General features: G+C 47.2%; 3 protein-coding genes across 13 annotated transcripts; 2 read left to right on the top strand and 1 right to left on the bottom strand.

The window, feature by feature from the left end:
- The first annotated feature begins 72,493 nt into the window (after positions 1 to 72,493).
- FKBP4 (FKBP prolyl isomerase 4) lies at positions 72,494 to 86,836 on the top strand. Its single transcript, XM_080363617.1, has 10 exons — positions 72,494 to 72,715; positions 76,136 to 76,280; positions 77,537 to 77,679; positions 78,708 to 78,828; positions 79,352 to 79,508; positions 80,842 to 80,932; positions 81,272 to 81,355; positions 82,089 to 82,274; positions 82,748 to 82,987; positions 86,096 to 86,836. Exons 1-10 carry the CDS (start codon positions 72,632 to 72,634, stop codon positions 86,192 to 86,194), a joined length of 1,350 nt encoding a protein of 449 aa, XP_080219743.1. The 5' UTR covers positions 72,494 to 72,631; the 3' UTR covers positions 86,195 to 86,836.
- Positions 86,837 to 89,424: 2,588 nt separating this feature from the next.
- ITFG2 (integrin alpha FG-GAP repeat containing 2) lies at positions 89,425 to 104,288 on the top strand. Of its 11 annotated transcripts, none has more exons than XR_013923592.1 (14): positions 89,425 to 89,596; positions 91,111 to 91,206; positions 91,661 to 91,702; positions 92,510 to 92,687; positions 93,001 to 93,140; positions 93,578 to 93,726; positions 94,828 to 94,922; positions 97,427 to 97,480; positions 98,447 to 98,538; positions 99,048 to 99,165; positions 99,838 to 100,011; positions 100,161 to 100,783; positions 101,560 to 101,636; positions 101,842 to 104,288. XR_013923592.1 is itself a non-coding variant. In XM_080363541.1 (12 exons), the coding sequence occupies exons 1-12, from the start codon at positions 89,501 to 89,503 to the stop codon at positions 100,304 to 100,306; spliced, it is 1,380 nt and encodes a 459-aa protein (XP_080219667.1). In that variant the 5' UTR covers positions 89,425 to 89,500; the 3' UTR covers positions 100,307 to 104,288. The 11 variants fall into 11 exon arrangements, 5 of the variants coding, with proteins under 5 accessions (XP_080219667.1, XP_080219670.1, XP_080219669.1 ...); XR_013923594.1 differs by having other exon boundaries at positions 100,161 to 101,445; XR_013923591.1 differs by lacking the exon at positions 101,560 to 101,636.
- Positions 104,289 to 118,542: 14,254 nt separating this feature from the next.
- Positions 118,543 to 134,028, bottom strand: NRIP2 (nuclear receptor interacting protein 2; the record flags this gene model as incomplete). Its single annotated transcript, XM_080350859.1, has 6 exons — positions 118,543 to 118,635; positions 119,476 to 119,528; positions 122,275 to 122,402; positions 122,852 to 122,934; positions 128,703 to 128,879; positions 133,798 to 134,028. The coding sequence occupies 6 exons, from the start codon at positions 134,026 to 134,028 to the stop codon at positions 118,543 to 118,545; spliced, it is 765 nt and encodes a 254-aa protein (XP_080206985.1).
- Positions 134,029 to 144,179: the final 10,151 nt, after the last annotated feature.

The following is a 144,179-nucleotide window of genomic DNA, read 5'->3' as shown; positions in this document are numbered from 1 at the left end:
GGTTGTTTACCAAAATATAGGCAGACGCCTTTTACCACGTCGTTTAGCATGCAGAGGGGTACGTCTGTTCCGAAGAGACAACGGAAACGCGTGTGCACGCACAGAAGAAAAACCCGACCAGGTGCCTTTTTGTGCGAATATGAAACAGCCGTCTATACACTCGCAGACACGCGAACGTGCATCAATGCAGTCACACAGTCACCAGCTTTTGAGCACAGGCTCTGCTGGTTTTGACACTCTCCAGGCACACTCCTGAAAGCCGCGCACGCTGCTGTTCATACGCTAAATGGCGTCTTCGGAAACATTTCTCCGGTCGATCTACAGCTCTGATTCCTTCTCGTGTTACTGAGAAATGTCAGCGCAGGGAACCCGTCTCTGTCGCGCACACGTCAATCCCTCTTCGGTTTTCCCCTCTAGACTCTGCCTTGATGATTTCCCTGGTCTCTCTTCACTGGAGCAGTCATGGCTGTGCTGTGTTACACACAGGCACAGCCAAAGCACACCAAGTGTCGAGAGGCACACTCCGCTGAGCTCAACACTAGCACAGATGCACATGTGCGACGAAATCAGCTCACATGCCTGTGGAGAGAAAGACATGGACTCACACGCGTGCAGAGCGACGGATAGCTACAGCAGACGCTAACGAGCACAGACTGACTTACACGCAGACTGTCCCCACACCAACAGGGACCGCTCTGCAAGTATCCTAGACGTTGATTATCGAATCAACCACACCGACCTGTGCCAAACTCCCAGACACTTACACGTAAGACACAATCTCTCTGACAAGCACACAAGAGTTTGCTCTCAGCTATAGATCAGGGACAATCCTGCGCAGTGCGCCCTGTTGCTCTTTCGCTTTAAGGCATGGTGTGTTTCGTTGCTCTTGTAGATCGACTGCTGAGCGCTTCTCCTCGGGCCACTGTAAAGCATTTGCCATAGGTGAGAAGAAGTAGCTCGGAGCAGCATTCAGTTCTGCCTGCCACTGTCTTTGCTCTCTTACTAGCAGAGCTCCCTTGCATTTGTCCGCGTGAGACATGCAGGACTGGGCAAGGTCGTGTAACACGCGGAACGTTGAAAACAAACGGCGCAGCTGTGCACTCACTCCAGCTTAAGAACGAATGGAGCCCGCACCATGCACACGCATGTGGACAGACAGTGGTTTGTAGACACAAACGCTTTCACGCACACGGTCGTCCAAGTACAGGGACATATCTGCAGGTACCCTCCAAAAGAATATTCTCGTGCAGCCACGTATGCGTGTTGCAGTACGCCAACCATCAACGGACGTGTTTACCCTCAAGCACGTCGGTACGCTTCACTTACGTCTTTCTGCCCATAGATGGGAGTGGGCGCGCTTGCGGATGTGTGCATGTGTGTGGCCAGGCGTTTGCTTACGCATCAGTTTGTGAAAAGGTAGGTGCTTTTCTCTAGCTGCGTTCGCGTGCACGAGGTGGTGGGTGCACATACCTGGGAGCTTGTGGAAAGATTTCTGCTTGCTTTTCAGTGGGGGGTCGTGTGTGTTCCCGTGGACAAACAGAAGGCGTAGCAACTAGGTTCGGGCGCAGAAAACGCAAGCTTTCCCATGCGCTCTCTTTCTCTCCCTATAGCGAGTCGTGTATAGAAACCGCTAAGCCTGCGATCCGCAAGTAAGCTGCCACGAAGCATGCCGTACGGAGAGAATACCAACAGATCCTCGGTCCACACATTGTTTCTGATACAGGCTTGAACGCAAATACGTTCGTGCTGCTGTGGCATGAAAGACGTCCGTCAGAATATGTGATTGCGCGCACCGGTGAAATTGCTTGGTTAATCCGTTCAATCCTGGTGTGCGGGGTTTTGAGAACTGGCTCTGTGGAGTCGTCTGCGGAAATGCCGCTGTCGGAACACGCACACTCGGTTGTTTACCAAAATATAGGCAGACGCCTTTTACCACGTCATTTAGCATGCAGAGGGGTACGTCTGTTCCGAAGAGACAACGGAAACGCGTGTGCACGCACAGAAGAAAAACCCGACCAGGTGCCTTTTTGTGCGAATATGAAACAGCCGTCTATACACTCGCAGACACGCGAACGTGCATCAATGCAGTCACACAGTCACCAGCTTTTGAGCACAGGCTCTGCTGGTTTTGACACTCTCCAGGCACACTCCTGAAAGCCGCGCACGCTGCTGTTCATACGCTAAATGGCGTCTTCGGAAACATTTCTCCGGTCGATCTACAGCTCTGATTCCTTCTCGTGTTACTGAGAAATGTCAGCGCAGGGAACCCGTCTCTGTCGCGCACACGTCAATCCCTCTTCGGTTTTCCCCTCTAGACTCTGCCGTGATGATTTCCCTGGTCTCTCTTCACTGGAGCAGTCATGGCTGTGCTGTGTTACACACAGGCACAGCCAAAGCACACCAAGTGTCGAGAGGCACACTCCGCTGAGCTCAACACTAGCACAGATGCACATATGCGACGAAATCAGCTCACATGCTTGTGGAGAGAAAGACATGGACTCACACGCGTGCAGAGCGACGGATAGCTACAGCAGGCGCTAACGAGCACAGACTGACTTACACGCAGACTGTCCCCACACCAACAGGGACCGCTCTGCAAGTATCCTAGACGTTGATTATCGAATCAACCACACTGACCTGTGCCAAACTCCCAGACACTTACACGTAAGACACAATCTCTCTGACAAGCACATAAGCGTTTGCTCTCAGCTATAGATCAGGGACAATCCTGCGCAGTGCGCCCTGTTGCTCTTTCGCTTTAAGGCATGGTGTGTTTCGTTGCTCTTGTAGATCGACTGCTGAGCGCTTCTCCTCGGGCCACTGTAAAGCATTTGCCATAGGTGAGAAGAAGTAGCTCGGAGCAGCATTCAGTTCTGCCTGCCACTGTCTTTGCTCTCTTACTAGCAGAGCTCCCTTGCATCTGTCCGCGTGAGACATGCAGGACTGGGCAAGGTCGTGCAACACGCGGAACGTTGAAAACAAACGGCGCAGCTGTGCACTCACTCCAGCTTAAGAACGAATGGAGCCCGCACCATGCACACGCATGTGGACAGACAGTGATTTGTAGACACAAACGCGTTCACGCACACGGTCGTCCAAGTACAGGGACATATCTGCAGGTACCCTCCAAAAGAATATTCTCGTGCAGCCACGTATGCGTGTTGCAGTACGCCAACCATCAACGGACGTGTTTACCCTCAAGCACGTCGGTACGCTTCGCTTACGTCTTTCTGCCCATAGATGGGAGTGGGCGCGCTTGCGGATGTGTGCATGTGTGTGGCCAGGCGTTTGCTTACGCATCAGTTTGTGAAAAGGTAGGTGCTTTTCTCTAGCTGCGTTCGCGTGCACGAGGTGGTGGGTGCACATACCTGGGAGCTTGTGGAAAGATTTCTGCTTACTTTTCAGTGGGGAGTCGTGTGTGTTCCCGTGGACAAACAGAAGGCGTAGCAACTAGGTTCGGGCGCAGAAAACGCAAGCTTTCCCATGCGCTCTCTTTCTCTCCCTATAGCGAGTCGTGTATAGAAACCGCTAAGCCTGCGATCCGCAAGTAAGCTGCCACGAAGCATGCAGTACGGAGAGAATACCAACAGATCCTCGGTCCACACATTGTTTCTGATACAGGCTTGAACGCAAATACGTTCGTGCTGCTGTGGCATGAAAGACGTCCGTCAGAATATGTGATTGCGCGCACCGGTGAAATTGCTTGGTTAATCCGTTGAATCCTGGTGTGCGGGGTTTTGAGAACTGGCTCTGTGGAGTCGTCTGCGGAAATGCCGCTGTCGGAACACGCACACTCGGTTGTTTACCAAAATATAGGCAGACGCCTTTTACCACGTCGTTTAGCATGCAGAGGGGTACGTCTGTTCCGAAGAGACAACGGAAACGCGTGTGCACGCACAGAAGAAAAACCCGACCAGGTGCCTTTTTGTGCGAATATGAAACAGCCGTCTATACACTCGCAGACACGCGAACGTGCATCAATGCAGTCACACAGTCACCAGCTTTTGAGCACAGGCTCTGCTGGTTTTGGCACTCTCCAGGCACACTCCTGAAAGCCGCGCACGCTGCTGTTCATACGCTAAATGGCGTCTTCGGAAACATTTCTCCGGTCGATCTACAGCTCTGATTCCTTCTCGTGTTACTGAGAAATGTCAGCGCAGGGAACCCGTCTCTGTCGCGCACACGTCAATCCCTCTTCGGTTTTCCCCTCTAGACTCTGCCTTGATGATTTCCCTGGTCTCTCTTCACTGGAGCAGTCATGGCTGTGCTGTGTTACACACAGGCACAGCCAAAGCACACCAAGTGTCGAGAGGCACACTCCGCTGAGCTCAACACTAGCACAGATGCACATGTGCGACGAAATCAGCTCACATGCCTGTGGAGAGAAAGACATGGACTCACACGCGTGCAGAGCGACGGATAGCTACAGCAGGCGCTAACGAGCACAGACTGACTTACACGCAGACTGTCCCCACACCAACAGGGACCGCTCTGCAAGTATCCTAGACGTTGATTATCGAATCAACCACACTGACCTGTGCCAAACTCCCAGACACTTACACGTAAGACACAATCTCTCTGACAAGCACACAAGCGTTTGCTCTCAGCTATAGATCAGGGACAATCCTGCGCAGTGCGCCCTGTTGCTCTTTCGCTTTAAGGCATGGTGTGTTTCGTTGCTCTTGTAGATCGACTGCTGAGCGCTTCTCCTCGGGCCACTGTAAAGCATTTGCCATAGGTGAGAAGAAGTAGCTCGGAGCAGCATTCAGTTCTGCCTGCCACTGTCTTTGCTCTCTTACTAGCAGAGCTCCCTTGCATCTGTCCGCGTGAGACATGCAGGACTGGGCAAGGTCGTGCAACACGCGGAACGTTGAAAACAAACGGCGCAGCTGTGCACTCACTCCAGCTTAAGAACGAATGGAGCCCGCACCATGCACACGCATGTGGACAGACAGTGGTTTGTAGACACAAACGCTTTCACGCACACGGTCGTCCAAGTACAGGGACATATCTGCAGGTACCCTCCAAAAGAATATTCTCGTGCAGCCACGTATGCGTGTTGCAGTACGCCAACCATCAACGGACGTGTTTACCCTCAAGCACGTCGGTACGCTTCGCTTACGTCTTTCTGCCCATAGATGGGAGTGGGCGCGCTTGCGGATGTGTGCATGTGTGTGGCCAGGCGTTTGCTTACGCATCAGTTTGTGAAAAGGTAGGTGCTTTTCTCTAGCTGCGTTCGCGTGCACGAGGTGGTGGGTGCACATACCTGGGAGCTTGTGGAAAGATTTCTGCTTGCTTTTCAGTGGGGAGTCGTGTGTGTTCCCGTGGACAAACAGAAGGCGTAGCAACTAGGTTCGGGCGCAGAAAACGCAAGCTTTCCCATGCGCTCTCTTTCTCTCCCTATAGCGAGTCGTGTATAGAAACCGCTAAGCCTGCGATCCGCAAGTAAGCTGCCACGAAGCATGCCGTACGGAGAGAATACCAACAGATCCTCGGTCCACACATTGTTTCTGATACAGGCTTGAACGCAAATACGTTCGTGCTGCTGTGGCATGAAAGACGTCCGTCAGAATATGTGATTGCGCGCACCGGTGAAATTGCTTGGTTAATCCGTTGAATCCTGGTGTGCGGGGTTTTGAGAACTGGCTCTGTGGAGTCGTCTGCGGAAATGCCGCTGTCGGAACACGCACACTCGGTTGTTTACCAAAATATAGGCAGACGCCTTTTACCACGTCGTTTAGCATGCAGAGGGGTACGTCTGTTCCGAAGAGACAACGGAAACGCGTGTGCACGCACAGAAGAAAAACCCGACCAGGTGCCTTTTTGTGCGAATATGAAACAGCCGTCTATACACTCGCAGACACGCGAACGTGCATCAATGCAGTCACACAGTCACCAGCTTTTGAGCACAGGCTCTGCTGGTTTTGACACTCTCCAGGCACACTCCTGAAAGCCGCGCACGCTGCTGTTCATACGCTAAATGGCGTCTTCGGAAACATTTCTCCGGTCGATCTACAGCTCTGATTCCTTCTCGTGTTACTGAGAAATGTCAGCGCAGGGAACCCGTCTCTGTCGCGCACACGTCAATCCCTCTTCGGTTTTCCCCTCTAGACTCTGCCGTGATGATTTCCCTGGTCTCTCTTCACTGGAGCAGTCATGGCTGTGCTGTGTTACACACAGGCACAGCCAAAGCACACCAAGTGTCGAGAGGCACACTCCGCTGAGCTCAACACTAGCACAGATGCACATATGCGACGAAATCAGCTCACATGCTTGTGGAGAGAAAGACATGGACTCACACGCGTGCAGAGCGACGGATAGCTACAGCAGGCGCTAACGAGCACAGACTGACTTACACGCAGACTGTCCCCACACCAACAGGGACCGCTCTGCAAGTATCCTAGACGTTGATTATCGAATCAACCACACTGACCTGTGCCAAACTCCCAGACACTTACACGTAAGACACAATCTCTCTGACAAGCACATAAGCGTTTGCTCTCAGCTATAGATCAGGGACAATCCTGCGCAGTGCGCCCTGTTGCTCTTTCGCTTTAAGGCATGGTGTGTTTCGTTGCTCTTGTAGATCGACTGCTGAGCGCTTCTCCTCGGGCCACTGTAAAGTATTTGCCATAGGTGAGAAGAAGTAGCTCGGAGCAGCATTCAGTTCTGCCTGCCACTGTCTTTGCTCTCTTACTAGCAGAGCTCCCTTGCATCTGTCCGCGTGAGACATGCAGGACTGGGCAAGGTCGTGCAACACGCGGAACGTTGAAAACAAACGGCGCAGCTGTGCACTCACTCCAGCTTAAGAACGAATGGAGCCCGCACCATGCACACGCATGTGGACAGACAGTGATTTGTAGACACAAACGCGTTCACGCACACGGTCGTCCAAGTACAGGGACATATCTGCAGGTACCCTCCAAAAGAATATTCTCGTGCAGCCACGTATGCGTGTTGCAGTACGCCAACCATCAACGGACGTGTTTACCCTCAAGCACGTCGGTACGCTTCGCTTACGTCTTTCTGCCCATAGATGGGAGTGGGCGCGCTTGCGGATGTGTGCATGTGTGTGGCCAGGCGTTTGCTTACGCATCAGTTTGTGAAAAGGTAGGTGCTTTTCTCTAGCTGCGTTCGCGTGCACGAGGTGGTGGGTGCACATACCTGGGAGCTTGTGGAAAGATTTCTGCTTGCTTTTCAGTGGGGAGTCGTGTGTGTTCCCGTGGACAAACAGAAGGCGTAGCAACTAGGTTCGGGCGCAGAAAACGCAAGCTTTCCCATGCGCTCTCTTTCTCTCCCTATAGCGAGTCGTGTATAGAAACCGCTAAGCCTGCGATCCGCAAGTAAGCTGCCACGAAGCATGCCGTACGGAGAGAATACCAACAGATCCTCGGTCCACACATTGTTTCTGATACAGGCTTGAACGCAAATACGTTCGTGCTGCTGTGGCATGAAAGACGTCCGTCAGAATATGTGATTGCGCGCACCGGTGAAATTGCTTGGTTAATCCGTTGAATCCTGGTGTGCGGGGTTTTGAGAACTGGCTCTGTGGAGTCGTCTGCGGAAATGCCGCTGTCGGAACACGCACACTCGGTTGTTTACCAAAATATAGGCAGACGCCTTTTACCACGTCGTTTAGCATGCAGAGGGGTACGTCTGTTCCGAAGAGACAACGGAAACGCGTGTGCACGCACAGAAGAAAAACCCGACCAGGTGCCTTTTTGTGCGAATATGAAACAGCCGTCTATACACTCGCAGACACGCGAACGTGCATCAATGCAGTCACACAGTCACCAGCTTTTGAGCACAGGCTCTGCTGGTTTTGGCACTCTCCAGGCACACTCCTGAAAGCCGCGCACGCTGCTGTTCATACGCTAAATGGCGTCTTCGGAAACATTTCTCCGGTCGATCTACAGCTCTGATTCCTTCTCGTGTTACTGAGAAATGTCAGCGCAGGGAACCCGTCTCTGTCGCGCACACGTCAATCCCTCTTCGGTTTTCCCCTCTAGACTCTGCCTTGATGATTTCCCTGGTCTCTCTTCACTGGAGCAGTCATGGCTGTGCTGTGTTACACACAGGCACAGCCAAAGCACACCAAGTGTCGAGAGGCACACTCCGCTGAGCTCAACACTAGCACAGATGCACATGTGCGACGAAATCAGCCTACATGCCTGTGGAGAGAAAGACATGGACTCACACGCGTGCAGAGCGACGGATAGCTACAGCAGGCGCTAACGAGCACAGACTGACTTACACGCAGACTGTCCCCACACCAACAGGGACCGCTCTGCAAGTATCCTAGACGTTGATTATCGAATCAACCACACTGACCTGTGCCAAACTCCCAGACACTTACACGTAAGACACAATCTCTCTGACAAGCACACAAGCGTTTGCTCTCAGCTATAGATCAGGGACAATCCTGCGCAGTGCGCCCTGTTGCTCTTTCGCTTTAAGGCATGGTGTGTTTCGTTGCTCTTGTAGATCGACTGCTGAGCGCTTCTCCTCGGGCCACTGTAAAGCATTTGCCATAGGTGAGAAGAAGTAGCTCGGAGCAGCATTCAGTTCTGCCTGCCACTGTCTTTGCTCTCTTACTAGCAGAGCTCCCTTGCATCTGTCCGCGTGAGACATGCAGGACTGGGCAAGGTCGTGCAACACGCGGAACGTTGAAAACAAACGGCGCAGCTGTGCACTCACTCCAGCTTAAGAACGAATGGAGCCCGCACCATGCACACGCATGTGGACAGACAGTGGTTTGTAGACACAAACGCTTTCACGCACACGGTCGTCCAAGTACAGGGACATATCTGCAGGTACCCTCCAAAAGAATATTCTCGTGCAGCCACGTATGCGTGTTGCAGTACGCCAACCATCAACGGACGTGTTTACCCTCAAGCACGTCGGTACGCTTCGCTTACGTCTTTCTGCCCATAGATGGGAGTGGGCGCGCTTGCGGATGTGTGCATGTGTGTGGCCAGGCGTTTGCTTACGCATCAGTTTGTGAAAAGGTAGGTGCTTTTCTCTAGCTGCGTTCGCGTGCACGAGGTGGTGGGTGCACATACCTGGGAGCTTGTGGAAAGATTTCTGCTTGCTTTTCAGTGGGGAGTCGTGTGTGTTCCCGTGGACAAACAGAAGGCGTAGCAACTAGGTTCGGGCGCAGAAAACGCAAGCTTTCCCATGCGCTCTCTTTCTCTCCCTATAGCGAGTCGTGTATAGAAACCGCTAAGCCTGCGATCCGCAAGTAAGCTGCCACGAAGCATGCCGTACGGAGAGAATACCAACAGATCCTCGGTCCACACATTGTTTCTGATACAGGCTTGAACGCAAATACGTTCGTGCTGCTGTGGCATGAAAGACGTCCGTCAGAATATGTGATTGCGCGCACCGGTGAAATTGCTTGGTTAATCCGTTGAATCCTGGTGTGCGGGGTTTTGAGAACTGGCTCTGTGGAGTCGTCTGCGGAAATGCCGCTGTCGGAACACGCACACTCGGTTGTTTACCAAAATATAGGCAGACGCCTTTTACCACGTCGTTTAGCATGCAGAGGGGTACGTCTGTTCCGAAGAGACAACGGAAACGCGTGTGCACGCACAGAAGAAAAACCCGACCAGGTGCCTTTTTGTGCGAATATGAAACAGCCGTCTATACACTCGCAGACACGCGAACGTGCATCAATGCAGTCACACAGTCACCAGCTTTTGAGCACAGGCTCTGCTGGTTTTGACACTCTCCAGGCACACTCCTGAAAGCCGCGCACGCTGCTGTTCATACGCTAAATGGCGTCTTCGGAAACATTTCTCCGGTCGATCTACAGCTCTGATTCCTTCTCGTGTTACTGAGAAATGTCAGCGCAGGGAACCCGTCTCTGTCGCGCACACGTCAATCCCTCTTCGGTTTTCCCCTCTAGACTCTGCCTTGATGATTTTCCTGGTCTCTCTTCACTGGAGCAGTCATGGCTGTGCTGTGTTACACACAGGCACAGCCAAAGCACACCAAGTGTCGAGAGGCACACTCCGCTGAGCTCAACACTAGCACAGATGCACATGTGCGACGAAATCAGCCTACATGCCTGTGGAGAGAAAGACATGGACTCACACGCGTGCAGAGCGACGGATAGCTACAGCAGGCGCTAACGAGCACAGACTGACTTACACGCAGACTGTCCCCACACCAACAGGGACCGCTCTGCAAGTATCCTAGACGTTGATTATCGAATCAACCACACTGACCTGTGCCAAACTCCCAGACACTTACACGTAAGACACAATCTCTCTGACAAGCACACAAGCGTTTGCTCTCAGCTATAGATCAGGGACAATCCTGCGCAGTGCGCCCTGTTGCTCTTTCGCTTTAAGGCATGGTGTGTTTCGTTGCTCTTGTAGATCGACTGCTGAGCGCTTCTCCTCGGGCCACTGTAAAGCATTTGCCATAGGTGAGAAGAAGTAGCTCGGAGCAGCATTCAGTTCTGCCTGCCACTGTCTTTGCTCTCTTACTAGCAGAGCTCCCTTGCATCTGTCCGCGTGAGACATGCAGGACTGGGCAAGGTCGTGCAACACGCGGAACGTTGAAAACAAACGGCGCAGCTGTGCACTCACTCCAGCTTAAGAACGAATGGAGCCCGCACCATGCACACGCATGTGGACAGACAGTGGTTTGTAGACACAAACGATTTCACGCACACGGTCGTCCAAGTACAGGGACATATCGGCAGGTACCCTCCAAAAGAATATTCTCGTGCAGCCACGTAGGCGTGTTGCAGTACGCCAACCATCAACGGACGTGTTTACCCTCAAGCACGTCGGTACGCTTCGCTTACGTCTTTCTGCCCATAGATGGGAGTGGGCGCGCTTGCGGATGTGTGCATGTGTGTGGCCAGGCGTTTGCTTACGCATCAGTTTGTGAAAAGGTAGGTGCTTTTCTCTAGCTGCGTTCGCGTGCACGAGGTGGTGGGTGCACATACCTGGGAGCTTGTGGAAAGATTTCTGCTTGCTTTTCAGTGGGGAGTCGTGTGTGTTCCCGTGGACAAACAGAAGGCGTAGCAACTAGGTTCGGGCGCAGAAAACGCAAGCTTTCCCATGCGCTCTCTTTCTCTCCCTATAGCGAGTCGTGTATAGAAACCGCTAAGCCTGCGATCCGCAAGTAAGCTGCCACGAAGCATGCCGTACGGAGAGAATACCAACAGATCCTCGGTCCACACATTGTTTCTGATACAGGCTTGAACGCAAATGCGTTCGTGCTGCTGTGGCATGAAAGACGTCCGTCAGAATATGTGATTGCGCGCACCGGTGAAATTGCTTGGTTAATCCGTTGAATCCTGGTGTGCGGGGTTTTGAGAACTGGCTCTGTGGAGTCGTCTGCGGAAATGCCGCTGTCGGAACACGCACACTCGGTTGTTTACCAAAATATAGGCAGACGCCTTTTACCACGTCGTTTAGCATGCAGAGGGGTACGTCTGTTCCGAAGAGACAACGGAAACGCGTGTGCACGCACAGAAGAAAAACCCGACCAGGTGCCTTTTTGTGCGAATATGAAACAGCCGTCTATACACTCGCAGACACGCGAACGTGCATCAATGCAGTCACACAGTCACCAGCTTTTGAGCACAGGCTCTGCTGGTTTTGGCACTCTCCAGGCACGCTCCTGAAAGCCGCGCACGCTGCTGTTCATACGCTAAATGGCGTCTTCGGAAACATTTCTCCGGTCGATCTACAGCTCTGATTCCTTCTCGTGTTACTGAGAAATGTCAGCGCAGGGAACCCGTCTCTGTCGCGCACACGTCAATCCCTCTTCGGTTTTCCCCTCTAGACTCTGCCGTGATGATTTCCCTGGTCTCTCTTCACTGGAGCAGTCATGGCTGTGCTGTGTTACACACAGGCACAGCCAAAGCACACCAAGTGTCGAGAGGCACACTCCGCTGAGCTCAACACTAGCACAGATGCACATGTGCGACGAAATCAGCTCACATGCCTGTGGAGAGAAAGACATGGACTCACACGCGTGCAGAGCGACGGATAGCTACAGCAGGCGCTAACGAGCACAGACTGACTTACACGCAGACTGTCCCCACACCAACAGGGACCGCTCTGCAAGTATCCTAGACGTTGATTATCGAATCAACCACACTGACCTGTGCCAAACTCCCAGACACTTACACGTAAGACACAATCTCTCTGACAAGCACACAAGCGTTTGCTCTCAGCTATAGATCAGGGACAATCCTGCGCAGTGCGCCCTGTTGCTCTTTCGCTTTAAGGCATGGTGTGTTTCGTTGCTCTTGTAGATCGACTGCTGAGCGCTTCTCCTCGGGCCACTGTAAAGCATTTGCCATAGGTGAGAAGAAGTAGCTCGGAGCAGCATTCAGTTCTGCCTGCCACTGTCTTTGCTCTCTTACTAGCAGAGCTCCCTTGCATCTGTCCGCGTGAGACATGCAGGACTGGGCAAGGTCGTGCAACACGCGGAACGTTGAAAACAAACGGCGCAGCTGTGCACTCACTCCAGCTTAAGAACGAATGGAGCCCGCACCATGCACACGCATGTGGACAGACAGTGGTTTGTAGACACAAACGCTTTCACGCACACGGTCGTCCAAGTACAGGGACATATCTGCAGGTACCCTCCAAAAGAATATTCTCGTGCAGCCACGTATGCGTGTTGCAGTACGCCAACCATCAACGGACGTGTTTACCCTCAAGCACGTCGGTACGCTTCGCTTACGTCTTTCTGCCCATAGATGGGAGTGGGCGCGCTTGCGGATGTGTGCATTTGTGTGGCCAGGCGTTTGCTTACGCATCAGTTTGTGAAAAGGTAGGTGCTTTTCTCTAGCTGCGTTCGCGTGCACGAGGTGGTGGGTGCACATACCTGGGAGCTTGTGGAAAGATTTCTGCTTGCTTTTCAGTAGGGGGTCGTGTGTGTTCCCGTGGACAAACAGAAGGCGTAGCAACTAGGTTCGGGCGCAGAAAACGCAAGCTTTCCCATGCGCTCTCTTTCTCTCCCTATAGCAAGTCGTGTATAGAAACCGCTAAGCCTGCGATCCGCAAGTAAGCTGCCACGAAGCATGCCGTACGGAGAGAATACCAACAGATCCTCGGTCCACACATTGTTTCTGATACAGGCTTGAACGCAAATACGTTCGTGCTGCTGTGGCATGAAAGACGTCCGTCCGAATATGTGATTGCGCGCACCGGTGAAATTGCTTGGTTAATCCGTTCAATCCTGGTGTGCGGGGTTTTGAGAACTGGCTCTGTGGAGTCGTCTGCGGAAATGCCGCTGTCGGAACACGCACACTCGGTTGTTTACCAAAATATAGGCAGACGCCTTTTACCACGTCGTTTAGCATGCAGAGGGGTACGTCTGTTCCGAAGAGACAACGGAAACGCGTGTGCACGCACAGAAGAAAAACCCGACCAGGTGCCTTTTTGTGCGAATATGAAACAGCCGTCTATACACTCGCAGACACGCGAACGTGCATCAATGCAGTCACACAGTCACCAGCTTTTGAGCACAGGCTCTGCTGGTTTTGGCGCTCTCCAGGCACGCTCCTGAAAGCCGCGCACGCTGCTGTTCATACGCTAAATGGCGTCTTCGGAAACATTTCTCCGGTCGATCTACAGCTCTGATTCCTTCTCGTGTTACTGAGAAATGTCAGCGCAGGGAACCCGTCTCTGTCGCGCACACGTCAATCCCTCTTCGGTTTTCCCCTCTAGACTCTGCCTTGATGATTTCCCTGGTCTCTCTTCACTGGAGCAGTCATGGCTGTGCTGTGTTACACACAGGCACAGCCAAAGCACACCAAGTGTCGAGAGGCACACTCCGCTGAGCTCAACACTAGCACAGATGCACATGTGCGACGAAATCAGCTCACATGCCTGTGGAGAGAAAGACATGGACTCACACGCGTGCAGAGCGACGGATAGCTACAGCAGGCGCTAACGAGCACAGACTGACTTACACGCAGACTGTCCCCACACCAACAGGGACCGCTCTGCAAGTATCCTAGACGTTGATTATCGAATCAACCACACTGACCTGTGCCAAACTCCCAGACACTTACACGTAAGACACAATCTCTCTGACAAGCACACAAGCGTTTGCTCTCAGCTATAGATCAGGGACAATCCTGCGCAGTGCGCCCTGTTGCTCTTTCGCTTTAAGGCATGGTGTGTTTCGTTGCTCTTGTAGATCGACTGCTGAGCGCTTCTCCTCGGGCCACTGTAAAGCATTTGCCATAGGTGAGAAGAAGTAGCTCGGAGCAGCATTCAGTTCTGCCTGCCACTGTCTTTGCTCTCTTACTAGCAGAGCTCCCTTGCATCTGTCCGCGTGAGACATGCAGGACTGGGCAAGGTCGTGTAACACGCGGAACGTTGAAAACAAACGGCGCAGCTGTGCACTCACTCCAGCTTAAGAACGAATGGAGCCCGCACCATGCACACGCATGTGGACAGACAGTGGTTTGTAGACACAAACGCTTTCACGCACACGGTCGTCCAAGTACAGGGACATATCTGCAGGTACCCTCCAAAAGAATATTCTCGTGCAGCCACGTATGCGTGTTGCAGTACGCCAACCATCAACGGACGTGTTTACCCTCAAGCACGTCGGTACGCTTCGCTTACGTCTTTCTGCCCATAGATGGGAGTGGGCGCGCTTGCGGATGTGTGCATGTGTGTGGCCAGGCGTTTGCTTACGCATCAGTTTGTGAAAAGGTAGGTGCTTTTCTCTAGCTGCGTTCGCGTGCACGAGGTGGTGGGTGCACATACCTGGGAGCTTGTGGAAAGATTTCTGCTTGCTTTTCAGTGGGGAGTTGTGTGTGTTCCCGTGGACAAACAGAAGGCGTAGCAACTAGGTTCGGGCGCAGAAAACGCAAGCTTTCCCATGCGCTCTCTTTCTCTCCCTATAGCGAGTCGTGTATAGAAACCGCTAAGCCTGCGATCCGCAAGTAAGCTGCCACGAAGCATGCCGTACGGAGAGAATACCAACAGATCCTCGGTCCACACATTGGTTCTGATACAGGCTTGAACGCAAATACGTTCGTGCTGCTGTGGCATGAAAGACGTCCGTCAGAATATGTGATTGCGCGCACCGGTGAAATTGCTTGGTTAATCCGTTCAATCCTGGTGTGCGGGGTTTTGAGAACTGGCTCTGTGGAGTCGTCTGCGGAAATGCCGCTGTCGGAACACGCACACTCGGTTGTTTACCAAAATATAGGCAGACGCCTTTTACCACGTCGTTTAGCATGCAGAGGGGTACGTCTGTTCCGAAGAGACAACGGAAACGCGTGTGCACGCACAGAAGAAAAACCCGACCAGGTGCCTTTTTGTGCGAATATGAAACAGCCGTCTATACACTCGCAGACACGCGAACGTGCATCAATGCAGTCACACAGTCACCAGCTTTTGAGCACAGGCTCTGCTGGTTTTGACACTCTCCAGGCACACTCCTGAAAGCCGCGCACGCTGCTGTTCATACGCTAAATGGCGTCTTCGGAAATATTTCTCCGGTCGATCTACAGCTCTGATTCCTTCTCGTGTTACTGAGAAATGTCAGCGCAGGGAACCCGTCTCTGTCGCGCACACGTCAATCCCTCTTCGGTTTTCCCCTCTAGACTCTGCCTTGATGATTTCCCTGGTCTCTCTTCACTGGAGCAGTCATGGCTGTGCTGTGTTACACACAGGCACAGCCAAAGCACACCAAGTGTCGAGAGGCACACTCCGCTGAGCTCAACACTAGCACAGATGCACATGTGCGACGAAATCAGCTCACATGCCTGTGGAGAGAAAGACATGGACTCACACGCGTGCAGAGCGACGGATAGCTACAGCAGGCGCTAACGAGCACAGACTGACTTACACGCAGACTGTCCCCACACCAACAGGGACCGCTCTGCAAGTATCCTAGACGTTGATTATCGAATCAACCACACTGACCTGTGCCAAACTCCCAGACACTTACACGTAAGACACAATCTCTCTGACAAGCACACAAGCGTTTGCTCTCAGCTATAGATCAGGGACAATCCTGCGCAGTGCGCCCTGTTGCTCTTTCGCTTTAAGGCATGGTGTGTTTCGTTGCTCTTGTTGATCGACTGCTGAGCGCTTCTCCTCGGGCCACTGTAAAGCATTTGCCATAGGTGAGAAGAAGTAGCTCGGAGCAGCATTCAGTTCTGCCTGCCACTGTCTTTGCTCTCTTACTAGCAGAGCTCCCTTGCATCTGTCCGCGTGAGACATGCAGGACTGGGCAAGGTCGTGCAACACGCGGAACGTTGAAAACAAACGGCGCAGCTGTGCACTCACTCCAGCTTAAGAACGAATGGAGCCCGCACCATGCACACGCATGTGGACAGACAGTGGTTTGTAGACACAAACGCTTTCACGCACACGGTCGTCCAAGTACAGGGACATATCTGCAGGTACCCTCCAAAAGAATATTCTCGTGCAGCCACGTATGTGTGTTGCAGTACGCCAACCATCAACGGACGTGTTTACCCTCAAGCACGTCGGTACGCTTCGCTTACGTCTTTCTGCCCATAGATGGGAGTGGGCGCGCTTGCGGATGTGTGCATGTGTGTGGCCAGGCGTTTGCTTACGCATCAGTTTGTGAAAAGGTAGGTGCTTTTCTCTAGCTGCGTTCGCGTGCACGAGGTGGTGGGTGCACATACCTGGGAGCTTGTGGAAAGATTTCTGCTTGCTTTTCAGTGGGGAGTTGTGTGTGTTCCCGTGGACAAACAGAAGGCGTAGCAACTAGGTTCGGGCGCAGAAAACGCAAGCTTTCCCATGCGCTCTCTTTCTCTCCCTATAGCAAGTCGTGTATAGAAACCGCTAAGCCTGCGATCCGCAAGTAAGCTGCCACGAAGCATGCCGTACGGAGAGAATACCAACAGATCCTCGGTCCACACATTGTTTCTGATACAAGCTTGAACGCAAATACGTTCGTGCTGCTGTGGCATGAAAGACGTCCGTCAGAATATGTGATTGCGCGCACCGGTGAAATTGCTTGGTTAATCCGTTCAATCCTGGTGTGCGGGGTTTTGAGAACTGGCTCTGTGGAGTCGTCTGCGGAAATGCCGCTGTCGGAACACGCACACTCGGTTGTTTACCAAAATATAGGCAGACGCCTTTTACCACGTCGTTTAGCATGCAGAGGGGTACGTCTGTTCCGAAGAGACAACGGAAACGCGTGTGCACGCACAGAAGAAAAACCCGACCAGGTGCCTTTTTGTGCGAATATGAAACAGCCGTCTATACACTCGCAGACACGCGAACGTGCATCAATGCAGTCACACAGTCACCAGCTTTTGAGCACAGGCTCTGCTGGTTTTGACACTCTCCAGGCACACTCCTGAAAGCCGCGCACGCTGCTGTTCATACGCTAAATGGCGTCTTCGGAAATATTTCTCCGGTCGATCTACAGCTCTGATTCCTTCTCGTGTTACTGAGAAATGTCAGCGCAGGGAACCCGTCTCTGTCGCGCACACGTCAATCCCTCTTCGGTTTTCCCCTCTAGACTCTGCCTTGATGATTTCCCTGGTCTCTCTTCACTGGAGCAGTCATGGCTGTGCTGTGTTACACACAGGCACAGCCAAAGCACACCAAGTGTCGAGAGGCACACTCCGCTGAGCTCAACACTAGCACAGATGCACATGTGCGACGAAATCAGCTCACATGCCTGTGGAGAGAAAGACATGGACTCACACGCGTGCAGAGCGACGGATAGCTACAGCAGGCGCTAACGAGCACAGACTGACTTACACGCAGACTGTCCCCACACCAACAGGGACCGCTCTGCAAGTATCCTAGACGTTGATTATCGAATCAACCACACTGACCTGTGCCAAACTCCCAGACACTTACACGTAAGACACAATCTCTCTGACAAGCACACAAGCGTTTGCTCTCAGCTATAGATCAGGGACAATCCTGCGCAGTGCGCCCTGTTGCTCTTTCGCTTTAAGGCATGGTGTGTTTCGTTGCTCTTGTAGATCGACTGCTGAGCGCTTCTCCTCGGGCCACTGTAAAGCATTTGCCATAGGTGAGAAGAAGTAGCTCGGAGCAGCATTCAGTTCTGCCTGCCACTGTCTTTGCTCTCTTACTAGCAGAGCTCCCTTGCATCTGTCCGCGTGAGACATGCAGGACTGGGCAAGGTCGTGCAACACGCGGAACGTTGAAAACAAACGGCGCAGCTGTGCACTCACTCCAGCTTAAGAACGAATGGAGCCCGCACCATGCACACGCATGTGGACAGACAGTGGTTTGTAGACACAAACGCTTTCACGCACACGGTCGTCCAAGTACAGGGACATATCTGCAGGTACCCTCCAAAAGAATATTCTCGTGCAGCCACGTATGTGTGTTGCAGTACGCCAACCATCAACGGACGTGTTTACCCTCAAGCACGTCGGTACGCTTCGCTTACGTCTTTCTGCCCATAGATGGGAGTGGGCGCGCTTGCGGATGTGTGCATGTCTGTGGCCAGGCGTTTGCTTACGCATCAGTTTGTGAAAAGGTAGGTGCTTTTCTCTAGCTGCGTTCGCGTGCACGAGGTGGTGGGTGCACATACCTGGGAGCTTGTGGAAAGATTTCTGCTTGCTTTTCAGTAGGGGGTCGTGTGTGTTCCCGTGGACAAACAGAAGGCGTAGCAACTAGGTTCGGGCGCAGAAAACGCAAGCTTTCCCATGCGCTCTCTTTCTCTCCCTATAGCGAGTCGTGTATAGAAACCGCTAAGCCTGCGATCCGCAAGTAAGCTGCCACGAAGCATGCCGTACGGAGAGAATACCAACAGATCCTCGGTCCACACATTGTTTCTGATACAGGCTTGAACGCAAATGCGTTCGTGCTGCTGTGGCATGAAAGACGTCCGTCAGAATATGTGATTGCGCGCACCGGTGAAATTGCTTGGTTAATCCGTTGAATCCTGGTGTGCGGGGTTTTGAGAACTGGCTCTGTGGAGTCGTCTGCGGAAATGCCGCTGTCGGAACACGCACACTCGGTTGTTTACCAAAATATAGGCAGACGCCTTTTACCACGTCGTTTAGCATGCAGAGGGGTACGTCTGTTCCGAAGAGACAACGGAAACGCGTGTGCACGCACAGAAGAAAAACCCGACCAGGTGCCTTTTTGTGCGAATATGAAACAGCCGTCTATACACTCGCAGACACGCGAACGTGCATCAATGTAGTCACACAGTCACCAGCTTTTGAGCACAGGCTCTGCTGGTTTTGACACTCTCCAGGCACACTCCTGAAAGCCGCGCACGCTGCTGTTCATACGCTAAATGGCGTCTTCGGAAACATTTCTCCGGTCGATCTACAGCTCTGATTCCTTCTCGTGTTACTGAGAAATGTCAGCGCAGGGAACCCGTCTCTGTCGCGCACACGTCAATCCCTCTTCGGTTTTCCCCTCTAGACTCTGCCTTGATGATTTCCCTGGTCTCTCTTCACTGGAGCAGTCATGGCTGTGCTGTGTTACACACAGGCACAGCCAAAGCACACCAAGTGTCGAGAGGCACACTCCGCTGAGCTCAACACTAGCACAGATGCACATGTGCGACGAAATCAGCTCACATGCCTGTGGAGAGAAAGACATGGACTCACACGCGTGCAGAGCGACGGATAGCTACAGCAGGCGCTAACGAGCACAGACTGACTTACACGCAGACTGTCCCCACACCAACAGGGACCGCTCTGCAAGTATCCTAGACGTTGATTATCGAATCAACCACACTGACCTGTGCCAAACTCCCAGACACTTACACGTAAGACACAATCTCTCTGACAAGCACACAAGCGTTTGCTCTCAGCTATAGATCAGGGACAATCCTGCGCAGTGCGCCCTGTTGCTCTTTCGCTTTAAGGCATGGTGTGTTTCGTTGCTCTTGTAGATCGACTGCTGAGCGCTTCTCCTCGGGCCACTGTAAAGCATTTGCCATAGGTGAGAAGAAGTAGCTCGGAGCAGCATTCAGTTCTGCCTGCCACTGTCTTTGCTCTCTTACTAGCAGAGCTCCCTTGCATCTGTCCGCGTGAGACATGCAGGACTGGGCAAGGTCGTGCAACACGCGGAACGTTGAAAACAAACGGCGCAGCTGTGCACTCACTCCAGCTTAAGAACGAATGGAGCCCGCACCATGCACACGCATGTGGACAGACAGTGGTTTGTAGACACAAACGCTTTCACGCACACGGTCGTCCAAGTACAGGGACATATCTGCAGGTACCCTCCAAAAGAATATTCTCGTGCAGCCACGTATGTGTGTTGCAGTACGCCAACCATCAACGGACGTGTTTACCCTCAAGCACGTCGGTACGCTTCGCTTACGTCTTTCTGCCCATAGATGGGAGTGGGCGCGCTTGCGGATGTGTGCATGTGTGTGGCCAGGCGTTTGCTTACGCATCAGTTTGTGAAAAGGTAGGTGCTTTTCTCTAGCTGCGTTCGCGTGCACGAGGTGGTGGGTGCACATACCTGGGAGCTTGTGGAAAGATTTCTGCTTGCTTTTCAGTAGGGGGTCGTGTGTGTTCCCGTGGACAAACAGAAGGCGTAGCAACTAGGTTCGGGCGCAGAAAACGCAAGCTTTCCCATGCGCTCTCTTTCTCTCCCTATAGCGAGTCGTGTATAGAAACCGCTAAGCCTGCGATCCGCAAGTAAGCTGCCACGAAGCATGCCGTACGGAGAGAATACCAACAGATCCTCGGTCCACACATTGTTTCTGATACAGGCTTGAACGCAAATACGTTCGTGCTGCTGTGGCATGAAAGACATCCGTCAGAATATGTGATTGCGCGCACCGGTGAAATTGCTTGGTTAATCCATTCAATCCTGGTGTGCGGGGTTTTGAGAACTGGCTCTGTGGAGTCGTCTGCGGAAATGCCGCTGTCGGAACACGCACACTCGGTTGTTTACCAAAATATAGGCAGACGCCTTTTACCACGTCATTTAGCATGCAGAGGGGTACGTCTGTTCCGAAGAGACAACGGAAACGCGTGTGCACGCACAGAAGAAAAACCCGACCAGGTGCCTTTTTGTGCGAATATGAAACAGCCGTCTATACACTCGCAGACACGCGAACGTGCATCAATGCAGTCACACAGTCACCAGCTTTTGAGCACAGGCTCTGCTGGTTTTGACACTCTCCTGGCACACTCCTGAAAGCCGCGCACGCTGCTGTTCATACGCTAAATGGCGTCTTCGGAAACATTTCTCCGGTCGATCTACAGCTCTGATTCCTTCTCGTGTTACTGAGAAATGTCAGCGCAGGGAACCCGTCTCTGTCGCGCACACGTCAATCCCTCTTCGGTTTTCCCCTCTAGACTCTGCCTTGATGATTTCCCTGGTCTCTCTTCACTGGAGCAGTCATGGCTGTGCTGTGTTACACACAGGCACAGCCAAAGCACACCAAGTGTCGAGAGGCACACTCCGCTGAGCTCAACACTAGCACAGATGCACATATGCGACGAAATCAGCTCACATGCTTGTGGAGAGAAAGACATGGACTCACACGCGTGCAGAGCGACGGATAGCTACAGCAGGCGCTAACGAGCACAGACTGACTTACACGCAGACTGTCCCCACACCAACAGGGACCGCTCTGCAAGTATCCTAGACGTTGATTATCGAATCAACCACACTGACCTGTGCCAAACTCCCAGACACTTACACGTAAGACACAATCTCTCTGACAAGCACATAAGCGTTTGCTCTCAGCTATAGATCAGGGACAATCCTGCGCAGTGCGCCCTGTTGCTCTTTCGCTTTAAGGCATGGTGTGTTTCGTTGCTCTTGTTGATCGACTGCTGAGCGCTTCTCCTCGGGCCACTGTAAAGCATTTGCCATAGGTGAGAAGAAGTAGCTCGGAGCAGCATTCAGTTCTGCCTGCCACTGTCTTTGCTCTCTTACTAGCAGAGCTCCCTTGCATCTGTCCGCGTGAGACATGCAGGACTGGGCAAGGTCGTGCAACACGCGGAACGTTGAAAACAAACGGCGCAGCTGTGCACTCACTCCAGCTTAAGAACGAATGGAGCCCGCACCATGCACACGCATGTGGACAGACAGTGATTTGTAGACACAAACGCGTTCACGCACACGGTCGTCCAAGTACAGGGACATATCTGCAGGTACCCTCCAAAAGAATATTCTCGTGCAGCCACGTATGCGTGTTGCAGTACGCCAACCATCAACGGACGTGTTTACCCTCAAGCACGTCGGTACGCTTCGCTTACGTCTTTCTGCCCATAGATGGGAGTGGGCGCGCTTGCGGATGTGTGCATGTGTGTGGCCAGGCGTTTGCTTACGCATCAGTTTGTGAAAAGGTAGGTGCTTTTCTCTAGCTGCGTTCGCGTGCACGAGGTGGTGGGTGCACATACCTGGGAGCTTGTGGAAAGATTTCTGCTTGCTTTTCAGTGGGGAGTCGTGTGTGTTCCCGTGGACAAACAGAAGGCGTAGCAACTAGGTTCGGGCGCAGAAAACGCAAGCTTTCCCATGCGCTCTCTTTCTCTCCCTATAGCGAGTCGTGTATAGAAACCGCTAAGCCTGCGATCCGCAAGTAAGCTGCCACGAAGCATGCCGTACGGAGAGAATACCAACAGATCCTCGGTCCACACATTGTTTCTGATACAGGCTTGAACGCAAATGCGTTCGTGCTGCTGTGGCATGAAAGACGTCCGTCAGAATATGTGATTGCGCGCACCGGTGAAATTGCTTGGTTAATCCGTTGAATCCTGGTGTGCGGGGTTTTGAGAACTGGCTCTGTGGAGTCGTCTGCGGAAATGCCGCTGTCGGAACACGCACACTCGGTTGTTTACCAAAATATAGGCAGACGCCTTTTACCACGTCGTTTAGCATGCAGAGGGGTACGTCTGTTCCGAAGAGACAACGGAAACGCGTGTGCACGCACAGAAGAAAAACCCGACCAGGTGCCTTTTTGTGCGAATATGAAACAGCCGTCTATACACTCGCAGACACGCGAACGTGCATCAATGCAGTCACACAGTCACCAGCTTTTGAGCACAGGCTCTGCTGGTTTTGACACTCTCCAGGCACACTCCTGAAAGCCGCGCACGCTGCTGTTCATACGCTAAATGGCGTCTTCGGAAACATTTCTCCGGTCGATCTACAGCTCTGATTCCTTCTCGTGTTACTGAGAAATGTCAGCGCAGGGAACCCGTCTCTGTCGCGCACACGTCAATCCCTCTTCGGTTTTCCCCTCTAGACTCTGCCTTGATGATTTTCCTGGTCTCTCTTCACTGGAGCAGTCATGGCTGTGCTGTGTTACACACAGGCACAGCCAAAGCACACCAAGTGTCGAGAGGCACACTCCGCTGAGCTCAACACTAGCACAGATGCACATGTGCGACGAAATCAGCTCACATGCCTGTGGAGAGAAAGACATGGACTCACACGCGTGCAGAGCGACGGATAGCTACAGCAGGCGCTAACGAGCACAGACTGACTTACACGCAGACTGTCCCCACACCAACAGGGACCGCTCTGCAAGTATCCTAGACGTTGATTATCGAATCAACCACACTGACCTGTGCCAAACTCCCAGACACTTACACGTAAGACACAATCTCTCTGACAAGCACACAAGCGTTTGCTCTCAGCTATAGATCAGGGACAATCCTGCGCAGTGCGCCCTGTTGCTCTTTCGCTTTAAGGCATGGTGTGTTTCGTTGCTCTTGTAGATCGACTGCTGAGCGCTTCTCCTCGGGCCACTGTAAAGCATTTGCCATAGGTGAGAAGAAGTAGCTCGGAGCAGCATTCAGTTCTGCCTGCCACTGTCTTTGCTCTCTTACTAGCAGAGCTCCCTTGCATCTGTCCGCGTGAGACATGCAGGACTGGGCAAGGTCGTGCAACACGCGGAACGTTGAAAACAAACGGCGCAGCTGTGCACTCACTCCAGCTTAAGAACGAATGGAGCCCGCACCATGCACACGCATGTGGACAGACAGTGGTTTGTAGACACAAACGATTTCACGCACACGGTCGTCCAAGTACAGGGACATATCGGCAGGTACCCTCCAAAAGAATATTCTCGTGCAGCCACGTAGGCGTGTTGCAGTACGCCAACCATCAACGGACGTGTTTACCCTCAAGCACGTCGGTACGCTTCGCTTACGTCTTTCTGCCCATAGATGGGAGTGGGCGCGCTTGCGGATGTGTGCATGTGTGTGGCCAGGCGTTTGCTTACGCATCAGTTTGTGAAAAGGTAGGTGCTTTTCTCTAGCTGCGTTCGCGTGCACGAGGTGGTGGGTGCACATACCTGGGAGCTTGTGGAAAGATTTCTGCTTGCTTTTCAGTGGGGAGTCGTGTGTGTTCCCGTGGACAAACAGAAGGCGTAGCAACTAGGTTCGGGCGCAGAAAACGCAAGCTTTCCCATGCGCTCTCTTTCTCTCCCTATAGCGAGTCGTGTATAGAAACCGCTAAGCCTGCGATCCGCAAGTAAGCTGCCACGAAGCATGCCGTACGGAGAGAATACCAACAGATCCTCGGTCCACACATTGTTTCTGATACAGGCTTGAACGCAAATGCGTTCGTGCTGCTGTGGCATGAAAGACGTCCGTCAGAATATGTGATTGCGCGCACCGGTGAAATTGCTTGGTTAATCCGTTGAATCCTGGTGTGCGGGGTTTTGAGAACTGGCTCTGTGGAGTCGTCTGCGGAAATGCCGCTGTCGGAACACGCACACTCGGTTGTTTACCAAAATATAGGCAGACGCCTTTTACCACGTCGTTTAGCATGCAGAGGGGTACGTCTGTTCCGAAGAGACAACGGAAACGCGTGTGCACGCACAGAAGAAAAACCCGACCAGGTGCCTTTTTGTGCGAATATGAAACAGCCGTCTATACACTCGCAGACACGCGAACGTGCATCAATGCAGTCACACAGTCACCAGCTTTTGAGCACAGGCTCTGCTGGTTTTGGCACTCTCCAGGCACGCTCCTGAAAGCCGCGCACGCTGCTGTTCATACGCTAAATGGCGTCTTCGGAAACATTTCTCCGGTCGATCTACAGCTCTGATTCCTTCTCGTGTTACTGAGAAATGTCAGCGCAGGGAACCCGTCTCTGTCGCGCACACGTCAATCCCTCTTCGGTTTTCCCCTCTAGACTCTGCCGTGATGATTTCCCTGGTCTCTCTTCACTGGAGCAGTCATGGCTGTGCTGTGTTACACACAGGCACAGCCAAAGCACACCAAGTGTCGAGAGGCACACTCCGCTGAGCTCAACACTAGCACAGATGCACATGTGCGACGAAATCAGCTCACATGCCTGTGGAGAGAAAGACATGGACTCACACGCGTGCAGAGCGACGGATAGCTACAGCAGGCGCTAACGAGCACAGACTGACTTACACGCAGACTGTCCCCACACCAACAGGGACCGCTCTGCAAGTATCCTAGACGTTGATTATCGAATCAACCACACTGACCTGTGCCAAACTCCCAGACACTTACACGTAAGACACAATCTCTCTGACAAGCACACAAGCGTTTGCTCTCAGCTATAGATCAGGGACAATCCTGCGCAGTGCGCCCTGTTGCTCTTTCGCTTTAAGGCATGGTGTGTTTCGTTGCTCTTGTAGATCGACTGCTGAGCGCTTCTCCTCGGGCCACTGTAAAGCATTTGCCATAGGTGAGAAGAAGTAGCTCGGAGCAGCATTCAGTTCTGCCTGCCACTGTCTTTGCTCTCTTACTAGCAGAGCTCCCTTGCATCTGTCCGCGTGAGACATGCAGGACTGGGCAAGGTCGTGCAACACGCGGAACGTTGAAAACAAACGGCGCAGCTGTGCACTCACTCCAGCTTAAGAACGAATGGAGCCCGCACCATGCACACGCATGTGGACAGACAGTGGTTTGTAGACACAAACGCTTTCACGCACACGGTCGTCCAAGTACAGGGACATATCTGCAGGTACCCTCCAAAAGAATATTCTCGTGCAGCCACGTATGCGTGTTGCAGTACGCCAACCATCAACGGACGTGTTTACCCTCAAGCACGTCGGTACGCTTCGCTTACGTCTTTCTGCCCATAGATGGGAGTGGGCGCGCTTGCGGATGTGTGCATGTGTGTGGCCAGGCGTTTGCTTACGCATCAGTTTGTGAAAAGGTAGGTGCTTTTCTCTAGCTGCGTTCGCGTGCACGAGGTGGTGGGTGCACATACCTGGGAGCTTGTGGAAAGATTTCTGCTTGCTTTTCAGTAGGGGGTCGTGTGTGTTCCCGTGGACAAACAGAAGGCGTAGCAACTAGGTTCGGGCGCAGAAAACGCAAGCTTTCCCATGCGCTCTCTTTCTCTCCCTATAGCAAGTCGTGTATAGAAACCGCTAAGCCTGCGATCCGCAAGTAAGCTGCCACGAAGCATGCCGTACGGAGAGAATACCAACAGATCCTCGGTCCACACATTGTTTCTGATACAGGCTTGAACGCAAATACGTTCGTGCTGCTGTGGCATGAAAGACGTCCGTCCGAATATGTGATTGCGCGCACCGGTGAAATTGCTTGGTTAATCCGTTCAATCCTGGTGTGCGGGGTTTTGAGAACTGGCTCTGTGGAGTCGTCTGCGGAAATGCCGCTGTCGGAACACGCACACTCGGTTGTTTACCAAAATATAGGCAGACGCCTTTTACCACGTCGTTTAGCATGCAGAGGGGTACGTCTGTTCCGAAGAGACAACGGAAACGCGTGTGCACGCACAGAAGAAAAACCCGACCAGGTGCCTTTTTGTGCGAATATGAAACAGCCGTCTATACACTCGCAGACACGCGAACGTGCATCAATGCAGTCACACAGTCACCAGCTTTTGAGCACAGGCTCTGCTGGTTTTGACACTCTCCAGGCACACTCCTGAAAGCCGCGCACGCTGCTGTTCATACGCTAAATGGCGTCTTCGGAAATATTTCTCCGGTCGATCTACAGCTCTGATTCCTTCTCGTGTTACTGAGAAATGTCAGCGCAGGGAACCCGTCTCTGTCGCGCACACGTCAATCCCTCTTCGGTTTTCCCCTCTAGACTCTGCCTTGATGATTTCCCTGGTCTCTCTTCACTGGAGCAGTCATGGCTGTGCTGTGTTACACACAGGCACAGCCAAAGCACACCAAGTGTCGAGAGGCACACTCCGCTGAGCTCAACACTAGCACAGATGCACATGTGCGACGAAATCAGCTCACATGCCTGTGGAGAGAAAGACATGGACTCACACGCGTGCAGAGCGACGGATAGCTACAGCAGGCGCTAACGAGCACAGACTGACTTACACGCAGACTGTCCCCACACCAACAGGGACCGCTCTGCAAGTATCCTAGACGTTGATTATCGAATCAACCACACTGACCTGTGCCAAACTCCCAGACACTTACACGTAAGACACAATCTCTCTGACAAGCACACAAGCGTTTGCTCTCAGCTATAGATCAGGGACAATCCTGCGCAGTGCGCCCTGTTGCTCTTTCGCTTTAAGGCATGGTGTGTTTCGTTGCTCTTGTAGATCGACTGCTGAGCGCTTCTCCTCGGGCCACTGTAAAGCATTTGCCATAGGTGAGAAGAAGTAGCTCGGAGCAGCATTCAGTTCTGCCTGCCACTGTCTTTGCTCTCTTACTAGCAGAGCTCCCTTGCATCTGTCCGCGTGAGACATGCAGGACTGGGCAAGGTCGTGCAACACGCGGAACGTTGAAAACAAACGGCGCAGCTGTGCACTCACTCCAGCTTAAGAACGAATGGAGCCCGCACCATGCACACGCATGTGGACAGACAGTGGTTTGTAGACACAAACGCTTTCACGCACACGGTCGTCCAAGTACAGGGACATATCTGCAGGTACCCTCCAAAAGAATATTCTCGTGCAGCCACGTATGTGTGTTGCAGTACGCCAACCATCAACGGACGTGTTTACCCTCAAGCACGTCGGTACGCTTCGCTTACGTCTTTCTGCCCATAGATGGGAGTGGGCGCGCTTGCGGATGTGTGCATGTGTGTGGCCAGGCGTTTGCTTACGCATCAGTTTGTGAAAAGGTAGGTGCTTTTCTCTAGCTGCGTTCGCGTGCACGAGGTGGTGGGTGCACATACCTGGGAGCTTGTGGAAAGATTTCTGCTTGCTTTTCAGTGGGGAGTTGTGTGTGTTCCCGTGGACAAACAGAAGGCGTAGCAACTAGGTTCGGGCGCAGAAAACGCAAGCTTTCCCATGCGCTCTCTTTCTCTCCCTATAGCGAGTCGTGTATAGAAACCGCTAAGCCTGCGATCCGCAAGTAAGCTGCCACGAAGCATGCCGTACGGAGAGAATACCAACAGATCCTCGGTCCACACATTGTTTCTGATACAGGCTTGAACGCAAATACGTTCGTGCTGCTGTGGCATGAAAGACGTCCGTCCGAATATGTGATTGCGCGCACCGGTGAAATTGCTTGGTTAATCCGTTGAATCCTGGTGTGCGGGGTTTTGAGAACTGGCTCTGTGGAGTCGTCTGCGGAAATGCCGCTGTCGGAACACGCACACTCGGTTGTTTACCAAAATATAGGCAGACGCCTTTTACCACGTCGTTTAGCATGCAGAGGGGTACGTCTGTTCCGAAGAGACAACGGAAACGCGTGTGCACGCACAGAAGAAAAACCCGACCAGGTGCCTTTTTGTGCGAATATGAAACAGCCGTCTATACACTCGCAGACACGCGAACGTGCATCAATGCAGTCACACAGTCACCAGCTTTTGAGCACAGGCTCTGCTGGTTTTGACACTCTCCAGGCACACTCCTGAAAGCCGCGCACGCTGCTGTTCATACGCTAAATGGCGTCTTCGGAAATATTTCTCCGGTCGATCTACAGCTCTGATTCCTTCTCGTGTTACTGAGAAATGTCAGCGCAGGGAACCCGTCTCTGTCGCGCACACGTCAATCCCTCTTCGGTTTTCCCCTCTAGACTCTGCCTTGATGATTTCCCTGGTCTCTCTTCACTGGAGCAGTCATGGCTGTGCTGTGTTACACACAGGCACAGCCAAAGCACACCAAGTGTCGAGAGGCACACTCCGCTGAGCTCAACACTAGCACAGATGCACATGTGCGACGAAATCAGCTCACATGCCTGTGGAGAGAAAGACATGGACTCACACGCGTGCAGAGCGACGGATAGCTACAGCAGGCGCTAACGAGCACAGACTGACTTACACGCAGACTGTCCCCACACCAACAGGGACCGCTCTGCAAGTATCCTAGACGTTGATTATCGAATCAACCACACTGACCTGTGCCAAACTCCCAGACACTTACACGTAAGACACAATCTCTCTGACAAGCACACAAGCGTTTGCTCTCAGCTATAGATCAGGGACAATCCTGCGCAGTGCGCCCTGTTGCTCTTTCGCTTTAAGGCATGGTGTGTTTCGTTGCTCTTGTAGATCGACTGCTGAGCGCTTCTCCTCGGGCCACTGTAAAGCATTTGCCATAGGTGAGAAGAAGTAGCTCGGAGCAGCATTCAGTTCTGCCTGCCACTGTCTTTGCTCTCTTACTAGCAGAGCTCCCTTGCATCTGTCCGCGTGAGACATGCAGGACTGGGCAAGGTCGTGCAACACGCGGAACGTTGAAAACAAACGGCGCAGCTGTGCACTCACTCCAGCTTAAGAACGAATGGAGCCCGCACCATGCACACGCATGTGGACAGACAGTGGTTTGTAGACACAAACGCTTTCACGCACACGGTCGTCCAAGTACAGGGACATATCTGCAGGTACCCTCCAAAAGAATATTCTCGTGCAGCCACGTATGTGTGTTGCAGTACGCCAACCATCAACGGACGTGTTTACCCTCAAGCACGTCGGTACGCTTCGCTTACGTCTTTCTGCCCATAGATGGGAGTGGGCGCGCTTGCGGATGTGTGCATGTGTGTGGCCAGGCGTTTGCTTACGCATCAGTTTGTGAAAAGGTAGGTGCTTTTCTCTAGCTGCGTTCGCGTGCACGAGGTGGTGGGTGCACATACCTGGGAGCTTGTGGAAAGATTTCTGCTTGCTTTTCAGTAGGGGGTCGTGTGTGTTCCCGTGGACAAACAGAAGGCGTAGCAACTAGGTTCGGGCGCAGAAAACGCAAGCTTTCCCATGCGCTCTCTTTCTCTCCCTATAGCGAGTCGTGTATAGAAACCGCTAAGCCTGCGATCCGCAAGTAAGCTGCCACGAAGCATGCCGTACGGAGAGAATACCAACAGATCCTCGGTCCACACATTGTTTCTGATACAGGCTTGAACGCAAATGCGTTCGTGCTGCTGTGGCATGAAAGACGTCCGTCAGAATATGTGATTGCGCGCACCGGTGAAATTGCTTGGTTAATCCGTTGAATCCTGGTGTGCGGGGTTTTGAGAACTGGCTCTGTGGAGTCGTCTGCGGAAATGCCGCTGTCGGAACACGCACACTCGGTTGTTTACCAAAATATAGGCAGACGCCTTTTACCACGTCGTTTAGCATGCAGAGGGGTACGTCTGTTCCGAAGAGACAACGGAAACGCGTGTGCACGCACAGAAGAAAAACCCGACCAGGTGCCTTTTTGTGCGAATATGAAACAGCCGTCTATACACTCGCAGACACGCGAACGTGCATCAATGTAGTCACACAGTCACCAGCTTTTGAGCACAGGCTCTGCTGGTTTTGACACTCTCCAGGCACACTCCTGAAAGCCGCGCACGCTGCTGTTCATACGCTAAATGGCGTCTTCGGAAACATTTCTCCGGTCGATCTACAGCTCTGATTCCTTCTCGTGTTACTGAGAAATGTCAGCGCAGGGAACCCGTCTCTGTCGCGCACACGTCAATCCCTCTTCGGTTTTCCCCTCTAGACTCTGCCTTGATGATTTCCCTGGTCTCTCTTCACTGGAGCAGTCATGGCTGTGCTGTGTTACACACAGGCACAGCCAAAGCACACCAAGTGTCGAGAGGCACACTCCGCTGAGCTCAACACTAGCACAGATGCACATGTGCGACGAAATCAGCTCACATGCCTGTGGAGAGAAAGACATGGACTCACACGCGTGCAGAGCGACGGATAGCTACAGCAGGCGCTAACGAGCACAGACTGACTTACACGCAGACTGTCCCCACACCAACAGGGACCGCTCTGCAAGTATCCTAGACGTTGATTATCGAATCAACCACACTGACCTGTGCCAAACTCCCAGACACTTACACGTAAGACACAATCTCTCTGACAAGCACACAAGCGTTTGCTCTCAGCTATAGATCAGGGACAATCCTGCGCAGTGCGCCCTGTTGCTCTTTCGCTTTAAGGCATGGTGTGTTTCGTTGCTCTTGTAGATCGACTGCTGAGCGCTTCTCCTCGGGCCACTGTAAAGCATTTGCCATAGGTGAGAAGAAGTAGCTCGGAGCAGCATTCAGTTCTGCCTGCCACTGTCTTTGCTCTCTTACTAGCAGAGCTCCCTTGCATCTGTCCGCGTGAGACATGCAGGACTGGGCAAGGTCGTGCAACACGCGGAACGTTGAAAACAAACGGCGCAGCTGTGCACTCACTCCAGCTTAAGAACGAATGGAGCCCGCACCATGCACACGCATGTGGACAGACAGTGGTTTGTAGACACAAACGCTTTCACGCACACGGTCGTCCAAGTACAGGGACATATCTGCAGCTACCCTCCAAAAGAATATTCTCGTGCAGCCACGTATGTGTGTTGCAGTACGCCAACCATCAACGGACGTGTTTACCCTCAAGCACGTCGGTACGCTTCGCTTACGTCTTTCTGCCCATAGATGGGAGTGGGCGCGCTTGCGGATGTGTGCATGTGTGTGGCCAGGCGTTTGCTTACGCATCAGTTTGTGAAAAGGTAGGTGCTTTTCTCTAGCTGCGTTCGCGTGCACGAGGTGGTGGGTGCACATACCTGGGAGCTTGTGGAAAGATTTCTGCTTGCTTTTCAGTAGGGGGTCGTGTGTGTTCCCGTGGACAAACAGAAGGCGTAGCAACTAGGTTCGGGCGCAGAAAACGCAAGCTTTCCCATGCGCTCTCTTTCTCTCCCTATAGCGAGTCGTGTATAGAAACCGCTAAGCCTGCGATCCGCAAGTAAGCTGCCACGAAGCATGCCGTACGGAGAGAATACCAACAGATCCTCGGTCCACACATTGTTTCTGATACAGGCTTGAACGCAAATACGTTCGTGCTGCTGTGGCATGAAAGACATCCGTCAGAATATGTGATTGCGCGCACCGGTGAAATTGCTTGGTTAATCCGTTCAATCCTGGTGTGCGGGGTTTTGAGAACTGGCTCTGTGGAGTCGTCTGCGGAAATGCCGCTGTCGGAACACGCACACTCGGTTGTTTACCAAAATATAGGCAGACGCCTTTTACCACGTCATTTAGCATGCAGAGGGGTACGTCTGTTCCGAAGAGACAACGGAAACGCGTGTGCACGCACAGAAGAAAAACCCGACCAGGTGCCTTTTTGTGCGAATATGAAACAGCCGTCTATACACTCGCAGACACGCGAACGTGCATCAATGCAGTCACACAGTCACCAGCTTTTGAGCACAGGCTCTGCTGGTTTTGACACTCTCCTGGCACACTCCTGAAAGCCGCGCACGCTGCTGTTCATACGCTAAATGGCGTCTTCGGAAACATTTCTCCGGTCGATCTACAGCTCTGATTCCTTCTCGTGTTACTGAGAAATGTCAGCGCAGGGAACCCGTCTCTGTCGCGCACACGTCAATCCCTCTTCGGTTTTCCCCTCTAGACTCTGCCGTGATGATTTCCCTGGTCTCTCTTCACTGGAGCAGTCATGGCTGTGCTGTGTTACACACAGGCACAGCCAAAGCACACCAAGTGTCGAGAGGCACACTCCGCTGAGCTCAACACTAGCACAGATGCACATATGCGACGAAATCAGCTCACATGCTTGTGGAGAGAAAGACATGGACTCACACGCGTGCAGAGCGACGGATAGCTACAGCAGGCGCTAACGAGCACAGACTGACTTACACGCAGACTGTCCCCACACCAACAGGGACCGCTCTGCAAGTATCCTAGACGTTGATTATCGAATCAACCACACTGACCTGTGCCAAACTCCCAGACACTTACACGTAAGACACAATCTCTCTGACAAGCACATAAGCGTTTGCTCTCAGCTATAGATCAGGGACAATCCTGCGCAGTGCGCCCTGTTGCTCTTTCGCTTTAAGGCATGGTGTGTTTCGTTGCTCTTGTTGATCGACTGCTGAGCGCTTCTCCTCGGGCCACTGTAAAGCATTTGCCATAGGTGAGAAGAAGTAGCTCGGAGCAGCATTCAGTTCTGCCTGCCACTGTCTTTGCTCTCTTACTAGCAGAGCTCCCTTGCATCTGTCCGCGTGAGACATGCAGGACTGGGCAAGGTCGTGCAACACGCGGAACGTTGAAAACAAACGGCGCAGCTGTGCACTCACTCCAGCTTAAGAACGAATGGAGCCCGCACCATGCACACGCATGTGGACAGACAGTGATTTGTAGACACAAACGCGTTCACGCACACGGTCGTCCAAGTACAGGGACATATCTGCAGGTACCCTCCAAAAGAATATTCTCGTGCAGCCACGTATGCGTGTTGCAGTACGCCAACCATCAACGGACGTGTTTACCCTCAAGCACGTCGGTACGCTTCGCTTACGTCTTTCTGCCCATAGATGGGAGTGGGCGCGCTTGCGGATGTGTGCATGTGTGTGGCCAGGCGTTTGCTTACGCATCAGTTTGTGAAAAGGTAGGTGCTTTTCTCTAGCTGCGTTCGCGTGCACGAGGTGGTGGGTGCACATACCTGGGAGCTTGTGGAAAGATTTCTGCTTACTTTTCAGTGGGGAGTCGTGTGTGTTCCCGTGGACAAACAGAAGGCGTAGCAACTAGGTTCAGGCGCAGAAAACGCAAGCTTTCCCATGCGCTCTCTTTCTCTCCCTATAGCGAGTCGTGTATAGAAACCGCTAAGCCTGCGATCCGCAAGTAAGCTGCCACGAAGCATGCCGTACGGAGAGAATACCAACAGATCCTCGGTCCACACATTGTTTCTGATACAGGCTTGAACGCAAATACGTTCGTGCTGCTGTGGCATGAAAGACGTCCGTCAGAATATGTGATTGCGCGCACCGGTGAAATTGCTTGGTTAATCCGTTGAATCCTGGTGTGCGGGGTTTTGAGAACTGGCTCTGTGGAGTCGTCTGCGGAAATGCCGCTGTCGGAACACGCGCACTCGGTTGTTTACCAAAATATAGGCAGACGCCTTTTACCACGTCGTTTAGCATGCAGAGGGGTACGTCTGTTCCGAAGAGACAACGGAAACGCGTGTGCACGCACAGAAGAAAAACCCGACCAGGTGCCTTTTTGTGCGAATATGAAACAGCCGTCTATACACTCGCAGACACGCGAACGTGCATCAATGCAGTCACACAGTCACCAGCTTTTGAGCACAGGCTCTGCTGGTTTTGGCACTCTCCAGGCACACTCCTGAAAGCCGCGCACGCTGCTGTTCATACGCTAAATGGCGTCTTCGGAAACATTTCTCCGGTCGATCTACAGCTCTGATTCCTTCTCGTGTTACTGAGAAATGTCAGCGCAGGGAACCCGTCTCTGTCGCGCACACGTCAATCCCTCTTCGGTTTTCCCCTCTAGACTCTGCCTTGATGATTTCCCTGGTCTCTCTTCACTGGAGCAGTCATGGCTGTGCTGTGTTACACACAGGCACAGCCAAAGCACACCAAGTGTCGAGAGGCACACTCCGCTGAGCTCAACACTAGCACAGATGCACATGTGCGACGAAATCAGCTCACATGCCTGTGGAGAGAAAGACATGGACTCACACGCGTGCAGAGCGACGGATAGCTACAGCAGGCGCTAACGAGCACAGACTGACTTACACGCAGACTGTCCCCACACCAACAGGGACCGCTCTGCAAGTATCCTAGACGTTGATTATCGAATCAACCACACTGACCTGTGCCAAACTCCCAGACACTTACACGTAAGACACAATCTCTCTGACAAGCACACAAGCGTTTGCTCTCAGCTATAGATCAGGGACAATCCTGCGCAGTGCGCCCTGTTGCTCTTTCGCTTTAAGGCATGGTGTGTTTCGTTGCTCTTGTAGATCGACTGCTGAGCGCTTCTCCTCGGGCCACTGTAAAGCATTTGCCATAGGTGAGAAGAAGTAGCTCGGAGCAGCATTCAGTTCTGCCTGCCACTGTCTTTGCTCTCTTACTAGCAGAGCTCCCTTGCATCTGTCCGCGTGAGACATGCAGGACTGGGCAAGGTCGTGCAACACGCGGAACGTTGAAAACAAACGGCGCAGCTGTGCACTCACTCCAGCTTAAGAACGAATGGAGCCCGCACCATGCACACGCATGTGGACAGACAGTGGTTTGTAGACACAAACGCTTTCACGCACACGGTCGTCCAAGTACAGGGACATATCTGCAGGTACCCTCCAAAAGAATATTCTCGTGCAGCCACGTATGTGTGTTGCAGTACGCCAACCATCAACGGACGTGTTTACCCTCAAGCACGTCGGTACGCTTCGCTTACGTCTTTCTGCCCATAGATGGGAGTGGGCGCGCTTGCGGATGTGTGCATGTGTGTGGCCAGGCGTTTGCTTACGCATCAGTTTGTGAAAAGGTAGGTGCTTTTCTCTAGCTGCGTTCGCGTGCACGAGGTGGTGGGTGCACATACCTGGGAGCTTGTGGAAAGATTTCTGCTTGCTTTTCAGTAGGGGGTCGTGTGTGTTCCCGTGGACAAACAGAAGGCGTAGCAACTAGGTTCGGGCGCAGAAAACGCAAGCTTTCCCATGCGCTCTCTTTCTCTCCCTATAGCGAGTCGTGTATAGAAACCGCTAAGCCTGCGATCCGCAAGTAAGCTGCCACGAAGCATGCCGTACGGAGAGAATACCAACAGATCCTCGGTCCACACATTGTTTCTGATACAGGCTTGAACGCAAATACGTTCGTGCTGCTGTGGCATGAAAGACGTCCGTCAGAATATGTGATTGCGCGCACCGGTGAAATTGCTTGGTTAATCCGTTGAATCCTGGTGTGCGGGGTTTTGAGAACTGGCTCTGTGGAGTCGTCTGCGGAAATGCCGCTGTCGGAACACGCACACTCGGTTGTTTACCAAAATATAGGCAGACGCCTTTTACCACGTCGTTTAGCATGCAGAGGGGTACGTCTGTTCCGAAGAGACAACGGAAACGCGTGTGCACGCACAGAAGAAAAACCCGACCAGGTGCCTTTTTGTGCGAATATGAAACAGCCGTCTATACACTCGCAGACACGCGAACGTGCATCAATGCAGTCACACAGTCACCAGCTTTTGAGCACAGGCTCTGCTGGTTTTGACACTCTCCAGGCACACTCCTGAAAGCCGCGCACGCTGCTGTTCATACGCTAAATGGCGTCTTCGGAAACATTTCTCCGGTCGATCTACAGCTCTGATTCCTTCTCGTGTTACTGAGAAATGTCAGCGCAGGGAACCCGTCTCTGTCGCGCACACGTCAATCCCTCTTCGGTTTTCCCCTCTAGACTCTGCCTTGATGATTTCCCTGGTCTCTCTTCACTGGAGCAGTCATGGCTGTGCTGTGTTACACACAGGCACAGCCAAAGCACACCAAGTGTCGAGAGGCACACTCCGCTGAGCTCAACACTAGCACAGATGCACATGTGCGACGAAATCAGCTCACATGCCTGTGGAGAGAAAGACATGGACTCACACGCGTGCAGAGCGACGGATAGCTACAGCAGGCGCTAACGAGCACAGACTGACTTACACGCAGACTGTCCCCACACCAACAGGGACCGCTCTGCAAGTATCCTAGACGTTGATTATCGAATCAACCACACTGACCTGTGCCAAACTCCCAGACACTTACACGTAAGACACAATCTCTCTGACAAGCACACAAGCGTTTGCTCTCAGCTATAGATCAGGGACAATCCTGCGCAGTGCGCCCTGTTGCTCTTTCGCTTTAAGGCATGGTGTGTTTCGTTGCTCTTGTAGATCGACTGCTGAGCGCTTCTCCTCGGGCCACTGTAAAGCATTTGCCATAGGTGAGAAGAAGTAGCTCGGAGCAGCATTCAGTTCTGCCTGCCACTGTCTTTGCTCTCTTACTAGCAGAGCTCCCTTGCATCTGTCCGCGTGAGACATGCAGGACTGGGCAAGGTCGTGCAACACGCGGAACGTTGAAAACAAACGGCGCAGCTGTGCACTCACTCCAGCTTAAGAACGAATGGAGCCCGCACCATGCACACGCATGTGGACAGACAGTGGTTTGTAGACACAAACGCTTTCACGCACACGGTCGTCCAAGTACAGGGACATATCTGCAGCTACCCTCCAAAAGAATATTCTCGTGCAGCCACGTATGCGTGTTGCAGTACGCCAACCATCAACGGACGTGTTTACCCTCAAGCACGTCGGTACGCTTCGCTTACGTCTTTCTGCCCATAGATGGGAGTGGGCGCGCTTGCGGATGTGTGCATGTGTGTGGCCAGGCGTTTGCTTACGCATCAGTTTGTGAAAAGGTAGGTGCTTTTCTCTAGCTGCGTTCGCGTGCACGAGGTGGTGGGTGCACATACCTGGGAGCTTGTGGAAAGATTTCTGCTTGCTTTTCAGTGGGGAGTCGTGTGTGTTCCCGTGGACAAACAGAAGGCGTAGCAACTAGGTTCGGGCGCAGAAAACGCAAGCTTTCCCATGCGCTCTCTTTCTCTCCCTATAGCGAGTCGTGTATAGAAACCGCTAAGCCTGCGATCCGCAAGTAAGCTGCCACGAAGCATGCCGTACGGAGAGAATACCAACAGATCCTCGGTCCACACATTGTTTCTGATACAGGCTTGAACGCAAATACGTTCGTGCTGCTGTGGCATGAAAGACGTCCGTCAGAATATGTGATTGCGCGCACCGGTGAAATTGCTTGGTTAATCCGTTGAATCCTGGTGTGCGGGGTTTTGAGAACTGGCTCTGTGGAGTCGTCTGCGGAAATGCCGCTGTCGGAACACGCACACTCGGTTGTTTACCAAAATATAGGCAGACGCCTTTTACCACGTCGTTTAGCATGCAGAGGGGTACGTCTGTTCCGAAGAGACAACGGAAACGCGTGTGCACGCACAGAAGAAAAACCCGACCAGGTGCCTTTTTGTGCGAATATGAAACAGCCGTCTATACACTCGCAGACACGCGAACGTGCATCAATGCAGTCACACAGTCACCAGCTTTTGAGCACAGGCTCTGCTGGTTTTGACACTCTCCAGGCACACTCCTGAAAGCCGCGCACGCTGCTGTTCATACGCTAAATGGCGTCTTCGGAAACATTTCTCCGGTCGATCTACAGCTCTGATTCCTTCTCGTGTTACTGAGAAATGTCAGCGCAGGGAACCCGTCTCTGTCGCGCACACGTCAATCCCTCTTCGGTTTTCCCCTCTAGACTCTGCCGTGATGATTTCCCTGGTCTCTCTTCACTGGAGCAGTCATGGCTGTGCTGTGTTACACACAGGCACAGCCAAAGCACACCAAGTGTCGAGAGGCACACTCCGCTGAGCTCAACACTAGCACAGATGCACATATGCGACGAAATCAGCTCACATGCTTGTGGAGAGAAAGACATGGACTCACACGCGTGCAGAGCGACGGATAGCTACAGCAGGCGCTAACGAGCACAGACTGACTTACACGCAGACTGTCCCCACACCAACAGGGACCGCTCTGCAAGTATCCTAGACGTTGATTATCGAATCAACCACACTGACCTGTGCCAAACTCCCAGACACTTACACGTAAGACACAATCTCTCTGACAAGCATATAAGCGTTTGCTCTCAGCTATAGATCAGGGACAATCCTGCGCAGTGCGCCCTGTTGCTCTTTCGCTTTAAGGCATGGTGTGTTTCGTTGCTCTTGTAGATCGACTGCTGAGCGCTTCTCCTCGGGCCACTGTAAAGCATTTGCCATAGGTGAGAAGAAGTAGCTCGGAGCAGCATTCAGTTCTGCCTGCCACTGTCTTTGCTCTCTTACTAGCAGAGCTCCCTTGCATCTGTCCGCGTGAGACATGCAGGACTGGGCAAGGTCGTGCAACACGCGGAACGTTGAAAACAAACGGCGCAGCTGTGCACTCACTCCAGCTTAAGAACGAATGGAGCCCGCACCATGCACACGCATGTGGACAGACAGTGGTTTGTAGACACAAACGCTTTCACGCACACGGTCGTCCAAGTACAGGGACATATCTGCAGGTACCCTCCAAAAGAATATTCTCGTGCAGCCACGTATGCGTGTTGCAGTACGCCAACCATCAACGGACGTGTTTACCCTCAAGCACGTCGGTACGCTTCGCTTACGTCTTTCTGCCCATAGATGGGAGTGGGCGCGCTTGCGGATGTGTGCATGTGTGTGGCCAGGCGTTTGCTTACGCATCAGTTTGTGAAAAGGTAGGTGCTTTTCTCTAGCTGCGTTCGCGTGCACGAGGTGGTGGGTGCACATACCTGGGAGCTTGTGGAAAGATTTCTGCTTACTTTTCAGTAGGGAGTCGTGTGTGTTCCCGTGGACAAACAGAAGGCGTAGCAACTAGGTTCGGGCGCAGGAAACGCAAGCTTTCCCATGCGCTCTCTTTCTCTCCCTATAGCGAGTCGTGTATAGAAACCGCTAAGCCTGCGATCCGCAAGTAAGCTGCCACGAAGCATGCCGTACGGAGAGAATACCAACAGATCCTCGGTCCACACATTGTTTCTGATACAGGCTTGAACGCAAATACGTTCGTGCTGCTGTGGCATGAAAGACGTCCGTCAGAATATGTGATTGCGCGCACCGGTGAAATTGCTTGGTTAATCCGTTGAATCCTGGTGTGCGGGGTTTTGAGAACTGGCTCTGTGGAGTCGTCTGCGGAAATGCCGCTGTCGGAACACGCACACTCGGTTGTTTACCAAAATATAGGCAGACGCCTTTTACCACGTCGTTTAGCATGCAGAGGGGTACGTCTGTTCCGAAGAGACAACGGAAACGCGTGTGCACGCACAGAAGAAAAACCCGACCAGGTGCCTTTTTGTGCGAATATGAAACAGCCGTCTATACACTCGCAGACACGCGAACGTGCATCAATGCAGTCACACAGTCACCAGCTTTTGAGCACAGGCTCTGCTGGTTTTGGCACTCTCCAGGCACACTCCTGAAAGCCGCGCACGCTGCTGTTCATACGCTAAATGGCGTCTTCGGAAACATTTCTCCGGTCGATCTACAGCTCTGATTCCTTCTCGTGTTACTGAGAAATGTCAGCGCAGGGAACCCGTCTCTGTCGCGCACACGTCAATCCCTCTTCGGTTTTCCCCTCTAGACTCTGCCTTGATGATTTCCCTGGTCTCTCTTCACTGGAGCAGTCATGGCTGTGCTGTGTTACACACAGGCACAGCCAAAGCACACCAAGTGTCGAGAGGCACACTCCGCTGAGCTCAACACTAGCACAGATGCACATGTGCGACGAAATCAGCTCACATGCCTGTGGAGAGAAAGACATGGACTCACACGCGTGCAGAGCGACGGATAGCTACAGCAGGCGCTAACGAGCACAGACTGACTTACACGCAGACTGTCCCCACACCAACAGGGACCGCTCTGCAAGTATCCTAGACGTTGATTATCGAATCAACCACACTGACCTGTGCCAAACTCCCAGACACTTACACGTAAGACACAATCTCTCTGACAAGCACACAAGCGTTTGCTCTCAGCTATAGATCAGGGACAATCCTGCGCAGTGCGCCCTGTTGCTCTTTCGCTTTAAGGCATGGTGTGTTTCGTTGCTCTTGTAGATCGACTGCTGAGCGCTTCTCCTCGGGCCACTGTAAAGCATTTGCCATAGGTGAGAAGAAGTAGCTCGGAGCAGCATTCAGTTCTGCCTGCCACTGTCTTTGCTCTCTTACTAGCAGAGCTCCCTTGCATCTGTCCGCGTGAGACATGCAGGACTGGGCAAGGTCGTGCAACACGCGGAACGTTGAAAACAAACGGCGCAGCTGTGCACTCACTCCAGCTTAAGAACGAATGGAGCCCGCACCATGCACACGCATGTGGACAGACAGTGATTTGTAGACACAAACGCGTTCACGCACACGGTCGTCCAAGTACAGGGACATATCTGCAGGTACCCTCCAAAAGAATATTCTCGTGCAGCCACGTATGCGTGTTGCAGTACGCCAACCATCAACGGACGTGTTTACCCTCAAGCACGTCGGTACGCTTCGCTTACGTCTTTCTGCCCATAGATGGGAGTGGGCGCGCTTGCGGATGTGTGCATGTGTGTGGCCAGGCGTTTGCTTACGCATCAGTTTGTGAAAAGGTAGGTGCTTTTCTCTAGCTGCGTTCGCGTGCACGAGGTGGTGGGTGCACATACCTGGGAGCTTGTGGAAAGATTTCTGCTTACTTTTCAGTGGGGAGTCGTGTGTGTTCCCGTGGACAAACAGAAGGCGTAGCAACTAGGTTCAGGCGCAGAAAACGCAAGCTTTCCCATGCGCTCTCTTTCTCTCCCTATAGCGAGTCGTGTATAGAAACCGCTAAGCCTGCGATCCGCAAGTAAGCTGCCACGAAGCATGCCGTACGGAGAGAATACCAACAGATCCTCGGTCCACACATTGTTTCTGATACAGGCTTGAACGCAAATACGTTCGTGCTGCTGTGGCATGAAAGACGTCCGTCAGAATATGTGATTGCGCGCACCGGTGAAATTGCTTGGTTAATCCGTTGAATCCTGGTGTGCGGGGTTTTGAGAACTGGCTCTGTGGAGTCGTCTGCGGAAATGCCGCTGTCGGAACACGCACACTCGGTTGTTTACCAAAATATAGGCAGACGCCTTTTACCACGTCGTTTAGCATGCAGAGGGGTACGTCTGTTCCGAAGAGACAACGGAAACGCGTGTGCACGCACAGAAGAAAAACCCGACCAGGTGCCTTTTTGTGCGAATATGAAACAGCCGTCTATACACTCGCAGACACGCGAACGTGCATCAATGCAGTCACACAGTCACCAGCTTTTGAGCACAGGCTCTGCTGGTTTTGGCACTCTCCAGGCACACTCCTGAAAGCCGCGCACGCTGCTGTTCATACGCTAAATGGCGTCTTCGGAAACATTTCTCCGGTCGATCTACAGCTCTGATTCCTTCTCGTGTTACTGAGAAATGTCAGCGCAGGGAACCCGTCTCTGTCGCGCACACGTCAATCCCTCTTCGGTTTTCCCCTCTAGACTCTGCCTTGATGATTTCCCTGGTCTCTCTTCACTGGAGCAGTCATGGCTGTGCTGTGTTACACACAGGCACAGCCAAAGCACACCAAGTGTCGAGAGGCACACTCCGCTGAGCTCAACACTAGCACAGATGCACATGTGCGACGAAATCAGCTCACATGCCTGTGGAGAGAAAGACATGGACTCACACGCGTGCAGAGCGACGGATAGCTACAGCAGGCGCTAACGAGCACAGACTGACTTACACGCAGACTGTCCCCACACCAACAGGGACCGCTCTGCAAGTATCCTAGACGTTGATTATCGAATCAACCACACTGACCTGTGCCAAACTCCCAGACACTTACACGTAAGACACAATCTCTCTGACAAGCACACAAGCGTTTGCTCTCAGCTATAGATCAGGGACAATCCTGCGCAGTGCGCCCTGTTGCTCTTTCGCTTTAAGGCATGGTGTGTTTCGTTGCTCTTGTAGATCGACTGCTGAGCGCTTCTCCTCGGGCCACTGTAAAGCATTTGCCATAGGTGAGAAGAAGTAGCTCGGAGCAGCATTCAGTTCTGCCTGCCACTGTCTTTGCTCTCTTACTAGCAGAGCTCCCTTGCATCTGTCCGCGTGAGACATGCAGGACTGGGCAAGGTCGTGCAACACGCGGAACTTTGAAAACAAACGGCGCAGCTGTGCACTCACTCCAGCTTAAGAACGAATGGAGCCCGCACCATGCACACGCATGTGGACAGACAGTGGTTTGTAGACACAAACGCTTTCACGCACACGGTCGTCCAAGTACAGGGACATATCTGCAGGTACCCTCCAAAAGAATATTCTCGTGCAGCCACGTATGTGTGTTGCAGTACGCCAACCATCAACGGACGTGTTTACCCTCAAGCACGTCGGTACGCTTCGCTTACGTCTTTCTGCCCATAGATGGGAGTGGGCGCGCTTGCGGATGTGTGCATGTGTGTGGCCAGGCGTTTGCTTACGCATCAGTTTGTGAAAAGGTAGGTGCTTTTCTCTAGCTGCGTTCGCGTGCACGAGGTGGTGGGTGCACATACCTGGGAGCTTGTGGAAAGATTTCTGCTTGCTTTTCAGTAGGGGGTCGTGTGTGTTCCCGTGGACAAACAGAAGGCGTAGCAACTAGGTTCGGGCGCAGAAAACGCAAGCTTTCCCATGCGCTCTCTTTCTCTCCCTATAGCGAGTCGTGTATAGAAACCGCTAAGCCTGCGATCCGCAAGTAAGCTGCCACGAAGCATGCCGTACGGAGAGAATACCAACAGATCCTCGGTCCACACATTGTTTCTGATACAGGCTTGAACGCAAATACGTTCGTGCTGCTGTGGCATGAAAGACGTCCGTCAGAATATGTGATTGCGCGCACCGGTGAAATTGCTTGGTTAATCCGTTGAATCCTGGTGTGCGGGGTTTTGAGAACTGGCTCTGTGGAGTCGTCTGCGGAAATGCCGCTGTCGGAACACGCACACTCGGTTGTTTACCAAAATATAGGCAGACGCCTTTTACCACGTCGTTTAGCATGCAGAGGGGTACGTCTGTTCCGAAGAGACAACGGAAACGCGTGTGCACGCACAGAAGAAAAACCCGACCAGGTGCCTTTTTGTGCGAATATGAAACAGCCGTCTATACACTCGCAGACACGCGAACGTGCATCAATGCAGTCACACAGTCACCAGCTTTTGAGCACAGGCTCTGCTGGTTTTGACACTCTCCAGGCACACTCCTGAAAGCCGCGCACGCTGCTGTTCATACGCTAAATGGCGTCTTCGGAAACATTTCTCCGGTCGATCTACAGCTCTGATTCCTTCTCGTGTTACTGAGAAATGTCAGCGCAGGGAACCCGTCTCTGTCGCGCACACGTCAATCCCTCTTCGGTTTTCCCCTCTAGACTCTGCCTTGATGATTTCCCTGGTCTCTCTTCACTGGAGCAGTCATGGCTGTGCTGTGTTACACACAGGCACAGCCAAAGCACACCAAGTGTCGAGAGGCACACTCCGCTGAGCTCAACACTAGCACAGATGCACATGTGCGACGAAATCAGCTCACATGCCTGTGGAGAGAAAGACATGGACTCACACGCGTGCAGAGCGACGGATAGCTACAGCAGGCGCTAACGAGCACAGACTGACTTACACGCAGACTGTCCCCACACCAACAGGGACCGCTCTGCAAGTATCCTAGACGTTGATTATCGAATCAACCACACTGACCTGTGCCAAACTCCCAGACACTTACACGTAAGACACAATCTCTCTGACAAGCACACAAGCGTTTGCTCTCAGCTATAGATCAGGGACAATCCTGCGCAGTGCGCCCTGTTGCTCTTTCGCTTTAAGGCATGGTGTGTTTCGTTGCTCTTGTAGATCGACTGCTGAGCGCTTCTCCTCGGGCCACTGTAAAGCATTTGCCATAGGTGAGAAGAAGTAGCTCGGAGCAGCATTCAGTTCTGCCTGCCACTGTCTTTGCTCTCTTACTAGCAGAGCTCCCTTGCATCTGTCCGCGTGAGACATGCAGGACTGGGCAAGGTCGTGCAACACGCGGAACGTTGAAAACAAACGGCGCAGCTGTGCACTCACTCCAGCTTAAGAACGAATGGAGCCCGCACCATGCACACGCATGTGGACAGACAGTGGTTTGTAGACACAAACGCGTTCACGCACACGGTCGTCCAAGTACAGGGACATATCTGCAGGTACCCTCCAAAAGAATATTCTCGTGCAGCCACGTATGCGTGTTGCAGTACGCCAACCATCAACGGACGTGTTTACCCTCAAGCACGTCGGTACGCTTCGCTTACGTCTTTCTGCCCATAGATGGGAGTGGGCGCGCTTGCGGATGTGTGCATGTGTGTGGCCAGGCGTTTGCTTACGCATCAGTTTGTGAAAAGGTAGGTGCTTTTCTCTAGCTGCGTTCGCGTGCACGAGGTGGTGGGTGCACATACCTGGGAGCTTGTGGAAAGATTTCTGCTTACTTTTCAGTGGGGAGTCGTGTGTGTTCCCGTGGACAAACAGAAGGCGTAGCAACTAGGTTCGGGCGCAGAAAACGCAAGCTTTCCCATGCGCTCTCTTTCTCTCCCTATAGCGAGTCGTGTATAGAAACCGCTAAGCCTGCGATCCGCAAGTAAGCTGCCACGAAGCATGCCGTACGGAGAGAATACCAACAGATCCTCGGTCCACACATTGTTTCTGATACAGGCTTGAACGCAAATACGTTCGTGCTGCTGTGGCATGAAAGACGTCCGTCAGAATATGTGATTGCGCGCACCGGTGAAATTGCTTGGTTAATCCGTTGAATCCTGGTGTGCGGGGTTTTGAGAACTGGCTCTGTGGAGTCGTCTGCGGAAATGCCGCTGTCGGAACACGCACACTCGGTTGTTTACCAAAATATAGGCAGACGCCTTTTACCACGTCGTTTAGCATGCAGAGGGGTACGTCTGTTCCGAAGAGACAACGGAAACGCGTGTGCACGCACAGAAGAAAAACCCGACCAGGTGCCTTTTTGTGCGAATATGAAACAGCCGTCTATACACTCGCAGACACGCGAACGTGCATCAATGCAGTCACACAGTCACCAGCTTTTGAGCACAGGCTCTGCTGGTTTTGGCACTCTCCAGGCACACTCCTGAAAGCCGCGCACGCTGCTGTTCATACGCTAAATGGCGTCTTCGGAAACATTTCTCCGGTCGATCTACAGCTCTGATTCCTTCTCGTGTTACTGAGAAATGTCAGCGCAGGGAACCCGTCTCTGTCGCGCACACGTCAATCCCTCTTCGGTTTTCCCCTCTAGACTCTGCCTTGATGATTTCCCTGGTCTCTCTTCACTGGAGCAGTCATGGCTGTGCTGTGTTACACACAGGCACAGCCAAAGCACACCAAGTGTCGAGAGGCACACTCCGCTGAGCTCAACACTAGCACAGATGCACATGTGCGACGAAATCAGCTCACATGCTTGTGGAGAGAAAGACATGGACTCACACGCGTGCAGAGCGACGGATAGCTACAGCAGGCGCTAACGAGCACAGACTGACTTACACGCAGACTGTCCCCACACCAACAGGGACCGCTCTGCAAGTATCCTAGACGTTGATTATCGAATCAACCACACTGACCTGTGCCAAACTCCCAGACACTTACACGTAAGACACAATCTCTCTGACAAGCACACAAGCGTTTGCTCTCAGCTATAGATCAGGGACAATCCTGCGCAGTGCGCCCTGTTGCTCTTTCGCTTTAAGGCATGGTGTGTTTCGTTGCTCTTGTAGATCGACTGCTGAGCGCTTCTCCTCGGGCCACTGTAAAGCATTTGCCATAGGTGAGAAGAAGTAGCTCGGAGCAGCATTCAGTTCTGCCTGCCACTGTCTTTGCTCTCTTACTAGCAGAGCTCCCTTGCATCTGTCCGCGTGAGACATGCAGGACTGGGCAAGGTCGTGCAACACGCGGAACGTTGAAAACAAACGGCGCAGCTGTGCACTCACTCCAGCTTAAGAACGAATGGAGCCCGCACCATGCACACGCATGTGGACAGACAGTGGTTTGTAGACACAAACGCTTTCACGCACACGGTCGTCCAAGTACAGGGACATATCTGCAGGTACCCTCCAAAAGAATATTCTCGTGCAGCCACGTATGCGTGTTGCAGTACGCCAACCATCAACGGACGTGTTTACCCTCAAGCACGTCGGTACGCTTCGCTTACGTCTTTCTGCCCATAGATGGGAGTGGGCGCGCTTGCGGATGTGTGCATGTGTGTGGCCAGGCGTTTGCTTACGCATCAGTTTGTGAAAAGGTAGGTGCTTTTCTCTAGCTGCGTTCGCGTGCACGAGGTGGTGGGTGCACATACCTGGGAGCTTGTGGAAAGATTTCTGCTTGCTTTTCAGTGGGGAGTCGTGTGTGTTCCCGTGGACAAACAGAAGGCGTAGCAACTAGGTTCGGGCGCAGAAAACGCAAGCTTTCCCATGCGCTCTCTTTCTCTCCCTATAGCGAGTCGTGTATAGAAACCGCTAAGCCTGCGATCCGCAAGTAAGCTGCCACGAAGCATGCCGTACGGAGAGAATACCAACAGATCCTCGGTCCACACATTGTTTCTGATACAGGCTTGAACGCAAATACGTTCGTGCTGCTGTGGCATGAAAGACGTCCGTCAGAATATGTGATTGCGCGCACCGATGAAATTGCTTGGTTAATCCGTTGAATCCTGGTGCGCGGGGTTTTGAGAACTGGCTCTGTGGAGTCGTCTGCGGAAATGCCGCTGTCGGAACACGCACACTCGGTTGTTTACCAAAATATAGGCAGACGCCTTTTACCACGTCGTTTAGCATGCAGAGGGGTACGTCTGTTCCGAAGAGACAACGGAAACGCGTGTGCACGCACAGAAGAAAAACCCGACCAGGTGCCTTTTTGTGCGAATATGAAACAGCCGTCTATACACTCGCAGACACGCGAACGTGCATCAATGCAGTCACACAGTCACCAGCTTTTGAGCACAGGCTCTGCTGGTTTTGACACTCTCCAGGCACACTCCTGAAAGCCGCGCACGCTGCTGTTCATACGCTAAATGGCGTCTTCGGAAACATTTCTCCGGTCGATCTACAGCTCTGATTCCTTCTCGTGTTACTGAGAAATGTCAGCGCAGGGAACCCGTCTCTGTCGCGCACACGTCAATCCCTCTTCGGTTTTCCCCTCTAGACTCTGCCGTGATGATTTCCCTGGTCTCTCTTCACTGGAGCAGTCATGGCTGTGCTGTGTTACACACAGGCACAGCCAAAGCACACCAAGTGTCGAGAGGCACACTCCGCTGAGCTCAACACTAGCACAGATGCACATATGCGACGAAATCAGCTCACATGCTTGTGGAGAGAAAGACATGGACTCACACGCGTGCAGAGCGACGGATAGCTACAGCAGGCGCTAACGAGCACAGACTGACTTACACGCAGACTGTCCCCACACCAACAGGGACCGCTCTGCAAGTATCCTAGACGTTGATTATCGAATCAACCACACTGACCTGTGCCAAACTCCCAGACACTTACACGTAAGACACAATCTCTCTGACAAGCACATAAGCGTTTGCTCTCAGCTATAGATCAGGGACAATCCTGCGCAGTGCGCCCTGTTGCTCTTTCGCTTTAAGGCATGGTGTGTTTCGTTGCTCTTGTAGATCGACTGCTGAGCGCTTCTCCTCGGGCCACTGTAAAGCATTTGCCATAGGTGAGAAGAAGTAGCTCGGAGCAGCATTCAGTTCTGCCTGCCACTGTCTTTGCTCTCTTACTAGCAGAGCTCCCTTGCATCTGTCCGCGTGAGACATGCAGGACTGGGCAAGGTCGTGCAACACGCGGAACGTTGAAAACAAACGGCGCAGCTGTGCACTCACTCCAGCTTAAGAACGAATGGAGCCCGCACCATGCACACGCATGTGGACAGACAGTGGTTTGTAGACACAAACGCGTTCACGCACACGGTCGTCCAAGTACAGGGACATATCTGCAGGTACCCTCCAAAAGAATATTCTCGTGCAGCCACGTATGCGTGTTGCAGTACGCCAACCATCAACGGACGTGTTTACCCTCAAGCACGTCGGTACGCTTCGCTTACGTCTTTCTGCCCATAGATGGGAGTGGGCGCGCTTGCGGATGTGTGCATGTGTGTGGCCAGGCGTTTGCTTACGCATCAGTTTGTGAAAAGGTAGGTGCTTTTCTCTAGCTGCGTTCGCGTGCACGAGGTGGTGGGTGCACATACCTGGGAGCTTGTGGAAAGATTTCTGCTTACTTTTCAGTGGGGAGTCGTGTGTGTTCCCGTGGACAAACAGAAGGCGTAGCAACTAGGTTCGGGCGCAGAAAACGCAAGCTTTCCCATGCGCTCTCTTTCTCTCCCTATAGCGAGTCGTGTATAGAAACCGCTAAGCCTGCGATCCGCAAGTAAGCTGCCACGAAGCATGCCGTACGGAGAGAATACCAACAGATCCTCGGTCCACACATTGTTTCTGATACAGGCTTGAACGCAAATACGTTCGTGCTGCTGTGGCATGAAAGACGTCCGTCAGAATATGTGATTGCGCGCACCGGTGAAATTGCTTGGTTAATCCGTTGAATCCTGGTGTGCGGGGTTTTGAGAACTGGCTCTGTGGAGTCGTCTGCGGAAATGCCGCTGTCGGAACACGCACACTCGGTTGTTTACCAAAATATAGGCAGACGCCTTTTACCACGTCGTTTAGCATGCAGAGGGGTACGTCTGTTCCGAAGAGACAACGGAAACGCGTGTGCACGCACAGAAGAAAAACCCGACCAGGTGCCTTTTTGTGCGAATATGAAACAGCCGTCTATACACTCGCAGACACGCGAACGTGCATCAATGCAGTCACACAGTCACCAGCTTTTGAGCACAGGCTCTGCTGGTTTTGGCACTCTCCAGGCACACTCCTGAAAGCCGCGCACGCTGCTGTTCATACGCTAAATGGCGTCTTCGGAAACATTTCTCCGGTCGATCTACAGCTCTGATTCCTTCTCGTGTTACTGAGAAATGTCAGCGCAGGGAACCCGTCTCTGTCGCGCACACGTCAATCCCTCTTCGGTTTTCCCCTCTAGACTCTGCCTTGATGATTTCCCTGGTCTCTCTTCACTGGAGCAGTCATGGCTGTGCTGTGTTACACACAGGCACAGCCAAAGCACACCAAGTGTCGAGAGGCACACTCCGCTGAGCTCAACACTAGCACAGATGCACATGTGCGACGAAATCAGCTCACATGCTTGTGGAGAGAAAGACATGGACTCACACGCGTGCAGAGCGACGGATAGCTACAGCAGGCGCTAACGAGCACAGACTGACTTACACGCAGACTGTCCCCACACCAACAGGGACCGCTCTGCAAGTATCCTAGACGTTGATTATCGAATCAACCACACTGACCTGTGCCAAACTCCCAGACACTTACACGTAAGACACAATCTCTCTGACAAGCACACAAGCGTTTGCTCTCAGCTATAGATCAGGGACAATCCTGCGCAGTGCGCCCTGTTGCTCTTTCGCTTTAAGGCATGGTGTGTTTCGTTGCTCTTGTAGATCGACTGCTGAGCGCTTCTCCTCGGGCCACTGTAAAGCATTTGCCATAGGTGAGAAGAAGTAGCTCGGAGCAGCATTCAGTTCTGCCTGCCACTGTCTTTGCTCTCTTACTAGCAGAGCTCCCTTGCATCTGTCCGCGTGAGACATGCAGGACTGGGCAAGGTCGTGCAACACGCGGAACGTTGAAAACAAACGGCGCAGCTGTGCACTCACTCCAGCTTAAGAACGAATGGAGCCCGCACCATGCACACGCATGTGGACAGACAGTGGTTTGTAGACACAAACGCTTTCACGCACACGGTCGTCCAAGTACAGGGACATATCTGCAGGTACCCTCCAAAAGAATATTCTCGTGCAGCCACGTATGCGTGTTGCAGTACGCCAACCATCAACGGACGTGTTTACCCTCAAGCACGTCGGTACGCTTCGCTTACGTCTTTCTGCCCATAGATGGGAGTGGGCGCGCTTGCGGATGTGTGCATGTGTGTGGCCAGGCGTTTGCTTACGCATCAGTTTGTGAAAAGGTAGGTGCTTTTCTCTAGCTGCGTTCGCGTGCACGAGGTGGTGGGTGCACATACCTGGGAGCTTGTGGAAAGATTTCTGCTTGCTTTTCAGTGGGGAGTCGTGTGTGTTCCCGTGGACAAACAGAAGGCGTAGCAACTAGGTTCGGGCGCAGAAAACGCAAGCTTTCCCATGCGCTCTCTTTCTCTCCCTATAGCGAGTCGTGTATAGAAACCGCTAAGCCTGCGATCCGCAAGTAAGCTGCCACGAAGCATGCCGTACGGAGAGAATACCAACAGATCCTCGGTCCACACATTGTTTCTGATACAGGCTTGAACGCAAATACGTTCGTGCTGCTGTGGCATGAAAGACGTCCGTCAGAATATGTGATTGCGCGCACCGGTGAAATTGCTTGGTTAATCCGTTGAATCCTGGTGCGCGGGGTTTTGAGAACTGGCTCTGTGGAGTCGTCTGCGGAAATGCCGCTGTCGGAACACGCACACTCGGTTGTTTACCAAAATATAGGCAGACGCCTTTTACCACGTCGTTTAGCATGCAGAGGGGTACGTCTGTTCCGAAGAGACAACGGAAACGCGTGTGCACGCACAGAAGAAAAACCCGACCAGGTGCCTTTTTGTGCGAATATGAAACAGCCGTCTATACACTCGCAGACACGCGAACGTGCATCAATGCAGTCACACAGTCACCAGCTTTTGAGCACAGGCTCTGCTGGTTTTGACACTCTCCAGGCACACTCCTGAAAGCCGCGCACGCTGCTGTTCATACGCTAAATGGCGTCTTCGGAAACATTTCTCCGGTCGATCTACAGCTCTGATTCCTTCTCGTGTTACTGAGAAATGTCAGCGCAGGGAACCCGTCTCTGTCGCGCACACGTCAATCCCTCTTCGGTTTTCCCCTCTAGACTCTGCCGTGATGATTTCCCTGGTCTCTCTTCACTGGAGCAGTCATGGCTGTGCTGTGTTACACACAGGCACAGCCAAAGCACACCAAGTGTCGAGAGGCACACTCCGCTGAGCTCAACACTAGCACAGATGCACATATGCGACGAAATCAGCTCACATGCCTGTGGAGAGAAAGACATGGACTCACACGCGTGCAGAGCGACGGATAGCTACAGCAGGCGCTAACGAGCACAGACTGACTTACACGCAGACTGTCCCCACACCAACAGGGACCGCTCTGCAAGTATCCTAGACGTTGATTATCGAATCAACCACACTGACCTGTGCCAAACTCCCAGACACTTACACGTAAGACACAATCTCTCTGACAAGCACATAAGCGTTTGCTCTCAGCTATAGATCAGGGACAATCCTGCGCAGTGCGCCCTGTTGCTCTTTCGCTTTAAGGCATGGTGTGTTTCGTTGCTCTTGTAGATCGACTGCTGAGCGCTTCTCCTCGGGCCACTGTAAAGCATTTGCCATAGGTGAGAAGAAGTAGCTCGGAGCAGCATTCAGTTCTGCCTGCCACTGTCTTTGCTCTCTTACTAGCAGAGCTCCCTTGCATCTGTCCGCGTGAGACATGCAGGACTGGGCAAGGTCGTGCAACACGCGGAACGTTGAAAACAAACGGCGCAGCTGTGCACTCACTCCAGCTTAAGAACGAATGGAGCCCGCACCATGCACACGCATGTGGACAGACAGTGATTTGTAGACACAAACGCGTTCACGCACACGGTCGTCCAAGTACAGGGACATATCTGCAGGTACCCTCCAAAAGAATATTCTCGTGCAGCCACGTATGCGTGTTGCAGTACGCCAACCATCAACGGACGTGTTTACCCTCAAGCACGTCGGTACGCTTCGCTTACGTCTTTCTGCCCATAGATGGGAGTGGGCGCGCTTGCGGATGTGTGCATGTGTGTGGCCAGGCGTTTGCTTACGCATCAGTTTGTGAAAAGGTAGGTGCTTTTCTCTAGCTGCGTTCGCGTGCACGAGGTGGTGGGTGCACATACCTGGGAGCTTGTGGAAAGATTTCTGCTTGCTTTTCAGTGGGGAGTCGTGTGTGTTCCCGTGGACAAACAGAAGGCGTAGCAACTAGGTTCGGGCGCAGAAAACGCAAGCTTTCCCATGCGCTCTCTTTCTCTCCCTATAGCGAGTCGTGTATAGAAACCGCTAAGCCTGCGATCCGCAAGTAAGCTGCCACGAAGCATGCCGTACGGAGAGAATACCAACAGATCCTCGGTCCACACATTGTTTCTGATACAGGCTTGAACGCAAATACGTTCGTGCTGCTGTGGCATGAAAGACGTCCGTCCGAATATGTGATTGCGCGCACCGGTGAAATTGCTTGGTTAATCCGTTGAATCCTGGTGTGCGGGGTTTTGAGAACTGGCTCTGTGGAGTCGTCTGCGGAAATGCCGCTGTCGGAACACGCACACTCGGTTGTTTACCAAAATATAGGCAGACGCCTTTTACCACGTCGTTTAGCATGCAGAGGGGTACGTCTGTTCCGAAGAGACAACGGAAACGCGTGTGCACGCACAGAAGAAAAACCCGACCAGGTGCCTTTTTGTGCGAATATGAAACAGCCGTCTATACACTCGCAGACACGCGAACGTGCATCAATGCAGTCACACAGTCACCAGCTTTTGAGCACAGGCTCTGCTGGTTTTGGCACTCTCCAGGCACACTCCTGAAAGCCGCGCACGCTGCTGTTCATACGCTAAATGGCGTCTTCGGAAACATTTCTCCGGTCGATCTACAGCTCTGATTCCTTCTCGTGTTACTGAGAAATGTCAGCGCAGGGAACCCGTCTCTGTCGCGCACACGTCAATCCCTCTTCGGTTTTCCCCTCTAGACTCTGCCGTGATGATTTCCCTGGTCTCTCTTCACTGGAGCAGTCATGGCTGTGCTGTGTTACACACAGGCACAGCCAAAGCACACCAAGTGTCGAGAGGCACACTCCGCTGAGCTCAACACTAGCACAGATGCACATATGCGACGAAATCAGCTCACATGCTTGTGGAGAGAAAGACATGGACTCACACGCGTGCAGAGCGACGGATAGCTACAGCAGGCGCTAACGAGCACAGACTGACTTACACGCAGACTGTCCCCACACCAACAGGGACCGCTCTGCAAGTATCCTAGACGTTGATTATCGAATCAACCACACTGACCTGTGCCAAACTCCCAGACACTTACACGCAAGACACAATCTCTCTGACAAGCACACAAGCGTTTGCTCTCAGCTATAGATCAGGGACAATCCTGCGCAGTGCGCCCTGTTGCTCTTTCGCTTTAAGGCATGGTGTGTTTCGTTGCTCTTGTAGATCGACTGCTGAGCGCTTCTCCTCGGGCCACTGTAAAGCATTTGCCATAGGTGAGAAGAAGTAGCTCAGAGCAGCATTCAGTTCTGCCTGCCACTGTCTTTGCTCTCTTACTAGCAGAGCTCCCTTGCATCTGTCCGCGTGAGACATGCAGGACTGGGCAAGGTCGTGCAACACGCGGAACGTTGAAAACAAACGGCGCAGCTGTGCACTCACTCCAGCTTAAGAACGAATGGAGCCCGCACCATGCACACGCATGTGGACAGACAGTGGTTTGTAGACACAAACGCTTTCACGCACACGGTCGTCCAAGTACAGGGACATATCTGCAGGTACCCTCCAAAAGAATATTCTCGTGCAGCCACGTATGCGTGTTGCAGTACGCCAACCATCAACGGACGTGTTTACCCTCAAGCACGTCGGTACGCTTCGCTTACGTCTTTCTGCCCATAGATGGGAGTGGGCGCGCTTGCGGATGTGTGCATGTGTGTGGCCAGGCGTTTGCTTACGCATCAGTTTGTGAAAAGGTAGGTGCTTTTCTCTAGCTGCGTTCGCGTGCACGAGGTGGTGGGTGCACATACCTGGGAGCTTGTGGAAAGATTTCTGCTTGCTTTTCAGTGGGGAGTCGTGTGTGTTCCCGTGGACAAACAGAAGGCGTAGCAACTAGGTTCGGGCGCAGGAAACGCAAGCTTTCCCATGCGCTCTCTTTCTCTCCCTATAGCGAGTCGTGTATAGAAACCGCTAAGCCTGCGATCCGCAAGTAAGCTGCCACGAAGCATGCCGTACGGAGAGAATACCAACAGATCCTCGGTCCACACATTGTTTCTGATACAGGCTTGAACGCAAATACGTTCGTGCTGCTGTGGCATGAAAGACGTCCGTCAGAATATGTGATTGCGCGCACCGGTGAAATTGCTTGGTTAATCCGTTCAATCCTGGTGTGCGGGGTTTTGAGAACTGGCTCTGTGGAGTCGTCTGCGGAAATGCCGCTGTCGGAACACGCACACTCGGTTGTTTACCAAAATATAGGCAGACGCCTTTTACCACGTCGTTTAGCATGCAGATGGGTACGTCTGTTCCGAAGAGACAACGGAAACGCGTGTGCACGCACAGAAAAAAAACCCGACCAGGTGCCTTTTTGTGCGAACATGAAACAGCCGTCTATACACTCGCAGACACGCGAACGTGCATCAATGCAGTCACACAGCCACCAGCTTTTGAGCACAGGCTCTGCTGGTTTTGGCACTCTCCAGGCACACTCCTGAAAGCCGCGCACGCTGCTGTTCATACGCTAAATGGCGTCTTCGGAAACATTTCTCCGGTCGATCTACAGCTCTGATTCCTTCTCGTGTTACTGAGAAATGTCAGCGTAGGGAACCCGTCTCTGTGGCGCACACGTCAATCCCTCTTCGGTTTTCCCCTCTAGACTCTGCCTTGATGATTTCCTTGGTCTCTCTTCACTGGAGCAGTCATGGCTGTACAACTGGAGAGATGTAGAAGCGTTCCAACAAACACCACAGCTGTACAGTCATTCAAGCTTAAACATGAATGGAACCCTCGACCAGGCACACGCACGTGGACAGACAAGCATTTACAAACACAAATTCATTCACACACTGTTTCATCCCAAAACAGGAGCCTATTTGGGGGTACCCTCCAAATGTGAAGCCACGTGTACGTTTGTGCAGTGTCTGCAATCTTAAACAGACGTTTTTACCCTCCAACATGAAAGTGCGTTTCTCGTACGTCCTCCTGTAAGTAGAAGTGAGAGGGCGTGCTTGCAGAAGTTGTTGCCACGCCTGTTGCCACGCGTATGCTTATTATGTCAGTGTGTGAAAAGGTAGGTGCTTTTCTCTAGCTGCGTGTGCGTGCACGTTGTGGTGGGCGCATATACCTAGGTGCTTGTGGAAAGGTTTCTGCCTGTTTTTCGGTGAGGAATCCTGTGTGTGCACGTAGTAAAAGAAAAAGGGATAAGCAACCAGGTTCCAACACTGAAGAAGGCAGACGGAAAATTTTCCTACCCGATCTCTGTCTTTCGGTATACCTAGTAGGACAAAGAAAACCGCTAAGCCTTGCGATCGGAAAGAGAAACACAAAACTCACCGCACAGAGGAAAAACAGCATAGCATCTGTTCACAACCTAGTTTGTGAAGGCAAACACTTTGGTTCTTCAGTGAGTTTAAACATTTCCCTCTAAATGTGTGATTGCGCACACTGATGCAAGTGGTTGTACAGACCTTCAGTCCTTTTGTGCGGGGCTTTCTGAAGTGTATCTGTGGGCACGTCTGAAAGTATTCTGCTGTCTCAACACGCACACTCGATTGTTTACCTAAACATACGCAGACGCTTTTTAACACGTAGTTTTGCACGCACAGAGGTGGTCGCTGTTTACAGCACAAAGAGTCCTCACTTTCCTGCGATCAGAAAGAATACTGCACCAGCGCAGGGCAGTGCCAATGCCTACACGTGTGTGACCAGAGTAGCTGGAGTGAGGAAACGAACAGTATGATGCGAAACTCTTGTCCGTGTAGTCTCATCTTGGAGTAAGAAGGGCTACGGAAGCCAGACATAGCAAGGGCTCTTAGCCGGCATTCTTATCTGTGTTTCTTGATCTCAGGCTAGGAGTTGCTATGGGTAAAGTTTGGTTCATTACCTTGGTGTGCCTATGTGCTCTTGACAGGTCTGTGAGACCTTGGGATTTTGTGGCTCTGTCTAGATGTATAGGAAATAGTATGTGTAGAATGGTGTGAGATCACAACCGTGCATGTGTGTTCAGCTTGATTTGTGATTGCAAATACAGAATGAGCGTGTGTGAAAATTCTTTATACAAGAGCTTTCTTTATACAAGAGCTGCGGCAGGTGCACAAATGTGAGTATCTCAGAAGGGCTGATGAGCCGGTTTGGAAGGGAGGGGAGCACAGGCACATCCTAGGAAATTGTGGGGCCTCACCAGCGCTGAGTACATTGGCACCAGGCACTAGTCCTGCTGGCCACACTGTTTCTGATACAAACCAGAATGCTGTTAGCCTTTTTTGCTACCTGGGCACACATATTCAGGTGGCTGTCAATCTTGAAGGAGAACAAGAAAATAAAAGTATTCACTTTCCCATTAACAATTTATTTGGAGAAGTTTAGTGCCAGAGGTCCAAGAAATCTACTAGGAATTAGCCTAGTAGAGGTGGTCCACATGAAAATAGCCAGAAAATGAAAAGAACTTATCAACACAACACATGGCATAACTCAGACATGGAGTTCACATGTTAGTAACTGGATATGTACAGAGCTACACACAGTTGCTGCAAGATTGTATTCCAAAGTTGTACTTTTCCATGTCTGTTTAAGTACTCTAAGCCCTTGCTTAGTATCAGGAGGTGCTGTGAGGGGGAGGACAGTCAGCAGAAATGATGGAGACAAGCAGCTCTCCTGGAATAACTGGCATGTTAAGTCACGCAGTACCTAGGAGAGCAGATCTGGGCCCAGGAGATTCATGCATTGGTTCCCTGATCCAAACTGCTGTGTGATCTCAAGGAAATAATTTCCCTTTTCTGCAGCTTTGTTTCACCCGTTTTCCCACCTATGAAGTAAGGTGAGGGGTACTGACCTTGGTTACCAAGACACATGCTCTATTTTAGGCTCCCTCTGTTTGTCTTAGCTCTTCACCAAAGCTGTCTTTTCCTGAACTGGTGCGGCTGCGACTGTGCAAACCAGAAGGTTTTGAGGCGGAGAGTATCACCCAGTCACATCTAGTTCCTGTCATTTAAGATTCACAGAAGTGACTTGGAGCACTATGTGTATGGCAAAGGAAGTAGCTCCTCCAGGATGGGCCTGGCCCTTTCCCTGGCAGTATCCCATGCCAACACTGTAGCCGCATTCTCTGGTCCTCACATGCATTCATATTTGGCATGCAAACACAGAAAAATGGATAAATCCTGGAGAAGCAGCATTCTTGATTTGGATTTGTCACAAGCACCAAGGGTGCTCAGAAACAGCAACCTCATAAAGAATGACAGCATCTTTCTCATCCTCTGTACATGCCTGGAAGGTCCTGTTTTTCACCCAAATTCCTGTGAAACATACTGTTTTACATATGATTTATGAGTCAAAGCTGCTGATTAACATCGGATAAAAACTACATTGTCCAGTAATTTAGTGCTTGTTTGTTGGCTTAGTCAGAATTCCATCTTAGAATTCCAGCTTAGTTTCTCTGGGTTTGAATAAACCCTACATTTTAAGGCAAATACGAGGTCAAAGTGGTTTAGGTTGTTTTACCAGGAATCATGCAGTAAAGTAGTAAGACAGCTTGGAAAAATATTCAAGTTTTTTTCCAGTGGCTTCTGTGATTTGATACTAATATACTGACACACTGACCATTATGTGGGTGGGGAAAATCAGGTGGATAGTTTCAGCAATTTGTATTCTACCTGAGGACTACCCCACAGCACTATGAACTAAATCCAGCAAAAACAACCCTTACTTCTTAGCCCTCATCCTTCTTATCACAGGATTTGAAAGCTAACATCCTAGCCTTTGGACCCCTAAAATGATGGGTGCTCCCTGGCATTTATGCAGAACCAGGCATGGCTGTCTCAGTGTAAGGAACGGCTATGACATCTTTGCAAAAATGTGATGTCATGATTCACACACTTGATTGGTTTGTTGTTATTTGGCAATGGCATTAACTTGGTTAGCAGCCTTGCTTTCTGTCTGTTCGCTAACCCCCGCTGCAGTCCCTACCCTGATGCATTGTAACAATAACTCATCTTGCCTGCCTAGAAGCAGCTCAGTGCATGTACCCCACCTACATTAGGGGTGGGAAAAAAGATAGAGCATGATGGGAAACCAAGAACCTTTGCTATTGGCTGTAGAGTAACAACGAATCAGGAGCAGCACAGACATAGTACCATGTTTAATGTACAAGCTAGCCGGGAAAAATAATTAATATGTAACAGCTAACAGGGGGTGTAAGTAAGTTGTGGGAAAGATTGTACTCTCTGAGTACTGTAGCCAATGGTGAAAGGAGGAGGAACCGCTTGCGGCCGAGGGGGGAAATAGGTTAAATAGGGGGACTGTGTCCCCACCATCTTTTGAGAGATGCCCTAGGGACTCCTGTGGACTCTGTTTGAATAAAGTTTATTTTTTGTTGGTTTGTTTGTTTTTTGTTTTAGTCCTCTGTCTTCTCTTTTACCCCTCCTCATTTACTTCTAGCAAAGCCAATTTCCACATGTTGGGAAGGATTTTAACTCTCTTAACCATCTTCACCATATAACAGAATTCCCAATTTCTATGTAATCGCTATTTTTGCATTTCCAAAGTATTAACCATTTCAGTGTGGAGAGAAGGGAGGAAGTATACTCATTGAACCCAGAGTAAATAAACCTACAGGCTCACTCCTCTTTCCTAGAGAGAGAAGGGAAAAGACACAGTAGGCACAGACAACTCCCAAGTCTAACAAGAATTGCGGGAAGCTGCAGAAGACTGAAATGTGTGTCTGTCGTAAGAACTAGGAGGAAACAACTACCAGATGTGGGCACAAGCAGAGGGAATATCTTGGCTCCAAGCTGCCTCCCTTCTGAACACAGAAGTGAAAATTCTCCATGATAGTGTCTCAAACAAGTCAAAGACTCTTGATTCCTTGTCTTCCCTCCTGCCTCTTCCACCTCTCATCTCCAGATAGTTCCCACTCCCCACTGAGCTGAAATTATTGAGAGTACATATTGGAGCACACATTTATAAATCCTTCTAGATGACTAATTCTCTCCTAGCTTTTCTTCTGTCTCTGGAAAAGTGACAAAAATGTGATGGGAAGGTATTGGGGCTTCATCAAATGAAGATTTAAGATTCCATCATCTGCTGTCCAGAAGCCATCACATCCACGCAAAAGGCATGTGGTACAAAAGAAGGAATACTCCTTGATCTCCTTAGGATGAATATCTCTGGGAGACAGATGATCTGAGGTAGCTCCAAGGGTGAATAAGGGAACAGACTTTGTGTGTTGAGTGCTCAGTCACTTTGGGGTGAGTCTTTAAGGTCCTTGTAAAGCCTAAGAGGATCTCCATGAGTAAAAAGTATGGGATTGTGCAATATCTGACAGGAAGATGACAAAAGGCATAGGACAGCCACTGGCCTGGATCACTTAAGAACACAGGCATTCTAAGTGAGTGAGAGAGACACAATTCCTAGGGACTTGGCTGCTCTTCTTAAATAGTTGGAACCCTTGGCATTTCCAGTCTTTCCTCTATTTCATATATGCAGCCTAGCCATCTGCACAGTAACCAAGCACCAAGTACGCTGCACAGTACAGAACGGGTGAGCTCTTGTTTCTTAACATGTTTATCAAGAAATTGAGCAAGAAGATGAATGCTAACATCCACCATTTGCTGAGGGTTGGACTAGATGATCATTAAAAGTCCCAACCCATTCTATCAGTCTGTGATTCTATGACTCGTGTTGTGCAGCACAAACGCAAATTTAACATACATAAAAATGGAAAGTGTACCTCAAAGTTCTATGGCATACTTTACACTGCAAGAGTAAGTGGGCTCTAGAGCTGGCTTAAGCATAAAAGTGAGAGCCTGGGCTGATGTTAGGTCAGTAATGTGCTCAAGCTCTGCCTTGCTGGGGTATCAGGAACTCGGTCTTAGCCAGTGTGTGATCACATACATACAGCAGGCTGGGTAACTGTGAGGCTGGACCACATGAGAATGGGCTCAAATTTGCATTAACCTGGAGATGACAGCTCTCAGGACTGGATATCTTGGGTATGGTCGGCATGCTTCTCCACCCTTTTCAACACCTGTGAGAGCATGAGCATCATAAAGGCACCAGTGGGGTAGGCTAAAGTAGTAAGCCATGAAGTGTAAAGATCAAGCAATGTGCAAGAAGGGTGGTGAGATGAAGCAATAAACTTAGGTGCAACAGATTGCATGCAAAATAGAATACAAGATTTAAACTTGGACAACAACCTTTCTTAATAAACTGCTCAAAACTATGGTTAAGGATGGCATCTAGTGGAGATCACAGAATCGCAGAATATCTCAAATTGGAAAGGACCCATAAGGATCATTAAGTCCAACCTCCTGCTCCTCACAGGACTACCTAAAACTAAACCATATGACCAAGAGCATCATCCAAATGCTCCTTAAGTCTGTCAGGCTTGGTGCCATGGGGAGTCTGTTCCAGTGACCAACCACGCTCTCAGTGAAGAACCTTTTCCTAATGTCCAGTCTGAACTTCCCCTTATGCAGCTGGAGAAGTAGGATGCAGAAGTGGGAGGCAGCCAAGCAAGAAATCTTGCATGTCAAAGACAAAGTTAGGAAAAAAAAAATACATCAAGAAAAGCCTTTCTAATATTACATAACAAAAGAAACAAAGCTGTTGCATCAAAGGGAAAGAGAGTTGAAGTAGATTAGCTTGTTAAATTAATGACAACTCTAAAAGTGGGTCAAGAAAGCAATTACCAAAGAAATTTACTGTATTTATAGATATATATATTTTTACAATTACAGTGTTATTAGTTATTGGAAAATAAATTGAAAACCAATTAAAAAAAAGATTTAAAGTGCAGCAGAATCAATCAGGCATGTGCCATCTCTAATTACTGTTATTGGTGTTATTTTCATATGGCACTTCACAACAGTAGATTACACAACACTGCAATTTTGAAGCCTAGTAAAATGCTGCTGTGATTTATGAAAAAAAAAAAATTGCCCATCCTTTCTGATGGTGTTGACATGCATGCATTAGGGTACACTCACTGTCTAATAGGATGCAGAGACATAGAAAACCTGAATGTCTAAACATACATCTCTCCAGTAATCTTAATTAGTTTTAAAGATCAGAAATCTCCCGGAGCTGCAGACAGGGAGCCTTTTCCAACCCAGCACTTAAAGGGTTCAGTCTTATTTGTGTGCCTACTATATAACAGCTCAGATCACTTCCCTTTAAATGTTGATGGCTTTTAAAGCAGGGGATGAGTGTTTTAATTTAAGAGGGAACAAAGAAGAAGTCTAACCCTCTTTGCATATGGCCCATGCCAATCTACTATAGTCTGTGGTGATGTAGTAAAGGATAAGGAAAAGCAACCTTATCCCTTCTAAACTAAAAGGACAGCACATGACTTGTTTTGTTATATACTTCCAGACAGCAAGGGAAAACAGGGATACTGGGACAGCTGACTGAAGCTGAGAATGAATGGGCAGGGTGTAACTCATGTGGTGGGCAGCAGCTGACATCTTTAATGGCCTATCATAGACATGTCCCAACAAATGGCATAGGGTTAGAATGATGAAGGTTTGTGCCCTACTGTGGATTTCAAAGGTAGCATTGCTTATTGCAACCAAAAAAAAGTGCAATTCACGTAAACTGAACATTGGTTCCACCTTACCATGCACCATTATATTTTATAAAGTAAAAAGCAGTTGAACAACTTTTGAAGTGTTGGTTGTGCAACATGCAGTTGGGTGGTGTTGTGGAGAACTGGGCCCTTTCTGTTGACCAATGCCAGCTGTAGGCATTGCAGTTTTCAGTGCATCTCATTGATTTGCTGAGCATACTTCGCAGATCTAATGGTTTCACTGGGATTCAGAAAGCCACAGCAGATCAGACCAGCAGCAGATCACCAAACAATGACCATGACCTTTTGTTGGTTCAAGTTTGTCTTTGGAAGTGCTTTGGAGGTTCTTGTCGGTCCAGCTACTGAACTGGTCATTGCCAGTTGTCGTATAAATTCCCCTCTTCATCATACAAATTCCCCTCTTCGTCACACATCACAGTCCAAATGAGAAATGGTTCATTGTTGCATAGAATAAGAGAAGGTGACACTTCAAAACAATTATTTTTTTCTTTTTGGTCAGCTCATGAGGCACCCACTTACTCTTTCACCTTTCCACTTTGCTTCAAATGCCAAACAACCATAGAATGCTCAAGGTTGAGTTCTTCAGCAACTGCTCTTGTAGTTGTAAGAGGATCAGCTTCGATGATTGCTCTAAACGGATCACTGTAAACTTCCGATCACCAGCCACTATGCTCCTTATCTTCAAGGCTCTCCTTTGTGAAACTTCTTGATCCACCACTGCACTGTACTTTCATTAGCAGTTCTTGGGCCAAATGTATTACTGATGTTGTGAGTTGTCTCCTCTGTTTTATGACCCATTTTGAACTTGAATAAAAAATTGCTCAAATTTGCTTTTTGTCTAACATTATTTCCATAGTCTAAAATAAACAGCAAGAAATAGCTCTGTAGAAAAACAAACAAAACAAAACAAAAAACAAAGAAAGAAAAGCACATTAAAATGATGTACAACATAACCACATTTAAGAATGCATTCCAATATCAAATGGCCGATTTTAACAATGCAAAAACTGCAATTCCTTTTGCACCAACCTGATAGCTCTTTGTTACTGTAGCTAGATGGATATTTACAATCAATCAATGTTTTAAGGCCTTATTTGAAATAACATGGGTTACTATTGCTCTTGCCCATGTCCTTTGGGTTTCTCCAGGAATGTCCCTACCACACCTGAGCCATGATGGGTTAAATTGTGTCTTCCCTGGCAGCTAGCATCAGGGTTGTCCCTGCCAATGGCTGGGACGTGCTATGCTTGGCCCTTCCAAGCCAATCGAGCATGAACCCAGTGCTCATTAGCTTGGATTCAGTTAATGTTCCAATGACAAATGAATATTCAGGGTCATTTCCTTTTTTGGTTATTCTGTTTCCTGTTATATTGTCATATTTGAGCTTACACAGACCTACCTTCTTATCCTTGTTCATGTGACTCTGTGGTGCCAGCCTGAACTACACAACTGGGGAAGTGAACCTCCAGGCAGCAACCTGTCATGGCAGGCTTTGGTCAACCTTCACAGTGCAGTGACTCAAACCATGACATACCCAGGAAGTCGACACTTTGACAGCATCCCAAAGGTCCTTCTTTCTCAATGGGCTAGACTAAGGCTCCTTTCCAATGCTGTGGTACTATAAACATGTCTTGAAAGAGGCTTAAAACAAGGCTTAAAAGACGAGAGAGACTTCTGACCTGCCTTCTACCCATATGTACACTAGCAAAAGCATTATGGCATTGACATCACCTAAAATGCTCACTGCCTTTTTTTATACTGTCTCTGCCCCCTTTTCCATAAAGCCCTCCACATACAGCCCATGTTCAATTTCTGTCTGATGCACCTTAAGGAAGGCCCTTAAGCAGTATCTTAGCAGGCTTTGAAAAGTTACTACGGACATAGCCTGTTGCACAGGGTTTAAATTACTTATCTAAGGGTTTGCCCTGCTATGCTGAAAACAGAGGAATGGCTGAAAATAGGAGGTATATAACGCCTGTAAGAGATTTCCACTAAAAGATGTCCTTTCCTATTTGCTATTTAGCACTTTCCTAAACTTGGTTCTAGCATATTTGGCAGTTGTAGCTAATTTGGCAGCATGTCTACATACTGGACCAGAACCAGCTTAGATACTCTGTGTTCCTCAGTGTATCAGGGTCTTGGGTCTACACAGAGAACCAGCTTTGTACCTCCTACAGATTTAATCTGCAACCAAATAAGTAATCCTTATTAAATTACAAATTGAGAGCAGATAGAATGTCTAGACCAAATGGACCCAGAAACCCCAACTGTTTAGTTTCCTCTCCGCCTTTCCTCTACTTACTGTTTGAAAATGCACTAAAGTGTATGTTTGCTTGGGGTTGAAAAGCATGCTCTTTATCAGGGGAAACCTTTAGATTTTGCAGTTTACACCCACCTGCTGAAGTAAATACAAGTTCTTTATGTAGGCTCTTTTGCTACTACTTTCCTTTGACATCAGCAGAGCCAACCTAAGGTTGCTAGAGTCATCGTGCGCCGTGCACAGATGCAGCTTTATACTAGCACAGAACAGCTCCAGGTTGCATGCAGAGCAAGGACAGTGTGCAACATGCACACTCCCAGAGCAATCTCACATACTGCTGGCCAAACCTTCTGAAGCCTTTGCAGGGACCCCTTCTGAACTTAAGAGGTCTGCATTACATGGACCTGTGCACTAAAACGCCAGTGCAGTTTTCAAAAGCAACTCTGGAATACTGAACACCAGTGTGTGTGCCTCTTTCTTTTTACCTTCAATGGACAGTTTTATTACCGAAGGATCAAATATCACGCAGAAGATGCAAAGACAGAGGGCGCACACAACCGCAGCTGCTCAGGGGGTGTTTGTGATCTGTCCACGATTGTGCAGCCTCAGCTTCTTTTGTGGACCTGACTGTACGGAGAAGCAATTGTGGCAGGCAGGCAGGATGGGCCGCTGTGCAGCCACATCCAGGACCCAGTGGGAAAATGGGAGAAGGGGAAGTTCAGGAAGGGGCAGGAAGGCGCCACAGAAAGACATGGTGACGCGCGGAAACAACTTTACAACCTATAAAGTCATAAAACTTTACAACTCACAAAGTTATAAAGCACGTATGTTTATTTCGACATTGGGCGCAAGGGGGATCATTCCACCATTCATGCGTAACTTCTAACAATATGAGGTGTGTTTAAATACAGTAAGGTGTTACATATTCATAATGACCCCAGGAACACCTATACATATTCATAACCTTTCCCCGCTTCTTATTAAAATGAGTCCCAGGTAATCATTTCCATAGTCTCCTCCTTGACCCCGTCCTGTTGCGCCTGCGCAGTGCCATCTGGTGGTCTTGAGGTCATTGGGGGTCTTTGGATGAAGGCTCCTTCAGCTTCGCCACAGTGAACTTTTTACCTTTGGCTTACTATGTTGAATTGACTGGAACCCAAGCTGCCAAGTCGATTGAAACCAGACTAGCGCCCCCTTTTGCTGTTAATCATCATTATCTTGTCTCCTCAAGTTTACAGCTAGGTGCAGTAAAACTTCTTATCTTGGCATTCAATGGGGTTCTGTTTTTCTTAACATAAGTTTACATAAAGCTCTAAACTAAGCACTTATTGTGTGGCTAAGCCTTAAAGTGTTATTTCGCTAGTAGGCACCCATTATATGTTTAGTTAACCCTTAAAATGTTAGTTCCCTCTATCAATTCCCCCCTTTTCAGGAAGATTAGTAAATTCTTTTACTAATATGATGATGCCCTACTTAACATTTTCTGTGACCACAAGTAAAGAAGGCTACTTCTACCTGAGAAGACTTTTCTCCCTCAAAGAACAAACAAATTTTAATGTTCAACAAAACATTCCAGTTACTCTTTTGGGGCAGCTGATGACCAGGTGGCTGGTGCCCCGGCAGAAATGGCATCTTTTGGGCAGCAGCGGGAGCTTGCACTCTTTGGCATGGTGACCCTGCTCATTGCAGTTATAGCACTTTTCTTTTGTGTTTCTTCTTACCAATGCGATAAGCACCACTCAGGCCGGTCACTCAGAAGGACCAAAAGGTGATTGTGAAAAATACAGTTTTCCAGGTTGCACCCAGGTTACCCTCCATGGTGTTTCACAGGCTTTCTTCACTCTAGAATGATGAATCCATGCATTCTGTTCTTTAATATTGGTAGCAGTGAAGGATATCAGGAGGTCTTGAAATGGACCTTCCTATTATGGTTCCAAAATTCTCTGCAAAAGACTTCACATATACATAAATAAAATGTGGCCCTCTATCAGAGGATGTAACAGCTGGAACTTCAAACCTTGGTATTATTTTGTGTATTAATGTTCTAGTCACCTCCTAAGCTTTTGCTGTCCTGGTAGGGAATGCTTCTGGCCAACCTAAAATTATGAGCTAATATCAACAAGTATCAGTACCCCCCTTTTCTTGGGAGTTCTGAAAAATCAATTTGCCATTGTTGTCCAGGCCCATTCCCTTTCCCAATTTGACCCATTTCTAGCTTGGGCATATTTTTGGGATTGGTCTGGAGGTAAAGATCACACTGCTGTCACCTGTTTTACAGTGATACACAAATTTCTAGCTCCTATTTCCCTAATCAAATGTTTGCATAGTGGTTCTACTCCCCAAAGTCCCTTCTTATGTTCTTCCCTTACTAAAGGCCAAACTAGATGAGAGGGGATGATAAGTTTTCCCTGGGTGGGTGTGAACCCATCCTTCCTTATGATATGATTCCTCTAAATCTACGATGAGTTTCGATTCTCTTTAGTATACTCTGGCTTACCTTTTAAAGAGACCTGCCCGCCAAGGACTAGAGCACTTTCTGTTTTTACCTTTTGCTTAGCCATTTGTTTTGCCGCTCTGTCGGCCAGCCTTTTCCGATTCCGAGCTCACTTTCTGGTGTGCCTTAATATGCATGATTGCCATTTTTCTTAGGAAGCTGAACTGCTTCTGGTAGTTTCAGTATCTCCTCCGCCTGTTTGATATGTTTGCCTTGAGAGTTCAAAAGTCCCTTTTCTTTCCAAATTGCTCTGTGCACATGCACAACCCTGAAAACATACTTAGAGTCAGCTAACAGTTTTACCTTGAGCTAGTTCCAGAGCAGAGTAAGGGCAATTATTTCTGCCTTCTGTGTGAAAGGATTTTTTAAACAAAGGTTCAGATCACTTCACGACTAGCTGCTTCTGTCCATAAACCAGTTTTCAGCGTTTTCAATAGGAATATCTTTTAGATCTGGTTGACTCGATTATGTTGCTTCAACGGTCTCCAGGCAGCCATGATGAACTTGTTCTCCAAAGTTACCACTGAGGAAAGAAGCTGGGTTGACAACGTTAGTGACGATAATTTCTATGCCATTTTGTTAGACACTGTGTGGGATACTAGCACAGTCGTCTTCTGACCCATGGCAAATCTCCGGGCCTCCTCTATATTCAGTATCCCTGCAGTAACTGCCCGCAGGCATCCAGGCCACCCCTTTGCAGTTGCGTCTGTTTGGAGAAACAGGCCACTGCTCGTCAATATGGGCCAAGATCCTGTGCCAATATACCCAAGGCTATTCCCTGTTTCTCGTGAGAGAATAGGAAAAATGGTTTACTCACATCTGGAAATCCTAGAGCAAGGGCTGACATCAAAGCCTTTTAAAGTTCTTTAAAGGCTCGTGTGGCTTCCTTATTCCATTGCAGGTGTTTCTGGTCCGTAGGGTCCAGGTCACGCAGCCTCCTTGGTTCTAGTAGCAATTAAAATGTCATCCACATATTGTAGCATCTGTCCCTCATCAGACGGGGCTTCCCAGGATTCAAAATCTTTAGCAAGCTGATTTCCAAATATTGTCAGGCTATTCTTAAATCCTTGTGGCAACACCGTCCATGTGAGCTGGATTTTACATTTATTTTTAGGGTTCTCTCATTCAAATGCAAATATTGTCTGGCTAGCTTCATGGAGAGGGAGGCAAAAGAAAGCATCTTTTAAATCTAAAACGATAAACCAAGTCAAATTAGGTGTTAATACTGTTAGAAGGGTGTATGGGTCTGCTACCATTGCGTAGAGGTCCTCAGCTATTTTGCTTATAGCTCATAAGTCCTGAAGCGCCCAATATGACCCATCTGGCTTGCGGCAACATAGGGGTGTTATAACTGGACTCATATTCCTTTAATAACCCTATTTGCAGGAATTTCTCTGGTACTGGCCAAATTCCTTCCCTGTCCTCTTTTTCAAAGGGTATTGCTTGATCCTTACCAGCTGCCGTCCTTTGATTTTTACCTCAACTAGTGGGGCATTTTTGGCTCTTCCAGGTATGTCTCTGGCCCATAATCTGGGATACACTTGGTTCACAACCTCTTCATTAATTTTGCCCTCTGTGGGAACAGTTACTAAAAGGAAACTCATTATTTGCACATATTGCTGATTATTTGCCTCCAGAGTAATTTCTCCTTTTTCAAATCTTACCACTGCGCCCACTTGTTCCAATAGGTCTCTCTCCAAAAGAGGATTAATGGAGTTAGGCATATACAGAAATTTGTGAATGCTTACTTGTTTACCCAATCTGTATTCCAAGGTTCACAAAAATATGCTCTTTCACTTTGGCCAGTGGCTCCCTTTACTACTATGTAGTCATTACTTATTGGCATTGAGAACGAGAATCTTGCTTTCAGTTTCTGTAACTTTCTCCGAATATCATTTGCTGACTGACTTGTAAATAACAACACTAACTGCTGTATCCCTACTTCTGAAGCTGGGTCAGAAGGTGTATATCTAAGGGGAAATCCGGGTGCCCTCTGCGCGTTACGCACAACAAAGCAGCCCAGCAGGAGCGGGCCACGCGGCGGCGACTGCCCGCCCGGAGGAGAGGAGCTGCAGCTCCAGCTCCAGCAGCCGCCACTCTCCCCCCCACCTTTTTCCGCCGCTTTAGCAGGCAGGCAGCTTTTTACTTCTTTTCTTCTCGCCCCAGCTTATGGAGGGGGCAAGACATTTATGTTCAAACTTCACAGCATAGGCTTGGGCTCCTCTTGCCCTTTTTCTCTCTTAATTCCTGTGACTATAAACTTTATATGCAATTTCAATTAGCTGAGCAATAGTTACATCCCTCAGCTCCTACCTTTTGTAATTTCTTACAGATGTCAATAAACAGCATATTAAGCATCAATCCCTTGCATTAATTTTAGATCCAGATCAGTCTATCCACAGAACAACACTAACTGCAATACAGCTAACTCAGAATTTCACGTTCAAATCACTTCCCCCACTAATTTACTCTCATGTGTACAGATGCATCTTAAGGGGGAGCAAGGTGGTACTTTAGTATTGGAACCGGTTCTCATTTTGTAATTATCTCCCCAACCAAAATTCTTTTGGTACCAAATATAAATATACAAACTAAAATACTGAGCTCAGACACGCAAACCAAATACCAGGCTAAAATATGCAAACAAATCACAATTACATTCATTCAAGACAATATCTTGATTTTAGCATTGCACCTTTAAGCCACTTACTGCTCAGCTGGGTAGAGGTACCGCTGGGTCTCCCTGACAAAACAGGTCAGTGCACGCTAGAACCCCATCGGCACCTGCCACCCCACTTCCTTCAGCAAGCTGGACTGGGCAAGGCTTTTATTAGTGTCTCATCTGGGGTATTACAACTGTTATCCCAAAACAGGATTTCTTACCTGGTGTACACACAAAAAGCTAAATTGGGTACGCTGAGATGAGACACATCACAAACAAAACCTTCTCACCACATGCACACAGTTAAAAGCTGAATTGCTCATTGTACAGATGGTTGTACTCTAAAGATTATTACAATAGACATGGAATGCCCGGGCACTTATAAAGATAACACACATGATTACCAAGCTAGCTATTAGTTCAACAAACACTTATCATTTGCTTCGTCCGTCTCCGGTCAGTCTCCTTGCAGAGAACATGGAACCGTGGATCAGGACTTTGCACTTGCTTCACAGTCAGACTGTGTCTCGGGCACTCATTCACACAAAGCACAGTACCGGCACAAAAACTTCTTGATCAAACAACATGTAACTGTCACCATAAGTATTCCAGTTACAGCTACAGCAATGTAAATTTCAGTTCCCATGGGTTAAGATGTTATAAGGCGCCAATTGCCATGGGGACTCGAATCCCCAACAATTGTTAGTGGGACTTGAACCCACGACTGGAGACTCTGTTTACCCTTCTCCCGCTTTCATAACAGTCATTAGCAGGCCCATCCTGGCTCCCGTAATCGAGATGCAACAGAAGTCTCAGAGCTACTCGATCTGCTCCCAAGATTGCTAGCAGCTGACCCCCTTCTGGTTGAGTCAAGTCAGTAACCCCCTTAGGTACCCGTTTACACCAATACGGGGAATTTGGACATGCACAGGCGTCCCTTGTGAGTTACTGGCCCCCCATGTTACAGGCCCGTATTACAGTAAAACATAAACATACCTTATCCACTTAATGCAAAAGGTTGTTGTCTGCCCCCATGGTGACCAGCCGGAGCGAAGCCCCTCCGTAACAAAAGGTTTGGGACGTGTCTAGGAAGTCCGTTTCTCTCTGGCAGTCCGCACAGCCGGGCAGAGCTTGTCCCTTCATGGTCGCCAAAACTGATGCGCAGAAACAACTTTACAACCTATAAAGTCATAAAACTTTACAACTCACAAAGTTATAAAGCACGTATGTTTATTTCGACATTGGGCGCAAGGGGGATCATTCCACCATTCATGCGTAACTTCTAACAATATGAGGTGTGTTTAAATACAGTAAGGTGTTACATATTCATAATGACCCCAGGAACACCTATACATATTCATAACCTTTCCCCGCTTCTTATTAAAATGAGTCCCAGGTAATCATTTCCATAGTCTCCTCCTTGACCCCGTCCTGTTGCGCCTGCGCAGTGCCATCTGGTGGTCTTGAGGAGGGATCATTGGGGGTCTTCACAGTGAACTTTTTACCTTTGGCTTACTATGTTGAATTGACTGGAACCCAAGCTGCCAAGTCGATTGAAACCAGACTGGCGCCCCCTTTTGCTGTTAATCATCATTATCTTGTCTCCTCAAGTTTACAGCTAGGTGCAGTAAAACTTCTTATCTTGGCATTCAATGGGGTTCTGTTTTTCTTAACATAAGTTTACATAAAGCTCTAAACTAAGCACTTATTGTGTGGCTGAGCCTTAAAGTGTTATTTCGTTAGTAGGCACCCATTATGTTTAGTTAACTCTTAAAATGTTAGTTCCCTCCATCAATGGCCTGAGGTAGGGAGCATGCAAAGCTGTGCAGGATAAGCCCAGGGAGCCAGTATTATGCCCAAAAGAGTAGAGAAGATCCTAGTCTGATTTTAGGTAATTGGAAGTTGCAAATGGTTTGGCCAAAATTTGCATACAGCTCATGACATTTGTACACATGATGAATAAGCCTACAACCTGATCTGTTAATTCCTCTACATTTGCACCAATGCTTTTCATATTCAGAAGGGGCATCTCTTTTTATCGATGCATCCCCAAATACTCCAGCAGCAGGTTAAGGCACAAACCACTGCTACTTACCCTGATGGATAGGGACGGGCAAGACACAGAGCTCACACTCTCTGCCCTAAACACGTCTTCACCTTTACTGGTCCAGGTTAACAAACCATTTTAAATCAAATGATGTCTAATGGGACACCTGAGCTCCCGAGACTGTTATGCTTGCTACTGGCATGCCGCTTGTATGCCTGTTTCTACAGCCTTTCCTGTAATCATCCACAGGCTTGTGGTGGGCAAAACCACACCCACACATCTGCAAAGGCCTGCTAATACTGAAGTGGGAGGACAGTCGGTTTTACTCTACGTGCAGTTTTGAGTAAAATAACCAGGACAGGGCGCAACAGATCCTCCTCGCTGCTGGGCTACCCTGCACCACCTACGAGAACTAGGCACACCTTGCCCCGCCCGCCCGTCCGCCCGCCCAGCGCGCCCTCCCTCTTCTTGTTGAATAAACTCTAAGGTTCACCCTCATCCCCGGCCCTTAGCACTACCGGCTGTTTTACAGCAGCCTGGCTGCCTCTAGAAACTTCTCGGTTCCTCCCTCTCCCCTCCCCTTCCTCCGCCCCGCTAGCCAGGGGGCTGGCGCTGCGGCGGAGCAAGGAAGAAAGGAAGGAAAGAAACGCGCTGCTGCTCTCTCCCGTCCGCGTAGCTCAGAGGCGGAGGCGCAGCGAGGCGCTAGCCCCAGCTCGGTGGGAGGCCGGTGCCGACCCCACGAGGCGGCTCTTCCCTACGCAGCGGTGGCAGCGGCAGGCGGGATGACGGCGGAGAAGATGAAAGCGGACGGGGCTCCCTTGGAAGGCACGGACATCACCCCTAAGCAGGATGAGGGCGTCCTCAAGGTACCGGCCGCTGCGGCTCCCCGTCCCTATCCCCTGGCACTGACTCGGAGGCCTGTGGGGAGGGGGCGGAGCGGCCCCTTCTCACGCGCCAGCGGGTGCTCCCCGGGCGCCCGACCCCCCTTGGGGCCTGTTTGTCCCCTGAGAGAAAGGGGATAAGGCCGTTACTGGGCTACCCGCTGCCCGGCAGGCTCGCGCAGCCCTCGCGGTTAAACATTAGTGGCGGGAGGCTCCCACGGGCGCGCACGCGCTGCCCGCCTGCGGGGTCTCTCGCGCGGGGCTGCCGACATCTCGTTACTGTTCGCCCACCCTCTCCTCCCCAGGCCGAGGCGAGCTTGAGTCCGGGCTGCCTGCTAGGAAACCCCGGGGTCACGAAGGACTGCGGCGGGGAGAGAAGCTTGTTTCTGCGTTCCACCTTTCCCCAGGGCTGGGGTTGAGGGGGGGGGGGGGGGGGGGGGAAAGGAGCTGGTCGAACTCTTCGTCTGGCTCGCAGGGTGCGGCTCGTTTCGGGGGGGCCTGGTCCGCGCCCCCCCCGCCGGCCCGTGTTAGGGGGCTGGATATTAAGGACGGTGCCTCGGCAGCGCATGTGTGTTTGTGTATCTTTATAGCCGGTGCAAAGTAGCGCTGCGCTGCCTCCTTTTGCCAGTCTTTAAGGCTCTAGAAATGGGGCTCTCCATCTTGGTAGGAGTATGCTCTCTAAGCTGAGATGGTGCATTGTACACGTGGGCCTAATGTAAATGCACCTCGGCGGCAGGAGCCGGAAAGGCTGCCCAGTGGTTCAGCTTCAGTGGGAAAAGTAGCTCTTATCAATCTACAGGAGCAGTCATTGATAGAGCTGGCAGCATGGCTGGTTGCGGTCGCGGTTTGTGCGATGTATTGAGAATGCTGGTCGACTGGCTTCTGTTTTTTGTACTGGGCAGGCAGTTGGTAAGGGTAGCAGGATTTATATCATGAGGGGGAGTTGATCTAACTTCCTCTGTCAGATATTTCCTATTTCCATATGTCTGGAAACTTCTTTAGTCTCTCTTAAAAACATCAGCAATTACTAGAAGCATTTTTTTAATCGCAGTGAAATTTCAGAGTTATAGTGTTTGGAAGAAGAAAAGTGGCACCACAGCAAAGACAAAGTTCTGGTTTTAAGTTTCAGAGCCTTCTGGCTTTAAATTCTGGGTTTATCGCAGAATTGCTGTCTCCAGTTCAGGAGCGATATCAGCAGCTACATGGAAGATCTGTGGTTGGCCTCTATACTCAGCTTTCTCATGTTTACTGCTAACATCATTTGGGGAGAGTTTGTATTTTTTGCATGTAGCACAATGTCAGGTTGGAGTTCTCATCTACCTGGCTGCAAGGAAGCTGCCTGCAGGTCTCCTGCATCTCAGATCCCAGAGCATGGTAAAAGGCAATGAGTCTCTGACTACTCCGTGCAATACCCACCTTTTGATGAGGGAGAAGCAGCAAGTGATTGTTTTTAAAACAAATTTTTAAAATGAGAGGAGGAAAATACACTGGTAAAAACACTGATGTTGTGAAAACCTCAAAAAAAATGGGGATGGTGAATTGATAAGACAAAATGCAGTACAGGTCACGAAGTCCAGCACTCTTGGATTTTATTTTTCTAGTAATTGCCAGAGTGCAGAATGCAGAGATTGAAATCAGGGGTCTAACTCTGAACTAATCTACACCAATTTTGTGCTGGTATCATTGCACTGATTCCAGGGGAGGGTTTTTTTTATTTCTTCATTAGCTTTATATCATAATAGTACCCAGAAGCTTTTACCTGGTGCTGCTAAATGTGTTTGCCCTATTTCTAGTGTAAGTGTTAAAGTTTACAAATAGAAATACTCACAATCACAATATGAACAGAAAAATTAGGTTTTTCTGCCTGAGAGGGAAATGTAAACCTTATGGAAAATATGGTTGCCATATTATTATATGAAAAAGTGAAACCTGAGTGTTTTGAAAATGAAGTAAATGCAAGAGAATAATATCATATAAATACTGAAAATCAGACATTCATTATTTCTGTGTTGGGTAACTCAATATGACACTACAAGAATGGCATTTGGAAAAGCTTCATACATTTCCATTAAATGCAGTTAATATTTTGAAGTGACTTCAGATTGGCTGCCGTAAAATTACCAGTTTAGATCCACTGTATGGGTTTTGGTTAATTACCAGATTCACATTATTTTCATATGTCTGTGTTCCCCTATCTCTCCGAGAGTGGTTGCTTGAATTTTTGCCTTCTTTGGGAGATAAATCAGTATATTAGTTCTGTAATGTTAATAACTGCTGTACACTGAGGTGGTGCCGAGTAAGGGGATGGAATGCTGTGTGAGGTTAGGCATCCCTTTCGACACGGAGTATTCTCACCTTAGGAAACTGAGCAGGTAGCATGATGTTTTTACAGCTTTTCCGTAAAGAAGGGACACAAATGCATACTTCTGTATAACGGCTCTGTCTGTCTTCCATGAACCATATGTTTTCCAGGTCTTTATAGATGCAAGCAGACATGGTCCTCTATTGGTTCCATTGCTTAGCTAAAGTAATGTGGAGCTTTGGTTAGGTGGTTTCAATCAATATTGGAGAAGACTCGAATTTGAACTTCAGGAGTGCTGTTACGGGCAAGCCCTATGTGATAATGTATATAAAAATAGAGAATAATACTGACATTTCAAATGAACACCAGAGAAATTGGCTGATCTTGCTTTTTGTATAGTGTGGACTTAGTTGATACTGCACTTGCTAGCTGGGGAACCTCTCAAGAAAATCAAATCCTTGTAGCTGTTTGTGAAATTGGGGTACTAGCAATCCATGTCAGAGTTGCAGAGAGACAAAACTAATACAATATAATAATTCCTAAATGTTACTGTGTTGGCTGCTAGAACTAACCTGCATTGGGACAAGATTCTGTTCACCTTCGTTAAACTGTCTGCTTTAACTCAAGGAATCTCAGATTACATGTTAGAATAGACTTTGCATGGAATGAAACAGCTTGTATTCTTGTTGAAGTGCTTTATCTAGAATACCAGATTCTGGGTAATGATTGAGTGGTGGTGAGGAAAGTACTTGAATAAAGTAAAAAAAGTGTAATGCTTTACCTGATTAACTTTTGAGAATATTTTAAAATGTTGTTGAGGAAAGGTAAGTGATACTGTGAACTATAGGTGCAGAGATCTGTAAGCTGGTGCCACTGTTGGCAATTAAGTTCTGCTATCACAGCAGAGCCATCTTGACGTTCCTGCATTTGCAACACTGCTAATCTGTACATATGATAGTCGATTTATTTCCAGGTAAAGTATTTGCAGGTTTACTTCAGTTATCTACAGAAGCTGATAACATATGCATCTAAGTACATGGAAGTAATGTCCACTAGGGAGACTTAGTTTTCAGCATCTTAATGTTGCTTACTGTTTTTCTCAGGTTATCAAGAGAGAAGGCAGTGGAACAGAGTCTCCAATGATAGGTGATAAAGTGACCGTCCATTACACAGGATGGCTTCTTGATGGCACAAAATTTGATTCCAGTCTGGACAGGAAAGACAAATTCTCATTTGACTTGGGGAAAGGTAATATCTTGTGTTTCGTATTGGTCAGTTTTGGTAAAAATTGAGATGAGATTTCCTTGCATGTGTGGCTCCATGGCACGTTAAAGTTGCTGTTTAAACTTGTTTTCAGAGCTTAAGGTTTATTGTCTTAGAATTGCACAATCAGAACAGCTTTGACATTTTTCTCAATGAGAAAACTGTAGCCCCTTGATGAAGCCTGCTAAAGAATTCGTGGGCCTCAGGCAAAGCACTGCAGGGAAGCAAATTTGCCCTGAAGTATAGCGATAAAGGGTAGTTAAAAAGCCAGAATGTGCATTTTGTTAATTGTGGTTTTTGATGGAAGACTCAAATTCAGTCGTACTTAGTTGTGACCAGATACTGGGACACAGGGTGCACAAGGGCAGCTGTCAGCTGCAGCGTGGTAAAACGAACTCCCTTTTTCCCTAAGTTCCCAAATGAAACAGAATATGAATCTTGAAGCAGTGCATCTCTTCATTACCAAAAACCTTCATTTTTGAAAAAATCCACACATCCTTGTTCCAGCAAATCTTACAACTCAATCTGAGTTTTCTCCTGGTAGTTCATTGCTGCTTTTTTATTTGGGAGATAATCTGAGATTTCAGTACACTGCAGAATTTAAGTGTACCTATTAACATAAGACTAAGAGAAAGGCTGCTTGATTGAGCTGAAGGGAGCAGCAAGTAGGAGAACTGATTAAGAGACATTAAGATAGGATTTTGTTACTTGAGGTTCCAGCTTCTGTTCACTTCTGGCTGTAGAAGGAATACTACTTACTTTCCTCCCTCTTTCTGTTACAAGTGTATGTAACTTAGTTACTGCTCCTGCTGTTCTTGGCCAGCTGATAAAGTATATAGAGAAAAGGCTGTTGTTTTGGATTGTTTTCAAAATATGAGCAGGCAATCTCTCACCCTAAGACCTCCTCTTCAAAGAGTCTATGGTTGTTTCCTTACACTTGAGATTGTGCCAAGCACTTCAGCCCCTGTCTGTGTTCAGATGACTAATATTTGCTGTGAGCAAAGAAGTAAGGGGAGGAAAAGAATCGCTACACCTAGAATGAATAAATACAGCTAAATTTGATCCCCAGGTAAATTTATAATTAGAGTTAAAACTGATATACATAAATCAGAGTGAGCGCAAGTCTTTTCATATTTGTCTTAGCTGTTGTATACTACAAACAATGATGCTCAGTTTCGTAGCTGATCCTATGTCTTGCATGTATGCATAGCAATCATGTGATTGAAATTTGGCTTAAATAGGTGAGGTGATCAAAGCATGGGATATTGCTGTGGCAACTATGAAGGTTGGTGAAATCTGTCGGATTACGTGCAAACCAGAATATGCCTATGGCTCAGCTGGGAGCCCCCCAAAGATACCTCCCAACTCTACACTGATTTTTGAGGTAAGTGGGAGAAGGTCATGAAAATGGTACACTTGAAAACCAAACAGAGATCATATTTCACTGTAGAGAATGTGTGATGTAATATCCCTTCAGAACAGGAACGTGACATTTTCTACGGAGAAAAATGTAGTCAGATAGGGTAATGTGGGCAAGGCATAGAGTTCTGGTCTGGCTGCTACTGATGCGCAGTGGTTCAGGTTCCATTGTTTTTTGAGTTTAACAATATTTTAAGGTTTTTCATTATTTACAGTTTCAAATTTACAGTTATGGAGTGATTCACTAGGATAGTTTGGGTTGGCCGGCTGGGCAGGGGAGGGAGGACTTTCTCAGTGGTGAGCTCTGAAGTAGTGAAGAAATGAAATCTTTATAATGTTTAGCGTAAGTATCACAAGTGAAAAGAGGATTAAAGATTTCAACAACAGAGCAATTAATGTCCTCGGTAATGTTTTTTTCATACTATGTCTTTGCAACTTTAACGTGATCTTTTATGAGCTATTTGGGGGAGAAAAGAGATAATTATCCTATGTAAACTGTAGGATATAAAATGTTTTTTGAACGGCCTTGCAACTATGAACTCCCAACCAACCAAACAGAAACACAAACAAGAAAAACCTTAAGCCTGAAAACCACTATCCATACTTCTGCCTGCAGACATTAGCAGAAATACTGTTAAATAAGCCAGTAGAATCTTATTTTTGCAATAGTCCCTAAGCATTGTGGCTCATGTAAGCTTTGTTCAGAAGACAGGTTCACAGTCCTTCCAGTTAAAGGTTCTAATTTGTAGTATGTGGAGACCAAAATTGCTGGAGAAAAAAAGCTGTAAAGGTCTGAATGTAATCTGAAACTCTTATGTAGGTTTCCATCCAGCAGCATTTTCATAGCCTAGGCTATCTAATGTGTTACAGGACATTAACTAAGACAGTGGTTTCTTGAACAGCTATAGTTTCAAAGACCTCTGGAGAACAATTTCTCTGAGTTACTGAACTGAATTGATGAGAATAAATGCAAGGCTTTTCTTCCTTCTGCAGATAGAACTTTTTGAGTTCAAGGGGGAGGACCTCACTGATGATGAAGATGGTGGCATCATCCGAAGAATCCGTAAAAAGGGGGAAGGCTACTCCAAGCCTAATGAGGGTGCTGTTGTAGAGAGTAAGTATATTACACAAATAGTAAACAGGTTTAACATATGGGAGGACAGAACTTTTTCCCAATCTACAACTCCTTGATCTGAGAGTGAAGAATATATGGCTTCTCTTTCCTTTACTAAGTAATTTAACAACCTAGAGTAAGCTTTCATTCTTTTATTTCCAGTAAGGTTTAATTTTCCAGCAGCAACTGTGTTCTCCAGAGATACTGAATCCAATAAAGTGCTTATCTGATCACAAGGTAGATTAATCTAATACAGTATTTCCATTTGCTGAGAAATGAAGGGAAATAGTTCTGGCACTTGTTGGAGTGAAAAATAGTAATTTTTAAAATTCATCTATATATTACTTACGTTTAGCATTAGAAGTTGTATTTGTGGCTAGTAGCCAGCATGCATAGGTAGCTGTTAAAAAGAGAAAAGACTGTTTAGGAGAAGGCTTTGGCACTCCCTGTATAATCTGTGCTACCTTACCATAAAGAGATATCTTCCGCTTTTTATCTGGGTTGTTCTGTTCTTTGTTACCAGTCCAATTTGAAGGCCGATGTGGAGATCGTGTTTTTGACAGTCGGGAATTGCGGTTTGAGATTGGAGAAGGTGACAACTACGATCTCCCTCATGGTCTGGAGAAAGCAATTCAAAAAATGGAGAAATTGGAGGAATCTGTGTTCTATCTCAAACCCAAGTACGCTGGTTTTGATCTTTTGATATTTGAAGGACTTAAACTAAGCATCTGGCAAGAATTAGGTGTTTTATTTTAATGCCTTACAGCATGTTTCAGTGCTGTAGTAAAAACTTAATCAGCCCCCAAAGTTTGACGTATGAGAAGTACAAAGCTAAGATCGCTTTTGTTTGTGAAGTAGTAGCACTCCAAAAGAAATTTACTTAAGATTCTATAGTGTAAGTCTTGGTGAATATGAAAAAGAAAATATTGGTCTCTTTAACTTGTATTTTTGTGGTTCCTCTTAATGAAACAGAACTTATTGTACAGCTGTGCATATAAAGATACCTAAAGAACAGCCTCAGAATAGGAAGAAGCTGAAGAGCCTCCTGAGCAGCCTGATGTGACCATGTAGTTAGTCCTTAGCCGATGTGGTTAGTAAAGAGTATCAGAAATCTTCTGTCAGTAGAAAATGTTCACTGATATTCTGAAAGCCTTTTGGAAAAAGAACTTCAAGATTCCTGTGAGATGCAAAGCAGAGTTATATCCACATCTTGGACCATTATAAGAGCTTTCTGAGAGCAAGAACAGCTGAGATGTATGACTGCCCAGTATTGTAAACTTAAACAGTATTGGATGTAAGAAGAATTTTCTCTTTACAGTGAGAGCACATCTGAAACAAGTAGAGTTTGCACTGGTTGTTTCCATCAAATTGGAATTAATTTCAGGGTTTGTTGGTTTTTTTTTTTAGTTTTAAAACTGCAGGTGAACCTGATGGGAGAAGAAAAGCAAAGCAATCTGATCTTGAGGGTTTTCCTGCCACTATGCAGCTTCTTACTGGAGCTGCAGAGCAGAACCTTTCTATAGACATTTACTGTTAATCAACTGATTGGCAGCATGTTAAGTGTACAGCTGTTCACTTAATCTCTATTTATTGTTGTCTTTGCGTTTCTTAGTACTAAAATACAGGTGCTCTGGAGGAAACATCCAGTTTCAGACCAGGAATATAAAGCAAGATGTGTATAAGTTGAAAATATATTTTTCCTTGATGGAGAGAGAACTTTTCCTTCATATAAGCTTAAAAAAAGGGGGAGTGGGGAAGAATAGGAACTGATAACCTAGAGATTAATGAAATAAATCGCAGGTTGCTCTGCCTTTATTCTGCCTTGTGCTTGCTAATTTTAGAATAGTAACCCAAATTCTTCAAGCCTTTCTGTCTTGTAATAATGCTGTATAGTCATCCCAGATTTGCATGGGAGTTTTGCCTCCAGCTTCCTATGTACCTAATGTGGCTGGCTGGATAGTTTTGGAACTCTTTTGTTTGTTTCTTTTTCTACCCCACCACCCAATCTTACAGCTATGGTTTTGGAAGTTCTGGGAAGGAGAAGTTTCAGATTCCTCCAGATGTGGAGCTACAGTATGAAGTGAAACTCAAAAGCTTTGAAAAGGTAGGAACAAGAGAATACTTCGCAAAACTGACTGGGAGATGAGGGAGGAAGTGAGTGCAGCTTAAACAAGGACAATGGAATCCTTGAATGCTGATCTGAAATAGGGAAGCCATTGTTGTCAGAGATTATGACACACTGGGAGATCTTGGCTGAAATTGTCCTTGTTCTTACTGTATCCCTGTCTGTTGCAGATAGTATCTCTCTTGCTCTAGCCCAGTTTACATTAGTGGTGCAAAACTCTGCTTTGCCAAACCTGCCTCTGTTAGTGAGAAGCAGCTGATACAGCTTCTGGTTTCCTCGAAGTTCTGTCATTGACTTGAACTGCTTCTGTTTGGGTAGGCTAAGGAGTCTTGGGAAATGAACACAGATGAGAAGCTGGAACAAAGCTGCATTGTGAAGGAGAGAGGCACTCAGTACTTCAAGGTAAACTCTATTACTCAAGCAATAATAGCATTTTTTTAGTCCATGTCATAAGCTGATAATGATGATTACAGGTTCTATCATTTTAGAGTGATGTTCATGGTATTCTCTATGATGTTCTACAGGGAGGACTGAAGGGGAAGATGTCTTTTAAAAAAAAAAAAAAAAAGCCTCAGAGTTGGAATATCCAAACAACTAACTATGCAAGGTGTTAGTTCACCCTGTTGGAGGTGTTTGCTGTACCTACAGATAACTTCGAAGCATACATTGAATAGTAGCAAGGTTATATTATCTAAGTTCCTACTGTGGAATATGCTGTGAATTAAAAACATTTCATTTGGATAGAGTTGTGTGGAGAAACTGTTTGAAACAATTTGACCAGCTAAAGGCAGACTTTCCCATTATCTTCATGACATAGCAATAGTTGTGTTGTTTTGAAAGTGCCCCATCTTCCTTGATTTGTATCAGAAGTTGAATATTAGGTGGGAGTTAAAAGTGAAGTATCACTGCTGGCCTGTACCCCTAGCTTTAGTGGGGGAACCAGTGTATTCCTTAAGATTTTCTGATCCTATGCAGGAATGGCTTTCAGAAGTAGTATGTTTTTGATGTTACGAGTTATTTTCTGATTACTCTGAATTATTTTTTTTCATATCTATTGTTCAAGGTAACCAGAAGGGGGAAGAGGGAGATGAAAGTTACTTTGAGCTGTGTGACAATTGAACTGCCTTGTTTACAGGAGGGGAAATACAAACGAGCAGCATTACAGTATAAGAAGATAGTGTCGTGGCTGGAGCATGAGTCGGGACTCTCTGATGAGGAGGATACAAAAGCCAAAAGCTTGAGTCTTGCTGCTCACCTTAATCTAGCGATGTGCCATCTCAAGCTGAAGGAATACTCTCAGGCTTTGGAGAACTGCAACAAGGTAGTAAGGGTTCGTTCTTAAGCTGCACAAGCAATCTGACAGTTTACCCCTTGCTCTAACAATTTGAGGGATACCGGACTTTTCTTATCAGCTGGCAGTTCAGTACTGAATACATGATTTAAAAATATCAAATAGGTTATTTTTGTAATTATTGTCCTTGGAATATATTTTATTAACTTGATGCTACATTGAGAATATTATTTAAAAACTAGAAACACTGAGATGTGGTGAAGGTAGTAATGTTGGCAAAGGTCCTTCAAAGAGCTGGAATAGAGCTAGGACTTACTGATTCTCCTCTAATAGCCTGCTATGTTCAGTCCTCTTTGTACTTCTACTGTATTCAACTCTCAGTAAGTCCTGAAAAGACTTAAAAATCTGTATCAGCAGGTACAGTTTCTAGCAGTCTCTAGTGTTCCGACTGCATCTTATTTTTAAAAGTGTATTCTTGAATGTGGTTTTGTTCTTCAATGCAGGCACTTGAATTGGATAGCAATAATGAAAAAGGCCTCTTCCGGCGTGGAGAAGCGCACTTGGCTGTCAATGACTTTGAATTGGCCCGAGCAGATTTCCAGAAAGTGATACAACTTTATCCAAGTAACAAAGCTGCCAAAGTGCAACTGGTAACTTGTCAGCAAAAAATACGTGAGCAGCATGAAAAAGAGAAAAAGATGTATGCCAACATGTTCCAAAGGCTTGCAGACAGAGACTTAAGGGTAAGTAAAATTACTCCAGAAGAATATAGAAGGTGGTGTCACATGTTAGACAAGGAATGGTGTTTTAGATATTCAGCTTACCACCTAGTACAGATAAATACAGTGGGAAAACATTCAAGTAGCTTTCTCTGGGGGGGAAAAAAAAAATTGAAATAGCCAACGGTCAAAATGTCTAGGTTGTCTTTTTTGAACAAGATAACAACCAGTAGCAAGCATTGCACAGAATGCTTTTACTTATTTCAACTGATTTTTGCAACATATCAGTGTTGATCAGAAAGCTGTTGAAGTAATGAGGTGCAAACACAATCATGTTCAGGAACTGAAAAAAAGCACCTATTCTCCTTCAACTGGTTATTCTAAGGAACAGTCTGTTCTGGAGCCTGAGTGGCCCATTTACTGAGACCTTATGTCTGTCATACAGATGGTGCTGTGCACCATCTTGCCTGTCATGGAGACATTAAGATGTGGTTGATGTTCTCTATCTCAAATGTCACCAGTTGATTACAGTGTGTCAGGGTTCAGACTTCTTGAAGATTCATTATTCTACTGTGTGGATGGTTTCCCTACTAAGTTTTTACTCGAAGTTTAGTAAATACTAGTTCAGTTAACAGCAGCAGTATTTGAATACAGGTTATAACAAGGTTGTATCAGCTAGGAAGAAACATTCAAAGTTACTGATGAGAACCACATATCCTAAGGAGGTGTTCTGTCTATTTTCCTTAAACCTCATGGTCCAGAAGGACTAGGTAAACCTTTAACTTCCAAGACAAATATGGGATTTATATCAGACTCAAATTTTCTCAGTAACATTGGGGGAGTCTGGCAGCTTGCATATTGCGAGGTAATTTTAACAGATCTTTATGTCCACCTTCTCAGAATATGCATGGAGATTCTAAAAAATGGTCAGATATTGGTATGTCATTTTCCTGTAGTTAACTGTATCAGTCCGTCAAGGGGCCCACTGTCCTCAGATGAGTATATCCTGACAGTGTGGCCATCTCTACCTGTTGGCTGACAGTCCTACATGACACACTTCATAGACCTCTCTTTTTCTCCCCCTCCCCTAGTCCTTCAAAGTGAGATAGATCTGAAGTTAGTTTATCTCCCAGAGACAATGGGACTTCATTGGCTGAAGTAGTCATATAGTAAGCATAGGGTCATCACCCCTGACTGGATGGCTGGTTGGGCAAGCTGTTCTATTTGTAGCTTTTTGGTTGTGTTTTGTTTTCTCTTGAAAGAGTAGCAGCAGTTCTATGGATTTGGTCTACATCTCATGGAGGAGTGTAAACACACACATCAATGAAGACATTCCCCACTGATTCTGCACAGAAAGTGTAATTGTCCATGTAGATATTTATCTGGCTGAAGCAGGCTAATGTCAACAGTCCTTGCTTAGTGGACCCTGAAGGAAAGCGTTCTGTTCTTCTAGGCTTTCTCGCATATGGCCAGTGCAGTACCTTAATTTTTGGTAGTCTTTAACGAAAAATCTCAGGAAGGTAAAGATATAGCAACTAAACTGGAATTATTTCACTGTTGGGCATCCTCCCTTTTGAAATAAAAGGTTTTAATTGCCAGCTGGCAGGCTTTGTTGTGCAGGTTTCTTTCAGCACAGCTTGCTGGGAATTTGGATTCTTCTACTAGGTGTGCGACATAGCAAGATCCGTTCAGAGACGAGGAGTGGATTGCTGAAACAAGCTATACCCACTAAAAGTATGGAAAGGCTGCCTTTGTGCTTTTCAGAATGTACACTACACCTCAGCCTTTAAGAAAGACCGTTGGTAGATTGGTATTCTTGGCAAAAGGCATGGAATCATTTAGGTTGGAAAAGATGCTTAAGATCATCAAGTCCAACCACTGACCTAACACTGCCAAGTCTGTCATCAACCCATGTCCCTAAGCACCACTTCTACAGGTATTTTAAATACCTCCAGGGATGGTGACTCAACCACTTCCCTGAGCAGCTTGTTCTAATGTATGACAACCCTTTCAGTGACATTTTTTTTCTTACTATCCAATCTAAACCTCCCCTGGTGCAACTTAAGGCAGTTTCCTCTTGTCCTGTCACTTGTTACCTGTGAAAAGAGACTGGTGGCACCTTGCTATAATCTCCTTTCAGGTAGTTGGAGAGATCAAAAGGTCTCCCTGAGCCTCATTTTCTCCAGACTAAACAACATCAAGATGTTCAAGAGTTCCAGAGAAGAGGGTTTGTTTACCAATTGTCTTCTGATTGTGAAGAAAGCAGCTTGGACTATAATTCTGAAATACCTGGCGTTTGCCTATCTTACAGTCTGTTGAAGTTCAATAGCCACTCTTGCATCAGTAATTCTTTTCATTAATTCCATCAGTTTACATCTGCAAAGTGTGAATTTTTAAAAGATCAGGATTGCTAGATAACAGACTTTCTGTGTAGAGGAGACTTCACTCTTGCATGCTTCACAGTAGGCTTCTGAGGATGAAAGGCTTTTGCCTGAATGTTCTTTGGCTGTGGTTTCTTGTTGCAGCTAACTTGATGTAACATTTTAGTTTAAAGATTCTTCTCCTTTTTCCCCTCCTGTTCCCACCACTAACCGTGCATGCTTGTATCCCGTCTTGTTCTTGTCTAGTTCTCGTCTAACCTCATAATAAAACAAATGGTTCAGGGTGCTAGGTCAACAGGTGGAATAGCAATTTCACTTCACGGTCTTCTGAGATGAGGACAAGACATTTCTACTTCCCTTTACAGTGTTTGAAAATTATTGCAAGGTCAGGATGTGCTGGTCATATCCTATTGAAAAAACTGACCTCGGACCCTTACCACATGGCTTTCTGCCTTCCATATTTTTTTTATGTGGGCAGGAAACTGCCAGGGAAAGGGCAATTGAAGAAAGTGTCACATATCATCACCATCTAACATCAGTGTAATTTTTCAGTCTCCTCTAAACTGCTTCTGGTTTCCTAGATGCACAAAAAAATGCAGAGAAATTTTCAGTTTCTCTTGGCTGAAGGTCCTAATGACTTAATTCAGTCTTGCAGGGAGAACCAGGTATCCTAGTGATAAGAATTTGTGGTATTGTTTGCATTTGCTAGCAATTCTGTATCACAACAGAATATCTTTGTTTCTCTGTTTAGTCAGCTGCTACTCTTCAAACCAGCCACAACGAAGATGCAGAAATGAAAGATGAGCAGAACGGAGTTGAAGATAAATTGGAAGTTGACACAGAAGCGTGAAGACAAACCCTGTTCCTTTAGTTTTGTAAACAAAAGAATTTCCAGTGAATTATACCTTTATTTTTCTATCGGGTTAGACAGTGGCTTCAGGGAAACAGAGGCTGAAGCCATCATGCCACAGTCAGTTACAGCTTAACATGTCTGTTGAAGAAGCTGAGTGGCAGCATAGATCTGGTTTAATCCTAGGGACTTCTATTTATTCATTCGGCCTCTGTTAACTCTTTGGGTTCTGCCTGGATTTACTCTGCTTGGTTTATTTGCATTTTGCCATTAGTGTCTGTCTCCTGATTCCAGATTGCTTTAATCCTAGGTTCTGCTTCCTCAGTTTATTTCTTTCAGGTAATCAGCCTTTTCCAGGAGTCCTCATATGAGACTTGAGAACAAATTGGCACTTCGAGTTGTTCTGACTTGGCATTGCCCCCTTCCTCCCTGTTCAGTAAGGGGCCCCTTTCCATTAAGTGTTGTAACCTTTCTCACATGCGTCCTCTTTGCAAATTGCTGAAGGTGAAGACTGTGAAAGTTGCAGCTTAAGTAATAAAGTTCCAACTCAAGAAAACAGAACTTTTTGTGGCTTTTTATTGGAATTTGCACAGAACTAAGATAATTTACTGTCCTTTGATCATTTGGCATTTTTCTCATCCACATAGGTGTACAGTAGCCATAATATCTGATTATTTTTGTGTTGTTTGTTCATTGCCATAGCAAATTATAGCAATAGTCAATGCAGTATTTACCAGTTGTTTGCAAAAGAAAAAAATGTTGGTGAAAACTATGCAAAAAGCAAGTCCGTAATCTATACATAAAGTTTATTTTCTGTTCATATTGTTAGCTTCATCTTCCCCCTCACATTGTAAAACTGGATCGGGGGGAAAAAAAAAAAAAGACACATTTATTTATACCTGAAAGTGACTGGCTTTGAAGACAAAAGTTATTATAGTTTAACACATTACAAATACTTCTAATTTCTAATGAACTACGAACTTGAGCGATTCTAATGTCTGCTTATCCCCATCCCATGAGAAAACTATTACTTGATACTCTGTTTCTTTCTGCAGTATGTTTGTGTCTTGTTTGGGGCGGATGTGCTTTTGGGTTTTGTGGGGGCTTTTTGTTGTGGGTTTTTTTTGTTTGTCTGCAGGCATGGAATGTAGTACTAAAGCTTGTCTTCTCTGTTTATGCTGTTATGTAGCGTTAAACTCAGCATCTCCACTGTCTTGTTCTGAGGCCCTCTAGCAACGGGGATGCTTTTTTGCCGACTGCAGGAGGTAGATAATTTCTTTTTCAGATATAGAAATGGGATTTTTTTTGCGGTGAGAAAGATATGTTATCCCTGGCATGGGATGACCTGAAATTGTTTGTGTATTGCGAAGAGTATCCCTGTTTTTAGTATGAATGACATCTGAAATCTTTGTTTGAATTCCTGGTCTCTTTTGCTGAGATGAAAGTACTGTATAAGCACGCACTTAGTCATGGCTTTCTTAGGGGCCAGGAGATTGCCTGTATATGCTTCTGCAGGAACACCAGCTTGGGCCTGGCAGACCTATCACTGAACTGTCATCAAAGCATTAAGGCCTGATTGACATGCTGTCCTGCCCCCAGAGCCAAGACAAGAAGTTCACCACCTGCTTTGGGGTTGGAGCTAGCTGAGGAAGCTGTGAACTGCACTGCTCTGTTCATGATGTAGCAGTGCCCCTTGAGTTTCAGTGCATGGAGGGGGGAATAGGAGAAGCAGCAGGATAAAAGACTTGGTCATCACATTTAAGGAATGCTGTTTTGATTTACTTAGTAAAATCTTGTCATTGCCAGGTAATGCAGGTGCTTTTCATGAGTTCTGATTCAATAGTATCAGCCATGTGTATGTGAAAACTGTTCACACTTTGTACCAAAGCATGACTAACGGGAATGTTACAACAAGGTATGAAAAGTGTCTGTCAACTGACTTTACAAGAGGGGGTTTCCAGACACAGAAGAACGGTAAGGGGAGGAGGAGTGTCAAGCAAGAGTTCTTTTTCTCCAGCAAGGAAATAGCTTGACTTTTTTGGGGATAACTACTGGAAATATGAGCCCTTGTGGCTGAAAATGTTGCTATGAGAGAATCATAGGGCCATTTCTAATTCTTGAACTACAGTTTTTTTCAAAAATGTTCCACAGGAATGACTTATTCAACATTTTTGAAAGCAAAAATATTATTTCTGTGGAGCATCTAAAAAAAAATCCTAGAATTAAGGGTGTGTAGGTTAATTGTGGGCAATCTTAAAGTATGATTTTTTGCCTTGTTACTGCAAAACTAACTAGGAAATATTTTAAGAATCTAAATTACTACAGCCACTAAACATGCCCTATTCAGGCAGCTGAAAGGAGGTCCTGTGCTGTCTTTAAAAATGGGTCTGGTTGCCAGCAGAAGATGGCATAGCAGTGTTTATAAGTGAAGTTATGCATGTAAACTTCAAATCTATTAGTTATGTCCTTATAGATGAATGCTTAAAATAACTGCAATAATGACTTTGTGAATGATACATGTCTGTCTCAATTTATAAATACTTTATCCTGTGAGCTATTCTTGTCATAGTCATACAATATCTTTGAAATAACAGAACTGTCCAGTTCTGCTATCACCTATGAAAATGAAAGCAACTGATCTTTGGCTAACCTGCAACAGAAGCACAAAGGAACTGCTGTGCTGTCAGGTGTATGATTGTGCCCTTCGATCTGATCAGGAATTAAAGAGCTCCTTTGCAGAAGGCAGTGGAGAAACAGTTTTGCTGTTCGGACGGGCTGGATAATGTAAAACAGCAACTAGGCCTGGTAGGCCACTGCTCTGGCGGCTGTTCCTGCTTGGCAAGGGGCGGCCGGGTCGCCGAGGGTGCGGCACCGCCCGAGATCGGGTAACGGGGTAGCGGTCGGGCACTTGAGGTGCCAGAGGGACGGGCGCTCGGCAAAAGGGCCGTAGGCCCGGCTGCCTGGAGCGTGAGGCTGCGCTGGCCGTTCCAGTCGCCCTGCACGCTGAAAACCGCGGCTGGGGTGCGGTGGGGTGGGGCGCCCCGCGCCCGAGGAGCGGTCACGCTCATGGGGCTTGACAGGCGCGCGACGCCTGCAACCAGCCTGCCGGCCCCTCCCTGCTGCGAGCCTCACTCCCACAGGAGCCTCCTCCCCACCCACCGTGCCCTCACGTGATCTCTCGCTGCCCTGCGCGTGCTCCGCGGCTGCGCAGGCAAAGTTTGTACCTGCGGAGCCGCCGTTACTCGCCCTCGCCCCAGCGTGGCGGCCAGCGCCGGGAGTTCCGCCTCTGCGGGTGGCGGCGGCGGGATGCGGTCCGTCAGCTACGTGCAGTGCGTGGCGCTCGACTTCGCTGGCAGCCTCTTCCCGCACGCCATCTGCCTGGGAGATGCCGACAACGACGCGGTCCGGAAAGCGGGGGGTGGCTGACTGTGGGCCTACGCGGGCGGGTGGTGGCTAGGCTGGCGGGGCTCGGGCGGGCCCGTGGCAGTAGGCCGCAGGCCGCAGGAAGTGGTGCTTCCGCAGGCCGAGTACTAGGCTCAGTTTGGCTGGAGCGTGCCCAGTAGCGAGCCTCCGCGGGAGGCAGACGTGGTCGGTCTGAGGAGCCTCCTGGGGTTGCCTGCAGCCGCCACCCTAGCCCTGTCAGAGATGAATAGCGGCCGGGCAAGGGGGATCAGTCGCAGGTAGCGAAGGAAGTTAAAACAGGTGAGGGGAAACACCGGGTGGATTGTAAGGCACCAGAGCAGGTTCCTGGAGGAGGTGGTGGGGCTTTCACCCCTGGGGGAACTCAGAGCTTGACAGGGGCTTGAGCAATGTAAGAGATGCAGGGGTTGGATGAGAGGGCCCCCAGAGGCCCTTCGCAAGCTTGAGTGTTTTAGTGATTCTGAGCTACAGCTGGTCGGTGCTTCCATCACCATTAGATGAGCTAGGCACCCTTGGCATGGGACTTGGGTGATGTATAGCTAGCAGGGTGATGAAATTTTAGTTTCAAAGAGACATACTCTCCGCTTGCAATGGTGGGGATGTGGAGGTGTGGGGAAATGCTTTGCTGGGGCACAGCGGATCACAAACAGGGTAGAGCCAAGTTTCAGTGTTGACCTGTAGGGTGGATGGATATGTATTGGGAATGTTCCTGTCAGTCCCACAAGTGGTCGTTTCTGATGGGTCTGATTTGTCTGTAACTAGAAAGAGATTAGTTTAACCAGATGTATCTAAACTGTTCCTTCTTATCCACTATTTATTACAGGTCTATATTGCTATCCTAAAAAAGTGTCATAGCTAACAATGCGGTGGGTAATAACACAAATTTTCCCATAAGAAGTTGTTTTATGTGGGGTAATGTGTGCAGGGAATTATGAAATGCACACAATCTAAATACACAGAGGCATTATGCAGATGGGATAGTAGGAGGAGGCTCATCAGTTGCAGTGCTTGGTGATTTTTAGCAGTCTTTAAAGACATAATCACCATTTTGAAAGACCTTTGTGCCTTCATCAGTGAGATTGAACATCCAGTGTAAGTCTATTGCAAGTGTTCTTGCAGCCTCTTTCTGGGTGGTTACATTTTTCTCATTGTTATCATCTTCCTCAGGTGATTTGAGAAAGATGAACTCAATCTAGATTGAAGGGTGGAAAACAAGATGATGAGGTTAGCAAAGCAGGATGTCTGAAACAATGGCTAGAGAAGCAGTGGACAGTGGGATTTTGCTCTAAGGATCCCCTCTCCAGCTCTTTTATTTGTGGGAGTAAAATTAGGGTTTTGTTTTTTCCGAGACCTTCTCTATTAATTCGAGGCTGTCTCGAATCTTGTTTTGCTTCTTCCCACAGAGTGATTTTTAGATATTCTGTAATTATTACTGTGTGGAAATACTGTTACTGTAGTTGTGAATTTCTTCTTACTAACCTGATTCTTTTGTACAGCTGAATGAGCTAGTGGTGGGAGACACCAATGGGAAGCTCTATGTTTACAAGAATGACGACAGCAAACCCTGGGCTGTGCGATCTTGCCAAGGAATGGTCAGTTCTTGACAAATTTTTTTAAATGGTTGGGCCCTTTCTTAGGTGTATGTGTAGCCAGCTGTCCTTGACTACTGCGTAGGAATATGTAGACCAGAGGGCAATGACAGCCAGAACTGCTTCTGATGCCTTTCTTGTAGTTATGCAAGACCCTCCTTTTGCCCACAGCTAGCCCGTGGACAAGAAGTGAAGAGCAAAGTGCTGAACAAACACAGGAACTGGGCTTCTGTCCCATCTTGACCCTGCTGCTGTGCACTGTGGATTTTGCTCCAGAGCTCTGGGCAGTTGTGTGGCAGATGGGTTTCTGTCCCTTAATCTGCACTCTTTGTCCTTGAAAAAGCTGTTTAGAGTTCAAGAGACTGTTTAGGAGAGAGGAGCAAGTAGAACATAGGCTTATTCTCAACTGCTATTTTGGATTGCCTTCTCTCATGTATGGCTGCCTTTTCTCTTGCAGCTCACATGTGTTGGTGTGGGAGATGTATGCAATAAAGGAAAGGTGAGAGCAGCCAAACTCTTCCCAGCTATGTCTGTGGGGTATGTGGGAGGTGCTTAGGAGATCAGGGTCATATCATATCCTGCCCTTGCTCATAGAGTTAGCACTATTGTTTTAAAACTGTTCTTCTGTTTACATATAACCTGTATCTGTCTGTGAGCTAGATGTAGGTTTTAGTTTTATTGAGCAAGGAAATCCATCCTGTTTTCAGAAAGCAAGATTTGCAAGTCCCCATGTGTGAGTGCCACAAGGCTTTGGTGTTTTTTTACTCCTTTTCCTCAGTAGTTTTTGCCCTGCTCTGTGCTGTTCCCTGCTGTAGGCCATAGCCCTTCTGCCAGTTGGCTGTATGCATTTAAGGTCATCTAAACAAGACTAAGCCACAGAATAGTCTAGACTCCCAAGCAAATTCCACTGGGTCTAATATGACTTTTTGCTGGATAGCCATTTCTGAGTGTGAAACCAGGACCACTGAGTCCAAAAGTCCTGGTTTGGGCACCCTACCTAAAATACTGCAGCTACATATGCTCCAGTGGGGAGCAGAGCTGAACTGAGCACTGAGAAGGCCACACAATGTTTGGGGATTGCATGCACACGTTGGCTTGATATCCTAGTCTGACAAGGATGGACAAGAGTTTGGGCCCTGCAGTACCTGAGTAGTTTGTAGGCTGGCCAAAAGACTTCTTCTGTTCCCTCTGTAGCAGTCATTGATGTTGATGAATCTACCCTTGTATCTTCCCTTGCTCTGCTGTGGGACAGCTTCTGCAGTTTCTAAAAGAGGAAAAACTGAAAGGTTTTTCTCTTCCCTCTTAGAATCTCGTGGTGGCAGTGAGTGCAGAAGGCTGGTTTCATCTTTTTGACCTTACTTCTCCAACTTCAAAACACTCAGATGCTTCAGGCCACCATGAGTTGGCTACAGCAGAAGAGCAGAAGCCAGTGTTCAGGCAGCATATACCTGCCAACACCAAGGTCATGCTGATCAGTGACATTGGTGAGCTGGAAAGCTGGTGTGGGAGTGAAGGCTGAGGGCATTTGTGGGTATGAGGTGTGGGGAAAAAGTATCTGGGACTCGCAGAAGGAAATAACTGTCTTGCTGAAACAGGTGCTTTAACAAACCACAGCCAAGTCATGAGAGAGAGAAGCAAGAACTACGGAAATTTTCCTTAAGAGCAAATTCTCATTACAGGATTGGGGTCCTCAGGGATGCTACCTGATGGAAACCAGCACAATGGTTTCTGAATGCTGGGGGTCTTGGGGCTATGAAAGCCTGAGACAGCCCATCTTTCTCCTTGTATTTGTTGCAGATGGAGATGGGAAGTGTGAGTTGGTGGTGGGTTACACTGACAGGGTGGTACGTGCCTTCCGCTGGGAGGACTTTTTGGAGAATTCAGACCATGTCTCTGGGCAACTGGTCCTGTTGAAGAAATGGCTGCTAGAAGGTCAGGTAAGGAAACAGGATATTCAGGACAGAACTCCTCATACAGTCTTCAAGAGGTGGCTCTCCCAAGGGAAGAAGCACACAATCTCAGTCCTATGAATGAAGCAATTGTCATGTTGATGGCTTGAAAGGAGATTTGCCCAGTGGTTGTTCTGTATATAGGGAGCAGCTGGTGGGTTGGTCTGGGAAACAGTCAGTTGCTCTCACCCAATTAGAGAGCATTAGTGGAAAATACTACCGTGTTCTTAAGTGGCTTTTGGTGGGGAAGCAAAACTGTTTACTGGACATTTGGACTCCTAGCTGAATTTGTTCAACTCAGCTCTTTCAGAAGATTTCCCATGTTCAAATTGAGGTACAAGGAGCACAGTGAAACCTTCTGAGGTGTTCAAAGTTCTTGGTTCAACTCTACCCATGTTTTTTTTTTTTATACTCTGCGAGTATAGGTGGACAGTCTCTCTGTGAACCCACGCCCTGATGGCTCACCAGAGATGATGGTGTCTCAGCCAGGCTGTGGTTATGCCATTCTGCTGTGCACGTGGGATTCTGAGCAGCAGGCCATGACAGACGGAAGGGACAGCTCTGCCCCAAGCAGGTGGGTAGATGGGGTAGATGAGGAGATTCTTCTGTAGGTGCCCATCACAAGAGAGCATCGTGACACCGCCTTTCTGAGGGTCGGCGGTTGCTGTCATCTGTCCTTGTTTCAGTGACCTGCTGTACTATGGGGAGTTCAGACTTAAGCCCACCTGCATCCAGGCTTCCATGATTACTGTTCGTATCTTGTATCACAAAAGGTGAATACTACTGCTTTCCTTCTATCCCACTCTTTTCTCCTTGGGTTGGCCAAGGAGATTTGCAAAACCAGCTCACTGAGAGGGGCAGTACTGGGGGCTAAAGCAGGGAAATGAATGACCTAGATCTCCAGAGGAAGGATGGTGGGCAATCTGGTGACCTATCTAATGGTGGAAAGGGTAGCAACTGAAAGGCTGGGCCAAACCCAGTTAGTCTGAAGTCTAGGATGACACTTTGGGTTCATTCACTCATTTCTTCTAGGTGAAGTAATTGGAGGTTTTCCTAATGGCCCTGGCAGTCAGTGCTGTAGATCACAACCAAAGCAATCTGGATGAGCAGTGAGGTTATTGTCCTTGGTGCTGGAGGGACTCTGGTGGGGAACTCAGATGCTTCTGTGGTGTTCTGTGACACTTTAAGGCAGACCCAAAAAACTGCAACAGGAGGGGAGCTAAGCAAGCCTTCTTGGCGTCTTAGAGAGCTTAGTGGAATGGTACCCTCCTAGCCATAAGCCCAGCCCAGGCATGATCTCTGATGAGCCTCTTCAACCCCAAGTAGAACCACTTCCTGAGTGAAAAGCAGCAAGGCTTACGTGACAGTAATGATGTATTTTTTTTTCTTTATTAGAATACATGTTTTACTGACTTCTTTTGGCCCTTTCCAGTTTTCTGATGCATCAAATAATTCTGGTTTTGTTGTTTAAACATTAGTAAGTTCCTTTCATACCTAGGTGGCATGCATCCTTTTCCTTGGTCTTTACCATTAGAGGACTAACCTATGCACAAACTCCATCAGATAATCTCTGAATTTGTAGAGCTTTGGAGTATACTGCTCTTGAGATTGTTCTGCCAGAGTCACAAGCATGGTTCCCTAACCTTTCCATGATGTTTGTCTCTCTTTTCCCTAGTGAGGCCCCTGTTCGAGATGTTATTCTACACCAAACGTCGGGACGAATTCACAACAAGAATGTTTCCACTCATCTAATTGGTAGCATTGGCCGAGGTGAGAGATTAGGAGCTTGGGGTCTCTGGCCCAGCAGTTGCCTCTGATAGTTTTTCAGTATGTCAGTCCAGCATTAAATCACGTTTCCCATGGCTGAATAATAACAGTGGGAGACAGCTGCAAGAACAGAGGGAACTCATCTTCTATTAGCCAGCTCCCAAAGGAAGAGAGCTGGATATTTGCATTTGAACTTTTTATAGCCTTTGTCCTTCCCTAGGCAACTCTTACTCTTCATCTAGCACAACAGTTTATCTGCAGCCTTCACTAGCCTGCATTTAGTTATTCTGAATGGCAACCATGCCTTGCTCCTACAGATGTCCTTGGTCTTTGTTTTTGCATGGCTGCAGCTTATGCCCTCTTATTCTTATTCTTATTCTTCTTACATCTCTTCCTTTCCACAGCCTCATCTTTATTCTTGCTTTTATGCTTTTCAGCATTTGATTCTGGATACCAGGCAGCTATATCCTGCACTTCAGTCACCTGTGTAGTCACAGCCCCTCCAAAGCTACTTCCATATTTCATTGTCCTCTGTCTCCTTCCAGTGTCTTCTGTTCAGCAGTTGTATCTAAACTCTCCACAGCTGCTGACTCCTCTCAGCCCTGACACACTGCTATTGCATCCAGACTCTTCTTACACACTGCCACTGCTTCCTTTGTGTAACTGCTTTGTGCTCTGACTTGTGCCTGGTGCACCTGGTGAACCCTGTTTTGGTACCTGTGGAGAAAACGCGGCTTTCATTCCACCTTGGAACATGTGGGCATAATACAAGAAGGTGGAAAATTCCTGATGCACTTTGTCTTGTCTGCAGCTGCCTGGAATCCAGCTGCATTTTTTCTGTCTAGATATTACCCCCTGCAGTGCTCTCTGAGAATGATTAGGCTGTCCAGTGTAATTAGAGCTGGGGGCAAGAGCAATCCACTGAAAACACTCTTTTTCCCTTTACCCATAATACCCGTCCTCCCTAGTTCCTGATCTTGTCATGTTTTCAGCATCTTGGATGCTGCTTCAAGCAACATGGTCAACAGAACATGAAATCAATTATTTCACTGCAAACAAAGCCTTGCATCTAATGAAAGATGTCTGTGAAAAATGAAGTTACACAGAATAAGGGATGAAGACAAGGTGGCGAAAAGCCCACTGATGCTGGGCCATTAATAATGAAAGAGCTGAAGATTGCCATGCTAACCAGTTTGTGAGGGGGACACAGCAGATCTTTTGGATCAGAGTCTGTCTGGATGAATGTCAGCTAGGAGCAATAGAGCGCTCACTGACTGTTGACTCTAAGCTGATCTGCAGATAGTCTGTGTCCTGGGAGTGTGCAGGGTATTGTAGTTTGGAGCTGTTTATAGGCAGCTGAGCTAGGCTTTCAGTATATGTCATTCTGAGGAAACTGCCTATTTGCTTTCAGCTCTGCTGGTTTGTTCCTGACTGCCAGGTTTCTTGGGTCCCTGCAGACCTCAGGGAGCAAATGTCCCTCCTACATCATCACTGCAAGGTTCAAATGCAGCTGTAGTTGAATGCAACTCCAGTCCTCCCCTACCAAGTGTGATGGCACTTTCAAAACTGACCTTGCATGTCTCTTCTGACTGGTAGCTAGTTAGAGAGTATATCGAAAGGCTGAAGTAGCCTAGTGGTCAGGGGAGTACTCTCTTCAGATTTAACTAGTTGTATTTGTCAGTGCAGTCCTGCACACAACTGTGATATACAGGATTTGGAGAGGATACTGCTTGTAGGAAATTCACAGCTGTATAAACATAGTCTGGAAATGCCAGGGCTGAGTGTGTAGATGAGTATGAAGGCAGATGTCTAATCTGCTCATAAAGCATGGGCTCTCTAGCCTCTGACAAGTGTTTGCTGGAAGATGACAACATCTGTGCAGTTTTTCTGTAGCGGAAACAATAGAGTTGGTAGCATGACCTCTGCATACTCATTCAGGAGTTGCCATAGAGGTGCTTTTATGCTAATGTGACTGATGGTTTGTCCCTCTGGTGGGACCTCTCTTACTATTTTTTTTCTTTACCCTGCACCTTCCCAGAACAGCCAAAGGCCATGTTCCTGTCCTTGAAAGAAGCAGTGAGGGTACAGTTGTAATACCCTTCTTTGACTTCAGCTGTTCTTCACTTTGTCCCTTGTGATGGTCCTTCCCATGCTTGTGCATTTCTGAAGCCTGGAGAGGATGCGATGCAGTCCACTAAAATCAGAACTGCCATGGGCCTGCAAGTGCATATGTGGTACAAAGAGACTCCTAGGAGCAGCCAGCCAGCCAGCAGCCAGATATGCCTATATCAGTGCAAAACGGAGGTTTTGGGTTTTGAGATGCCAGTGCTCTACAAATAAAAGCCAGCATGAATTATGATTGGTTGCAAGAATCTGCAGATATTTGCTAAACAAAATGTCAAGGCTGGGCAAAAAAGGAGGCAGGGTGGATCACCTTGGTTTGGATAATTTTTTCAGGAGAGGGAGGAGACAACATCAATTCCTGTAATTCTCTTCTGCATTTACAGGCTGCTCCAGTGAGAATAGTGGCTCAGGTCTCTTTGCTCTCTGTACTCTGGATGGTAAGTCCTACTACTATCCTGGAAGAAAGGTCTGTGGGATGCCAAAGGCCTATCACTAATTCAAAACAGGGAGCTAGGGGCTCAGAGGTTTTGGTTTTGAAAGAAGCCCGAGCTGGGTTTCAGAAATCCTGGTTCCTGCAAGAGAATTTGATTCAAAGACTCCTCCTGCTGACATATATTATATGAAAGCTAACACAGGAGCCAAGGTAAGAAGTGTCACTGTCAGTCCCTCATAAACCAGGTGTGTGATAACATGCCTCTATCTGAGGATATGATGAAACATATTAAAGCTGAACTTGTCTTTCTCTTCCTTACTGAATTGGGTATTACATTGCACAGGCTTGCTATCTGTAGGAAACCTGTTGTGTTTTCTGTCTGTCACTAATATCTGCTTTTCCCCGCTTCCCTGGTACAGCCTATTCATCAGTGGATTTCAAAGTATTTTACAAACATTAGTTACTTGTATGGTCCCGTGGCCTATGGCACTAGAATTATTAAAGTCATGCTGCAGCAAGCAGCAAGGAAGATGAAGAGCCTAGGTCATTGGCCAAAAGACACAGTGAAAGCTTGAGCTGGAGAGCTAGAGTTTTCATCTGCTGGCTCCTAAGTTGCCTGCTTACTCAGTAGTCAGACAACTGTTTCAGATGGCAGTTCAACAGTGCCATTCATGTAGACAGGAGCTTCTAAACTACAGCATAGATGTGTCTTTGTACTTGAAGGGACTTGGATTGTTTCCAAAAGCAGTAAAGGAAATGGATGTTGGAACCTGATTGTTGGTAGAGAGAGGCTGTCCTTCCCAGAACTGAGACTGTGTCTTCTGCTATCAATCACAGCCTGTACCATGGGCCAAATACTCTGTCTACAGACCCTAAGTGCTGAAGGAGTGTGCAGGGCCCAGTGTTAGCAAATACCTGCTCCCCTTTAATATTTTCAGGATACTCTTTATTGTTTTCTTTTTCCCTTCAGGGACATTGAAACTCATGGAGGGAGCAGACAGGCTGCTCTGGTCTGTGCAGGTGGATCATCAGCTGTTTGCTCTGGAAAAGCTGGATGTTACTGTGAGTGTCTGTGAATAGGACTGGGAGGAGTGCAGATGGAAACTCAAGATGGCTTTTTGTATATGAATTTAGGAAGAGCAGAGGGAGTTGAAAAAGGCTATGGTTATCCCTGGCCTGTGCCAGAGCATTCTGTACTCATGTCAGTTTGTCCACCTGCAAGAGGTTGAGGTGGGTCTGCATGTTTGCCCTAATGAGCCCAGCATCCTGCTATGAACTCTTTCATTCCCCAGATCCTGTTTTATCTTATTGCAAAGCTGAATGGTTTTGCATGCTACTAATATACCCCAGTTGGCTACAAACTCTTATGATACATAAAGATTATGATAGAGAAGAGGTAGATGGTCTCAAGGTGCAAAAAGTCTGGACAGGTCCAAAATGGCTGGACAAGACATCCAAAAGTGACATCTTGTTCAGATGTTAGTGTTCTGTCTCTGAACAAGCAGAAAAGATACTGACTGCATCTGGGAATAGTTGATCCATGCTAATATGTGATCTTATGGTTCCTGCAGGGCAATGGTCATGAGGAGGTGATTGCCTGTGCATGGGATGGTCAGACATACATCATTGACCACAGTCGGACCGTTGCCAGATTTCAAGCAGATGAAAATGTCAGTGCATTCTGTGCAGGTGAGGAGCCTGACTGCAAAGGCAGCCCTCACAGCATCTCACTCAAAACTGCTACTGCCCTCGGGAAGACCTGGAATCCTTTTGTCTGTCTGCAGTGGGGAATAATTTCCCTGTATGAATAATGCAGAAGGCCCAGCTAATCTTTCATCTAGTGGCATCTGGGAAAAGTAGGGGTGGGAGGAGGTGATGCTGAGGTTTGTCTGTGATGGTTTTGTTGCCTTTTTTCTTCTTTGTTTCTTTTCTTCTTTTTTTTTTGGCGGGGGTAGGGGGGGGGAGTCGGATTTGGTGGTTGTTTGTCTGTTTTTGTGTTTTTTTTCCCCTGTCCTTCTTGAGAGTGCTGTAGTGGCCTCTTGTCTTCCCCACTGCTTTTGTAATTTGCAGCCTTCTAAGCTGTTCTCAAATGGAGATAAGGAGCCTTATGGAACCAGCCTGAGCCTTGGCTTTGCTCAGTCCCCTCTTTTAGACCTGCCAGAAGCAGCTTGTAAATCCCAAAGCTCCATTCATTAACGGTTTAGAGACACTTTCTTGGGTTTTCTCAAGTCCATGTCTGTGCCACTCACCCCAAGTGCTCCCTGCTTTCTGCTAACAGCTTTGGTACTTGATCATGAGAAGTTACCAATTTGCTTTCTCTGTACAGATCAGTAGTCAGATCTCCACACTTGCTTTCTGCAGGCCTCTATGCATGCAAAGGAGAAAAGAACAGCCCCTGCCTAGTTTACGTCAGCTTCAATCAGAAGATCTACATCTACTGGGATGTGCAGCTGGAGAGAATGGAGTCCACCAACCTGTTGAAAATACTGGATTGTGACCCAGAGTTTGGAAGTCTCCTGCAGCAGCTGAGTGTGGGTGAGTGCAGTAAAGGTGAAGGAAAAAGTCAGAGGGCTGCTAGCAGGTTATGTGCTGGGAACTAGCGTTCCAAGTACCTCTTAAGGAAGAGGGGCTTTCATACTGCCTGTTGAGAATCCCTAACAACTGTCTTTTTCCCTTTTCTCTAGAAAGAGATGATGTTTCTGCTGTCAAAGATCTGATTCACAAAACATTGTATTTTCCTGAGAAAAGGCAGCAGAGCAGCCCCTCGCAGTGTCAGGACCATGCTGGAACAGACTCCTCTGCCCACTGCACTGTCATCCGACATCCTTAATAACAGGTCACATGGAAGGTGACATCTTTAATACCAGCGCAAACTCTTCTCTGACCGGAATGAAGCATCTAATGAAGATGAGACTGTTCTTTTCCCATCTCTGTCAAAGCTTCCAAACAGCAAAGGCTGTACAGGCCAGGTTCTGTGGAGGGATGTGCTTGACTTAAGTGGAAGTGGTGGGTTGTTTTGCTTTTAGCTGAGGAAGGTACCAGAACATCAAGAGTCCAGAGTCCTGTTTATTTGCGTTCCATTGCCAGTTTCCATGTTCTCCAGTAGCTGAAGTGTTTTATGGGTGACTGTGAAGGAGCACTATGGACATAAATGCAGAGAACAGCTGAGCTCGGTCTCTGTTTCTGTTTTGGCATGTTTTTTCAGTTGCAGCAGTGATTACTTCTGAATTCTTAGCAGGATCGCAGTGCAGGAGCTGCAGATGGAGGAATTGAGTTAGGGAGCAGACGGGCCTTCTCTGCCACTCAGGTATGTTTTTAAAGTAGACTCAGGCATTGTTTGCCTTTGTTCTGCTGCTGGTCTTCTGCCAAGCAGTTTCTCACAAGCCACCTGCTGTTCTGAGGAGCTGGAAACATGCATGAGAAGAACTGCAACTTGCACTAATAAGTTGTTGAGGGGTACCAGTTCCATCTGTACTTGAGAGGCATTGCATTTCTCCATCTTCTTGGGCGTGGTGATCCCAGAGGTGACTGAGACTTAGCAAAGCAGCTGTGAAATTGATGATAAGAAAAACCTGTCTAAACCATGGATCTGTGGTGCTATGAGTGCTTGGCCATTCCGTAATAAGCAGTGGAAGTGCCACACTTCCCTCTTATTGTGGAGAGTGCCATGCTATTTTGAGTCCTGCACAACTGAAAGAGGGGGACTGGAGGTGATGTTCCACTTGATAGTATGTGGAGCCTGGAATAGGTCATTTCTCTCCCAGGCTACTCATATGCAAAGGCCCAGGCAGGAACCTTTCCACATATTCTGGTATTTTGCTTTTCACCATTTCAGCTTTCCCCTTGCCTAATTCAGCTTATTAGGATAGTAGCAGCAGATTCTCCAAGCTGTTGAAAACCTGCTGTACTATACTCTGCAAAACATCCAAGTGCAGCCCTAACCACGAGAAGAAACTTTGTATAGAGGAAGTGAGTGTCTTGCCCTTGGATCAAAAGGACTATTGTTGAAGTAGCCCTACATGATAGAAGGGCAAAATCTTTAGATAATAAGCCTTACCTTTTCTTTGCATTTTCCATCCACAGATTTATATAAGCTTTATATCGCTCAGCTCCTGTCCTCTATGATAACTGTGAAAGTTGAAGCATGGAGCAGTGAAATGGTATGACCTGCCCTGTACCAGCTAGCACTCTTCTTGCTTCTTGGACCACTCTGTCTTCGTGCTCTATAAGTACAGTGGAAGTTTCTCTCCATTTTAATGACCTCGCTGAGAAGCATTTCTACATGTTCCCCTGTCTACCAAGTGCTTGTGTACAACAACCTTTCAGGCAGGAGCTCTCAAGTCATAACAGTGGTTCTGTTCACAGCCCCTGCCCTCGCCCACAAATACACAGATGGAGAGGAGTCAAGAAACACCTGCACAGCGTTTCAACAGCCCTGGCACAAAGGACACAGCAGAAGTACAAAACGCAGAGCTGATACAGAGCGCACAGCCATCAGCGCCTTGTCATAAACAAGAAGGGAGGCTCAGGCTCCCTGGTACAGCAGCACAGCAGCGCACACCCACCCCATCCTGTTCCTCAGATGCAAACTTCAGCAACATTAATCCAACTGGATGCCATGAGATACTCAGCAAATAGTACGAGGAATCTAACATTTTGACACTGGAGCACTCCTGCTTTCTGGAGGCACCGTAACAATGCCCCAAACAAACGCTAAACCTTCCCAGATCTTGACCCATGCAGCCCACTCCCACCTCTTGCAGGGTGCGTTGTGGCACAGGGGAAGGCAAAATAAAGAGCACCCTAAATAGACTGCGGTCAGTCTTTCTGGTAGTGTTTTTAAGGGAAGAAGGTTTATCAGTGCAGATGCTGCCCTGGTCTGCCACCACAACTGTGCCCCATGTGCTTTACAAGTGTTCAGAGGCAGAGATTTCTGTCCTTTGGGGTCTTACCTCTTCCCTCGCTGATATGGTGGAAGCAGGAGCACTGTTCTGTGAACAGTGCTGTTCAGAGAAGCAGGGCTTGAGTTTGTCAGCAGTGGAGAGCTGATAGTGTAGGGCCCATCTACTGATGTGCTAAAGCAAGATATTGTCTTGAAGCTTGTCAGCTTTGCACTGTAACCTCAAGAAATTGTCATCTTTCATCATGCTGAGATGTATAGCCACCCATCCCAGTGGAGCTGTTAGCAGGATCACAGTATATTGGTTCCTGCTACTTCCAGGTTTCTGTTTCCCAAAACCTAAAGCTGCTCTTTCCAATGACTGAAACAAGTAAGGATTCTCCCTTGTCTCCCTTCAGGTGAAGCAGTAGCAGTTTCTGCTCTTACTTCTTCCCCTTGGGGCCCAGCTGAGCTGAGAGAGGCAGATGTCCCTACATGTGGGGTGAACAGCTCAGTTTCACTGTATTGACATACTTTCCACATAGCTCTGTTGCTACCTGATTTTAATATTGAACTTCAAGATTGGTGAAACTCACACAAAGTAGGGACCACGACAGAGCAGGACTCTGCAGAGCAGTTTCCAGAAGCGTACAACAGAAACGATGTACTTGAACAGGTCCATGTCTTGACATATGCTGTTCTTCCATCCTGAACACAGACTGCTGTTCTTCTTCTAATTAAGGTTGTGTATTTTCTTGTCCTGCTCCCTCTTCACTCCCCCCTAATTCTGTGACTTCTGTCTCCTCCACTGGTGACAGAAACAGGATGGTTTCAAGCAACAGAAAACAGTAATGCCTGAGGTTTCAGTCATGGCTCACACAACCTGGCATGTGTACTGCTGCACAGATGATGGGCTCTTCTGCTGTGTGTGCTTTGACAAAAACAGAGTTTTACCACAACTTGTGCCTGCAGTGGTCCCACTCAACCTTGTTTGGTTTTGGTGGGGCAGGTGTTGTCTACAGAAGTACTCTCTCTTTTGATCCACTGCTGGAACTCCAGAGGGTCCTGCAACAATTGCCCGAGAGTTGGGCCAGACTGAGCTAATCTGGTAGCTGGGTCTTGCAGTGCTGCTATATTGTAATTCCTTCGTGAGGACTAGCAGGAAAACAGGACAACTCTGATAACAGAACAACTCCATGCTGTCTGTCCATGCCAAATATAAACTTTTATTAGCCACACAAGTGCAAGAGGGATACAAACAGTTGTATGATTCAAGCTTTTATGCTAAACAAAGTTTGCCATACAGGTCAAATTATTTCCAAGGAAGGAAGGTCAACCTGATCTGCTGTTAGACTTAATTGTTGAGAAGAAACAGGAAGGGGTTAATGGGAGAGATATGCCATTTTCCTAAGAACCATCTTCAAAGAAAATGGGGCAAAACCAATGCAGATGTTGGACAGGGCAACCTATGCAACCTAGCCTTCTTCCCTTGTTGGCCTGAGAATACTGTTGTGTGCTGTGCATGCCCGAGCATGCTGCATTGTGGAATGCTATTCCCCCAAACTCTTCAACTCCTAAAACCATTTGAGAGGAAAAATACTAGTGTTTGAAGGTTTCCTCTGACAGTTTTATATTGCTTATAGCACATAACTTGCAGATGCACGAGGGGCACAAGAGCAAAATGAAAACTGTTTACAGAAGAATTAAGTGGAACTTCTGTACTGTTCATTGGCCAAAAGATTACTTTCCTTTTTTTATGCCATGAACTCCAAAGTGACAGACTGGTTACAGTCAAGACTTCCTGAAGTCAGTGCTTCAGGCTATTTCCTCTGGCAAAAAACTTTGCGGAGTGTACGTGAAGGGGCATTTGCAGATAAAAGATTCATGGCTTTGGTAGTGATGCTCAATTTATTATACTAGTGAGAAAATAAAGGTATGGGATTCCTGTATTTTCCCGAGATGTAATAAACCTGCTGACTGTCCCTGTTCTTTGCTGAACGTAGTTATTTCTATAATTCTAAAGGTATATCCTGACATTTGCCAGTGGAGTCTCTTGAAAGGAGGACTGACTGCAAAGGTATGTAGGTGGCTCAGTGCTCTTCACTTATGTAACTCACCTGCTAGTTCTGAAAGAAGGAGCAGGCCTGTGGGAGTATAGATGGCTGGAGCTCCCATTCCATTCAAAACCAAGTGACCCTAGCCTCCTGGAAATGGTCCTGATTATGGCTTCAGCAGAGTGCATGTTCTTGGGATAACTGTACCTCTTGTGCATAGGCCCTGGAAGAGACCTCAGAAGTCCAAATCCACATCCCTGGGCATGTTCAGCCATACATAGCACTTGCAGACTGTGGTGCTTCTCTGCTCCAAAGACTTTTTATGACAGACACTTCCCTGCAGACTGGTTCACAGCTATTGTGTCCACTCTACTGGAAAGTAGCCCTAGTAGGAGCTGACCACCAGGGTGGTTCAGACAAATTATCCCTAAATAATAACATTCCATTGTCTGTGTTTTTAGGGATGGGCCTCACTGTGAGGCAGATGCTGTTGAATGCATACAGGATGTGCATATGTCCTACACTGAGGTGGCAGTTTGTACTAAATTTCTACTTTCCATATGAAAGTATTAGCATTTTTTGATCACCAGTGGAAAAGACCACCTTCCTTCCCCTCGTCCCTCAACAGCAATAGAAATTACTGGAATTGGGGGTAGGGAAGTGTATCTGTATAACAGATTTTTCCAAAAGAAACTACTATTGACACAGTCTTCAGTCTTGCCAACCCACTTAAAAATTACTTAACGTAGGAAGACTTTTAAAAATTACCATGTTTGTAAATAGGATTGAGTTTGCTTTTTTGAGATGTTTTAAGTCCTGTTTTATAATATCTTTTAAAGCCAAGAAAGATTTCTGTTTTTCAGAATGGAAGCTGGGATTCCCATGTAATAGCACAAAAACAGTGGTCTTTGGAGAAAACATCAGTTTGGGCAAGAATTCAGAATAGATGTGTTAAGCTCAGTAACAACATGTCATTTAATGCCAAGGAACTTTGGGAGATGGGAACCCGTAAGGAGTTCTATTTGATAATGAGGAAACCAGGTATTCACATTGTAGGATTAGACCAGAGGTGTCAAACTCATTTTCACTGGGTCCACATCAACCTCACAGTTGCCTTCAGAGGTGTGGGAAACTATGGTGGGTCCATGGATTCCCTGAAAGGGGGTATGGGAACAGAGATCAGCCTTGAAGATATTAACGTGTACCCGTGAGAAAGAAGGGAGGTATCCGTGAGAAGGATGGGAGTAAAGGAGTGTCTGAAGATATTAAGGTGTATTCGTGAGAAAGAAGGGAGTTAAAGAGTAATATTGATGATAGCAAAATCAGCCAATGAGATGTTACTGATATAACTTGTAGCCAATAGTAAAAAGACATGTGAACTGGTAAAGACTATATCTGTTTACATCTCAGAAGAACTTGGTCTATGTCATTTGTCTGTCTCAACTGTGACATCTGGTGACCCCAACGTGATTCAAACACGCCGACGTGGTCCTGCATGAAGAAGGGGACAGCAGCAGAACTGTGACAGCCGGTGCTGACCTGGAGGGACGGAGCCTGGTGTAGCTGAAAGAGCAGTCGGGGGTGCTGCCATAGATCTGGGTCACTGAAGAGACACAGGCACCTGGAGTGTTAGGTGAGCCACCAGGAACATGGGAGAGAACCTCTCTAAAGAAGAGGGTGTTATATTATTTACATGGAAGTTGCTTCTGAAGAAGTGGGGTGTTAGCCTTCTGGAATTGACTTTACAAAAGATGTTACCATGGGGCAAGATGCAACGTTTGGAAGTTAATACAGTGACAGCATTTAGTGTGTCACAATGGATGGACTTGGGAAATAAACTGTTTGATAGCACTATCCAAGGGTCCAAAGAAGCAACTGAGCTACTTAACAACGTGGTGCTTGTTGCTGCAGACTTTGAAAGAGTTAAAAGAGCAACAGGATCAGGCAGAGGCAGTGGAGGGGAATGGTCTTCCTGGTTCTCCTGGGGTAGATTTGGAGGAAAAGACAAGATTGCATACTATTCCAAGTCTCCTGTTGCTAATGATTTGTCAACACTGCTTAAGTCTGTGTTATCTGATGATTTGGAGAAGGATGGGGGTCTGCAGCACTCTCCTGAAAAGTTAAAAGGAATAGACAAGGAGCATTCATATGTGTTGCCCTGAGGTAAAAACTAAGAAGGACTCACATGAAAAAGGAGCATTGAGTTATATATGGTCTCAGGAGGGGCTCCCTAAGCATCAGTCAGGGCAGTGTGTTCAACTTTCTGCCCCGCCGCTATCAATCACAGAAGAAAAAAGTGAGCATTTGTCTTCATATCCCCACTTGCCTAAAGATTCAGATGATGAGGATTATCCTATGGTGAGCCAGAGTGAGTCCAAGAATGTAATTCCTAAGAATCCGAATCCCCCAGATCCACTCCTTCCCCGCCCTGTGACAGAGAAAGTTCCTGAGGGTGGAGGTGGAGATCCAGGGCATAAACCGAACTTTCCTAAAACTTGGGATTTACCTTTGGCTTCAGTTACAGTTAGACCACGTGACCCTGTGCGTTTTTGGAAAAATGTGAAAGCTAAAGCTATGGAAATAGTGGACTGGGATCTATCGGAAAATATATCAGTTCCTTCTACCATTGCCGAGCCATTAATTGTTGAATCTGCTGGGCCTGTGACGTTTCCCATAGTATATCATAATTCTGCAGTGGGAGAGCCCCATGAGCACGTTCCCTATTCCTGAAAGGCGATTCAAGATTTGCAAAAAGCCACTGCTCAATATGGCCCTAATTCCCCTGCGGTTATGCAGTTGATACGTTCTATTATCCATGGAAGCTATGACACCCTATAATATTGCTCATTTGGCTCAGATTATTTTTCAACCTGTACAACATGTGCTGTTTCGAAATATTTGGCAACAAAGAGCTGAGGCACAGGCAGTGGTGAATCTGCAGTGTTCAGAGACCTGATCCCCGTTCTGGTAATGGTGTGGATGTGTTGTTGGGTTTAGGACAGTTTAGTAATCTGCAACATCAAGCGCAATGGCCCCCTCTAGTGCTTGAACAAGTGAAAGCCATAGGGCTTGAGGCTATAATTAGAACAGCGGAGTTAGGGAACCAAAACAAAGATACACCACTATCAAGCAGGGTCCTAAACAGCCGTTCCTTTCCTTTGTTGAGGAATTACAAGCTACTGTCGAACATCAAGTGTTTGATGCACACCTTTGGGAAGTGTTGGTAAAGTAGCTAGCTCATGATAATGCTAATGAAGACTGTCAGAAAGTGACTGAAACTTTGGCAGGGGATCCAACTTTAGAAGCAATGATTACTGCTTGTGCCAAGCTTGGTTCAGTGGAGCACAAAATGACTGCACTTGCTACAGCTATGGCACTAGCAAGAATGCAGGAATATATGTGCTACGGATGTGGTCAGAATGGACATGTAAGATTCGCCTGTCCACATAAAGGCAGACAGGTTTTAAAAGGTGCAAGCAAAACTGGCAATGTTTGGGGTACAGACTCACTAATTTGCTTCAAATGTAAAAAACATGGACATTTTGCTAAGCAGTGTCACTCTAAGTTTCACTCTAATGGACAGCCACTTCAGCAGAGAAAAGCCAAGAAGAGCATGAAGGTGTGCATGCAGACACAAATTCCTCAATTAACAACACCTTGCAACCCTGGCTGCCCATTTCTAGGGTCAGTACACAGACAGCCCTCTGTGACAGGCTATCAGGAAAAAACAGCAAATCAGCTGGGATGGATGTATCCACCACCCACACAGTGACTACAACAACTCAAGAGGTGCATAAAGTACCTCTGGATGTTTAGGGACCAATTGGCAGGGAACTGAGCACTTTGTTAATAGGACGATCATGTAGTACTCTGCAAGGATTAATGGTACATGTAGGAGTTATTGATGCGGACTATAAAGGACAAATTTGTGCCCTGGTTTCAATGGCAACCCCACCTGTGACAATAGAAAAAGGAATGTGTTTAGCTCAACTTGTGCTTTTTTTGAGTTCTGTTCCTAGGACTGAGCAAGTTGGTTGTGGGGACAGTGGATTTGGTTCAACTGGAAAACCACTTGTTTTTTGTTCTCAAACAGTGTCAGAAAAACGGACACAAATGGTTTGTACACTCATAATGGATGCTTCTGTTCCCAGCCAGGTGAAGCTTGCTGGACTGATTGATACAGGAGCAGATGTGACCATAATTTCACAGCAAGAATGGCCTCCTTCTTGGCCCTTGGTTTCAAATACTTTGGGGGTGATGGAACTAGGCGGAGTTGCAGACAGTTGATGTCAGCCAAGCTGATAGTGATTGCTAATCCTGAGAATCAAAGGGCTACAGTGAGACCTTATGTGACCCTGGCCCCATTGAAGTTATGGGGAAGGGATTGCTTAGGGCAGTGGGGGGAACAGATAACTATGGATTTTTAGCAGGGGTCACTGTGATGCAGGGTGTTTGTCAGCCCACTTTAACACTGAGATGGTTAACTGAAAGATCAGTATGGGTCGATCAATGGCCCCTTGCTCAGGAAAAATTTGCAGCCCTTCAGTCTCTTGTGATGGAATAGCGATCTGTGGGATGCATAGAGTCTCACATAGCCCTTGGAATATTCCTGTGTTTGTTGTCAAAAAGAAATCTGGAATACTGAGATTATTGCATGACTTACGAAAAGTTAATGAGGTTATAGCAACTATGGGAGCTCTGCAACCAGGTTTACCTTCTCCAACAATGATCCCAATGCAATGGGAAATTGTTGTAATAGGTTTGAAAGATTGTTTCTTTACTATTCCTTTAGCAGAACAAGATACAGAAAAATTTGCCTTTACTGTTTCATCTGTGAATAATGGAGAGCCAGCAAAAAGGAATCATTGGAAAGTGCTACCACAGGGATGAAAAATTTACCTACCATATGTCAGTAGTATATGGCAAAAGCTCTGAGTCTGGTACGTGCTTTGTTTCCATCAGGGTATTGCTATCATTATATGGATGACATCTTGTTGGCCACAGCAACACCAAAAGAATTAGATGAGATGAAAAACGAGGCATATGAGTCACTGAATCAGTATGGGCTGGTTGTTGCACCTCAGAAGGTGCAACGACAACAGCCATGGCTTTATTTGGGCATGAAAGTTTTAGATCAGACGGTGACACCACAACCCATAAAGTTGCAAGTGAAAGTAAAGACACTGAATGACATACAAAAATTGGCAGGACTGATTAATTGTGTGAGACCATATGTAGGAATCCCCTCTTCTCAGCTGCAACCGTTGTTCGACCTATTGTGAGGAGACACTGACATTTCTGCCCCACATACTTTGAGAGCAGAAGCACAGAAGGTAATTGCGGAAATTGAACAAGTAATCAGTAACAAACATGTATGAAGAACTGATTTGACACTACCTATACAAGCAATTGTTTTAATTGATCAATGCATACCTTTTGCCATGATTGCACAATGGCATGAGAAGTGGGGAGATCCTTTACATATTTTAGAGTGGGTCTTTTTGCCAGCCAAATTTAAAAAGGCAGCCCCAGGCCTTTTTGAACTGGTCGCTCAGGTGATTATTAAAATCAGATCACGTTGCATGGGATTAATGGCAAGAGACTCAGAAATGATTGTGCTTCCTGTACAGAGTCATTATTTCGAATGGTGCATGGCTAATAGTTCTGCGCTACAAGCAGCTATGATGAATTATACAGGTCAAATCAGTTACCATTTGCCCTCACATCCAGTGATTAAATTAGGGAGTCACATGAAATTTTGTCAGAAGCAATTGAATCAATCTAGCCCAGTAAATGGACCTACAGTGTTTACAGACGGATCAGGAAGAACAGGCAAGGCAGCCATTGTTTGGAAGGATGGGTTACAATGGCAGCATCACATAGAATATCAGGAGGGGTCACTGCCAGTGGTTGAACTTAGAGCAATGACTATAGTGCTTCGGGCCTTTCCTGGCCCTGTGAATATTTTAAGAGACTCTGCTTATGTGGCCAGGCTTTTGTACAACAGTTGGATAAAGCTGTATTGGGACACGTGTCTAATGAAAAGCTATTTGGTATTTTAAAACTGTTATGGCTAGAAATTCAGAAGCATCGTTATTAATATTATGTCATGCATGTTAAAAGTCATACCATATTGCCAGGCTTCATAGGAGAGAGGAATGCAAAAGCAGATTCTCTATTTTCAGTGGTGGCTTTGGGACCTGTTCCTGATGTTAAGCAACAGGCGATAGCCTCACATAATTTCTATTATCAAGGCTACCGTGCTTTGAGATGACAATTTGGCATCCCAAATTCTGAGGCACATACCATTGTTGCTGCATGCCCTGATTGTCAAGGTCAGCATATTCCTACTTATTATGGCACCAATCCTCATGGCCTTTGAGCTCTGCAGATTTGGCAGACTGATGTTACACATATATCTGAATTTGGGCAGTTAAAGAATGTTCATTTCTCTATAGACACCTTAATTGCCACTGCTTATACTGGAGAGACTGCACGAGATGTCATACACCATTGGCAGCGTGCGTTCTCTTTTTTTGGGTGTTCCACAGCAGGTAGAAACAGATAATGGTTCAGGATATGTGTCCCAGAAAGTTGCTTCACTTCTACAGCTTTGGGTGGTATCTCATGTTACAGGTATTCCCCATTCTCCTACAGGGCAAGGCATTGTGGAGCATGCCCATGGAATGCTCAAGCGTTTTCTCCAAAAACAAAAAGGAGGAATGTTGGGTGAGCCACCTGATTCACACTTGGCTAAAGCCATGGACGTTTTAATTTTTTTGCAGGTTTCTGATGATGCCCACACACCACCCGTTCTATGTCATTTTTCCTCTTAAATGGCTCAGGAGAGAGTGGGTCCAGGGGTAAAAGTGTTGATATGGGATTTGCCCAAGAGACAGTGGATGGGTCCACACGAGTTATTAACCTGGGGGAGAGGCTATGCTTGTGTCTCTACAGATCAAGCGCTGCAATGGTTGCCTGTGCAAAATGTGAAACCTGTGTTGCCTTCCTAATGATGATTGCTGCAGCTGCTGCATTTTGGATGCCTGCACAGAAAAGACTAACATGTGGATTACTTTAGCAAACATGGCTGGCCACTCCGTATGCCTAGCTATGGCATCTCCAGAAAACCTGTTCCACAGGTTTGGTTGGCACCCCCCTTGATGACTACAGCAGCATCACATAATTGTCGCAAAATAGTGATTGGTGCAAAGGCATTGCAACAAACTGTAATAATATCAACATGGCACTTTGGATTAGTTGCCTCCCAGAAGCAGATATTGAACCACAGGAACTGGAATTGCTGGGATCTGTGCCTATGGACACTTGTATCGAACTGGTTTGGGCAAAGTGTCAGAACAATATGCAAGAGCATGAATGGATAAAACTGCAGAATGTTAATGCTACCCTTGGTCACTATAGAAATGAAACTCGGTGGTGCAATGCCTCGCAGAAGAACCTAAGAGGTACCGTTAACAATGTGGGACGGTGACCCTGAAAACTTCCGTATGGTGTATTCTTGATCTGCAGAGATAGAGCCTGGCTAGGAATTCCTTCCAATGCTGTTGAAGGACCGTGTAGTTTGGGAAGATTAACTCTCTTAACACCCAATGTATCTATGATAATAGATTACAGAAGAGCAAGACAGGAAAAATTCTTTTTGCATGTATATGAGTCAAAATGTAATGATAATGTAGATCTTTGGGAATCAGGGTTAAGGGTTGTAGGATCTCTTGTACCTGGAGTTGGCACAGCTAAAGCTTTAAATACTTTAGAAAAATTAGGATGCTGGCTAGCTAAGCAATCTAACAGAACTTTTAAGGCTTTAAGTGGACTTTTGTTAGATGTAGATTCTGTAAGACATGCTACGCTGCAGAATAGAGCCACAATAGAGTTTTTGTTGTTAGCTCAAGGACATGGGCATGAAGATTTTGATGGTATGTGCTCTATGAACTTGTCTGATCATTCTGAATCAATTCATAAAAGCATACAATTACTGAAAGAGGGATTACAAAAGTTGCAAGCTGATGACGGATGGGATTGGGTTAAATAAATTGTTTAGTGGTTTGGGATTTCCAGGGTGGTTGTTATCAGTAGTGAAAACAGGACTGATTGTTTTGATGATTGTTGTGATTGTGTTACTAATGTTGCCATGCATGATTTCTCTGCTGCAAAGGGCCCTGCATCAGACAAGGAAGGCAATTTTTTTAGCACAAATACAAAAAGGGGGAATTGTGGGAAGCTATGGCAGGTCCATGGGTTCTCTGACAGAGGGTATGGGAACAGAGATCAGCATTGAAGATATTAAGGTGTATTCGTGAGAAAGAAGGGAGTTAAAGAGTAATATCGATGATAACAAAATCAGCCAATGAGATGTTACTGATATAACTTGTAGCCAATAGTAAAAAAACATGTGAACTGGTAAAGACTATATAAAGTGCACTTGTAGCAATAAATGGTAGATCTATTTACATCTCAGAAGAACTTGGTCTATGTCGCTTGTCCATCTCAAACGCGACATGAAGGGCTGAATGTAATTTTAAGATTAGACCCACAGGCCTTGTGTTTGCCACTGAGTTATGTGGATTGTGCTCCTTAATCACAAACACTGTCTCAACACAAAAGACGTACTGTTTTTTCTCCTTGAAACACAAACATATTCACTTTCCCATCATTAAATTCCCTTCCTTCTGCATCAGTCTTTCTCTTACTGGACATTTTTGAATTCATGAGTGGGACCCTGACTGCTGGTTATAGAATATGTTTTTACAGGTACTATTTTAAAATAACATGCAATTGCTAAAGTTCATGTGTCTGGTTAGTTTAAAAATAAAATAAAATGTTTGCCCAGTTGAAAGTACCCCTTTAAGTGCCCCGACCCCTCCCACCCCCACCACCTGACTGTGTAATTCTTGTCTTTCAGTGCCCCAAGGTATTTACTAGTGTCAACCATCAGTCTCACCTATTACTCTTCTTGCCCAGGCTCACTGCTTTCCTGTAGCTAGAGCTGCAGCTCCTGCAGTGGAGCATTTCAAGGATAAGAGCGTCATTAGGGGCAGTCAATATGGCTTCACCAAGGGGAAGTCATGCTTGACCAATTTCATAGCCTTTTATGAGGACATAACCAGGTGGATAGATTATGGCAAAACAGTGGATGTGGTCTGTCTTGATTTTAGTAAAGCATTTGACACCATCTGCCACAGCATCCTTGCAGCTAAACTGAGGAAGCGTGGCCTGGATGATTGGGTAGTGAGGTGGACTGTGAACTGGCTGAAGGAAAGAAGCCAGAGAGTCGTGGTCAATGGGGCAGAGTCTAGTTGGAGGCCTGTATTTAGGGGATTGCCTCAAGGGTCGGTACTGGGACCAGTACTATTCAATGACTTGGTTGAGGGAATAGAGTGACTGTCAGAAAGTTTGCCGATGACACCAAGCTGGGAGGAGTGGCTGACAGGCCAGAAGGCTGTGCTGCCATCCAGCGAGACCTGGAAAGGCTGGAGAGTTGGGCAGTGAAAAATTTAATGAAATATAACAAGAGAAAGTGTAGAATCTTGCATCTGGGCAGGAACAACCCCAGGTCCCAGTATAAGTTGGGGAATGACCTGTTAGAGAGCAGTATAGGGGAAAGGGACCTCAGGATCCTGGTGGACAGCAGGATGACCATGAGCCAGCTCTGTGCCCTTGTGGCCAAGAAGGCAAATGGCATCCTGCAGTGTATTAGAGTGGTTAGCAGGTCAAGAGAGGTTCTCCTGCCCGTCTACTCTGCCCTGGTGAGACTGCATCTGGAATATTGTGTCCAGTTCTGGGCCCCTCAGTTCAGGAAGGACAGGGAACTGCTAGAGAGAGTCCAGCACAGGGCAACAAAGATGATCAAGGGAGTGGAGCATCTTCCTTATGAGGAAAGGCTGAGGGAGCTGGGTCTCTTCAGCTTGGAGGAGACTGAGGGATGACCTCATTAACGTTTATAAATATGTAAAGGGTGAGTGTCACAAGGATGGAGCCAGGCTCTTCTTGGTGACAACCAACAATAGGACAAGGGGCAATGGGTACAAACTGGAACACAGGAGGTTCCACTTAAATATAAGAAGAAACTTCTTCACAATGAGGGTGCCAGAGCCTGGACCAGGCTGCCCAGGGATGTTGCGGAGTCTCCTTCTCTGGAGACATTCAAAACCCGCCTGGACGCTTTCCTGTATAACCTCATCTAGGTGTGCCTGTTCCAGTGGGGAGATTGAACTGGATGATCTTTCGAGGTCCCTTCCAATCCCTAACATTCTGTGACGACTCCCACGCATCGACACCTTCACCCTAGCCAGAACACAGCTCCAGAATGGACACCCTGGCTCCCAGACAGAAGTGGCCAGGACCGAAAGCTGTTGGTGGCCATCCCTTTCCATTGGCAGACCCTTCACAGCCTCACCAACACTGAGGCTCTATGGTTGCTCTACCACCTAATCTGCACCTACCCCCTCATCCTCACCAGAGCCCACCTCCAAAATGCACACCCACCGCCTAGGGCTCCCCCATGGAAGTAGCCAGGACTGAAAGCTGTTGGTGGCCCTTGCCTTCCCTTGGCGGCTGCTTGTGGGTATCAGCAAAGCCTGGCAAAAGCTGTCAGACACTCTGGAAGGCAGCAGAGGCTGCCTGGGCATCAGCAAAGCCTGGCAAAACTGCAGGGATGTGCTGGAAGGCCCCAGGCCAGCTTCCACAAAGCCTGGATAAAGCTTTCAGGCATTCAGAAGGGAAAGCAGGACCCTTTGTGGACACTGACAAAAGCTATCAAATAGTGTTAGGGTTAGGTGATGGGGTTTACACTTAGGTTTAGGGTTAGTCTGTGGTGTAAAGTTAGGGATCAGGGTTTAGGGTTAGGGATTAGGTTAAATTATAAGGTGTGGAGTTAGGGTTAGGGTTAGAAGTTAGGGATAGCATTAGTGTTAGGAATAACATTAGAGGTTAGGATTAGTGGGTTAGGAATATGGTCAGATTTAGAGATTAGGGATTAGAGTTAGTTTTAAGATTAGGGTTAGATTTAGTGGTTTAGGTTTAGGGGTTAAGGTTATGATTAGGGTTAGATTTAGGGGGTTAGGATTAGAGATAGTGTTAGATTTATGATTAGGGTTAGGTTTTGAAATTAGTTTTAGGGAGTTAAAATAAGTGGAATAGAGTTAAGTAGTTAGATTCAGGGAGTTAGGTTTAGTGTTTAGGGTTATGGGCCAAGGATTAGAATTAGTGGTTATGGTCAGGGTAGGGGTTTGGGTCAACATTAAAGTTTCACGTTAGGTTTTATGTTAGGATTAGGTTTAGTTTAGAGTAGCATTAGGGGTTACATTAAAGGTTAGGGATAGATTTAAAGGTTTGGGTTGGGATTAGGGGTCTAGTGTTAGGGTCAGGTTTAGGTTTAATGTTAGGGTTAAGGGTTATCTTTAGGGTTTGGGGTTAGAGTTAGGGTTAGCATTTAGGGCTAAGATTAGTGGTAGGTTTAGAGGTTTGGTTTAGGGTTAAGATTAGTGATAGGCTTAGGGGGTTAGGGATAGGCTTACCATTATGGTTTAGGGTTAGGAGTTAGAGTGATTGTTAAAGTTTAGGATTTGAGATTAAGGTTGTGGTTCTGAGGTTAGAGTTTGGGGGTTAATAGGTTAGATTTAGGTGGTTAGGTTTATGGTTAACATTCAAGGGTTAGAGGTTAGGGTTTGTCATAAGGTTTAGAGTTAGGGTCATCTTTAGTGGTTGGTGTTAGGGTTGAGTTTATGGTTTAGTGGTTAGACGTTAGGGTTAGGATTAGGGATTAGGGTTAGGTTTGCGGGTTAGGGTTTATAGTTAGCATGTTTAGGATTAGGTTTGTGTTTTGGAATTAAGTTAGGGTTAGGTGGTTAGAGTAAGAAGGTTAGAGGGTTAGATTTAGGGGGTTATGTTTAGAGTTTGTGTTTATGGTTAGGGGTTTGTATTTAGGATTATGGGTCAGGGTTAGGGTTAGCATTAAGGTTTAGGTTTTGGGTTAGATTTAACGGTTAGGATTTAAGGTTAGGGTTAGCTTTAGGGGTTAGATTTAGAATCAGGGTTAGGGTTTAGGGTTTCAGTTAGGGCTAGAGTTAGCTTTAATGTTTAGGGTTTGTCTTCTTTTTAATAGATCACAAAAGTTAATGGCTAATAAGAGATGTAATGGATGTGGTATCAGTCAGCTTTAGCAGATTATTTGCTATTGCTTCACTTACATTTTAGAGGACAATCAGAGTTAGAAACTAGGCATGTTGCTGCACACAGGAACATGTATTTAATCTATTGCAAACAAATTTTTTTCAGCAGTTAACCTAGGTACTATGTAGATTCCAGCTGACATACATTATGGTTTAGTAGAAGTCTAAACTGTCATTAAAGACCCTGGGGTTTGAGAAGCCAAGCAGACATGCAAGGGATAAAAATCCAGGAGGAATTACTGGTACTTTGGAAGACAGGCTCATCGAGTAGACATAGGTCCTGACATAAATGAGAGAACTGTTGATATCATTCAGGAGATTCATGGAAAGCAGTTCATGCAACCAGAAATAATCAGATGCACAAACAGAATGGCAAAGAAGCCAAGGAACAGATCAGATGCTGCAAGGTATGATGACTAACAATAAAAAGCACTAGCCTGATGTAGGAGGAGCAGATGCCAGTCACACCCACTAACAGTGGTACTCTGCTGTCCTTAGTATGTGATAAACTACAGCATACAGCATCTGACTTAGGAAAGAACTAACAGAAAAAAGCAAAAATAGATACGTAAGTAATTTGAGAAGCACAACAGAAAGAATGAGTGGTTTGATAAGGAAGAGAGTCAGCAGTGTTTAATCCAGGAAGATAGGCAAAATGGGGATGTCATGACATTCTAAGGGTGGACAAAGGGACACTGGTGCAGAGTTTGGATGGCGAATCAGTAGTCATGAGGCATGGAACAAGCCCAGATCTGGTGCACCTTTCCTAGAGCTAGTAAAGAATAGACTATCTATCATACTGCTATGGAATAAAAAAATGTAAAAACCCAACAATTTAGTGACTTAATAAACACCCTGGTCATCCCAGATGAGCTCACAGTTTTCTGACCTGAGCTGATACTGCAAGGAAGTCTAGTTCTTGTTTCATGCAGGACTAGCAAAGTCAATGGCCTCTGAGATGCCAGGACTTGAGGCTGATGATGTATCTGTGTCCAATGACTAGACTTCAAGTTGAAAGAAAGGAGCTGACAGAGCAGAAGACTCTGGGTGCTGTAATTCTTCACAATATTTAAACTGACTGGCAGAATCTCCGATGATGCAGCAAAGGTGACAGGAATGGAGCTCTATAAGAAGATGGAGCGCAGAGAGCAGAGACCTGGTCAGAACAACGGGGTGTGCAAGTCTAGTTACTATGATGTATAACACCAAGAGATTATAAGCATTGCCATTCATATAATATAGCTTAGTGGCTGGCCAAGGATGTAGTGACAAAGCCCAAGACTCTGTGTGTGTCCACTGTACTCTAGGCAACTATACCCTGCATTTCTACAAAGGTTTCTTAAAATTAAAAACTGTAAGAGTGTTCTTGCTGCAAGGTTTTTCCAATTAAATACTTCTGTTGTGCTCTGAGCCAGCAAAAAGTAACAAAATCCAGCTTCCCAGAACACAGGTGAGGGGAGTGGCCACAGAGACTTTCCCAGGAAGAGAAGGGAGTGGGGTCCAGTCACATGGAGGCAAAGAGGAGGGAAACATTGGTATACATATTTGGAGGCTTTTGGAGAAAGCAATGCCCTCCCATCCACAGAACAACTGGAGATTGTTTACAGAGACATTCTTGTCTCATGAACAGAGGGTATTGTAAGAATAAGAGTAGGGCTAATTTAATACAGAAGCAGAAGTTGGAGTGACTTGGGACAGATAGGAAAAACAAGAATAAAATGGCCATGTGGCACATGAGGACAAGCAAGAGGGTCCACTGAAAGGAGGGATACCTCTCAAGGTGAGGCACTCCCACCAATAACAGCTTCCAGCACCCTTTTGTTGCTTCCAAGTGAATGCCTCAGCCCAGAACTCAGGAAGGTTAGGGGCATGTGAGCCTCACCCTCATCTCTCTCTTATAGCTGCAAGTCTCCTCAGCCCCAGACATGGGGAATGCAGTCAGTCACTGACCAGGCTCTTCAGAGGCATGTAGAAAAGGCAGCTCTTGACTCAGTGCTTTAAATCTCAGGACTCCTTCTTCCAAGTCGATGCAACACTAAAGAAGGGGAGAGCCAGTTACTTGCAGGACATTTCAGACAGCAATATCATGGTGTCTCTGATCGAGGAAAACCTGCATAACTATCAAATAATACCCTTTTGGATTTGTAGAGGCATTACTGTTCCCCTCCTTGTCCCCCATGCTGCCTCCTTGCTTCTATTCCATTCAATGTATTCCTCTCCAAACCCTTCACAGGGCCATTCGCTTCCCTTCTTCCTAAGACTCCCTCTGAGCTAATGTCTTCACACCATTCAGCCATTCAGCACAATGCTTTTCCTGCTTTATGAGTCTGACATGTGGCTACAAGTACTTGAGAGGCAGGAGCAAGCTTGCCGCAGCCATATTCTGAGTCACCTAGGAGTCAGGCTCCGCAGAACACTAACTCTGAACTGAGCTGGTGAAAGGAGAGGACTCTTTCCACCCATGTTCAGCTAGGGCTGGACACTAAATGTGATCATACAGCTTCATTTGGCTCAAAGCAATGGCAGAGCTTGTTCACATCTGCCTTCAAAAGATGACACAGATATAACTTCTGACACAGTGTGCCTTGCCTTTTCTAGTTTCCTCTTCCTGTTTGCAACTTGTATGGTCAGGAATACAAAGAATGGGAGATGTGATAGTATCCTATTGGGTGATTCCTTTCTTAAAACCTTTAAGAAGGACTGAAAAGGAATCAATGACTCAGAGCATACTGCAGCCAGCCAGGCAGCTGTGCAACAAGCATTTCAAGTGGCACCCTGGAATATGTGGATGCAAGTATTTCTGATGCTTACAGCAACCAAATCTTGGAGAAATTGTTCAGAAGAGCCCTGCAATAAGCAAGAAGCTGTTCCTTACCTTGAGAGACAACAGAGTCTGGAGACCAATGCAAAACTCCAGCATTTCATCATCTGGGAAGAGAGAAGAGACTCATCAGGCTTAAGAGGATGTGGAATAAAAGAGCATCTGTTTCATAAAGTTATATGATTATGGTCTATTCAGTATAAATTAAATAACAAGTGACAAGGAAAGTGGTGGATTAAATGCACAAACATTAACAAACAGATGGTAACAGTGACAATAACAAAGACCAGTACTCTTCTGCCACTGACTGATGAGTCATTGAAGGACCTACTTAGGCACAGCCCTGAAGAGGGTCAGAAAGAACTTTGTAGCTGATGAGAGAAAGGCACTGTGATTATAATGAGATATTTGAGAGTGTTTGTAGGATTTTCTGAAACTTACCATGAGATATGAGAACGAGCTTGTGAGATCACATAAAATTTACTATGGGCTGTGTAGGGGAAAGGCCAAAGGTAGGAGAAGGCAAGCGGCAGGGTGGATTAGGGAACAACAAGGATGGAAAAATGGAGAGGAGGGGGGAAAAGAGGCCAGTCACATGCAATCAGGCTATTGTTCTGTTCACTTTTGTGATCGAACCCTGTGCCTGATGACCACAATCTATCAGATACTAATAAATAATTTTATTAAGGTGTTGGTTTTTTGGTTTTTTTTACTATGTAACCTTTCTATCCTACATGTGACTGCTGCAAGTCTTAAGTGTCCACAAGTGTAGAAGATGCCACAGGTTAAGTGGCAAATAGCTCTAGATGTCAGCAACCAGAGGGACTGGCATGCAAAAGAGGTGCCAGTAACTGAAGTGACCACAGGCCATAGGGCTTATAGGTCTGTGTCAGCAACTGGAGGAGAGGACATAGCTCACAAGTGCCAGCAAGCAGAGAGGCCAGTGTGCAAGAGGAGTCTGGGCACCAGTAACTGGGGAAGGGACCATGGGCTGTAGGGCTTGTACACCCATCTGCCAGCAACTGGAAGGACTGCAACATGTGCTGCAAGGTCTAAATTCCAGTAAATGGACTATGGGTCACAGAGCTTGTAGTAGACATCTAGGTGCCAGCAATTGAAGCGGTCAGCATGCAAGAGACCTCTGGATACTAGCTCTGACCAGGGTCACAGGGGACTTAGGTTAATAAGCCAGCAACTGAAGAGGACAGGGCATATGTTTGAGTGGTCTAAATGCCACTAATTATAAAAACTTGGGTGTATTTTTATTTCCTCAGTGAATTTAATCCTATATGCTTGTGGGTTTTTATACGTAATTAGCTAGTAAACTTCAGTCTGGCCTAGCCAGGGAGTAGGAGGAAACCTGCATCTGGAAAGATTGAATGTCTGGGCCAGTGGCTAGGTAAGAGGTCCAGGGTCCAGACATGGATATAAGACAGACCTAGAAGCTGTGCTGTTATTTGAAGACTCTGTTAATATGAGTGTGCTTGTGAATCTAGAGACTAAGTATGAGCTTCTGTTCCGGTCAACCAGAGAAGAGGACCAGGACTGGGCTATATGTTTATGTGAGTGTTGATAAAGACACTGTCTATGTGTGGTAATCTGTGTGGCTGGCCTTGTTTGTGTCCGCTCTGTGTGTGCCTCTCTGGAATATATGTTCAGCCTTGCCACTTGGAACATGCATTGGACTGAGCAAGAGCGACCTGCTGGGTCTTAGAGTCATCCATCTGGACTCCAGTAGCAGGGAAGGAGGAATTCCCAGGGCCTGAAGCCTGCAGGATTCAGCAGCCACCAGTAACATCATCAACACTTCCAATGTCTCCTGGATGCCTGCTTGCCCTGTAATCAGTGCCCGTATTTTATAATTTGTTTATGACCACATAAGCAAGAGCGCTGTAAGGCAATTCTGCTCCTTCCAGACAGCCATTTCCACATTCCAGCAAAACAGATAGATGCTAGTGGGGTAAATTCACCTCTGCTAGTACTAATACAGACTCTCCATGATGGGCAAGAACAAGTGGAGGGGAAACCAGGGAAGAAGAATGAGCTAGAGTGTTGAAGAGGAGGAAGTTCTTTCTGGATTACTAAGAAAGTGGGAAGAATAAACATGAAAAGAGGGACCAAGGGAGGCCTTGGAAGATGAAGAGACAGATAAAGGCAAGAGGGTAAAGCTATTAGCTTTAGGGAGAAAGAACAGGGGAAAAAAGAATGACTAAATTGTTTTCAGCATATGCACAGCTTGATGTAAATGCATAACATGCAGCTTTTCTGCTGTTTTCTGGATCTGCTCCAGTGCATTTTGACTTGACCTTTTCTCTTATGGCTCCTTCTTTCAAAGGGTCCTGTCTCAAGACACCAAGGGAGACTCAGTACTCTGGGGCTACCAGGTTCTTCCAGGATTCTCCCTGCAGCAGAGGTAGATGAATACAGAGGGAAACACTCCAGAGAATAAGCTGTATCCTCCGTTGGTTTCCCTGATGACTTTCATCCAGCCCAAGACATAAGTGCCCATTCAATAGGAGAACATGGGGCACCAGAGGACTAATCAAGCAGTCTGGATAATTTTAAGAAAGGTCTATTATAGAAGGAAAAGAGAATTTTCCACATCCTTTGTTAAGACAAAAAAGCACCTAATTTCTCCCCACTTTCAACATCTGTCTTCTCTGTACTCTTCCTATAGCCTGTGCTTTTGGTTGAGGGTGTTCACAGAGCATAATGACCTTGGTCAGCAGTGTAGGTGACCACGTCACCAACCTCCCACCACATCATGCTTTTCACAAAGATCCTTTTAAATGCCCTTGGCAGGGCAAGAGGGACACAGAAAAATTGGGGAAGAGGAGGGACTGGCACTCTCACCTACAACCAGTGCTGAACACAGCACTGTCTCCTGGCCAAACTGTAACTCCATATGTTCTACGTGGCCAACAACGCTGGGGATGGGAAGAGAGAGGTCTCCACTGTCCATGGCAGACACTTCTTCCAGCCTGTGGGACACAAGAGGTGTTATTGTCTCAAGAGAAGGGAAAACAGGACTTGTAACTGATGGCAGTACTTCTTGGTCTCATTGGGAACACACCCACAAAAGGAGGAATCTATTTCATACAACATGTCTGGAGGCAGATTCCACAAGCAAAACCATAAGGCACTGTTAATTTGGGTTCCTCACTGCTAAGGCTAAACATCAGGTGGGCAGGTTTGCCCTGCAGTACACATAGACAGAATGACATAGCTCTGCCTCCTAGTCTGCACACAACTCTGTCAGTGCTTATGATAGTTTGCCCTGTAGCCCACCCTCTTCATCATCTTCTAAACAGCCATGTGCACAGGCAAAGCTGCTAGTAATTATCACTGGGGCTGGGAATGAGAGTGCCTAGGTTTTTGCTATAAGATTTCTTTTTAGCCACCCCTCCTTTTCTGCTCTGCAAAGACTTACCCCAGCTGGTTTAAACAGCTCTTGGAGATGAGATTGGGTAGACACCCAGTGTTAACAGTCGCTTTCAACGCCTGACCTTGGCACTAGAAAAAACAACAACAGATAATTACTGTGGGCTCAAAATTGGCATACCCACTCCTCCAACAGTGTGACAATCCGCTAGACTTTTCTTAGACACACAGCCAAAGATGTGGTGCTTTAGGCAGTAGTCACTAGGCAGGAGAGTCATCCAATACAATGGTGGTCTTCCCAGTGCTCTGCAGACCTCTGCCAAAGGCTGCTATTTGGATTTGTCTTCTTTAATTTGTATTTGATTACCTAGACATTTATCTGTTATTAGCAACTTTAACTTAGAAGTATTCCAGTCAAGAGATGCATGATTAATGAATTTGTTCAGAAAAGCCACATGGACTTTATTAGCAGAGCAATAGTTGATGTGACAAAAGCTTCTGAAGGCATATAAGCATGTGCAGCCTTTGTAGGTTTCCTCTCTTCATTTCTTCTGGTGTCACAGGCAACAATGTTCCAGGGCTAGATGTCTCTTCTCAGTTAAGCAGCTTCCAGAGGGAGGAGTTTGTGGGAGAAGCAGGAGCACCAGGACATGCATCCATGAGAAGAGCCTGAATTTAAGGCAGTTCCCAAGATAACTGACACATCCAAGTGTCCTGAATCCAAAAAAAACCAACCTAATCAAGAGGTGTCTATTTTGTGTGGAGCTTACATTAGGTTCCTAGACAACTCCTTAAGGAACTATGATGACATGAACACTACAACTGCAATATTCACAGGTGGTGTCATCTAGCAAAGGGAGAGACTAGATGCCCTGCACCCAAGTCACCTCTACACGATCTTACTGAATAATCCCCAGTGCTTTGACCATTTTGTTTATTCATCCCTTTGCACTTGAAAGGAAACAGGGTGAGGTCCTTAATGGCAGGCCAGAGGTGCTGAGGTAACAGCAGGTCTCATATGTGGTAGAGGTCTGAAAAAATGGGTCATCAAGGACATCAATGAGTTATATTCAGAAAAAAAAAAAAAAAAAAGAGGACCAGGACTTAGCAAAGGAACTGAAAACAATGGAGTAACTGTAATCTAGAAAATATGACTTGCACCCACCTATAGTGCCTAACCATATCCTTTCTTGATGGCCTAGTTCTACAAGGTCTTTCACCAATACCCAAAAACCTCCAATCACAGAGTTTCCTGCTTGGGAGGCTCATTTTCCTCCTGCTATCATTTATATTTTTCCTGTGATTCCTTCTCTTCTATCCACTATGGCACTCAGTGCCATGAGCTACTCAGAAGAAGCAACAGACTTCTCATAGCTTCTCTACCCTTATGCTCATTCCTGATGAGCTTAAATGCTTTGAACACCTTAAGCATGACCATCAGGGACTCAGTGCAGCACCAGTAGGGTCAAGGAAAATATCTCACTTTCCTAATTTCTTAAAGAAAACTGTTTATGATTATTACGTGGGTTTATCATCACAGAGAGCTACATCCTGTATTTCCAATATTTTGTTTTTGAAAACAGGCTGCTTGTGAGTTATTATAAAGAGAAAGGAGAAAACACCTCCTGTGAGAAATACTGGGATGCTGCAAACAAACCAGTTGTAGCTTGCGTGCTAATTGCACTCAAGACAACCTCAGAGAGCACATCCTGGAAACTTCAAATATGATTTGTCTTGGAGCTCCTCCTGTGGTCTAAACTGCATCTGCAGTACATCAGTATAGAAAATGTCATCATTCTGAACATTTAGATACACCATGTTCCTAGAATGGCTACTTCTCAAGAACTGCAAGACCACTGGAGATCTCCACCTATATTGTTTTACAGAGTTCACCAAGAATCATGTAAGACACATATATGTGTGTATCATTTATATTTAAGTAACATCAGTGGTTTTAGAAGGATAAGCATTCACCTTGTGTGGCCTCATCCAGGAAAAAAAGAGCAGTGCTCAAGCAGCATCTACACGGAAAATATGCGCAGATACCTATTTTCAATAGCTCCTGATTTGGTTATTCTACTTTTTCTTCTTTAAAGTCTTATTCATGAAGAATTATATCTAGTTAGTTAACAGTCCCATGTGACTGCAAACACTTCTGACTACTTACAACACCAAGTGAGGCATATATTGCTGAATACTTCAGGAAAGTCAAAGCCAAGACAGATATCACAAACTTTTGGCTGCCAGCACTGTGACTTCCCCATTATATCATGTGCTTCTTACAATCTCAGTCATGCTGACTTCTACATTCAATCCAAGGCTGCTCTTTGGCACATATATGGAAATTGCCACAGAACTACAGGGTTGGGAGAACACAAAACTTAACTGACCTGATATCAGATGGAAGATTCATGAAAGACTATAGACAAACCAGCCCCTAAAAGCTCTCTCTGCCATTCTTTGCACATTCATACATGAATATTTCCCCCATTTCTTTGACAAATGAACAGTCCCATTTCACTGCAGAGCAGGTTGAACTGTTGTCCCATGGTAATGCAGATCACACACATGGTAGAGCTCGTAGGAGACCCAGATAAGCTGCTGCCTGTTCCCAGAATGCACACCCATTCTCTTGCCCTTTGTTCATGCACACCTCCTTCCTCTTGGCACAAATCTACTTCAAGCAAGTGAGGGAGCATGCTAGAGCCTCACAGAATGGGAAAAGCTACAAAGCACTCTATTTAGAAACTCTTGACTTTGGTAATACTTCTTTAAGGTCCCTTCCAACCCAAATCATTCTACAATTCTATGACAAAACACCTGCCATTATGCTTTTAGAGCTCTGTAACATCTGTGCTGTCTGGTCCTCATTGATAAATCAACCTTGCCTAGAAGGACTGTGGCCAGACTGCAGCAAGATAAAGCACATAGTGCAGATACATGCTAAGCATCTACCTCCTCATCCTCTGTACTGTGCTTCATGGAAGAGGCTTTCTTGTGCCTCCTCACTACCTAAGCAGGTATATTAGTCATGAGTGTCAGGTCAGGTATGCTACCACATCTGCCCAGACTGCAACCTGACAACAGTGTTCAGCTGAATCAGCTCTTTCTCATTAACAGACGTGGATTCTATTGGGAAAGAATTAACCATCCCTGTGGCTCACAGAAGCCAGCTGTTCATTGTCTAGCTATAGAAAAGGCATTATATCAGCTCTTCAGAAACAGAAGACCTGGACTACATACAGCGATTGCTAACGAATCACTTTGTGAGCAGGCAGACCTGGGATGCGTGAGCCCTTAGCATTGTTTTGATCATAAACCTAAACTGTATCACTAGGCAGATTCTTGAGTTTTGTTTCAGAGCAGTCTGGAAAAGTTTTAGGTTAGAAACAGTGATTATTCTGTAGAAAATATTTCATTTCATTTAGTACTAAGCAGCCCTGCACAGTTATGAGCTCCAGCAGCCTCACAAAAGCTATCCACTAATCATTTGTCCAGAGAACTCACCAGGAGAGTCCTTGGTCCAGCATACCACAAATACAGTGCAGATTAGGTGAGGAGTACACAGGCACCTGATGAGCACTTGCAAGCCTTCTTGGACCAAGAGGACTTTTCATCATGTTGCCCACTCTCATCTCTGCCCCAGAATTTTCAGTCTGTTACTACCAGTCACCATTAGTAAATGTCAATTACAGGGAGTTCCAAGAAAGAGAAAGAGGGGAGGGTAATCAGTAAGGGTCACCTTTTATAAAGAGCTTTATTTTCTGATGCAGTGTCATTTCAAGAGTCAAGAAGCTGCTTTAACCAACCAAGGTTGATTAATCCCAGGTTGCTTTGACAAAGAGGAAAAGCGGCTTTGGACAGCAGTGGAATCTTTCAGCATTTGTTTCCAAGTTAGTAAGATACAAGCCCCCCCTCCAAATAACAGCTTGATTTTATGATGCAGATGCCAGCCACGACAAGCTTCCAAAACCAGCCACAAAACCAGGCAATTCTGCTGAAGTACCATGTGAGCAAACCGCTGTTTACTTCAGCAGGGTGAGTACCTCTGCAGCACAACTATTACAGACTGTGTCTGTCTGTGATCTCTGAAACTTACAAAGGCCTTAGACACAGGGCAACTATAACCTGTCAGAGTGAAAAAAACTGATCGCCTGAGTTGCCCTGTATCACTGAAGTCTACATAGATTTAGCTTTATTTCCTAGTTACGTTCAGTTACTAGTGAGATGATGCATTTATTATCACTTTGAAATTTTCAGCATACTTGCCTGAGTATAAACGGAAGCTTTATGCTGGTGGATGATCTTTTCTTGAGAGCTGCTGTCAAAAAGAAGAGACTTCACTGGGGTCCTGTTCCATTTCTAATAAAAACTACATCACAGTCAAGCAGTTCTCCAAAAGGTACCAGCTCACCTCTCTGGTTAAAATGAACTGGCAGCCTGCATGCTATTTCCTATCATAGATCTGTTACTTACAGATGAGGCTTTTTGAATTTCACAAATGTGAACATGAAAAGCAGCAAGACTAAAAAGAAGGGAGAGAGAGCTTCCCTTCCTTCAGTGTAAAAAAATTAAGTGTGACAAACAGTGTCTGGCTCTTAAGGGCAGAAAAACAAAATGCCTGTGCAGAAGGTACTGAGTTCAGGGAGAGTTAAGTGAAGTGTTAGACCTATTTCCTTGACTGTGATGTTCATTAACCTTCCTCCATGACAGAAAATATAATGTGTGTGACAGCTGGGGTACAGTCCATTGGAAACACAAAAGGGGAAGAAGTAGTGGACTCTGATGCTAAGCTAGCTACTGCCCCTGGGATATGATAATTGTGTCCTTGTTGGATGTACATACCTGCCAAAAAAACACCCTTGGTCACTGAGTTTCCTCTTACACAACAACACAAGAGTGCTCAAAAAAAAAAAAAAAAGAGTCCAGATATTTGGAGAAATTACACTGAGAGCCATTCATCCTACTAGTCTGTTTTCACAAGTATAGTTAAGTTAATCTAGGTACATCACAGTCTAAAACCCAGGGTAAGCAATACCTAACTGCATCAGTAAAGCTTGGAAAACAAGCCAGATGGTGGCTTTGTTTAGTACTGAGGCACTTGATCTGAACATTTCAGAAACTTGCTACCAGGCTGTGTTCATAAGATAATTAATTACACTAACTGAATTTTTAAAGGTATATGTATTTTTCCTAGAAGTGTAGACTTTACATTAACATGTCATATGTACTTTCGGACAAGTAACTGAAATAAAAACAGCTTTAAAATTGATATTGTATACCACATTTATAGCTTGATGAGCCTCATATCTGCATATTACATGCTCTAACCATGAAGCTGTCTTTCATGGGCCACAATTTTGGATGTGCTTTCTTACCTACAGTGGCTAGGGAGAAATGTGTCCTGATGTATAGGAGGATATAAGAAGAAAAAGGAGCTAAAAATACTGCTTCCATCAAGAACCACTAATTCAGAGCACAGTTAGCCACTTTCTTAGGAGGTCCTTTGACGCCTGAGAGAATCAGACCAGACTGGTTCCACTAAGTGTAAATCAACTATGGGCACCCGTCTTAAAGTGATACAGAGACATTCCTTGCTTCTTTATGCATTTATGAAACACCTCGTGTCACAGGAAATCTGGCCTCCAAAGTAAGGAGATATGATTAAGGTAATTTATCTTCCAATATGGACAATTAGAATCCACATGGCAGAAAGGCTTTCCTCTGTTGGAAGAACTGAATCCAAACTCTAGGACAGGCCATGCAGGAAATCTGTTCTTTCTGTCTGCAGCTGTCTTTGCGATTAATAACTTTGCATGGGCCTTGGGAGTGGGGCAGCTGGAACTCACTGAGCATTTGCCATCACTATCAAATCAGCAGCACTGTGTTTTTTGCCTTACCTGGCACTGTATTAGCAGGGGTGAAGTCTCTTTTCTCCTATCCTCTCCCTTTTCCATCTCTTCATCCTGGTCTTTTGCCAGCGGAGACTGAACCCATGCAGACTGAACCCTGGTCTCGACCCGCAGCTTGTTCAGATTGCCTTCCAAGAGGCGCCGCTGGACCACACTATGTGGCTGCTGTCTCCATCACAAAGAAAGAGAAATTCCAGCTAAGTATGGAGCTAAGAACAAGAAAGCAGATGCTTGACCCAACTGATCATTCTGATGAAAGACAGGCTTATCCCAAAAAACTTTCTTTAAACCCCAAGACTTTTTCTGTAGCCACTAACGTGATATTGAAATGTTGAGATGCTGTAACAGACAGGTCTCTGGGATGCAATTGTTGAAAGAGAAGAACATGCCTGACACATGCTCTCCTCACACAGCTTCCTTCAGCTAAACATGCAATTGGCAGTCTCATATCTGTTCAGGTACTGCAATACACTGCCTGATGGGTGTGTGCTGACATCCATACAGGCACACTCACACCTTCTAATGTGAGAGGTGACAGGGAATGCAGCATTTGTGTGATGTACATTTGGATAAGAAGGCAAGACTCCAGAAATTTTAGGTGTAAAAGCAATTATTTGTAAAGAAACAGGAAGCTTCCCCTGCATAGGAAACTAAAGCTAGCTTCTAATGTTCTTTGGAATCTGTCTCTGCTTCCCTCCATCAGAAAAGATACTATTTTGACTCCCTTCCTAGCTGGAGGGTCATCTATGAAGCCCTATGCTGTTCACAGCTAGAAGAGAACACCATCAGCCAGATCAATGGCTGAAGGAACTTTACTCCTGCCTCGTGTATGTCATTCATATCTCATGTATTCTGTATTCCTATCTCCTTTCTTCTGGGCAGAAGGGGTGGAGCACCAAAAGGGACAAAAATTTATGGAAAGCTTCTTATCCTGACATTGCATACACACAGAGGAAAGTGTTCCTTTGGAAAGAAAGCTCCCTTTGTTATTGCCTTGATGCTTTAGTTTTTGCCCAATGTTTATCCAGTACCTCCAGTCCCTGCACAGCTACTGAGTCAACAATGGGCAGCAGCAATGAAGTAGGTCTGTTGGAGGTAGCTTTGTCCTTTCTCCATGTATTTGGCCTCATGGCCCTTCTCCAGGACAGCAGGTGCTCAGAGCTGCCAATAGCATTTTCAATAGCAACTGCCTATGTGAAGGTAGGCAATGAATCTATAGGGGCTAATGTGCTACAGCATAAACTGTTACTTTTATCTTTCTCAAAACAAAACTAAAAAATCAGCTTCCAGATAGTGCAGCATTTTGATACAGGATCTTATCAATGTGCAGGCCAAATATCTGAACCAGACCAGATGTACCAGTTAGCTGGGCTGTTATTAACTGTACAGGGGGTGTGCGCTTCACACTAGCTTTACGCCTGATCAAAGGGCTGAGGCCAGGGATGTGTGTAAATCACAACTTGAAGCACACTGACTTGTCAGTTTTGCCAAACAGTTGCAGCAGGAGAGCAGCTATTGTTTGTACCAATTGCATTTTGCCTCTATTTCCCTGTTGCACAGGGATGAGAGTCAAACATTTGCATGCTGCATGAGAGACACTGCAGTAGTTGAAAAAGTGAGGCAAAAATATCCCTCTGTTCCAGGCCTTTTCCCAGCCTACTCTGCAGGCCCACAGCTGAGCTGGCTGTTGTATTTCACTCCCTAAATACTCTGAGCACAGTGCCTGTTTGGCTGCCAGCTAACAGCTGGGCCATGGGAAAAGGGCAGGAAACTGACAGCAGGTCTCCAAATTCCCATCCTCTCTCCTGTCTCCTCTCAGAATCTGGCATGCAAAGGACCTTTCCCTCTCCCTGCAAGGTTTCCCATGGAAAGAGCATGCCCTTTTAAGCTTCCATCTCTGTCCCCTTCTTATCACTCAGGCTGTGAAGAGGCCAAGCACTGGTGGGGAGTACCTGAGCTTTGAACTGTGGAGGCATCTGATTCAAGAGCAGACTTCTGGGGCCCTCCCTGTCTTCTGCCTCACCAGTGAGACAGAGAAGTGGACACCATTCTCTCTGTTGGGCTGGTAAGAAACAATAAGATTAAGAGGATGGTGAGGGAGGACCTGAAGGGAGTTTTGACCAGCAGCTGGAAGGAAGGCCTTCTCAGGACTCTTAGAAGGGTCAGAGCAGGTTTCCAGTGCAACTGATCACATTCAAGCCCTCCAGTGTGAAATCTCAAGGCCTTGCTATGATTAGTGAAGTGGTATGAGCCGGGGATCTTGATTTTTGGGAGAGAAGACAGATCTTCAGATCTTCTTGGTACTTCCAGAATATTTTAGCTCATGCAGCTACTTTTTCTTTTTTTCAGTAAAAAAATTTAAAAGTGTCATATTTGTAGTTGTTATAGAGCTGGAAATATGAGGTCTCTAATGAAACGTATTATTAGAAATTGTTAGAAACGTGTTGGGCCCATCAAATCCTAGACACTGCTGGATGCACACCCACAATACACATAAAAGAGTGGAAAAAAGTAACAGCCTGACTTTGACTGTGTAAGAAAACTTAGTTTTTTTAATTACACAAGGCCTTGCTCTAATTCTAGGAAATGTGGGGCTGCCACAGCTGGAGTCTCTGACACTGTCAATGGAGACATGTTTTGGGGAATTAATTAAACTTTCGTCCCAGTATAAGTGCTATAGGACTCTGGGATGTCTTGCACTCTTTCAAACAATCAACTGTTCCAGCACCACCTCCTCCTGCTGCTTTGATTGCAGCCTTGCATTCCTGTCCTTCAGGAGGGGGGCAGATCAATTTAGGAAACAGATGGAGTATTACATGGGGATGGAAGAGTGCCTGAAAGCGTATTTTGGACTCTAATTTGCAGACCCCAAAGCATTACAGCAATTTCACAGTGGCCCATCAAGTTGCAGGGACTTCTGAATTGCTCATGGAAATCTAAGGCCTGGTTCTTCTCTTGCTCCAAGGTAAACCAGCAATTAGATACTCCAGCTACCACACTGACTCCAGGTATGGCACTATGTGTGCGAACTTTGCATAGGTGCCACACTTAATTTTGTGCCTTCTAAAACCAGTGCAAAATTTCCATGGCAGAAAATGTGTTATGCTTTATGCACTGCTCTGTGATTAAAATGTTTCAGTCATTCTGCTACAGATCAAACACGAACTATTGCAGTGGTTTTGGGCGACCAAATGCTGTCTGCATGCAAGGAAGTCCCATACTGAGAATGGCTAATTTGACCAGGAGAGCTACTCATGGCAAGCAATTTGGACGAGGCCTGTCTCATTAGAACAAGGGGCTTCAAAATGCCAGCTTCTGGAGGCAAAGGTTGCCACCTGTACTGAGCAGGACTCCCACAGAGGCCTCTGTTTAGTTATCATTTTGGGGCAGGGTGTGACACTAGTAAATTCCAAAGCAAAGCAGGTAGATAGATGTGTTTCTCTCTGCCTTTGTAGCTGGGCTCAGCAAAAATGCACTGAAAGACTCAGAAGTGGCTCCTCCCTTTTCCCTGCCAAAAGCTGTACAAGGAAGAGCCCAGGGGTACTTCTGGCTATGCTCTCCTGAGATGCCTGCCAGTCTGAACAATGCCTTCCAGGCACCAGTGTGCCCAGACCTTCTTCCCTGCAGGGAGAAGAGGCCACATTCCTAGCTAGCATGACACTTACATGACTCCCCTCTTATACTTCAGACAGAAACTGTATTCAGGGCCAGTGGGATGCTCAAGACCTGTCCCTGCTGAAAGCCATGTGTGCAGCTGCAAAGGGCTGGAAAAGCATGAGGTGATAGCTCAGAGTGACTCTGAGGAGCCACCCTTGACCCTGCTGAGCCAGGGACTCTCATCAGCAATTGAGGTGGCTGTGGGAAGGATGGTGGAACAGGAGGGTGCACAAGCACAGGAACATGGCACTAACCCCTCCTCTGTGCAGAGGCGCTGCACCTGAGTGCTTCAGCAAGGGGGATAGCTTCGGTTCAGGTTGAGTGCCTGGGCCTTTGCCTGTCCCACACATATCTGTCCCTGTGCGCAGCAGCTCTGGCTGCCAGCAGCTGTGGGGCCTGCCATGGGAGCCAGGAAATGATTGGAGGAGATACATGATGAATGGAGGAGATGCATGAGCATCTGTGGTGTTGCTGCAATGGTCTGAGGGTACAGAGGGAAGCACAGGATGCATGGAGGAGGAAGACCTTTTATAACACTCACTGGCACAGCTGAAATAAGTGGTTGTACCCCCATCACTGGACAGACACAAGCCTTCTTTTGGGAAAATGGTTTAGATCTCTGCATCCTTGAGCAGTTAAACTCCACAGTGAAGAGGAGTTAGACAGCATATCTGCCAGAGCAAGGGGAAGATGTGTGCAGTTAAGCCAGCAAGAGGTCCCGTGGGAAACTGCTCCCTGCCTTAGGGAAGTCCCTCCAGATGACATACTGCCCAGGCTCCTGGGAAAGATGCTCTCCCTGATGCCTCCTGCTCCACGCCTCCACCAGAAGATGCCCACAGACGTCACTCCTGTTCCTCCTCCCCAAAGGTGTTATCCAAGGGTGCTGGCCACTGCAGCTGCCTGCATGCCTGGCTAGTCGTCCTGCCCTGTGATTACTTCTCTGGAAATCCAAAGAGTGGGGGGAAAGACAATAATGCAAAAAGGTGACAGGGTCAAACATAAGCATCTTGGAGTTTCATGAACTGTGCTTCCCCCACTGCTAGTCCAGGAAGGAGTCTACTTTTAACCTGGATCATGCAGGAATACATGGGGGCTTTCAGAGATGTCCCACATGGAAACATACATGTCAGATGAACAAATTTATGTATCGGGGTGAGTGGAAAGTTGGATCCTGGGGCGTGCTTCTACTTCATGTCTGCCTAACTCTTTGAAGAGTTTGATCCCTATGGGGATGCATAGGAAGATGGATGCAAAAAAAATGGGCAATTCATTATTTACCCTTACCCTCACCTGTTCATAGATAATTCTGAAAGGAAGTCTCATTTCTGCTGAACCCATGACCCTTTCACAAAACCTGGCAGCAGTTCCCAACTGGGATGAAGGCTATAAGGAGCCCCCCTCCCAAATGGGGTCCCACTGGACTCACCAGATCCTTGGAGGTGCCAAGCCTTGTCAAGCCGTCCAGGGGCAGCAGGTCAGCAGAGTCCTTGTGCACAAACTGGATGGCCTGTTTAAGGCGCCTCTTCTGATGCAAAATAGCTTTGCTTCTCAGCTCCACCTCACACTCACGTTGTTCCAGGTCAGGAGTACCCTCACTCTGCTTTTTGTCCTGGTCTCCTTTTCCCAGTAGCAGTGAGAAGCTCTTCCTTGTGCTCATGGTGAAGATTCAGACAGAACAGGTCCTTCTTGGTATGCTGGGGTGTTCCCTGCACTTACCTCCTGGTGTTTGCCCTCCTGAGGCTGACTCAGTCTCTGAGCTCCTTTCCTTTTCCCTTCCTCACAGGTCTCCTTCTCTCCCTTTCTCTGCTTCTCTTCCTGCTCTCTTAGTTATAACTCGCCCATCTCTGAACTGTCTCTATGCTTTTTTCTCCTTCTGTCCTCTCCAAACCCTCGGTGTCCCTCTGCTCCTTACCTCTCCCTCTCTGTCCCTTCTCCTGCCCTCACTGCAGCTTTGCCTCCTCCAGTTGGTGGGTCCCTGTGGCAACAGAAAAAGCCCCACATCAGACACCAGTAAATCACGGCACAGCAGGCAAGCTACTGCGGCTGGAAAAATCCAGCAGCCCTGGGGCTGGGGGCTGGACTTACCTCCCTCAGGCTGTGCGCATGCACACAGGCTCAGGCATGTGTGTGTGTGTGTGTGTGTGTGTGTGTGTGTGTGTGTGTGTGTGTGTGTGTGTGTGTGTGTGTGTGTGTGTGTGTGTGTGTGTGTGTGTGTGCGCGCGCGCGCGCGCGTGTGTGTGTGCGCGTGCGTGTGTGTGTGTGTGTATGTGTATGTGTATGTGTATACCCTGCCTTCCCCCCCACCCCCAGCACAATATGCTGAAGAGACAGTAAATCGCTCAGTGGCAGGCCGTGCAGTTCAGTGGGGGAGCTTTGACGCATCTCAGTGATTCTGTAAATACTGGCAACAACATGGTTTGGTCTAGGAGACGATGAAGTGCCTTAGTAAATGGGAGAGAGGATCTGCCTCAAGGCTCCTGGCAGACATGCCCAGTCTCATTTCTGCAGAGAGTGGCACGCATTTGGAATTGGCTGCACTGAAGGATTTTACTCTGTAGCCTGATGCTGCAGGCCTGGTTTCAGCTTCTGGTCAGGGCAAATTTATTTGGTCTGTCTCTAACCTCGTTTTCCCCCCTCTCCATGTAGAGCTGAAGTCACAGGAGCCTAAAATCACTGTCTTGTCAATACCAGTGAACTTGACTCTCTGTTTACAGTAAGAGTATGCTGACATTGCAGCAGCCTGGGATATTTGGACTAGGGAAGACATCTTATCCCTCAGGGGAGAGAGGACATTACAGAGCTCACTTTTTTACCTTTCTGCCTCCATCATCCTGTTTGAAACTATAAGTTTCAACTTGAACTGAAGTTAGTTTGATCCCTTTTCACTGCTTAATGCACTGCCCCAGCAAGCAGCAGTTCTGATGTCATATACAGAGGAGAAAACTCAGTTTTACTCAGGTATGAAGCTGAAAACAGCATTGCCTTTCCATGAATGTCAGCTGAGGGTGAAACAGCTTTCTTGTATGACATAGAAGGAATAGCTCTCTATATCTCTACTCTTACACAGGGCCCTGTTTCCTCTCCTGAAGACTGTGAATACCTCATCAGGCCAGCTTGACGAGGCAGCTCCGCTTCTGCTGGCAGCAATGGCAGTGCCGATTTCCTTAAAGCCTCAAAACAGACCTTAAAACTATAAAGTAGAACAGAACATCTTGGGACCAGATGCCCTACAGTCCCTACCTTGAAATCCATGGGCAGAAGCGATGCAAATTCTGATGAGATCATCTCCCACCTTGCATGTGCATGTTGGCATGAAGAGGAGAGAGCGCTCATGGTTGCCAGTGCCAGTTCCTTCTTGCAGCTAACCGCTCTTTGTTGTTTGTTCTTGCCCCACACTTTGGCAAAGGTCAATCAAAATTTATTTGCCTGGCAGCTGCGCTGAAGCCATTGCTTGACTAGTCCTGCTTTAGGGTCTGACCAGCTAATCCTGGCCCCTAATTCACAAAGTATTTCTCTCCTAGTGCTTCAAAGAGGAGAATTCTTCAAATATTATTTAAAGCTTTCTCCCCTCCTTCATCCGTTCTGCTCCAAAGAGCAGGTCAGTTATATCAGTCTTTATATCCTGTGATGTGTTAGTTCCCAGATCTGACAGAAAACCTCTACCATTTTGATGGAGGTGGAATCAGCTAAGATATCTTCTCCCTTTAGAGGCATGCTGGGTTCTAAGTCACTGTTTTTTTTCTATTCAGCTATTATTTTTCCATCCTGTTCTTCTAAAGCAGAGATCAGTTTTCTTTAAGGTTTTTGTTTGTTTTGTTTTGTTTTGTTTTGTTTTTTTCCAGAATGGACATTCTGAAAGGTTTTCTAGTGGAGAGCCACCAGACCACAGTGCAGCAAATATAAGTTTATTCCCAGTAGCTATGCCTTTCCCAATCATCTTTTGTAGGCCCTGGAACATAGAGTATGACTCACCAACAAACTGTGTTAGAAAAATACAACTGATTTATATTAAAAACATTCATACACAATCCCATATGCACTAAGAAATTATTTTTCTTCCTTGATACAGTAATCATAACCTGTTATACCTCACTATTGTCCACCTTCATACAGAAATTCTTACAGGTTGTGTGACAGTGCTATTGAGACAACAGAAGAACCATTCCACCTCCATAGAAGAAAAAAAGCCCTTCTCCCTTCTGCTAGCAGCTTGGCCTTCTAGCTTGAGCAGTTACAGGTCAGTGAGAGTTTTGGGGCAAAAGATTCCAGCTTCTAACCACACAGCCACAGCACTGCACCTGTGTTCGTGGCTGTTGGTCCCTGGTGTTGATCTCCTCCATGTCTGAGAAATGCTGAAGAATTCAGAATTAGTGCCCATATTTCTGAGGAAAGGCACTGAAAAGTAGGATTTCCCAGTAATCAGTTTGCCCAGCCAAGAAAAAGGAGAGGGTAAAAATTCCAGCCAGCTATTCCTTTGTTGAAGAAATTGATGAACAGTACCTGAAGTAGTGAAGGGAAGGGTCCTTTGCTGTAAGAAGTAACTCCCAGATTAAAGAACATGAGACAAAGTAAAGATTTTATCTCACTCTTCCAAGAGCATCAGGAAGTATCCCAGTTGTTTGAGGAGTTGCTCTGTTGAAGACGTTTACTGATTTTATTTTTATTTTAAATTCACAAGCTGAGGTTATTTCACCACAGATTTTCCTTATATCACACTTCTGGGAGGCTTTACCTAACCTAATAATTCATCTTTCAAATATTCTCCTGCTACTTTTGTAATTTCTAGTAATTGTTCCCTTGTTAGAGCATTCTGTTCAGCTTTGAATTTTTCTCTCTTTCAACAAATGGGAAACTATTATTTTGTCCTCTTGAAGAGCCAACACAGTGCAGGTAGAAGGCTGGATTTTAGATAAAGAACTTTACATTTCTTTTGCATCAAGCTGGACTGTTACAGAGCTCAACAATAGCCCCCACATAATGTAACCAAGCTAAAGGTTGTTTCTACATTACACTGGTTTCCAAGGCATTGTCTCAGTTTGGTAGAGCAAGCTTCAAGTGGCTGTAAAAGTGCCCTTCAGTGTATCAACTGTCAAGACCAGGAGGTTGCTTGTGGTGGCCCGGTGCAGGATCACTATGAGACAACTTTCTGCTCATCCTCTTACATTCTCACAGCCTGTGCATGGTCTGTGGATGCACAGATGGTAAACAGGAGGAATGAGAGGACAAACCTTACTCAGGCAATGCTTCTGCTTTGAATTGCCTCCAGCTTGTCTATTTGGATAGTAACAGTATGTATAGTTACAGTATTTATATCTATCTAATAATAATATGTCTAGCAAGTTTCCTTGAGATAGATGTCATCTCAGATGTACGTAACATTTTAGCTCAGCTGCTGGACAGCAAAGTGTGTCCTGCCAGTAAGGTCAGTCAGAAAGTAAAATATCTTGCTAAATTAGGTAATATAGGCTTAAGTCTCTGTTGTCATCTGCCGTAGGGGCTAGACTTATGAAAACACTGTGGCAAACTTGAAACAGTTTTGTCCAATATTAATTCCCCCTGCTGTATAAATATTGCTCATCATGATTTGTGTCCTCTCTGTACCAATTTCACTGCTTGAGTTAAGCTGCATACAAAGGGATCTTTTCTGCTTCATTAGAATGGTTATCATTGCCATGAAACAGTTGCTTATCATGCAGCAGGCAACACAATATTCCCCCTTCCATTACATGGCTTCATTAATTACACTAAATGATTTGGCTTTGTTTTCACAAGGTAAAAGGATACCCACTTTTATTACAAAGTGCTAATGCATGTAGCAGTGGCAACTATCTTACTCATACTAGAGCTTCTCTGTGCTCATGAGAAGATGTTTAAAGTAGAGAATAATTTCTGGTAGGAATATGCTTATCAATAGAAGTATGCAAGAGTCTGAGATGAAGGCCAGTTGTGTATTTAAGGTCAGTGGCACAGTACTTGGAACTGTGAAGTCTCAAAGATGTTTCTTGTGTGTGTCTCTGCATAGTTGCTTTAATTTCACTGTTCCTCCACTTCCTATCCATAGGGAGAACAGTATTTCCGTTATCCACTTAGCAGGCGGCTAAGAGTGCACTTGTCCCTAACACAGACTATTTTTTGAACTCTCTGTATCCTGCCATAAAAATAATGAATATTTTACACCATTAAGGCTCCTTTCAGAGGATGTCCTCAAAGCTGAATACTCAAACAGTAAACCCCAATGCTGTTAGAGTTGTCTTGAAAAGCTTAATTTGGTATGCATATTTATGGACTTCTTACTAAAAGCACTTATAGAATCTTGGCAAGGTGCTTTGAGTGGCTATGTGCTTCTGTCAAAACTTCCTATATTTTCGCATAAAACAACAACAGAAGCAAACAAATAAGACAAACACCTGTACACTTTTTGCCTGTGCCTAGCTGGCTGCAGAATCAGAGCAGATCTTGTCTTGCTCAAAATGAAGCCCATATATAGTCCTCAGAATCATCCCATTGGCTGTCATTGCCTCCAGTCTCCTTTCATTTGGGGACAGGTTTTACTTTTAGAGTGCTCCAGCAGATGCTGTGGAAAACTTTCTTATCAGCACTTGCTAGGTATACAGTGACGCTTCCTGTCATATTTGTTTGTAAATGGCTTGCTTGGTATCTTAAAGCAAATGACATCCGTCAAATTCTTCACCAGTTGGCAGTATAACTTGCTGAAATTAACTATAAACATTAAACCAGGTATATTTGTCAGTATATACAATGCCTGTAGCATGTTTCTGGTTGCTGCAATGTGGTGCTCTGTGACCACCTTGACTGGAGCTGTTCTAGTGTAGCAGGGCTACTCACTCACATTCAGTTCTGGGGGGCCAGCTACTCTAAAGCCTGTCATAACCCACCTATACTCGCTTGTTCAGGCAGAGTTTTATTTAGAAATACAGCAATTCAGGCTTCAGTGTTCGCTGCCTTAATCTTTAAAAACACATTCTTCTTGTGGATGGTTCTTCAGGAACAATGACTGTTTAATGAATACGCACCTTTTCCACATTGTATTTTTTCCTTGTTGGGAGATGCAAGGCACTGGGCTCATCCCTTTTATAGCAGTCAAACCCAAGCCCTGAAAATAGTGTTTCACATCTCTCATGCTTTTCTGCACTACCTGATCATTTTGCTCCAGCCTTACACCTGAGGACTGTTGAATCTGTGACTATGATGGTCCTTATCCAACCTTGTTCTTTTTTTCCTCTCAAATGGCCTCAAGTTGCACCAGGGAAGGTTTAAATTGAGTATTAGGAAAAAATTATTCACTGAAAGGGTTATCAGACACTAGAAGAGGCTGCCCAGGGAAGCAGTTGAGTAACCAGCCCTGGAGGTATTTAAAAGATGTATGGATGTGGCACTTAGCGACATGGTTTAGTGGTGGACTTGCAGTGTTAGGTTTACAGCTGGACTTGATGATCTTAAAGGTCTTTTCCAACCTAAATGATTCTATGGTTCTATGATTCTATGTCTTCTGAACCCTGTCTCAATTTGGCTCTTTGAGTTACCTTCTTCTCATCAAGGTCTTCCTATTATCCACTCCCTGAAGCACAGCAGAAGTTCCTAGAACACAAGAGAACTCCTGTTATCATGATCAGCTGCTGGCAGTTGTGAAGGGCAAGTTCAGAAAGAAATCTCCATACACTCCAGCAAATCTGTGCTGGAGCACACTCTGTACTGAACAATCTCGGGTTTCAGTTACCAACTATGTCTCTGCTAAGGGTGTGAAATAGATTTTTTTTTTTTAATGTTTATAACAGCCAAAAATTGGAACATTTTCTTTCAGCTTTTAAAAAGAATGACACCCTGACAAACTCCCTCCACAGCAGGGAGACCCTAGGTCTTTTCAACAAAAGGCTTGTTATAAAATGGTTGTGGGGATTTTTTCCTTGGTTGGTTGTTTCGTTTGGTTTAGTGTTGTGTTTTTGTTTGTTTGTTTGTTTGTTTTTTTGTGTGTGTGGTGACGTTGTTTTTACCTGAGAAAAGCATTCCTGTGCTGTCATTTATAGAAGCAATTGAGCTGTTTGAATTGAATTCCCTGTGTTCCCTGCCCCTTTCCAGGAGAACAAGAATTACTCTGCATGAGACTGATATGCAGTATGGATAGTTTCTGCTCAAACAATTCAGGATTTTATGATGGAATCAGCTGTACGGTAGTACTGCTAGTACAGAAGCAGATTTGTGAACACAGAGGGATTTGTTATGACCCCAAGGCTTTGATGGATAACAATGATGGTTTAACAATGTTGTTTTATTTCAAACTATAAATACTGTGTTCCTTTGGTTTCTTAACCTTTAGGCTGCATTTGTACATCATATCACTCAGCTGTTCTTTGCATTCTTGATGGCTGGGCTTTGGCAGGATTTGAATGACAACTGAGATTATCTCATGATCTCCTGACTCCAACAATCAACATTTCAATAAAAACAGCAAACAAACCAAAACTCAGATTCAACTATGGGAAATGGTAAACCACTTATTATTGTAGTATGTCAATCCGATGAGTATGCGCAGCAGAATGTCAAGCACTAATTAGCTGCAGCATGGAGCTCCTGAGATCAGACCATTCTATGGCATTGATATTTTCATTGGCAAATACTTGGAACATTATATTAACGCTGAAGGAATCTTCAGTGATCCCACAAGTTGCAAGCTATGGCCTTTATGGTGTCAGCTCAGCTGCATTCCTGACCTTTCTCAACCTCCTACTCTTGGATTCAAAATGCGCCAAACACTATTAATTGTCAAAAATTTTAAGGCTACACTCCTCCCAGCTTAGTGTCATCAGCAAACCTGCTGATAGTACACTCTATTCCCTCGTCTAAATCGTTAATGAATATATTGAATAATATTGGCCCCAGTACTGACCCCTGAGGCACTCCACTAGATACTGGCCTCCAACTAGACTCCGCACCATTGACTACCACTCTCTGGCTTCTCTCCTTAAGCCAGTTTGCAACCCACCTCACTACTCTATTGTCTAGACCACACCTCCTCAACTTAGCTGTGGGGATGCTGTGGGAGACTGTGTCAAAGGCTTTACTGAAGTCAAGGTAGACCACATCCACCGCTCTGCCATCATCCATCCACCTTGTTACATTCTCATAAAAGGCTATGAGGTTGGTCAAGCATGACTTACCCTTGGTAAAGCCATGCTGACTGCCCCTAATAACCCTCTTATCCTTGATATGCCTTGAGATGGCACCAAGGATAAGCTGTTCCATTACTTTCCCAGGGACAGAGGTGAGGCTGACCAGTCTGTAATTACCTAGGTCCTCCTTCTTGCCCTTTTTGAAGACTGGAGTGACATGTGCTTTCCTCCAATCCTCAGGCACCTCTCCTATTTCCCAAGACTTGGCAAAGATGTTGGAGAGCAGTCCAGCAATGACTTCAGCCAGCTCCCTCAGCACCCGCGGATGCATCCCATCTGGACTCATGGATTTATGGATGTCCAGACTACTTAATTGCTCCCTAATCCAGTTCTCATTGACTAAAGCAAACTCCTCCATTGACCTGGCTTCATCCGAGGTCTCAGGGGTACAGGGCTCCACAGGATAGCCTCCGACAGAGTAGACAGAGACAAAGAAGGCATTCAGTAATTCTGCCTTCTCTGTATCTTCTGCCACCAGGGCACCCACCCCATTCATCAGTGGGCCTACATTTCCTCTGGTATTAGTTTTATCTGCTATGTATTTTAAAAAGTTCTTTTTGCTGTCCTTGACCCCTCTCGCCTTGGCTATCCTAGCTGCCTTCCTACATCCTCTAACAGCAGCCTTATATTCTTCCCAAGTGGCCAGCCCCTGCTTCCATGACCTGTAAACTCTCCTCTTCTGCTTGAGCATACCCAACAGATCCCTATTCAACCATGCAAGCCTCCTGGCTCCCTTCCTTGACTTCCTACGTGTGGGGATGCTCTGATCCCGAGCGTGGAAGAAGCAATCTCTGAATGCAATCCAGCTCTCTTGGGCCCCTTTTTCTTCAAGCAGTCTTGCCCATGGGATTTCCCCCAGCAATTGCTTGAAAAGGCCAAAGTTAGCCCTGCTAAAGTCCAGGGTTGCAATTCTACTTGCTGTTCTGTTCCTGCCACACAAGATGCTGAACTTCACCATCTCGTGGTCACTGCAACCCAGGCAGCCCTCAACCTTTATGGCTTCGACCAGACCCTCCTTGTTAGTGAGGATGAGATCCAGCAGTGCACCTCTTCTAGTCGGCTCCTCCACCATCTGCATGAGGAAGTTATCATCAATGCACTGGAGGAACCTCCTGGACTGTGGCTGGCTGGCTGAATGGTCCTTCCAGCAAACATCAGGGAAGTTAAAATCACCCACAACAACCAGGGCCTGTGACTGTGAGGCCACTCTCAGCTGCCCATAGAAGGCCTCATCAACTTCCTCAGCCTGATCTGGTGGCCTGTAACAGATGCCCACAACAGTGTCACTCCTGCCAGCCTGCCCCTTGATCCTGACCCATACACTCTCAACTCGCTCATCATCCATTCCTGGGCAGAATTTAGTACATTGTACTAAATTGTACATAGAGAGCAACTCCACCACCACGCCTGGCTGGCCTCTTTCCTGAAAAGGGCATAGCCATCCATGACCACATTCCAGTCATGTGAACTGTCCCACCATGTTTCTGTAATTGCCACCAGAACATAATCTCCCAACCGAACATAGGATTCTAACTCCTCCTGCTTATTCCCCATGCTGCACGCATTGGTGTAGAGGCATTTCAGGGAGCGAGCAGAGCACACAAATTTCTCCCTAGGGGCATAGGAGGCCACACGGTCCTCATCAGTTTTAGAATGCTGCCCCACTGGGACAAGCCCAGCTACAACCCCATCCCCCTTCGAGCCTAGTTTAAAGCTTTCCAAATGAGCCCAGCTAATTCCTGCCCCAGCATCGTTTTGCCCCTGCGAGATAAACCTATCCCGCGTGACACTGTCCGGACTGGTGTCTTATAAAACCAACCATTATCAAAAAATCCAAAGCCCTGCCTGTAGCACCACTCTTGGAGCCAAGCCTTTAGAGACTGAGTTTTCCTATTCCATCCCACATCGTCACTTGAAGATGGAAGGAGTGAAGAGAAGATCACTTGAGCCCCTGAGTCTTTCACCATCCTTCCCAAGACCTTGAAATCATTCTTCATTCCCCTCAGACTACGGGAAGCAGCTTCCTCCCCATCTGTCTGGAAGACCAGCAGCGGGTAGTAGTCTGTCGGGTGCGCCAGTTTGGGGAGCTTTCTAGTGATATCCTTAATCCGGGCTCCAGGTAGACTACAAACTTCCGTAAGATGAGGGTCAACTCTGCATATTGGGCCCTCTGTTCCTTTCAGAAGGGAATTTCCTATTACAATCACCCTTCTTTCTCTCTTATCAGAGGCAGTCTTAAATTGTGAAGTCAACTGCCTCTTCCTATGTGATCTTGAAGGCAGGCCTGGCACCACCTCCTCAACTACCTCTTCTTCAAGATCCAGGGCTTCAAACCTATTACAGAGGGGCACCTGGGGAGACAAAGCAGGCAGGGAGTTGTTAGAATCTAATGAATAGGATAGGTAAACGGAGGCAGGTGTCAGGTAGTCTGTAAACCCTGCAGTACCCAAACAACGGGGAACAGACGAGGGAATTTGCAGCCAGGGTTAGGGTGATATAAGCAGGGGCTTTTTGCCCTATCCCGTGTGCCTACCATTAGGTAGAACACCCAGTCTTGCAAAATCATCAATAAAATATGCTTTGCTGAGAGATCCTGCCTGAGCCTATTATATTGGCAAGA

This window comes from Nesoenas mayeri (assembly GCF_963082525.1).
Source record: "Nesoenas mayeri genome assembly, chromosome: 1".
Classification (NCBI taxonomy): domain Eukaryota; kingdom Metazoa; phylum Chordata; class Aves; order Columbiformes; family Columbidae; genus Nesoenas; species Nesoenas mayeri.
This window is presented reverse-complemented; position numbering and strand designations above follow the sequence as displayed.

Coding starts and splice junctions, on each gene's coding strand:
- FKBP4 (XM_080363617.1), top strand. CDS start 72,632: ATGACGGCGGAGAAGATGAAAGCGGACGGGGCTCCCTTGGAAGGCACG. Junction 76,281..77,536: donor CTCATTTGACTTGGGGAAAG/GTAATATCTTGT, acceptor TGGCTTAAATAG/GTGAGGTGATCAAAGCATGG. Junction 82,988..86,095: donor TTGCAGACAGAGACTTAAGG/GTAAGTAAAATT, acceptor TTCTCTGTTTAG/TCAGCTGCTACTCTTCAAAC.
- ITFG2 (XM_080363541.1), top strand. CDS start 89,501: ATGCGGTCCGTCAGCTACGTGCAGTGCGTGGCGCTCGACTTCGCTGGC. Junction 93,141..93,577: donor AATGGCTGCTAGAAGGTCAG/GTAAGGAAACAG, acceptor CTGCGAGTATAG/GTGGACAGTCTCTCTGTGAA. Junction 100,012..100,160: donor CCTGCAGCAGCTGAGTGTGG/GTGAGTGCAGTA, acceptor CCTTTTCTCTAG/AAAGAGATGATGTTTCTGCT.